The sequence below is a fragment of the Pongo pygmaeus genome, chromosome 11 (assembly GCF_028885625.2).
Source record: "Pongo pygmaeus isolate AG05252 chromosome 11, NHGRI_mPonPyg2-v2.0_pri, whole genome shotgun sequence".
Taxonomy (NCBI): domain Eukaryota; kingdom Metazoa; phylum Chordata; class Mammalia; order Primates; family Hominidae; genus Pongo; species Pongo pygmaeus.
In genome coordinates, this window is record NC_072384.2 from 99,812,147 (window position 1) to 99,956,325 (window position 144,179).

The following is a 144,179-nucleotide window of genomic DNA, read 5'->3' on the forward strand; positions in this document are numbered from 1 at the left end:
AACAAATAACTTATTTTTAAAACACACTCAGGGTATGAATACGCAATTCATAGAATTGGAGATTCAGGTGGCCAGTATAGTTAAGAAATTATGATAAAACTCATTAGTGGTCAGGGAAAAGCAAGAGGCCATTCCCACCAAAAAAAATAAAAAGAAAAAGAATGGGGGAAACAAGGACCCTCATACCTCATACACTGCTGGGGTGATTGTAATCAGTATAGCCACTTTGGAGGATAATTTCTTAGTATCCATAAATTTAATATGCACACACCCCATCTCCCAGCAAATCCTTCCCTCCCACTGGCTGCCATGCAAAACCATTCACAAGTATACAAGAAGTCTATGCATTGATACCCATAACAGCTGCACAACTCAAAGTAAGGTTCTTGGACCACTAGCATACGCATCCCCTGAAAGCTTGTAGGAAATGGGGTGGGGGTTTCATCTCAGAACGAATTAATCAGAGTATGTGGAGATGGGCCCCAAAAATCTATTTTAACAAGCCCCTCAGGGGATTCTGATGCTCACAAAACTTTGAGAAGCACTGTGTCAAAACGTTGTTTGTACTGGAGGGAAAATGAAAACAAGCTAACTGTCCATCATCTACCACGGCTTACCATATTACAAAAAATTAACCTAGAGTTTAAAAGAATGGGGTAGATATGTGTGGATCCATAAAAACACTGAAGAACAAAATGTACAGTGTAATTTTTTTTAAAAAAAAGAAACTACAAAACAAAGCCATATATTTCTAAACATACATTTCTACATGTAAATCTGTGTATGTGTGTGTAATATATATGTATTATATGTGTATATATGTGTGTGTATATATATACACATATGTATGTATGTGTGCAGCACTCATCAAAAAGTCCAGAGTAGTTACACCAATTGATAAATGTGCTTAATTCTGGTGAAAATACTGGGATTAGGATGGTGGTCAAGGAAAACTATGGCTTTTTCCTTATTGTTTTTTTTTTTGGTAACAAAAATTCATATAGGTATTATTTGTGAAAACATTTGTCTTCCTTTTTTTTTAATTTTAAGAAAGAGAACTCCCTCCCTGCGAGTTAGGAGATTTGGATTCTAGACCACCTAGCTGTGTTACCTTGGGAGTCCCAGCCTCCATGACTTCAGATTCCTAACCTGCCAAACAGGAATTAGGCCAGTTAACCCCAAAGTCCTTTCATTCAGCTGTATCATGCTATGATTCTTCCAAGAGTCTTGGTGTGAAAATCAGGTCACTTAACAAACCTAACCAAAGCAATAAACAGAAACACGTATGTGTATATCTAAATCTATGTCTGTATTTGTCCTTTGAAGAAATAGTTAATAATGATAATACTTCCACATGTCATCATAAGACAAATGACTCGCATGAGATACCCTGCCTTTAAATATTGCTGTGGCTGTGAGAAGCTCATTTTTTAAATAAACATTTAGAAATCTGATAAAACAAATTGTTTCCCAAAGTTTTCTAGGGATCTGAATTTAAATGAATCTTTAGGTCCCTAGTTTCAGTAGCATCAGTATGTGAACATAAACAACATGGCCACCCCATCCTAGCAGAATGCACTGGTCCAGACAATAATCATGCATGCGGACAGCTCGTAATTGTATTGAGCATATAGATGGTGTCAGGCCAATGAGCTATAATGATCATATCATGTTTTGATTCTAACAGGAAAAGTAGGGATTTATGTCAATTACTCTGTATATCTTCAATATCACATATCACCTGTGAAAATTAAAAAAGATTAGTAACTTGTTGCATGTATGAATCTGGATTTGTTTTGACCAAGATATAGAGAAATCTGAATAAACCAGAATTCTGGGGGTGGAGTGGGAGAGTAGTAAGGAAGAATCTTGATTAAATCAGAACTAAAAAGAAAAAAAAAAAACACTCTACTAAAAACCAAACAGTAAGGCAAAGCTAATTACAAAGTTCAGCCAACCCAACTTTCCCATAACAGAGAGAAAGTTCTGCTTTCTTGATCATATGCAGTATTCAAACATAGCAGTTAACTGGAAAGAGGTTCAGAGACTATTGACAACCCTGTCATTTACAAGCAGTTAATGATAAATTTAGGACTGGAATCTACTTTTCCTGTCCCTTAGGCCAGGGCTCCTTCTGGAGTGTAAACCAAACAAACACAAATGCCTTTAACACCTTGTATATAAGAGGGTGAGTCAGTCCAATTTTATAAACAAATTATTTTTGAAAAACAGAGTTAAACACTTTTTATTGTATATCTTTAAAATGAATTTTAAAAAGATACATGGGGAAACATTCTTTTACAAATGTAAATGCAATATACCCTCTACTTAGAATTTAGTAATTCTGGGTACGGTATAATTTTCCATCTTTTTTAAAAGAATTAAATGATACTGTGTGTTGGTTTTCCTCCATGAGTCACCCCAGATCCATTCTGTGGATTGCTCTGCCCTGCTCTGGTTCCTGGATGTCGACCTCGCAAGAGCGCTTGCCTTTAGGCTTGGTTGCATTTGTCCACTGGGAATAAGGGAAGGAGAGATTGGTATTTGGAAGACAAAGAGTGGTTGAGGCATTACCCCTCTCCACTCAACCCACATTCCTTTCCCTGCTTCACTGTCTGGCTGACAGTAGCTACCTGGCAGCTCTCTTCCAAGGCTTCACGTTCTCTGGGTTCTGGTGACAGTGGTCCCTAAGTCACTTGCTCTCACTTATTAGTGCTTTTGACCCAGCCCACGCCTCTGTAAGTAGTCCCTTCACTACTCTTTCAGTTAATCCTTTGAATGTTCCATCAGTTTCTTGCCAGGACCCTGACTGCTCCCTGCACAGAGTAAGAAGCCTGCAGGTATCCATGAATATTCTGGTGTAATGACAGCAACTGGTAAATGAAGGCTCATGCCACTCCTGAATAAATCCCAGCCAGGGCCACATCAGGTCCTGCACAACCCACGTCTGCCTCTCTGCATGCTCTGCCCCTGTTGGCAGAGGCGATCTACCATGGACCTGAGCATGCTGCCTGTTCTCACTGTGTACGTTGAAAATGCAAGACTCTGGCCACCCTTGACTCAGGCTGGTTGGATGAGATTACGTCTCTCTCCAAGACAAAAAGAGCAGTCTTGCTTACCACTTGCCATAAATAGAGCAGTGGGTTCCCGATCTCAATGTTTCTCAGCTGGACACATCTCACTGAGTACATGCCTCCCACCTGGTCCATCTGTTGCCCTCCTGGGACTTTGGAGACAAAGGAAACTGAGGAAAACCTGATGCTCAATATTGCTGGCTGTGCTATGAGCCTAACCCAGGAGCCTCATGTCATCTTCTGGTATCCATGAAATAGTAACAGGCTAATTTATGAGCCTGTAAGTAGGGTAAAATCCCAAACCCCAACATCTTCATCCACTACACCCCAGCCATGCTGTCTTCCTGGGTCCTGTCTTCAGGATTTTGCACTTTCTGTGACTTTCATGTGGGGTGCTCAGTCCCAAGTCTTCACATGTCTGTTCTGACTTTTCTCACACCTCAGGTCACTTACCTCCTCAGAAGCCGCCCTCAGAACCTGATCAAAAGTTGTTCTATTTTATTTTCTTCTTAACATTGTTTACTATCTCACATTATCTTTCAGTTGCTTGTTTAATGCAGGGGTGTCCAATCTTTTGGCTTTCCTAGGCCACATTGGAAGAAGAAGAATTGTCTTGGGCCACCCAAAATACACTAACATTAATGATAGCCGATGAGAAAAAAAACAAATCTTGTAATGTTTTAAGAAAGTTTACAAATTTGTGGCCGGGTGTGGTGGCTCACACCTATAATCCCAGCACTTTGGGAGGCCGAGGTGGGTGGATCACGAGGTCAGGAGTTCGAGACCAGCCTGCCCAATATAGTGAAACCCCATCTCTACTAAAAATACAAAAATTAGCCGAGCATGGTGGTGGGCACCTGTAGTCCCAGCTACTCAGGAGGCTGAGGCAGGAGAATCACTTGAACCTGGGAGGTGGAGGTTGCGGTGAGCCAAGATCTCACCATTGCACTCCAGCCTGGGCAACAAGAGTGAAACTCCGTCTCAAAAAAAACAAAAGAAAGGAAGTTTACAAATTTGTATCAGGCCGCATTCAAAGCAATTTCGGGCCACATGCATCCCACAGGCCACGGGTTGGACAAGCTTGGTTTAATGCTTATCTTTCCCCTACTGAAAAATAAGTTCCAGGAAAACTGGGGTCTTTTCTGTCTTGTTCTCTGCTGTCTCTCCAGAACTTAGATAGTGTTGACCCAGTAAAATAGCAGAAATGGATATTTAACAAGTAAATGAATAATTCATTTATGAATAAATGAATGAGTTTTTGCAATGTTACCCTTTATTGTGTGATAGTATACACTCTGACTTTCAGGTGCCTTATCTGTACAATGGCAATAAGAAACTAATCTGCCTATGTCATATATATTATATCACATATACAGTTATATCTATCATATAATTGTACATTTATATATAGTAGCATATTTCACCTTATAGGTTATATATAACAATCAAGTGAGATAAGGTAATAGTATCCTGAAAACTGCAAGGACAACATCATTCCTGTAAAATGCAAGGTTCAGTGTTAACATAAAAGCACACATTTGGGGTCAATCTTAACATTTTCTGCTTTGTAATATCACTTAGAGAAATACTTGTCATGAGGTGCATGTTCAATGCAGTCAATTAAACAGGGAGTTATAAAAAAGTGAAGGAGTGAAAGAGACATTTCTCAACACATCTAGGTCTAAGTAACAACACATTACTATCTTCTGACCAAAAAGCACTGCTCAGGGCCCATCCGGTTCTAAGTCACTACAATTACAGAGACGTCATGCAGAGATGACAATGCTCCAGTGGTTTCCAGGGTTTCACCCTTACTAATGAGGTAGATTCCACAGACCATGCAGGAAAACCAGGCTCCTTGCTGGATGCTCCAGGGCCTCTGAGCGTTCACACTGTCCTCTCCCCCAGCATGACCTGTAGTGTGCACCTAGTTTTGCAGAGCCTTTTACAATGTGGGTGATTTGCATTCTCCCAAAACACATCTGATATAGTATTACAAGGGTGGGAGGGGACAGGGGATCCCCTGCCTTAAATATTTTTATGTAGCCGCCACCACCTGGAGGTTCACTGGGGATCTTCATAGAAGAAATAATGAAGCCTTCGTCAGCCTCCTCCCAGCTCCCTACTCACCTTTCCCCAAGCTCTCACTTACTCACCTGTGTTTCCTGCCTGGATCTACCAGAGCTCTTGTTTCTGGTAGTCCTGTCCAGGGATGAGACAACTTGGGGATTTGAATGCAGAGACCGTTTCGTAGGAAAGAACCTCTCCCCCTATTCAATGCCAGGAAGAAAAATCTCAAAATTTCTGGCATCAGAGACTTCATAAACTTTAAGGATTTACAGTCAGACTGGCGAAATCCCTGTGAAAATTTGAAGTAAATTATGTCTAAGAGAAGTTTCCTCATCTGTCAAATGACAATGTTGGAATATTTATTTTTTATTTTAATTTTATGTATTTATTTGAGATGGGGTCTTGCTCTGTCACACAGGCTGGAGTGAAGTGGCATGATCTCGGCTCACTGCAACTTCCACCTCCCGGGTTCAATAGATTCTCCTGCCTCAGCCACCTGAGTAGCTGGGATTACAGACGCCTGCCACGACGCCTGGCTAATTTTTATATTTTTAGTAGATACGGGGTTTCACCATGTTGGCCAGGCTGGTCTCAAACTCCTGACCTCAAATGATCCATCTGCTTCAGCCTCCCAAAGTGTTGGGATTACAGGCATGAGCCACTGCACCTGGCCTGGAATATTTATTTAACAAATATTGTCATGGCACGTACTGTGCACTAGACAATCTCCAAATGGATATACATTACTAAAACATGGCTAAGTTACTAAAACTCTACCAAATTACTAAAACATTACTTTGTTTAATACTCACAAGGCAAGCACTATTATTATCCCCATTCTGCCGATGAAAAAAACTTGAGGCAGAGAAAAGTGAAGTAACCTGCCCAAAATCATGCAGATGACAAAGCAGCAGACCTGGATTTTGGACCCAGGAAGCCCGGCTCTGGGGCCATCTGTTAGCGTTTGTACCATGCTGCCACTTAGACTATCACCAAAGTCATATGCTGTGCTAACATTCATGATTCAGCTCCCCCAAAGCCTTCATTTTTGTCACATTGGAACATGAATACTCATAAAGTACAGTGGTTATTTGGCCAGATTCTCTCTACTTCCTACCTTATAAGTCACTTTCTGAGTAAGTGCAGGAGTCAGGACTCTTCTGTGAAATGCCTAGAGAGGTATTAAAAGCTGCCTCTTCCTCGAGTCCAGCGAAATTGGAGGACTCTGGCCTTTTACCCGAGCAGAATTACTAGAATGCTGTAAAGAAAATGTCCACAGTGCCCCTAGGCATATGAAACCTGGAATCCAGATGAGCTTTCTGTTGTGACTACTCTGCACAAATAGGACCTTCCAAGACCCTGTGTCATGCGCCCCAGCTCTCCTCCTGCACCCGCTTCCCTACTCCCCCCGACCCAGGCATTCAGACCTGCCTAGGCCCAGCCCCAAAGACTTCTCTGACCTTCGCACACAGCCATTGTGAAGCTTCCTCAAGTCATCTAAGTACAGACTTAGTGGTCTGAGTGCCTCATAGTAGATCTCAGTGCCACTCATGGGTAAACAGCCCACACCTAGGACCTGAGCATGTGGGCCTTCTTTCTCCCATCTCAAGATCAGCAAGGGGGAATTCAGTCCCAAAATAGTCAACATCAAAAAATAACATGAGGAGGGATGAATAGGCAGTGCACAGAGGATTTTTAGGTCAGTGAAACTATTATGTAAGATACTATATTGGTGGCTGCATACCATTATGCATTTGTCAAAAACCATGGACTGTACAACACCAAGAGTGAACCCAAATATTAACGATGAACTTGACATGATGATGTGTCAATGTAGGTTCATCAATTGTAACAAATGTACCACTCTGTGGGGGAAATGTTGATAATGGGGTAGGCTGGGAGCAGGGGAGCAAGAAGTATATGGGAACTCTGTACTTAGTGCTCAATTTTGCTGCAAACCTACAACTGCTCTAAGAATAGTCTATTACAAAATAGTAGTAATAATATGGGCCTTTACTTCAGCCTTGTAAAAGGAGGCAAAAAGGAAATCCCTGAAACTACTACCACATGACATCTCTTGTTTGTCTTCATTCTTTTTTTTTTTTTTTTTTTTTTGGAGACGGCGTCTCACTGGGTTGGAGTGCAGGGGTGTGATCTCAGCTCATGGCAACTTCCCAGGCTCAAGCAATCCTCCCACCTCAACCTCCCGAGTAGCTGGAACCACAGGCGTACACTACCATGCCTGGCTTGGTAGCCTGAGTGAGCTCAGGCACTCCACCTGCCTCACTTTCCCAAAATACTGGGCTTACAGGTGTGAGCCACTGTGTCTGGCCTTCATTCTTTTTTGACTCCAGCCCACCTGCTGTGGTTGTGGTTCTCCTGCCTTGACACCCTGCTTTCTCTCTGGGTCTCTTTCTCCTTCTCTGTCCCTCTGTCACTGTTTGTTCTAACTACAGGTCGACACACATAGGCACACCTCACTCCTAGTGGCAATAAGTCTTTTCTTAAATAAGTCAATCAAGCTTCACTATCTTTGCTGCTTTCCTCATTCCCCTCACCCCCATCAGTTCAACAGTGTACAGACAACCTGGGCAGGCCAGTGTGAAACCCTCCTTAAAATGTCAAACAGCTGGAAGTGCTGTCAATGCAATAAAGTGGCATTATAAGTGCAAATATGAATCTGAATTGCACACAGTATTAAATTGTGTGGTTTGAGAACAGTGCAATTTTAATAATATTAACACAGCTTCCCATTAGGCACAAATTTTGAAATAATATGTAGCTGCCACAAATAAACAATTGTAAAGATTATCTAACTTAAAGCTGACAGGATATATAAATTGTAAACTGAACTGAGACATCATCATAGTCTTACCATATTGGCCTTTGAACAGACACCCACTGTCCTTCAGCATGGTTTGCCTTAAGCTATGGCAGATTTGAATTCCATAAGGAACACATTTTTAGGCCTATATCTTCTGATTGAACGAGCAGAGTAGTTATACTTTGATAATTTTGTTTCTGTCATATAATTTAGGAATCAGAAATATGTAGATAATCACAACATACCATATTAATTGTGGCTTTAATATAGAATGCAATATTTCATTTTGTAAGTAAAGTGTTAAGTATTTTCCAAAGACAGATCACGTAGCTATGTACAAAACAGTGCTTTTTTGGTTTATGTGGCCTTGAACTTAAACGTTGGCTTGATGGTTAATGATGTGACTGCTACGTATGCAGATAGTAAAGAAAGTACTCTCATATTGATCAATAATACGTCCAATTTAATTGCCTAGTATTGAATGAAAATCCCTAAAGAATTTTCACTTCCAGCAATGTTTTCTGACTTCCTCTTGGTGTCTAGACAATAATGATTTACTGAAATGTGTGGGGAGCAACATACAAAAAGCCCTTAAAAATATACAATATTTCCGGTTATTGAGGTAGGGGAAGTAAGAAAAAACAAAGCAATATTTTGGATTAGTACTAAATATCGAGATCAAGCTATTCTGATACAAATAGGATTTAATAATAAAAAGACCCCAATATAAAAAAGTTATATTTGATCAAGATGACAATGCCAGGGTGAGAAGAAGTTTATAAAATCAAAATGATTTTCTATAAAAATTTCTAAGTAAAGTGCCAAATAATCTTTTAGAAAACAAAAAGATTCTTGAAAAAACAGATTCTTTTCCATACCAGGTACCATGTTTCTCATGAGTTTTTGTGAGTGAGCTTATCAGTTTCAGTTTTCAGGTAGTCTGAGAACTCAGGGCTTAGAAGCCCTTGAAGCCAAATCTTTTCTTAAATAGCTGAATCCTCTCATTTCACAACAGCCAAGAACAGTCAGCTTCTACTTGAATCCCTCCAGTTATCATCTTACTTTATTTGAGACAGCTTCGTTTGAATTAACTTTCATCTATTGGTATTAACTCAACCTTTAAGGACAATAAAAGAACTGCATTAGTTAATGCCGTGGTTTAAATGTATGCGTCCCCCTCAAGGTTCATATGTTGGAATGTAAACCCCAAGGTGATGGTATTAAGAGGTAGGGACTTCAGGAGGTGATTAGGCCATGGGGGATCTGCATTCATGAATGGGATAAATATCCTTATAAAACAGGCTTCAGAGAGCTGCTTGGTCCTTGCACCTCTTCTTTCTCTTCTACCATGTGAGAACATAGCATCTGTCACTTCCAGAAGAAGCAGCAACAGACATGGTCTTGGAAGCAGAGAGCAAGTCCTCACCAGACACCAAATCTGCCAGCGCCTTAATCTTGGACTTCCCAACCTCAAAAACTGTGAGAAGTAGGTTTCTGTTATTTATATATCACCCAGTCTCAAGTATTTTGCAATAGCAACAGGAATAGACTAAGACAATGAGTTTTGCACAATCTAGCTTTTAAAACCTCCAGATAAGCACAGCACAAGTTTTATTTCAATGAATTAAAAGGACAAAGTAAGAAATTTCTCAATTAACTGACATTATTGAGTTCTGTATAACCTGAAACATACATATTTAACATTTAGCCCATTTTCTAGGCTTGATAAGCAGAGTATGATACAGACAGTGAAGAGTATTGTGCCGCATTACACATATTCTCAAGAAAGTATAGACTTTTAGAAATATGAAAAGAGATGTAAGACATGGGAATTAATTATACTGATTCCAAAATATACTCTGGAAGTTGTAAATTCTTAACAAAAACAAAAATCAATCCTGTGTAAAAGATTGCATTGGGTTCTTATATTTGCACGCAGAAAAATTCTTAATATGAGGTTCTTATGCTTAAGACGAGGTTCTTATATTCATAAGAACACCACATATTCCACCATGAGTTATTACTAGATTAAAGGGGCAAAGAGGAGTAAAGAAGTCTTCTACATCATTTTATGTTTTTATATACTATTACATTTACTACTTTCCAGACAAATGAGCCATTTTACAGTCATCTCAATGCCTTTCTGAAGAAAGGATCTACAACCCCAGTTAGTTTTAATGGCCCAGAGCAAAATCATGGAGAAGGTAAACTTTGTATTTGACATTTCCCCTTTTCCCATAGTTGAGATTAGTTTTTTTTTTAAATTAGGAAATCAGAAAGAAGAATAAGGAAGGAAAGGCAGACCAATTAAAGAGTAATGAGAGGTACGGACAAGCCAAGAGAAGGCAAGTTCTAGGTGGATGACAGCAAGGTGTGAAATGGAGCATTGGAGGCTTACCAGGGTGAGTTCTCATGGGAAAAGCAAGAGTTCTACTTGTATCATTATTTGCTGAGGCTCCAGTATTCCCTCTCTCTTTAGCATGTACTTGGCTGCTAAGATCGGAGGTAAGAATGAGAAGAGAGGAGCTATTTAAGTTTGTCTCTCCACAAAGGAAAAGTTTGGATGGGTGGGCATCGTGGGCACCCTCACCATGGCCAGGAATGTTAGGGGATGTTCTGCAAGCTCTTTCACACACACCCACACTCCTGCAGCAATCTAATACGGTGCTGCAATCAAGGGGACACTGCCCAGGGGCAGAACATGTGTGATTCTTCTTCCCAACTTGCAAGACTCTACCAAGAGACTTCCACCATTCATGCTGGTCTCTAGCTGTATCTCTGTGAGCATTCACATCTGCTCTGCTGAGTTCTTCCATTTGCTTCTTCAGATCCATTTTTCATCCTTTCCCGCAGGTGCTGACCTTCACTATCTACCAGAAAAAAATTGAAGGAGTGATGTGGTTTGGCTGTGTTACCACCCAAATCTCACCTTGAATTGTAATTATCCCCACATGTCAGGGGTGAGGCCAGGTGGAGATAATTGAATCATGGAGGCAGTTTCCCCCTTACTGTTCTACTAGTCAATAAGTCTCATGAGCTCTGATAGTTTGATAAAATGGGAGTTCCCTTGCACAAGTCCTCTTGCCTGCCACCATGTAAGACATGACTTTGCTCCTCCTTTGCCTTCCACCATGATTTTGAGGCCTCCCCAGCCATGTGGAATTGTGAATCAATTAAATCTCTTTCCTTGATAAATTTCTTAGTCTCAGGTATGTCTTTAGTAGCAGTGTGAGAACAGACTAATACAAGGAGAGAGAAGAAAGAGATTTGGGTATTTTTTTCCCCGATTCCTGCTTGCCAGTTTGCAATCTGTTGGTCTCCATCAATCCTTCTACTGAAGGCTTCTCCTCCCTTCAGTCAGGTCTGGATGTGATCCCCATGCCTGCCCCTTGTTATTTCAGGGTGGTCATCGCTCACCACTGTCACTAGCCCAGGGTACAGCACCATCTGTGTTGGTTTCCCTCAGCCCTGGCAACACCTGTGTAAATGACCTCTTTACTAAACTATTATCAGTACCCAGTTTGATTGAATCATCTGTTTCCTACAAGGAACCTGACTGATTCACCCTCCAACCAGGAATGATCTATTCTTTTTTTTTTTTTTAACCTACCCAAATCCTATATATCCTCTAAACCTCAGCTCACATTTTCGTTCAAATCTCATCCTCATGCTTGTGCGTCTACATTGACGTCTCCCATCTGATGTTCTCTAAGCTCGTACTCTACAGCTCCCAATTTGTCCTCTGTTTCAGGCCTCTTCTTCATCTCAGCACCACCAGTACAGCTGATAACTTTTTTTGCTTATACCCTTACTGCTTGATCCTGTATTGGCTCAGCATTAGGCATTCAACAAAAATCTTTCTTGAGCTGTAGCAGTCACTCCTTGGCGATCACACCTTGAAAAGAGGTGTGACTGCACATTTACCTTAAGAAAGCATGTCACAGGATCACAGGTAAGTCGACTAAGAAGGAACCAGGGAGATAATCTGGCCTAATCTCCCAATTGTGGTGATGAGAAAACTGAGGCTTGGAGAGATGACCTAAAGTCCAACATTGCATAGTCAGTGAGTGGCACATCTGGGGCTCAAAGCCAGAATATTTTTATTACATTCCTTGCTGCCTCTGATACTGGTTTTTTGTATCTCAATATCTTCTTATAAAAAACCTACTTCTTCATATCTGAATCCTTAGTATAGCCCTTCCATTTCAAAAGCAGCATATATTTGTTCCTCCTAGTGAAATACAATTTTCCTGAGCCCCCCAGGGCTGTTAGTTATTCACGCATTATGCTTCACATATCATTTTAAAAATTAACTACCCAGACAAAGACTGGATTCTGTTCTTCCCTGTATATCTGGGAAGGGAAGAATAGAGCCCTTTGGCTCTTTACTTCAATATGCTCAGATAAATTCAGGCAAACACAAAGAGTATTCTGGCCATTGTCTGCCGCTTCACTCACAGCTACACGCTGAATAGAAAAGGGATCAACTACCCACATTTAAAATATTCATAATTACATACTCTGTCCTACAAGGAGCACCTGGCTGCCAGCAGAGGCACAGAGAGAGCTGCACAGAGCTGTAAGCTCTTACTCTGCTAAGGAATCCAGCCCTGTTAGAGGCTGAGCCCTGGAGTCCTGAATGCTCAGACCAAATGCAAGCTCACAGTACATGTATACAGCACTGAAGGCAACTTCCTTGTAATGCTTTTACTGGCTTATGTTAGGGATTCTGAGCATGCAATAATGAATTTTATTTTCTATTCTGATAGAGAATTACAGGCTTGTGCATTCATGGATTAGCCACCTTAGTTTTGCAACATATGAATGTAAAAATTAGCAACTGATGACACCATTCCATTGTCACTATGAGTCAACTGTAAGACAATAGAGAACATGAAGCCAACGGAGTGCTACCTATGGCTCACAACATGACCCAGAACATCGCCATGTGGGTTTCAGACAATGAGTATTCTACCCCTTCCCATATCAGACCCCATTTAGTGCCATACTTTTTATTACATTAAAGGAGGCTCCATATAAAAATGTCAGCAGTATCCAGTTGACTCATGGAATTGAGAACTGTGCATTAGCTGCTGATTTAAATTAATTTTACTTCTTGAACCATAAAAAATAGTTCTTTGAACAAGAATTCATGATAAATACACATGTGTAAAAGACCCTTAATCATAATTATTTTAAATACATAAAACAGTTTAACACTCTCAGCCTCATTAATTTCTTATGGTATAAAAGAACAAAAGTAAATGGTAAATGGGAAAAGTATGTCATAATTTAAATGTATTATTCATGGTCATTTAGCTCATTAAGTAAAAGATTCTTTACAAACTCTAGGCAAAAGATCATTTCCATACCACCCAATGACAGCAAGCAATGTTATGATTTTCTTGTAGAGAATTGGTGTTGTATGTCCTTTAGATTTTAAGAGAACACTACCTACAATTAAAGCAGTAGAATTAGAATATACTAGTTCCCCCCTTATCCATGGGAGATATGTTCCAAGACTCCAGTGGATGCCTGAATCTTCTAATAGTACCAAGCTCTGTATACACTATGTTTTATCCTATACATACATACCATACCCATGATAAAGTTTAATTTATAAATTAGATACAATGAGAGTTCAACAGCAGTAACTAATAATAAAACTGGACAATTATAACAATATGCCAGCATCACTACTCTTACACTTTGGGGCCATTATTAAGCAGAATAAGGGTTTCTTAAACACAAACACTGCGATACTGTGAGAGTCAATCTGATAACCAAGGTGTCTTCTAAGTGACTAATGAGCGTGTGGCATAGACAGTGTGGATATGCTGGACAAAGGGATGATTCACATCTGGAGCAGGACAAAGCAGGATGGCAGGAGATTTTTATCACGCTACTTAGAGTAGCATACAACTTAAAACTTATAAATTGTTTATCTCTGGAACTTTCCATCTAATGTTTTTGCACCACCGTTGACTAACGGTAACCAAAACTTCGGAAAGCGAAACTGCAGATAAGGGAGACAACTGCTGTAATTGAAATCATCTTGTGACACGTTGGGCTTCCTCTTTCTGAGCACTTAACTCTTGTTTTCTTTGTCAGGGTCCCAAAGAGCAGGGGACACATTTCCAAGATATGACATATAGTAGGTGTTAAGTAAATGTCAGTATGCTGTATATCTACACAGGAGCCCTAATCCTCCCCATGACCCCACACTCTGAATCATCGTGGGGTTTAATCTCCCACCCTCTGAAGCACATGTGTCTTACCAAGGCCTCCAATACATCTGCCCCTTCTTGGTCATCCAGTCTAATGAACACAATGCCATCAATATAATGGATCAATGTGATGACGTTCAGGACATTCAGATGATTTGGGTCCCTTCAGATTATATTATCACAGAAAAGGAAGAGTTAACATAGCCTCAAGATAAGACCTTAAATGTATTCTGTCGTCTGTTCCATGTGAACGTAAACCACTTCTGCTCCTCCTTTCTGAGAAAGATGGGAAAGAGCACATTTGCCAGATCTGTAGCCACACACCCTGTATTAATAATTGGCTGTGTTCATTGGCTGGGTAAGATACTACTCTGGCGCAGTAATTGCAAGTGGAGCTACTACCTGGTTGAGTTGGCAGAAGTCAACTGTTAACCTGTTTTGTTTGTTTGTGGTTTTCTTGTCTTTTTTGTTTGGCCAGAAACTGATTAATTTAATGGGGATATGATGAGGCTCACTACCCCTGTAAGGCTGGTATTAATTGCTGCCATTTCCCCTAGACAAAACATTGCCTTTTATTTATTATCTTGTTGAAATAGGGGTGGGGACAGTTTCAAATTCTTCCCCACTATGATAACTCTTTACTCTCAAGCCAAAGGATCAATGTGGAGGGTTTCACTAGCTATCAGCATATATATCCCAACTATACATATATGCGTATACACAAACATACACTAAGAGTCGAGCCTAGGCTTGGATTCCATTTTATTACCAGTCCCCATCTACCCCCATTCTTAGGAGAGGGCCACAATAACCCTTTAGCTCCCTAGGTATCAGTGCTACCTTGACCCTGTATCTAGAAGTACTCACAAGTGTCTGAGTACTACTCTTTCCCCATTGTAAGGTTACCTGAATAAATGGCCATAGGTCCCTTTGGGGAAAATCTGTAGGAGTCATTGTCGTATATATTTGCCATGATTTTGCAGGTCCTTCCTCCTGGAGATCTGGCCTCTCCCTCAGTTGGTGGCATCCAGTCTGAGAAGTGGCTCATGTCCAGACACTGATAAGGGACTGTGACTCTTTAGAGGGATGCCTGCACTTAGCCTCCTTGATTTCTTTTAATTGTATAGATTGAGTGATTCCCTTGATGACTGTCCATCTATCTTGCTATGTCCAATAAACCGTCTCCATGGCTCTATGTGGGTCACATCCCCCCAACTACTATTATGACATTGCTGTTCATTATGATAATTGCATTGCATCTCGCTTCTGATATTAAGCACCACCGCCTGGCCTTTATGATTTCAGGATCCCATCATCCCTGTTGTAGTGAGGGAGCCCAGTTCTCTAGCAGCAGGTCCCTAGCTTACAGAGAAAGCCTCCACTGAACTTCTCAGTGATGCTGGTCCCTCTCTGAGTGGTGCATTTCATATCACTTTAGTCAATAGAGTGTCCTCTGTCCTGTCCCTGGAATGTAGTCAGCTGGGAGCATTTGCAATGTTTCGTAATACATCCATTCTTGAATGTACTCATCCTTGGGGCCTTTTGGTCCTTTTCTACCATCTTCCACACAAAAGTTCCGGCTTTTCTATTTAGTGTGGGTCATAACCTTCTCCAGTCTTCCAAGAGCCATCCTAGCTATGTGTCAGACGGTGCAAATGCAACCAGCGTTTTTGTCAGCGCATTAAATACTGTAGACTAGGACAGTGGTCCACTATCAATATGCTCTCCCTTACCCAACCTCATGCTCTGCCCTACAAATTCAGCATCTTCAGGATCCAGTCCCATATGGATTATGTGGCCAGGTCTCACAGCTCATTTATTATATTGTCCCTTTCCTCCCTTAGCAGGCTCCCTCTTTCCTGGACAGATATGTTGGAATTGACTCCATTTGTCTCATACTAGGCCAGGAGGGGTGGTGGAGGTAATTCCTGAGGGGTACATGTTGTCTTAAAAAGCACGGGCCTCTGCAGTTTTTAATGGTGGGTGCTTTAGGGGGTGGGCATGCTAGCCTTGAACATTTACTAGCTCAGAGAGTTCCAGGCAAAAGGGGTTTCAAGGGTTTTTTTTAGTGCACCCACCCAGGTATCCCCTTTCTAAGACTCCCAACCAAAACATGGCCTTGACATGATAGACTTTCTGGATCTGAGACTTCAACCTTCTATGGAGCTTTGCCATCCTGAAAATTATGGCCTAGAACTGACCCTCAGGTTTTTCTCTCCTTGATCATAGAGATAAGAATCTCTTTGTATGTTCCCAAAGAGCTCCTCTGACATTCACAGTATCTCTTAAATTACTGATTACTGACTCAAAGGCATTCACTGTCTTTCTCCAGGGCATGAGATTGCAGTCCACAGCAGCCATTCAATTCCATCATCCTCATAAGTACCAGTCCCCTCAGAATCTAACAAACCCTGAGATATTTGAGTGCATTCCTTCTACCGCTATCCCATCCCTGTTCACCACTGATAAAGTTATAATAGTTTCAGTGCTATAGAATGCCAGGGATCTTCCATGTTTCACCTGGCACCAGCAATAGTTTCCATATTGCCAGCTGGCCAGCAGGTAATGCAGCTCCAAAATCACATTCATTGTCTGCGTTCTCCAACCACTCCTGACACCAAATGTTTTGGTGATTAGATTCTAAGCCTGCAACCCCTGTTTTGGAGAACGTTTATTAGAGAATGCTCAGGAGTGATAGGTGTGAGGGAGTGAAGCCAGTAATATTAAGCAGAAGGAAAAGTTGAAAACAATGTTGTTGTAGCAGACTCAGCCAATCCCCCACAGACTTCTTGAGATGTCTTCAGATGTAACGGCCCATCAGAGTTGGCCCAAATTGAGGCAAGGAGGCTGGCCTTTGTTTCCTTACACTGACCAGTCATTTCCCTGGGAACTGATGAAAACTTGAGGGAAGCAACTCTGTTAAGGCCAGGAGCAATTTCCTGTGGGGGACTCAGCTGCACAGTTTCAGTCTCCAACATTCCTGCAGCTTGGGAAATCAGTGGCTTAGATCTGAGTCAGTGACTCCAGTCTTCCTTTTTCTGCTCCAGATATCCATGCTCATGTGCCTAGCTGCTGCTAATAATGGTAGCACTGAGTAATATCTACTCATTCTCCACTGTTCCCCCTCTTCCCGCAACCTAGTTTAGAACATAAAGAAAGGAACTTAAGAAGGAAAAAAGAAAGAGAAAGCGAATGAAATGAGTACCTCTTGAGGACCTTATAGGTACCAGGCTCCGTACTAATCTATTGCATATGTTTCTTCATTTGTCCCTCACAACCACTCAATGAAATAAGGATCATTTCTAGTTTATAAAGAAACCGGGGCTCAGAGCAGGCTAGTACAGTAGCAGGATCTCCTTTTTTTTTTTTTGAGACAGAGTCTCACTTTGTTGCCCAGGCTGGAGTGCAGTAGCGCGATCTCAGCTCACTGCAAGCTCCACCTCCCAGGTTCACGCCATTCTCCTGCCTCAGCCTCCTGAGTAGCTGGGACTACAGGTACCTGCCACCACACCTGGCTAATTTTTGTATTTTTAGTAGAGATGGGGTTTCACCTTGTTAGCCAGGATGTTCTCAATCTCCTGACCTCATAATCCACCCACCTTGGCCAGGATCTCCTTTTAAGTGGCCATGGTCTCTTGGAATCCTGAGATAAGATAGGAAAGCCAGAAACTGATATTGCCCAAAGAACCTTAGGTTTCAGTGCCATATCTGTCATATAATGAGAACAAGGGAACAGATGTCTGACATCTAGCTCCAACAAGAACAATTCAGCTAAGGCTTACATACATCCCCAAAACAACACCTCACAACATCCATCTCAGTTTTAATCACACTACTCTACTGTACTCGTGCTGCCAATTAATCATTCTAACAGCCTATGTCCCATGAAAAATGGCAGAGATGCTGCCTTTTATCCAATGGCATATCTAGTCCAGCACTGAAAGTGGCCTGCACAGGTATGGGATTTAACTAAACATCTTGGCATCAAAGGTACCACTTGGGTCCTCCTCTGCATCTCACATTACCAAAACTGCACACAACCCCTAAGTCAACTGTGCAAGGGAAGGTTGGCAGGTGAAAGCAAAATATGCTAAAACTAAAGGTGTGGTAGACACTCTGTAGATAGAGGGTGGACCCCACCCAAACTGGGGTTCAGATATTAAGACTGATGATTCCACACACAACACTAAAAAGGTACAGAAAAGTTTGTTAATCACTGTATTAGTATACTCCAGAGAAACAGAATGAATAGGATGTGTGTGTATGATTACATATTCCCTATATACACACACACATACGTGTATATATATACATATGTATACATACACACATATACATGTGTAATATATGTGTATGTGTGTATATATATACACACACACACACAGATGTGTATATATGTGTGTGTGTGTGTGTGTGTGTGTATTGAGGCCAGGTACAGTGGCTCACTCCTGTAATCCCAGCCCTTTGGGAGGCCGAGGCAGGTGGATCACCAGAGGTCAGGAGTTCGAGACTAGCCTGGCCAACATGGTGAAACCCCGTCTCAACTAAAAATACAAAAATTAGCCAGGTGTGGTGGCATGCGCCTGTAATCCCAGCTAAGTGGGAGGCTGAGGCAGGAGAATCTCTTGAACCCGGGAGGCGGAGGTTGCAGCAAGCCGAGATCGTGTCGCTGCACTCCAGCCTGGGTGACAGAGCAACACTCCGTCTCAAAAAAAAAAAAAAAAAAAAAGACAGAAAGAAAAGAAATTAGGTTGCAGAATTGTGGAAGCTAGAAAATCCAAACTCTGCAGGGTCAACCGGTAGGCTGGAGACCCAGGGAAGAGTCGATGCTGCAGCTCAAATCTGAAAGTGGTTTGTTAGCAGAATTTTCTTTTCTCTAAGGGAAGTCAGTCTTTTTCTATTAAAGTCTTCAACTGACTGGATGAGGCCCACCCAAACTATGGAGGGTCATCTGCTTTACTTAAAGTTGGCCGATGTAAATATTAATCTCATCGTAAGAATACCTTCACAGAAACAATTAGAAGAATGTTTGACCAAATATCTGGATATTATGGCCAAGCTGACACATAAAATTAACCATCACATTCACATAATGAGGCTTTCTGTGGGGAAAAGGGTGACTCTAAAGCACACCCAAAAATGGTTTGAGAGAGCTTGGGAAAGAGGTTGCTTAGGGATTTTTGGCTGACAAGGGGGTGGAACGTTCCCACTCAGGGCAGAGGTTCATGTGGCCTGAACCTCCCTCCAGCGCCAAAGGAGGGAGCATGCAGGCTTTCTTATCTTGCATGTGTAAATGTGGGGCACAAGGGCAAGAAGAAGGGGTGCAGCTTAAAAGATATCAAAAAATAGAATCAGGCTCTGTTTCAAAAGAAAATGTAGATTTCACTCCATTTAATGAATTAAAAAATATAACGGTAGAAGTAGAGGACCAAGAGGAAGAAACATTAACCAAAGTAGGTTTGACCACAGACACCTGCCACTTAAACAGGAGGTCCAAAACATTCAATCTGTAATCCAAAACAGGAAGTCTGGTCCCAATTGAAGCTATCACCATACACAAAGAAGAATAATTTAGGAGATCACAATCAGCAAGCAAAATGTGGCCAGCTGATACATATTTAGGTCTAGAGAGGAACTAGGCATTATCTCGCTAACACCTCAATGATTCTTGTTCTCTCCCTCCTGAAAGCACATTTGAAGGAGCAAACACCTGAAAGTCAGTATATTTCTAGGTACTGAGGAATAAAAAACTGGGAACATGGTAGAAACACAGAAAAATGATGACAATCTCTACTCAGTGGGATTACGCAGAAATCCCTGAAGTCATCTATTTTGCAGAGAACACATTCCTTAAGGTAAAATACAAATGCTGAAATTCAGTGCCCACCATTCCAAGGGTCTAAGGGCACCTGCGAGCACTTTCGGCCCCTTTAAGCCATTAGGAGACTTTAATTCCTCCTTCTAGGGAGCCAGCAGGGTGGTGAGCTCAACAAGCCTATAAATTAAGCCATGAGTCCTATTTTCCCAGCAAAGCAAGTTTAGAATGTACCATATAATTCTGCAGACTTGACATACCTCCATTAAAGGGTATGCCCACTGAGTGTGGGATTACAAAAAGAAATTACAGATTTTCTAATAAATGCCTCAAACTGCCAAGAGAATGTGGTTCTCAGGATATTTTTTCCCTTTTGTGGCTGAAAATAAACATGTTCATTGCTTTATAGTTTCCTGAAATGATGACATTCTAGTATAATTGCAAATTCTTGTGACAGGCAAAGGATATTTACTGACTGTAATGCTCTATAAAGCGCATGAGTAATAAATAGCTCAGGGAAGCCTTTCTCAGTGGAATTGATAGATTTGCTCAGTCTTAAAATGTACCTCTCCAAGTTCTGAAATGCAAAAATTGGAGGTAAAATAAACACTTAAAAGTCCTGTTTTCCTTATTATGTAAGTAAAGAGAAATCCAAATGAAACATCCACTACTATATTCAAACTATACACAGACAATATTTCTTATAAATTGGCTCTATCGGCTGGGCAAAAGACTTTATTGATATTTGCTCAAGTAAAATTTTAGCTAGAACTATAAAGTTGAAGTGAAACACATTCTAGAAGAGTTATTCACTGTACCAAGGAAGCTAAACTTCCCAAATTTACTGGACCAATTGTGTAAGTGTCCTTGCCAGTTACCTAGACCTGACAATTATTTCATACAGAAGATCAGCACACAAACTAATCAGCACACAAACAAGTCATCTCAAGAGCAAATGGGGAAACAGAAAGCAAAATGGAAGACTGAAAATAGGAGAGGATTCTGGGAACACAGTGACCTGAATGCAGCTCCCCCTCCACCTTCCACATGTGCACTCATGATTTCAATCCATCTGCCTCTCTTGAACCAAAGGGCTCCCCTACACTCTTAGAGGAGAGAACCCCTGCAAAAAAGCAATGTGCCTCCAGGGATTGCACCAATCTTGGAGAGCAATGTCAGGGGTTCTGGAGCAAGGACATAAGGACAATCAAACCTGGAAAACCATGGCCCAGTGTGGTTTGTGTACCCCAGGTAGGGGCAGGGAACTGCGGTGAGAAGGGTGACATCAGCCTCCAGCAAATGTGCTTGAGATGGAGATAGTGACATCAGTCCTAAGTGTATGGGGTTGTCCTCGCTCCTAAGAGGAGCTCAACAGCCAGACTGTATCCTCCTTGACTCTGAAAGAATAAACATGCAAGACAACTGAGGGCTTCTTTCAGGGGGCTCAGCAGAGGACCACAGCCTGCAAAATGAGACACTTTGCTTTCACTACCTGCAAAAGTACCACCTCTCATCACGTGCCGACAGCTAGCCCTGATGAAATAAAAAGCAAGAAAAATAGCAATCCATGGAGTTCCCTGGAGAACAGACTGTGGTTAAGATTGGTGTGCAGGAGGTGCTCTTAGGAGTGCCTGTGGAGTGAAGGAAGCAAGACTGGACAGAGAAACTGAACTAGGATGCAGCCACAGCAAAGACCTTATCCAGCTCTACAGAGACTTCTGGAGCCCAGATGGCCCACCTCACTAGGATGAGGCAAGGGGCTGCTCGGCCATTATATCCCTGAGTCCACCATTAGATGCTGCCTGCCTCACAGAAGAAATTGACCAAGGGCAAATCCTGGGGAGGGACTCTGTTGAGAGCTGTGTTCTGCCAGCACTCCCAGCAGACTGTGGAATGAGTCCCTCATGCTGATTGGAATCTGGCAGCGCCCCACACCTCAGTCCACCCTTAGGCCATTCACCCCCATGTGCTTCATGTAACAAGTTCTGGGATCAGTTTCTCCAGGATTCTCGCTGGTCTCTTCCTGAAAAAAAAGTAAAGATGAAAACTAGAGGGATGAATTGCCATGCTTCTCTTCCTGCTTCTGCAGCTGGTCTCAAAACCTGCCCATCTCTTCCTCTATTACCTAATCCAGGTTCCCTTTGTCCCTAGGTAGCACTTCTGCTGATCTAGACAGCTTGGCAAAGTAGCACACAACCTCATTTTTTGGGGTTCTGAGCCCTAGCTTAGGGCATGGCTGCTGCACTTGTCTGTTTGATATCACAAGTGGGCAGGAGAATACCAAGAGATGCCACAGCAAATTGCCTTGGTGCCAAATACATTCTCCACTGTCACTGTTAAGTACCAGCTCCTCTGCCCTTTCCTGGTGTGACCAGGATCAAATGACCCTGCCAGAAGAGTCACTTCTTTCTGTGCCTGCTGTTCTCTTGTGTCCCCTCGTGGAAGTGCTCTTCCTCTAGGGAACTAAGATGTCTAACCCATAATGCCCAGAATTACAGAGACAGGAAGCACACAATCTCTGCCACAATGTACTCTATTCACATGCCCATTGTGCCAGCACCAAGTGACTGGTGTCAGAGGCTGGCTGATGACTTTCTCCTTCCACATAGATGTTCGTATGATATTCAAGGCTCTCTTACTTCATGTGCACTCCCACAGGTCCATCATGTCTCTTACTCAGACCTCATTGTCTTTGGTTATCCAGTATTTCTCCCTCCAGGCATTTGACCGAACAGCCAGGATATAAACCATTACCTATATGTACATATTTATTCTTCTCTAAGAGCGATATTCTCAAGCATGGAATATGCTACCACCAAAATCTGAAGCAGCTCCTCAGGCACTGTGCTTCCTTCCTACTGACAGGAGGTATATGATGTAATAACATTTCCTTTACCTCGGAGGTCATCTCCCAGACCACAGAAACCCTATAAAACTTACTAATTTAATGGGCTCCTGAATCATCTATAGGCATTATTTCCACTTTCTGGAGCCTTGAACCTACTTGGTGCTTCTCTTTCATCCAATCCAATTAGCACAATGTCACAATAGATTGACACAATAGACCAGTAAGATATTCTGTAGAATATCTAGGCAGTTCATATCTCTTCAGAACTACAGAATGGCAGGGGGTGGGAAAGTTAATATAGCCCTAGGGAGAAACCATACATTCTCTTGTTCACTCCAAAGCGTGTGAGCTATGTCTGATTCTCTTTCCTGTGGAAGGAGATAGAATAGAATACGTATTTGGCAGACAAATGGTCACATCCATGTTTGTGAGGTATTTTTTTTCTTTCTTCCTTTTTTTTTGTTTGTTTGTTTTTTTGAGAAGGAGTCTCGCTCTGTCGCCCAGGCTGGCGTGCAGTGGCGCCATCTCAGCTCACTGCAAGCTCCGCCTCCCGGGTTCACACCATTCTCCTGCCTCAGCCTTCCGAGTAGCTGGGACTACAGGCGCCCGCCACCACGCCCGGCTAATTTCTTTTTTGTATTTTTAGTAGAGATGGGGTTCCACCGTGTTAGCCAGCATGGTTTCAATCTCCTGACCTCGTGATCCTGCCTCCTCGGCCTCCCAAAGTGCTGGGATTACAGGCGTGAGCCACTGCGCCCGGCCTTTGTGAGGTATTGTTAATTTGCTCTACCAAAGACAGCACAACTGGCACAAGAGCTACAACTGGAGCCACTATTTGTGAATTTGTGATAGTTCACTCTCATGCTCCAGGATCCATTTGGATTTTTCAGGAGGCTGACTATTGAATTAGAGATATGATTTCTTTACTTCTTTAATGTCTGTCACGCTTGGGCAAAATGATATTTTTTATCAACTTTATTGAGGAATAATTTACATACAATAAAATGCACTCATTTTGAGTGCATAGTTTGATGACTTTTTGACAAATGTATGAATCAATGTAATCAGTACCACCGCAATCAAAATACAGAACGTGTCCATCACCCCACTATGTTCTTTTGTGACCCTTTTCAATTTACTATTTTGATTGAGGGGGAAAGTTTCAAAGGATTCCATGTAGCTTCTCTACTGCGAATGTTCTTAACCTACAGTCCTGAGATTCAGTGTGGGAGTTCTACCTACCAACTGGCAGTTATGTCCACTCCAATAATATACCGAGGGACTAGAGAGATGCTCACCCAGTGGGTTTGTGGGACTGGTGGACCTGAACCAGAACTCTTCCATTTCTCACCTGGCCTCCACGTATCCTCCTAAGAGGGGGCCATGTTAAAACAGCAAGTTTCTATCTTGGTTTTCAGCCCATAACTTCTATTCAATAGTCCTCAAAATGTCTGGGACTTCCTCTTCCGTCATTGTTTCATAACTGTATACTATAGTCATTCACGATTTTGCAGGGTCCTTCATCCTTCAGATCCAGCCTCTCCTTCAGTCAGTGGCTTCCATGTCTAAAAACTCGGTTCTATAAATTAGACAAAGGACTATGACTTTTTTGGGGTGGTCATCCTTAACATATTGTCATCCATTCTTGACGTCTTTTGATTGTATAGAATAAGCAGCCCTCTTGCTGACTGCCCATCTCTACAGATTTCTGTAGGTTTGGCACTCTTGGATATCACTTTGACTTGCTACTCATGATGATAATGGTGCCTGCTCTGCATTCTATCATACAGGGCCATCAGGGAGCCTGGTTCTGAAGCAGTATTGCCTACTGTCAGCCCTAGACAATAGAAGGCGCCACTAAGCTTTACTGCAAGGTCATGGCCTGTTACCAGTACTTTTCTCATTATATAATAAACAAGTATTCTCCAAGCCCACATAACATGGTTGGCTGGTGAGTTTTCTGGCCCTATGTAGAATATCTACTTTAGTATGCCTACATCTCTGGGTCTTTTTTTTTTTTTTAAGCCAGTCGAATTTAGCAGTGGGGGGTTGTATACCAACTTTAATGACACCAATGTTAATAAATTCTCATATACATCTTTGGGTCTTTTGATCCACGCTTCAATTATTGGCCATCATAATTCTAATATTTCAATGTTACATGGTATGGGCCATCATTATCTTCAAGCTTCCTAGAGCTTAGGTATTAGCACCATCTTCTGGGACCCTGTCAGGATTTTAAATCCTTTATATCAGAAGAGTGCTCATATCAATAAATTCTCCCTTATCCAGATTTATGTTCCACCTTCATCGCTCCAGCACTTACAGGACAGGCTCCTGTCCTGTACGGCCTCTCCTGGCTCCTGCCTAGCCGTGTTAGGTGGATCCAGCAGCACCTTCAGGACACAATTCTCCTCCTCCCTCAGCAAGCCCAGCACTTCTCTAGACACATTACATTGTTCATCATGTGAGTTACTGGTCTAAAGCCATGCAGCCAAGTGTGTTACCTTCTGAGTGGGGTCTTTCTGTGCTGAAAAAAAGAAAAAGGATTTTGTATCATGTTCAACCATGCTACAATGCTAGCTTTTGATGGGGAGGAGTGAGACCAGAGACTTCAGAGGAACTTGGGGATTCAAGATTCAAGATGATAAGTGCATCATTCCACATGTCCCTATTTCAAGTCTCAGGTTCCCCTTCCCAATTGAGGTCCTAACTTCAGGGTAGCCAACCCCTAAGGGTTGAAAATTTAATCTTCTTTCATGGCTCACTACCCTTATAATTAAGTTTAGGACCTGAACCTCAGCTTTTTCTCCCCTCCATTTACAGGAGATGAAAGAGTCTTTATATGCTACCAAGCAGGACTTCTTGGTGATTATCCCCAAACTTGTCTCGCTCCAATGTATTAAAGGCTCCCAGCAACAGCAATCTGATTCCAAAGTCCTTGTAATTACTACTTTCAAATGCCTGAGATACTCCTCCAGCAGGGCATTCTGGTCTACCTATGTATAATCCCTCCTCAGCACAAGGTAAAGATTAGGAATTGCGCCAAGACTGTATACCAGGGGCTATCAGTGCTCTGTCTCACACCAATGATGGGGGTCCTTGCTGCCACCCTGTGCCATGGGATTCAGCTCTAAAATCCCTGTTGTAGATCGTGTTCCTTGGAAAACAGACTCTGAGGCTCTGAGATTTGCATGCCAGAGGTTTATTGGGGAGGATTCTCAAAAACAATACCTGTCGGGGTGAGGGAAGCAGGATTGGGCAGAGGGAGGAGTTTCAGTGCCATGTATTTGCTATGAAGGCCTCAGTCATCTCACTGGGAGCTGTTGGAGCTGGCACTCTCCCTCAGACTTGCCCCAATTGAGGTGGGACTTTGTATCATACATCAGCCAGTCATTGATGTGGGCTCTCCCCGGGGAGGAAGTGTGGCCTGGGTAAGGCAGCTCTCTGGCTGGGGACAGTTCCTAGGGAGAAACTCATCTGTGAGTTATCAGCAACTAACTATTCCAGGAGTTGGGGAAACAGGGGCTTCTAGAAAAGTGGCCTAAGGATAGCCTACAGCATTCAAGACTCCATCAAAGTGGGATTTGTAGCCTGAGAACACTTAAAACACACAGAACACATGCCCAGTTAACTCAAATTGCTGGGGAAGTTTGAGATTCATTTGAACAAAAATAGTAAGAGTATTTAATTCTATTCCCCTGAAACTAAAAATTAGGATTTCCCAACTATATAATGAAGTGACAAGGTTTGTTGCTCACCCCGTTTGCTCTTTCATCTTCCCTAACTTGAGTTATCTGTTCTGCTTTCTTCACTGTTTGGTTAGACATATTCTTGAGTGTTTTCATGATCTCATACATGGGGGATATGAAATGTCATATATCATCACATACCTTTCTTTCTGTCAGGGTCTCTAAACTCTTCCAAATTCCTTTTTTTTTTTTTTTTTTTTTTTTTTTGAGACGGAGTCTCACTCTTTCGCCCAGGCCGGAGTGCAGTGGTGCGATCTCGGCTCACTGCAAGCTTCGCCTCCCGGGTTCATGCCATTCTCCTGCCTCAGCCTCTCCAAGTAGCTGGGACTACAGGCGCCTGCCACCACGCCTGGCTAATTTTTTGTATTTTCAGTAGAGACGGAGTTTCACCGTGGTCTCGATCTCCTGACCTCGCGATCCGCCTGCCTCGGCCTCCCAAAGTTCTGGGATTACCTCCCAAAGTTCTGGGATTACCTCCCAAAGTTCTGGGATTACCGCGCCCGGCCAACTCTTCCAAATTCTTAAGTTGTAGTCCTTTTTACTTGTAACCTGTAGATATTATTTCAAAATACATTTTTATTAAGTTTTAGTTATTATTGGCAGCAATTCACATGACTGAATTTTTTTGTCTTTTAGAGACAGGGTCTCACTGTTGCCCAGGTTAGTCTCAAACTCCAGAGCTCAAGTGATCCTCTCACCTCAGCCTCCCAAGTACAGGTTCTCCCTGAGGCTACAGGTGTGCACCACAATGCCTGGCTCACTTGACTGAGTTTAATGTTGTTTAGTCACCAAAAGAACAATGATGTCCTAAACCAGTGGTCCCCAAACTTTTTGGCACCAGGGACCAGTTTCGTGGAAGACAATTTTTCCATGGATGGCAGATGGCAGGGGGGATGGTTTCAGGATGAAACTATTAGTTAGATTCTCATAGGAGCACACAACCTATATCCCCTACATGTGCAGTTCACAATAGAGTTCGTGCTCCTACTAGAATCTAATGCTGCCGCTGCTCTAACAGAAAATGGAGCTCAGGCGGTAATGCTCGGCTTGCCTGCCTGCTGCTCACCTCCTGCTGTGTGGCCCAGTTCCTAACAGGCCGTGGACCAGTACCTGTCTGTGGCCTGGCAATTGAGGACCCCCGTCCTAAACAACTTTGTGTTCACCCTGATTGTGGAGGTGTGTAGTGACCGCAGGCATGAACACTGTCTGGGGCTACCTCCAGCCCTGTTTATATATATATATATATACATAGATATATATATATACATATATATATATGTATATATATATAATGGGGACTTCAGAACTTTAAAAAGGGGTGTCACTTAGCCCTGTTTATATATATATATATTGGGGACCTCAGAACCTTAAAAGGGGGTGTCACTTAGCCCAGGTTGCCACATCATTTGACTGAGGTTTACATTTCTTTGGCTTTTAAGGTATTTGCATGTTTTTCCTGCCTAGCCCTTACTAAAAACCTTTGAACTTGATCGAATTCCACTTTCTTTTCATATTTTTTCTTATTTAGGAGTGACACAATTACTTTAGATATTAAAATGATGTCTAACTGGATTCTGAGTATCACACAAGACTGAGTCCACTGTTACAATTTCTAAATGGTCCTTCCTATGATACCTATTTAACATACATTTACCATATTTCATCAAATTTACAGTACATATTTTTTCATATTTTAATGTCTTGAGATTAGGGTGAGTCTTCAAATTGCTGTTAGCCGGCAGTCAGTGTTGAAACACTAGCACTGCCTGCACATTGTATTAATTTTCTATGGCAACTTGCTGTGACAAGTTGCCACCAACATAATGCCTGGAACCACACAAATTTGTTATCTTACAATTCTGGGATTCAAAAGTCTGAAATGGGTCTCACTGGGTGAAAATCAAGGTGTCACCTGGGCTCCATTCTGCTATGGTTCTAGGGGAGTTCTAGGGAAGAATCTGTTTCCTTGCCTTTTTCAGCTTTTAGAGGCTGCCCCCTTCCCCTGGCTTATGGCCTCTGCTAGCTTCAAAGTCGGCAGCAGCATCTGGATTCTTCTCACATTGCATCACTCTGACCTCCTTTACTGTCTCCCTCTTCTGCATTTAAGGACCTTGTGATTCCTTTGGCCCACTCACATAATCAAGGATAATCTTAATATTTTAAGGTTGGCTGATTGGCAACCTTAATTTTCTTTTCTTTTCTTTTTTTTTTTTTTTCTTTTTTTTGAGATAGAATCTCGCTCTGTCACCCAGGCTGGAGTGCAAGTCGCATGATCTTGGCTCACTGCAACCTTCACCTTCCAGGTTCAAGCGATTCTCCTGCCTCAGCTTCCTGAGTAGCTGGGATAACAGGCGCACACCACCATGCCCAGCTAATTTCTTGTATTTTTAGTAGAGACGGGTTTTCACCATGATGGCCAGGCTGGTCTCAAACTCCTGGGCTCAAGTAATCCACTTTCCTTGACCTCCCAAAATGCTGGGATTACAGGCATGAGCCACCACTCCAAGGCTTGGCAACCTTAATTTTCTCTCCCACGTAGCCTAACATATTCACAGGTTCTCGGGATTAAGATATTGAGACCTTTGGGGAAGGGACAATATTCTACCTACCACATACATGCAATATAAAAACTTGCAGAACTCGTGTCAGAGGTTTGAAAGAAAATCTCGGAGACAAGAGAGAAGCATTCTTTGAAAAGATTCTACATTGCCACAGCTCTTGGTGTCACAGACGAAGACATTATATGGGGGGAAAAAATACAAATGTCAACTATATGACTTGCAATATTTTGACTGTAATCCTAGAGTCAATGGCATCTTAGATTGAAGGAAACAGAGTATAAATTCACAGTCAGTTTTAATATTTTATATGTAAGTAAAAATATAAAATACATAAATGTATATGAACACGTACTTTTCCGAGGACATAATTTTGTTCTGCATCCCTGTGGTGATGGTGTCATTAGCACTAAATGCAAAATTGGAATTGTAAGCACTGCAGATTTGTATTCCATGCAGAAACTGGATTTCTGCATTGAAAATAATAACCAAAACATGAAAAGGCAATGTGAATATGAGCTTGCAGATAAGGCTTATAAGAGTAGAATTAAGGGCTAAGATGCTATAAGAAAAAGAACATAAACAATATTAGAAGATGAAAGCTTATTTTTCTTTCACAAAATAGTGCTTAAGTGAGCAGTCCTGATAAAGATGCCGTTTTTTCCATATGGCTATTCAGGGACCAGGTCCTTTCTATCTTGTTGCTCTGCCCTCCCCAAAGGCATCTGTGCCCTTGGCATGAAGCAGGGGCTGGCATATCTGCATTCTAGCTGAAAGAGAGGGAAGAAGAGAAATTCTAGGGGAAGATTTTTTTTAGTAGATATTTTAGCACAGCATATTCTATGATCACAGTAGAATAAAATTAAAAGTAAATAACAAAAGGGTCGCCAAAATGATCTCAACAACTTGGAAATTTAAAAGCACTCTCTTAAATAAGCCTGAAGTAAATCCTGAGAATAAAATAGAAAGAGAAATTAGGAACTGTTTGGATAATAAATCCTATAAGATATAGCAAGATCTTTGCAGAGAAAAATTTATTGTTTGCTATTACAAAAAAAAAGGGCTAAAAATTAAAGAATTAAATATTCCCTCTTTAAAATTAGGATAATAAACACAAAGTAAACTTAAACTAGGAAGAATTAATAATAATAAAAGGTGAAATTAATAAAATAGACCCCCAAGTCTGAAAGAATAAACAAATTATAAAAAGTTCCTTCTTTGAAAAGATTATAAAATGATGTTTAAAAAAAAAAACGACTCAAAAGCCTGATTAAAGATAAAGGAGAGATCCTAAAAATAAGAGCAATAGGATGTATAACAGATACAGACAGAGAAGAGATTAAAAATTATGAGAATTCTATGTGTAATTCTATGGAAAACAAATTTGAAAATCTAGAATAAATGGATAATTTCATAGCTGAATATAAGTCACCAAAATTACCCAAATGAAAACTTGAATATGGAAATTACCATAGAAGAAAGCTATCATTATGAAAAAAAAAGAAGTCACTGGGGCAATTTTATCCAATCTTCAAACGTTATAGTTGTAAACTTATTTAAATTATTTCAGACTCTAGAAAAAAAGTGAAAGTTCTTGAATTTATTTTATATTACAGCAATTACACCAAAACCTATGAAAGATGGTAACACAAAAAATGAAAAAACAAGCCATAGATTAATCTTACAGTGAATATACTATAAATACTAAGCAAAACATCAGCAAAATCCCAAAGGAGTAATATGATATAACCAAGAGTAGTTTATTTCAGGAATGCAAGATGGTTTAATGGTAAGAAATACATTAACATAATCCCTTACATCAATACATTAAGGGAGAAGAATTATTGAAAATGCTAATAAATGCCAAGATGTTATTTGATATAATTCAGTAGTCATCTCTATTTTAAAAACATTAAAAATAATAGTAATAGAAGAACACAACTTATAACAGAATATTTATGAAAAAGCAAGCACATACATTTTTCTAAATGGTAAATCATCACAACCATCTTAATTAAAATTAGGAACTTAGCAAGTAGGCCCAGTATCTTCATTACTATTTAATATTATCTCTGATTTTTGGAGAAAATTAAATAGCTTGCATGAGAATTGGAAATGAAGATATAAAATTACTTCTTTTCACTGGTAACATGAATCCATGCCCAGGAAGCCCACAAGAAATTCAAGTTTAAAAAATAAAAACCTTTAGAATAAATAAAATTGACAAGGTAGCTGGATATAAGATAAATACTAAATATCAATATATTTTCTCCATAGAAGTACTTAGAGATGGAAAACAGGAAAATATTATATTTACAGTAGCAACAAATAAAATACTTGGAATAAAGTTTCCAAGAAAGATACAGGACCTGCATAAAGAGGATCGTAATTCTGCTGAAGACATAAAATAAGGTCTGGCAAGTGGAAGGATATACCAGGTTCTTGGTTGGAATACTTAATTTTATTTAAAAATATCAGTTATATAAATGTAATGTCATTTTGATTAGAATTTTGACAAGGTTTTCGCTTTTATGAAAGCAAAGAGGGTGGGAAGAGAAAGACTTAGATAATTTTATACTAAAACACTTTTGAAAGACTATGCAAAAAATTAAAATTTCTGTATAGCATAAGACACTTGAAAGGCAAAAGAGACAGTGGCTATAAGAAAAAAAAATGCGGCTGGGCGCGGTGGCTCATGCCTGTAATCCCAGCACTTTAGGAGGCCAAGGTGGGCAGATCACCTGAGGTCGGGAGTTCGAGACCAGCCTGGCCAACATGGTGAAGCCCTGTGTCTACTGAAAATACAAAAATTAGCTGGGCATAGTGGCGTGTGCCTGTAGTCCCAGCTACTCGGGAGGCTGAGGCAGGAGAATCGCTTGAACCTGGGAGGCGGAGGTTGCAGTGAGCCAAGATCGTGCCACTGCACTCCAGCTGGGGTGACAGAGCGAGACTCCATCTCAAAAAAAAAAAAAAAAAAAAAGTGTCAGAGTTGATATACAAAGGGGTATCTTTGTAATATACAAACAGATCTCACAATTTGATAAGAAAAGGATAAAAATCAAATAAATGGACAAGGATATGAATAGGCAATTCTTAAATAAATACATTTTTTTGGCAAACATATTCTTTAAACATATCCAAATTGTCAACCAGCAAATTCACTAATAGTTGGGAAACTGCAAATTAAAGTAACAATGAAATTTTACTTTACACTTAATTGAGTGGCAAAAATTAAAGAGAATCATATTTAATTCCTACTGCTGGAAGACCCATGGGATAAAGATACAAATACTGCTAGGTATAAATTTGATGTGTTACAGCTCTTTCAAAAGGTAATTTCAATTTCTATGAAAATTTAAAATATATAATATACTTTTTGACGCTGCAATCTCAACTTCTTAAAACCCATCCCACAGACATAAAAACACCACTGGCAAGTGTGGACATAGGTATTGTGATGTTTATTAAAGCATTATTCATAGAACAAAAAATGGAAGCAAAGTGATTAAATTATGACCCATTTACAACATGAAACATTAAGAAGCCATTAAAAGGAATAAATAGGAACTACTACATATCAATTAATTCAGAACTATTTCCATGAAATCCTGCTTATAAAAATCCTGCTTTATTTTTGTACATGCATATATAGGTCTGTATATAATTGTATGAAAATAGAGGAAAAAAATTAAAAGATACCATTTGTCAACATGGGTCACTGAGAGGGGGAAGAAAAAGGAGAAAAAAGAGATCTGGGAACCCAGCAAAAAGAGAAAGGAAAAAGTAACATTTTACTTGAAGAATGTGTAATATAATCAAATTATACATTTAAGTAAAGTTATAAACCTGTATGTGTGTATACAGTTTTTTAAAAATAGAAAAATGTAAACGTCAACTATTAAATTATGATTTAAAAAGCATGCAACTGAATTAAGACCCAGGGGAAAGACAACATCATAAAGCACTACAATTTAGTCACTATGGTAACTTGCAAAGTATTTTTGCAGAGCTGTTCTCACAGCTCCCACACGTACAATCAAAACAAATATGCTAAACACCAAAATTTAAAGAGAATTGGTCATTTTATGTGTTGTATTAACACATTTAATAGTGTCATTGTACACAATATAAAATTTATGTTAAATCCATATAATGTTATGCAGTCAAGGCCATCTATTTTTGTTTACTTTGATAACTGTGTTTCCAAAGGACTAATAGTATAAAGAAAAATTTTTGATGGTGCAGTACAAAGTGATGAGAGAGACTACAAGCAAATATAATGTGCCCCATTCAAATATATATATATATGCACATGTGTATATACCTATTTATATATACTACCGCTATAGTATATACTACATTTGTATGTAGTATCACCTTTTATAAATTACGTCACTTACATGAGCTAATTTCCATAACAGTACTAAAAGAATTAGCTATGTTACCCCCTTTAGAAGAAAATAATATGTAAATAAATAATATAGCATATTTTCCACTATGAATTTTGCCTTCTCCTCCGTTTTGCCTTTTCCATTCAATTTTATGTGTAAAAAAAAAAATCACAGTAAATTTTGTTGAAAATAAAAGGCAAATGGTGGGAGATGAAATTTTGGAAAAATTATTTTTCTAGCACTCTTAATGATTCAAATTTCACAAATATTTGAAATATGAAGCCCCAAAGCAATTGTGCCATCAAGTCTCCTAAAGTAGTAGGTGTTTTGGTAAATTTAGAAATAATTGATACTAGATTTTAAGGTACATTGAAGGTTATTTCTCACCAGAGATCTCACTTCTATCCAACCAAATCTGCTATACCCTTCCAAAGTCCCTGCCTCATCCTGCAAATATTACATCCTCCTTTGAGGATCCTTCCCTGACTGTCCAGCAGAGGACTTTTTGCTCTTCCCTTCTGTCCTTACCACTGGTACTATACTTAGGGGGTTGTATGTTCTTCTCCCTGTTTGGTTGTGAGCAAACAGGGCAAAACCAAAGTCCAGTCATTTCTGTACCTTTCGTGCCTGACTACATACATGCCTACCAACTACCCACTCACGCATCACTTATTTCCCATTCTGTGCTCTTGCCCATGTTACCTCAATCTTTAATATTCTCACCCGTCTCACTAATCTGTTTCCTGCAAAACTGACAGTATTTCCCTCTGATGACTTCTTATCTCTACAGTCCACTTATTCCCAGCATAGAGATTTATCTCCTCGTGTCTCTGCACTGCTTCCAATTGCTTTCTAATGACTCCATATGTGCAATCTTTGTATCCAAAGCAAGATCCTAAACAGAAACCGTGGGTGCTATTTTTTTAATTTCCAAATACGCTAGTACCAAACATAAGTAATTTAACCATCAATACTGGTTAAATTAAGGAACATATCTTTTTCCCCTCTAGATTCTCATTGTATTGTCAAATATGTTATTAATGTATAATTTTCTGATTTCTATTTAATGGATAGATTAGGGAGCATACACACAAAAACAATGACCTCAAAATACTTCTGGGAAAGTGGTGAAATGAGTCTGTCTTCATCTCCCCACAAGGACCCAAGTTCCTTCCTCCTACTAGAAACAGCTCTTGATGCTAATTGCTGCTCTTATACATATGGAATTAACATCTCTAACTGCCTGCAAGTATCTTTATACCCAAAGTTCCCTTAGAAACATAATGAGATGAGTGGAAATGGAAATAATACATGAGATCAGAAAAATAATAAAGTAGGTGAGATGTGAATAAAGGATAAATAATCCAAGGCATAATTCTTGTCTAGTCTTTAACAGAAACCCTCTGAGAGTTAGTTTCATATTTCCTGAGAATAGACGGAGGAGGAGGGCATTACTTGAGAAGCAAGTGAAACATAAAATATATATGACTACCCATCATCAATAAAGAGTCATAATAAGGCTACCAAAACCGAACTGGAGAACAACAAAGGAATAAAAAGTATTTTGAAGTTTGGTGCAGTCCATTTATATAGACATTTTTCCCTTATGAATTTTCACCACAAAATCATCCATTCTTCAAAGCTAACCATGATTTGATCAAGACAATGAAAAATCTAAGACTATTTTTTGGTATAGACATTTACATTTTTTAAAAAAGCTGAGTCCCAGTGTAACAATAAATGCATAGCACACATGAGTAAAGAAAATGGCTATCGGATTGATATTCCCTCTTAAACATACGGCATTGACATCAAGAACTCACAACCACCCAGGCCATGACCTAAGACCAGCTGTAATGTGAATCCGCTAAAAAGTAGGGAAAATTCCTGTGTTGCATTAAACTTTAGTTTCTTTCCAGAGCTATTATTTTAACAGATACTCATTATACGTGTACTTCACTTCATTATCATTTTTTTCTCCGCAAGGTTAGTTCAAAGTGTAGGACCAAAACGTTGTAGAAAGAGGTGGCATAAAGAGTAAAAGCTGCATTTCTAATTATCCCACCTGAAGATCACTTTTCCATATGTTGATGTTCAAATGAGTCAGCACCCTAGTGGACTCTGATGTGTCTTAGATGGATAGAAATACTCTAAATTTCATCATTGAAAATACAGATACCTTGAAATTTTATAATTCTGGATGAATAGTAATGGATATTAATCTTATTAATCCTATCTATTTGAGTACAGACTGGTGGAAAATATAAGAGCCAGAAAATTTTTAATATATTTCCAATGCTCCTGAAAGGAACTGGGTGGTTTTTATTCATAATAGTGGGCTGGCAATATTTGCATAGAAGAACCAGCATTCCTACACAAAAGTTTAAAAATAAAAAAGCATTGTGGCCAAAGCAAATATTTCTCACTTGAAGGAACAAAGGAGTGATGGATTATGCGGATCAGTAGCCCAAAGATTCCAAATATACTAGATAATAACCACTTTTCTACTTCTCTATGGTACAAAACCTTGCAGTTTTCAGTGAATCCAATCAGAGGCTGGTAGCCACTTGTTATTCTGACTTTTCCTGGAGAACAACTCAGCCATTCTCATTAAATTAAGAACATTAACATTTGTCACATTCTGAGGATATTTTAACAATAATGCATTCATGGCCAGGTGCAGTGGCTCATGCCTGTAATCCCAACACTTTGGGAGGCTAAGGCAAGTGGATCACTTGAATCCAGGAGTTTGAGACCAGCCTGGGCAACATAGTGAAACCTCATGTCCACAAAAAATACAAAAAATTAGCTGGGCATGGTGGCACGCAACTATAGTCCCAGCTACTTGGGAGGCTGAGATGGGAGAATTGCTTGAGCCAGTGAGGCAGAGGTTGCAGTGACCCAAGATCACGCCACTGCACTCCAGTCCAGCCTGGGTGACAGAGTGAGACCCTGTCTCAAATACTACTACTACTAAATAATAATAACAATGCATTCAAGTTGTTGTCCTCCCAGGCACCTTACCCTCTTGAAGAGGCAACAACATGTAGGGACTTTGGAGTCAGACTGACCCAAGGTCAGATTCTGGCTCCATCATTCAAAGCCATGTGGGCCTGAGAAAGTCATTTAACTTCAGTTAAGCATCAGTTTCCCTATTAGAGAAAAGGAAATAATAAAAATTTGACGTGGACTGCTGCAAAATGCCCAACCCAATGCCTGACATACAAGGCACTCAATAAGTGGTAGTTGATAAAGTTACTTTTCCAGTATGGCACTGACTGGAGAATAAGAGACCCTTTGACCTGAGTAATCTTGTAATTTGTCTTTTACCCACTTGTTAGGCTAGATCAGACGTGATGGTTGAATACAGGGTGGCTAGAGGGAGGAGTTATTGCAGGTTTCTTCCAGCTGAGCCTCGATGCCTCACTTTCCTTCCAATACAAACACGTGGTTCTTTCTTTCTCTCTGCTCAGAGGGCATCTTATTAACGAGGGCTTTCCTGAACACCTTACAAAAACGTCCTCCTTATTCTTCTTTATATTTCTGCGTGGTACTTACATCACATGAACATTTTTCCATTTCTTTTTATTTGTAAACTGCCTGTCTCCTGCCACTAGAAAGCAAGCTCCCTAAGGGCAGGGACTTCGTCTTATTCACAGCTCTGTTTCTTATAACCCTGAGTGGCACACAGTAGATCAACAAATATTTATTAAATAAGTAATTTTCTCAAAATAATAAACTGTTTTCTGCCAGGCAGTGATCTGGAAACACCAGAAGGCTGGTACTTCTTCCAAAACTCCTAGTGGATCTCATTCAAGGAGCAGGGGGGCCCTCTGTGCTGACCTCCAAGCTGAAAATGACAATGAAGATTTTGAGAAATGTTTGTCTTTCTGATCTGTCAATGTACTGTCTATATCTCATTGTCATCCATATTTCCTTTTCTTTTCTCAGTAAATGCTATTATCTCTCTTAATTTCAAGCTCTTAGGTAAAAGCACTATGTCTATACATTTTCTGCCACCACCAAGTTTTAGATACTTAGTACATGCTGAGGGGTGATGATTTTTGCTATGTGGAAAGGATAGCAGGCTCTTAATTTTGGCTTCAGAGACAATCTTTACATTCTAGAAATGATATAAAACAGATTGGGAGATACCAACTATGTCTTCTAGAGATATATGTTATTGAAAAAAATACAATAGAACATGCAGAAGTGATTCTGATTTTTAAATTTTAAACAGAATTTAAAACAAGGTTTTAATTTTTTGTTACTGTTGCTTAAAAATTTTGTGCAAGTTTATCATGGTGACAATAAAACAATGAATAATGCCAGAATAGTTCAAGAAAAAGCAGAATTTTACCTGAGTTATTTAGAATAGTTGCTCCAAATTGCTATCTTCCTATGTATCATATTAAGCAATGAACTTTAAAATATTGATAGCCATCAAAATACACACATCCAATGGATTTATCCTCAACTGAAGCATATTTCTCTAGCAAACAGTACCGTCACTGAAGTCAAAAATATGTGAACTGTAATTATAACACTCACAAATTGTATACCACTTTAAATTGACTTTATTGAATTACAATTAAGAGACTATTGACCTTTCAGATGTTGAGTGCACTTGGTTTTAACTTTAAACAATCAACTGTAGGCCAGTCATTTCTTCAAGTCGATGTCCAGATTTTAAAGGATAATTGAAGATTCTGAATCACATACTCATAAGCTGATTAATTGTGACTGACACAGTCCCTGTTGCTAAAGTCTGGATCAATGGCAAATTTACTCATATTACAAAATTTGCTCATGCAGTGGTTTCCTTTTCTTAAGTAGTATCCTTAAAAAAAAAAATTCCCGTACAATCTACACCAACATGTCCTTTCTGGCTCAGAAAAGAAGTAGTAAATACTTAATAGTCTTTTAAACATGTGTAACCCTTTACAAAGCAAACTGTGTTAAGTTGTAGGACTATATGCCTTCAGCCCTCATTGACCAACTCTAAACTGTGAGATCCAAATGTTGGCAGTCAAAAATCTCTCCTTTGCAACTTCTCAAGGAACTGACCACTAAATAACCCAGAAAAAAAGTAAAACATAAAAGAATCCCACCTTTTATATGATCAAATAGTAGAAACACCACCACAATTACAGCAATAGAGCATTATTGACATGTAGTATGGATGCTTATAAGCAATAGCAATCATTTCTAATGAGAAATACAGTATAATATTGAATAGTTATAAAGATATACTTTCAATTTCATTTTCAATCTATGTTCATTAGCAACAGTGGAGTCTAAATCTTATTTAAGTAGAAATGAATTTCAATATGCAGAATGAATGAATCCATTTATGCAGCAGGTGAAATTCCACGAGATAAACATATATTTATTCTAAGTAAGCAGAAAGCTACATATTACACTGTCTGGGTAGAAATACCTGAAATTTCATGCTTTTGAGTGCCTTAATTCTTTTTCTATTTACAAAAAAGTCACACACCCAAAATGCTATTTTAAAATCAAAGAAATCTGTTCTGAATCTCATTTTACTATTTAATAGAGCAGCTGAAAAATGACTTAAAGATGTGGCCATATGGTGTGAAAATCCAGAATCAAGGAAAGAATGAGATACTGTAAACATGTAAAAAGCAATAAAAGGAGGCAACTCTAAGCTCAGTTAATGAAAAGCTGATGATGGAGACTGTCTTTTATTGATTACATTTGAGGACACTGACTCACTGGTGTTTTCCAAAACATAAATTCTGCATTTCAAGTGTTTGAGAGATTCAGCTAAGTCTCTTTCCCTCAGCCTGGAATTGTTTGCACAGAAAGACTCCATAGAATAAATTACTGAACCTTCCAGCACAGCTCAATTAACTGAATGAAGCCGGGAGAGAAAAGCTCCAATCTGGTAGCCACAGAACAGAACCTGGCATCGTTTTTGCTTAAAGAGTTTACAAGTAGATCATGGGGCATTTAAAAGACAACCTGAATTTAAGAGTAAAGACAACAGGAAGAGGCATGAGGAGCTCCAACTCACACTTTTTCCCACTGGCGTTTCTGCAGGAAGTAAGTCAGGTGTTTGCATTCTCCAGTCATTTGATGTCTGTCTTTATGAGGAATTCTGATGTCTCTACCCTCTTTCCCCAGCCTCACACATAAGTTGAGCCAGACTTTCTGTTCCCTAGAAGTTCAGAACAGCTTCTTCCTTTAACTGTCCCTTACAAATGTAACTCAACTTGATGCAACAGAACCTGAAGTCACTTGATAAATGATTAAACCATCTATACCTAGAGAGTTGTCTAGTTCTGACTTAACACCAGGGCTTGGAACTCAGCTATTGGTACATTAATTTCTTTAGCAAAAGTTTTCTGAGACCAGGTATTGGAATTACCAAGTGGAATAAAACAGCCGTGTTCTCAAAGATCTCAGTCTAGTGAGAAAAACACCCTTGCAAACAAAAGTTATAATACATGAGTTAAATACCCCAGCCAAAGCGCATAAAGTTTTCAGAAGGAGCTTCCAAATTGGGAAAGTGCTACAGGTTCTGTGGAGGTACAGTTCACCTACGTCCTCAGAGCAATTTTAGATTTCACTTCATGGGACACATGAGGATGAGCTCAAGGCATCTGAGACATTTCCCTCACTTCCTTGAAAGAGTAGCATGACCCTTCTTCTCATCCATTCCTTCCTCTTCATTCCACCATGTGAGCGGCAGAGAGAGATCAGAAGGGCCCTGAGGTTGACTTCCAGAACAAGAAAGTTAGACTCTCTCTCCCCTTGGTTCTCCCAAACCACTTGGTGACAAGACAACAATGAGCAGGAATCATGCTAACAATCTTACGGATTGCTTACACATCAACTACTGACTGTTGCCCTCAACCATACATGATCCCACAGCCAAATAAGTCAATAGCTGTGGAAGTCAGGAAAACCACAATGTAAATGCTGAAAGCCCCACATTGTATCAATGGCGTTTTCTTACAAATAGATGACATCCTCATCAGTAGCAAGTGTTGAAAACACAAGGAATGCCTGAAGAATGGGAGGGGGGCGAGTCTGTGAGGAAATCTTGTGGAAAGAAGAGAGATATTTGTAACAGCTGAGAGGAAATCCTGACACACCAGCCTCCAAAATCACTAGGCCGCCTTTCAGCCCAGGGTTCCCTCCTGCCTGGGGAATATGGCCCCTTTCCAATGGCAGTGCCCTCATGTGCTACGCTGAAAATAAAACAAAGGATGCCATTCATCATGTTTTTCAACAACTGGTTTCTTTTCTTAGTTTGAAAGAAAAACTTGGCAATCGTAAAGCTGAGTTTTTTATTTTTATATATTTTCTTCTTCGTGTCAAAATAAACTGGAAAAGAAAAAAAATAGCCCAATGGTAAGAAAAGGAAAATACACAAAATCCTTCAGAGCTTAGTTGGCCACACACTGCCACTCGACTGACACCAAACCGTGGAACGCATCTCTCTCAAGTTCTCCCAGCCCAAAGAGCCGGCTGCCTTCTGCTTCTGTAGATGTGGCTACTTAGAGAAATTCAAATAGGCTCCCAGTGTTAACTATGCTGCATATTTACTTTAATCAAAGTGACATTTCCCAGATGGTGTCATCCAGAAAACCTCATCCGAAGTGAAGAGTACAAGAGAATTTAGCAGCTCATTCCAGGGAAAATTGAACACAGGTGCTCTCCCATTTTAAGATGACTGAGTTTACAAAAATATAAAACTATGTAACAGATACCTTTTTGGCATGAATATCCCACCCCCATAGATATCTGGTACCTGAAATTGGTACCAGGCAATCCATATGAAGGTGTGAATGTATAAATGATAACATCTCTACATTATCAGCTGCACAACCCTAATACTCTTGGGTGTTAATTCTGAGCCTGAATGTTTTGCCATTCCCAGACCCTTCCTTTGCTGAGCAGAAGGAAAGGTGAGAAAGAAAGTGCCTGAGGCAAGAAGCTGCTCTAAGGTGCCTCTGAAAATTAGTAGATCTAAATGAATTATTCACTGAATACCCAGAGTCTCCACGCTGTAGGTAAAACAGACAGCTTCCTCCATGGAGGTTACAGGATAATCACTTTCTAATCACAGTATAATCACTTTAGTAATTTGTTAATTGTGACGTGAGCTAGGAAAGAAAGGACATGCATAACGGAGCGTATAACCTACCCTGGCGATCTTAGGAGACTTTTCTGAGGAAATGACAATGTCACTCTAGGAACTGGAGAGCAAAGGGTAAAAGAATAGACTTCAGAAAGGACAAACCTATACAGAAACCTGGTCCTGCAACTTACGAGATATATGACCTCAAGGAAGTTACTTAACTTCTCTGAGCCTCCGTTTCTGTACCTGTAGAGTGGGAATAATATTGCTCTCAGAGGGATGTTGTGAGAATTAAATAAAATAATAGATGTGCCAAATGCTCGGCATGTATTCAGCACACGGCCAGGTCCAGGTTCTGTGAAGCTGGAAGCTTACACCATTTTGAGTACCATCATTAAAAAATAACCCAAAAATAAGTTTGTAAGTGAATTTAGAATGAGAAAATAAATTACAACAAACTATACATTTTTAAAGCAGAGAAATACTATAATTATTGTGAATTCCAGAAAAATAACATATCTGTATAGTGCTATACATGTTTTCCACATTTTTATGGCTACTCTTTTGTCACCTATGCAAATGATGGTAATCTGTCATTTTATATAAACAGAATATAAAACTAATTCATTCCTTTTTTTTAGAATGGTTGATAGAAATGTGTTTTTAATCATTAATGTTTGGGATACAACTTTCCCAAGAGGCAAATTCCCATGGGACATACTTGTTCTTGATAGCTATACCACAGATTTGTTCCTCTAGAAACAAAAATTCTGATCAATTCTGTTTCCTATGATTATCATAAAAAATGAAATAATCTGGTGTCCTTATAATTGTATATACTACATCAACATATACATAAGTGCAGCTACAGCTTCTGTATTGGATGGACATTATTAAAAACCACATCCTTTGCTTACAACCTTGTGCTGCCAATAACTAGAAAGATTTTGCACAGATTAGCTTCTGGCTCCATAGCTTTTGACCCTCGTTTTTCCTCCACTTCTTACATACTTCTGATGCTGGGCACCAGAGGACACACTCACCTGTGATGCTCCTCTGGCCCTGCTTTGTGAGTCACAGCACTGAGTGAGCTATCACAGAAGGCAAGAGGAGTACTCCTGGGAGCCGTTCCTACACTGGAAGAGCTGGTAATGACTTCACTACACACGGATGTGACTATGAACCACACAAATATTCACAACTCAACTTCTCCTTTATCTGAGTCCAAAAATGTCCAGAGCCACTCCCAGAACCAGCCATATAACTCACGGGGCCCAGTGCAAAATGAAAATATGGGTCCCTGCTGCTGGGGGCAGTGCCTCACACCTCTAATCTCAGCACTTTGGGAGGCCCAAGCGGGCAGATTTCTTGAGCTCAGGAGTTCGAGACCAGCCTGGGCAACATGGTGAGACTCCATCTCTATCAAAAATACAAAAAAAAAAAAAAAATAGCCAGGTGTGTGGTGGTACTTGCCTGTGGTCCCACCTACTCTGGAGGCTGAGGTGGGAGGATCACTTGAGCCTGGGGACGGAGGTTGCAGTGAGCCAAGATCACGCCACTGCACTCCAGCCTGGGTAACAGAGTTACAATGTGTCTCAAACAAAAGGAATAGGCGGGGTGCAGTGCCTCACGCTTATAATCCCAGCACTTTGGGAGGCTGAGGTGGGCAGATCACAAGGTCAGGAGATTGAGACCACGGTGAAACCCCATCTGTATTAAAAATACAAAAAATTAGCCAGGCATGGTGGCGGGCACCTGTAGTCCCAGCTACTCGGGAGGCTGAGGCAGGAGAATGGCATGAATCCGGGAGGCGGAGCTTGCAGTGAGCCGAGATCGCACCAGCGCACTCCAGCCTGGGCGACAGAGCAAGACTCCATCTCAAAAAAAAAAAAAAAAAAAGAGTAAGAAAAAAATTATTCAGAATTTCCTGACAGTAACAACAGAACATTGAACCAAGCATAGGACCCTGTGCTATTGCACAGGTTGCAAGTTCTTGAAGTCAATACTAGCTGCTCCACTGCCACTCATCACGAAAGGACATATAACAAAGAAATAGAGGTGGGAAGAGACAGCAGTTTCAACAGATTGTGCCTAAAATATCTAACTTGTGTACATTTTTCAAAATCATACAACCATGTAAGCATATTACTAGGGCCTGTGAACATATTACCCAGGCCTTACTAAGTCTCCATAAAAGTGAGGGCACCTACATCTTATGTATCACTAGGATAATGATAAATCTGCTCCTGCTGAAATGCAGTAGGAGCTCAATAAATATTTATGAATGAAGCTTCATCCTCAGGGACTTTACAGTCTAGCCAGCAAAACAAACAACATCAATAAAACCCTGTAACAAGTCAATGTGTCAAGTCCATGCACTAAAATTGCATAAAACGTAGGGATGTGAATTAAAAGTAAAAGAAATGACCAGGTGACTCTGCATGGTTAGCCAGCCAGGAGTTCTGGAGCATGGGCTGCACAATCCACATCCATCCTGGTTCTAGCAGCAGTGTTGGCCTCGCCTGGTGGTAATTTTCCTCCGATTTAAATACTGATGGGGACTACTCTGGGTCCTATGGCTGACTTGGCTATTTCAAGATATTGGGAGTGATTTCAGGCATCTCCCAATGAGTTGGAGCAAGTTTGTGGCCCAACTCAGAGAAATTCATCTGGGAGAAATCTGGGGATGTGCAGTTCATCCTCCACTTCCCCACCTGATGAGAGAGGGTTGTGCCTAGCAGCACAAAATGCACAGTCCTACAGAGGAGGTGCTGACAGTCCAGGGAAGGAAGTCACAAAACTAGAAGCTAATAGTTCTTTCAGGTACAAAAAGGAATAAATGGGCAAGAACTCAGAATATGATAACAGAGTAAAAGACAGAGGGGAGGCTGAGGTAGGAAGATCATTTGAGCTCAGGAATTCAAGACCAGCCTGGGCAGCAGACTGAGATTTCATCCCTACTAAAAATAAAAAGAAATAAAAAAATTAGCCAGCTGTGGTGGTGTGCACCTGTAACCCCAGCTACTCGGGAGGCTGAGGTGCAAGGATCATTTGAGCCTGGGAGATTGAGGCTGCAGTGAGCCATGATCACGCCACTGCACTCCAGCCTGGGTGACAGAGGAAGACGTCTCAAAAAAAAAAAAAAAGGATCTGGAAGAAATTTTAAACGAGGAAAGAGTACAGAAGTATTGGAGAGAGGCCTAAGATCTGGAAGAAGTCTCAGGATCCTGAGTGGACCATCCTATAAAACTGCCATAGAGGGGTCAGTCAACTAACTGGATGTACAATTTCTAACTGGAACACAACAAACTAGAGGTGAAGGCCCATCAGGCCTAGGAAGAGAGGCCTGGAGACCTGAGAATGTGGGTCCAAAGTTATTGTTGTTTTGTTTTGTTTTGTTTTGTTTTGTTTGTTGAGACAGGGTCTCACTCTGTCACTGAGGTTAGAATGGCAAAATTATGTCTCACTGCAGCCTTGATCTCTCAGGCTCAAGCGATCCTCGCTTCTCAGCCTCCTGAGTAGTTGGGACTACAAGCGTGTATCACCACGCCTGGCTAATTTTTTATTTTTAGTAGAGACAAAGGCTCACTATGTTGCCCAGGCTGGTCTTGAACTCCTGAGCTCAAGTGATCTTCCTGACTGGGCCTCCTGAATTGCTGGGATTACAGGCATGAGCCACCATGCCCAGCCCAAGGGGTACTGTTTAGGTTTAGGGCAGTGGTATAAACCCACAGTTATGGGATATGGTAGGAGGAGGTTCCTGGTTGACCCAATAAGCTAAGAGCACTTAGGGAATTTTATTACTCTAGTCACCTGCTCCAGAGGGTTGTTGTGAAAATCATGTAATAACTAATACTTAGTTGGTACTCAGTAAAAGATAGCTACAAATAATGATGCCAAAAGGGTTCACTCAAGACTTCTTTTCCCGTATCTTGCTATTTTATCTTCCCTTTATCTTTGTGAAATAACAGAGTGGATATCATGAAGATGAACTACTAAGAAGAATTTTCGGATAGACACAGATTAATATTAATCAGTTACCGAAAATCCTTTATACGTACTAGAAACAATATAGTTTTGTAACAATGGGTCCTAGCTAAACTACATCCATATAATTACTTTTTTCAAAGCAGTTAGTCTTCACGGAGATACAGGTACCTAAGAAGTTAGGAAACTGACTGGCTTCAGACGGGGCTTCCTGAGAAAAAGTTGATAGTGTGGTACCCAGAGGTTTGGGAAAGGCGTTTGGCTGGGGGCCTACAGCCAGATAAAAAGCATTATCTACATGGCAGGTAAAGATGGCTATACAAGGAAAGACAAGTAACTATTATAAGATTCAAAAGACTTTACTTTTTTAAATTATATAATTACATTAGTTTACATTTTAAATGATGGAATATGCTACTACGCAAAAGACATCCTTTGGAAAACCTGGCCCAATGGCTTTCCATGGCATTTCCCACCCTCACCTCAAGTCATCATTCAGACTCCCTACTGGTGGAAAAAATAGCACGAACGCCAAAGGGAACTGCGAATTTGACAAGAAGAAGACAGTGAGATAAGAGAATAATGTGCGAATGAGAAGAAAAGGAGAGTAATCATGCGTGGGCTGTTTGTGTTAGGAGCTATATTCACAATGAATATTTTCTGCCTTCTCCTTTCCCTCTCCATTTCCTCCAGTCCCATTGGGTCTGCTGATGTTTGTTTCTGACAGAATCCAGTCCGAACCCAATCAGGAAAACAGAAACCACACTAAGTATTTCAAAAGAGATCACAAAAAAATTGTCAACAGTTGTTGAACTTAAAAAGCAAAACAGAGAAAAAGGGATCACAGAGCTGTAACTGCAGGCAGCACCACTCACTACGGCAGGGGTCCTCAGAGCCTAGAAGCTGAAAGGAGAGGCCCTGCAGAGCTGGAGCTCAGGCGTCTGAGGAGGTGGCACTGCCCAGCTGATGCTGGGGCTTCTGAGGAGTGCAACAAGGCAAGCTCTGAAAAGTGTTGGGGGGGGGGGGTGGGGGGAAAGAATAGCTGCAGCCTGGAACTAAGAGCCACTGTCAAGGTGAAGAGTCACTGCTGAAGTGGGGCTTCTAGAAACAGGAGGTCAAAAGGAAGGTGCAATCCCTCACCATCCTCCACCCCTGCAGCCTCCACAGTCCAAGACTCCATATTGGCAGAGCCTAATAGGGAACTGGCTGGCAAAGAAGAAATGTGGTTTGCAGAGTCCCAGTATCAGAAAGTAGAGTATGGGGCCAGGTGCAGTGACTCATGCCTGTAATCCCAGAACTTTGGGAGGCCAAGGCGGGAGGACTGCTTGAACTCAGTTTAAGACCAGCCTGGGCAACATAGCAAGGCCCTGTGTCTACTAAACATAAAAATAAAAAAAACTGGCTGGGCGCAGTGGCTCATACCTGTAATCCCAGTACTTTGGGAGGCCGAGGCAGGCGGATCACTTGAGGTCAGGAGTTCGAGACCAGCCTGACCAACATGGTGAAACCACATCTCTACTAAAAATACAAAAAATTAGCCGGGTATGGCGGCGTGTGCCTGTAATCCCAGCTACTCCAGAGGCTGAGGCAGGAGAATCGCTTTAACCCAAGAGATGAAGGTTGCAGTGAGCTGAGATCACGCCACTGCACTCCATCCTGGGCGACAGAGTAAGACTCTGTCTCAAAAAATAAAATAAAATAAAATAAAATAAAATAAAATAAAAAATAATTAGCCGGGTGTAGTGGTGTGCACCTGTAGTCCCAGCTACTTGGGTGGCTGAGGTGGGAGGATCATTTCAGCCTGGGAGGTCAAGGCTGCAGAGAGCCATGATCATGCCACTGCACTCCAGCCTGGGTAACAAAGCAAGATCTTGTCTTAAAAAAAAAAAAAGTATATGGAAGGATGAATGCAGAGCTGAGAGATAATAGGTTAACACCCATACTAAAAATGTAGAAAGAAATTAGTCCCATGTTTAGGTCTGTATCTCACATCTTAATTCACAATACGCTAATTTGCCTCACGATACTGCAAATACAAACAAAGAAGTGGCAGAGTAATCCAAAGGCAGTCTGAGTTCAACCAGAGCCCTGCTCACCAGGACATTTTATTACACATTGGAGAAGCATTCTAAGAGATTGCTGAGGGTGTCCTAATTGTTTTATCTATGAAAAATGGGCTCCTTGGAGGCCATGTGCAGGCTCGCTTAAAACAATAAGCTTTCCTAACCCCCCAAGCACAACATACTTCGGGAGCATGGTCTGGATGCTTATCAAACAAGTTCCTGGGCTGTTCTCTGAAGTTTCTGGGCAAGTACAAACAACAGAGTCAAATAAATGCCTTTAAAAGCAAGGCAGTGGAGCATGTACCCTGTCAGTGAGATCCTCATATTCCCACAGAATAAACAGTAACATGAGAATATTTATACGAAACAAAACTGTATATCAAGCCTGCTTTGGCTCAGCCAGGGGGAATGATAAATTCCTTGCAGATCTCTCACAGAGTGGTCCTTTGTTGACCACGGACGCCACTTCCAAGACAGTACAAACCAATTACAAAGCAAGGCTTTTCATTATGTCAAGAAATGAAAATATTACCTCCCTTTTGTTTTATTTCAGTTATATTTTACTTACTCCCCTCTCCCAATGTTTAAATAGTTTTAATTTATCGGGAGTCAAGCCCCAATTTAGGCTGGAAACCAATGACAACTCCCCCCCTCCCCCGCACCCCACACACAAAACCTTATCACCTCATAGCCTAGCTTGTTGCTTTCCTTATCCCTCTTTTAAGAAACTAAAAGTTAAAGTTTAAAGTTGGGTAGAATAAAAACACAAAGGGGCTGATAGAAAGTAAAGTCTATTTGTTCACATCAATTTTGGCCTCTTCACAGTTGGTGAAAGGAGGGAGGTTAAATATGAGCTATGAAGCACATATTCCATACATTGTCCACCTTGTAGTAAGATTTAAAAAACAAATACTGATGAAACATGGGCACAAACTGTGGGGCTGCTTCTAAGAGGCCAATCTGAGAAAAGCCGCATATGAGTCGGGGTATTTGTTAGTTCATTTGTCAGGTTTTCTCAAGCCAATGGGATCATCCTTCTTAGTTATTATAGATGCATCCCAGTGACTTATGCCAGTTCCTGCAGAGGAAGAGCTGATGATAGTGTACCCATCCACCAGAACACCTTCCACAATTTACAGCTGGTTCAGATTTTCTAAAAGGCAGAAGGGGAACAGAGACAGAAAAGACAAATTCAAATATGAATGAGAAGTAAGAGGTGTGTCTGTGCTTGTTTTAAAAATTATTTATTGGCCAGGCATGGTGGCTTACACCTGTAATCCCAGAACTTTGGGAGCCCGAGGTGGGCAGATCACCTGAGCTCAGGAGTTCAAGACCAGCCTGCGCAAGATGGTGAAACCCTGTTTCTACTGGAAAAAAAAAAAATAGCTGAGTGTGATGATGTGCACCTGTAATCCCAGCTACTCAGGAGGCTGAGGCAGGAGAGTCCCTTGAACCTGGGAGGTGGAGGTTGAAGTGAGCCAAGATTGTGCCACTGTACTCCAACCTGGGTGACAGAATGAGACTCTATCTCAGAAAAATAAAATTATTTATTTGTAATAAAAATGTAAGTTTTTGTTTTTTAATGGATAGCTGGATCAAAGGCCACATTTAATCAACTTTATTTTAAACCATTAACTAAACCTCATCTGGAGCACTACAGTCCATCATAATAGATTTTAAAAGGGAAAAATAGGTCGTACATATTTGTATCTATTAGTAGATAATAGAAATTTGCCAACATTTTATTTAGAACATATGGATGATCTGGTTTGGATCAATGTCTCCACCCAAATCTCATGTTCAATCGTAATACCCAGTTGGAGGTGGGGCCTGGTGAAAGGTGACTGAATCACCGGGGGCGCATTTCTCATGAATGGTTTAGTACCATCCTCTTGGTACTCTCCTCATGACAGTGAGTGAGTTCTTGTGAGATCTGGTCATTTAAAAGTATGTAGCACCTCCCCACCAGCTCTCTTGCTCCTTCTCTGGCCATGTGACATAACTGCTCCCCCTTCCCCTTCCACCATGACTGTAAGTTTCCTGAGGCCTCCCCAGAAGCCAAGCAGATGTCAGCATCATGCTTCCTGTACAGCCTGCAGAACCATGAGCCAATTACATCTCTTTTCTTTATAAATTGCCCAGTCTCAGGTATTTCTTTATAGCAATACAAGAATGGACTAATACAATGGACTTAGTAAAGTTATCTTATTCAGATATGAGGGGATTTTTGTATTTTTTTCTTAACTTTTGTGGGATAAATACATACTTTTTGTTCTTTTTTAATTATCAAACACAATGTGCATAACATACAATTTACCACTTTAGCCATTTTTAAGTGTATAATTCAGTGGAATTAAGTACATTCACACTGTTGTGCAACCAAGCACCATCATCCATCTCCAGAACATTTTTCATCTTCCCAAATGACACACTGTACCCATTAAAAGGATGTTTGGTTTTAAATAGGCCTTGCTCAAAGCCAGCAGCCTGTAATGCTGTGACAGAAACCTGGAGAGGTTAATTCAGGTAACTGGCAAATGAATCAACCCCTCCTACAACCCAATATGAATCAGTGGCACCATGTGCTTTTATCCCCTCTCATCTGTTTAATACTGATGCTCAAAACTAAAGCAAAGCTCTAGAATAGACCTAGAAAAACTATTAATAATACATTTCATTTTCACATTACAGCTTATAGACATTTATTCCCCTAGTCGGGGAGGGAACTATTTTTCCTGTTTCATAGCTAATGAAATTATGGCTACATGAAAAATAAAAGCAAGGACTGAACTCAAGCCTTCCAAACCACTGTCTGCTGTTCTTTCTATCGGGCCACACAGCCTCTGCCAAAGCAAGGCAAGATCTGGGCACTGCTGCTTCTCACCTCTCAGAGACTGAGAGACAGACCTATCAGGTCTAACTGGACAGCATTTTCTCTCTTCACCAGAGCAACTAAAATTCCTCACATCTAAAAACCATACCTAGTCCATCATCTTTTCCATCTTCGTTGTAATCATATTGACAGAGAAAACACACACAGAATTGGAATTCCAGAATAATATAAATGCAATCAGATTCAAGAATCAAATGTAAGTAAAAAAAATTAGATCACTGGATCCTACAAAAAGATTGAGTTCAGCCTTTTTTTTTAAACTTTTTTTTTTCTAATAGAGATAGTCTCACTACATTGACCAAGCTGGTCTCAAACTTCTGGGTTCAAGTGATCCTCCCACCTTGGCCTCCCAAAGTGCTGGGATTACAGGAATGAGCCACCACACCCAGCCAAACTCTTTAATTCCTTAAAATAAATTCACATTTTGTGCTCTTATTAAAGAAGACCACAGTCTTTCCTGCTAAACTCAATTTGTGGAAAAATTCATTTCTCTGTGCTTTATGGGAAGCATCTGATACTAGAACAATATAAATACTAAGCATTAATTAAAATTGCCATCATTGACAAACAGCTTCTTTTAGTATGCAAAAAGGCTACAAATTTTAATTTCTTTCAAATAAAATTTCTTCTGCCAATACCCTTCTTTGCTCAAAAACAGTATGTTCTCTAAACCTTTAGACTTTCCATCTAAATTCCAAAAGAATAAGTACTTCCTTGAAGTTATGCCCAACACCATCATGCCATCTCCCTATATAAACATTTCAAAATTCAATATCTGGTGTATGAGTAGCAGATCACCCTAAAAGTAGTTAGGCAAGAATGAACAATCATGCTTTGAAAGAGAGATTATATTTTGTAACCCTCTGATTTTTTAGTCACTTAGTACCTGACTTTTTTTTTTTTTTCTTTTTTTTTTTGGTAACCCTCCCATTTTTTAGTCACTTAGTATCTGATTTTTTGTTTGGTTGGTTGGTTGGTTGGGTTTTTTTTTTTTTTTTTTTTTTTTTTTTGAGACAGGGTCTCATTCTGTCACCTAGGCTGGAGTGCAGTAGCACAATCATGGCTCACTGCATGATCCTGCCTCAACCTCCTGGGCTCAGGTCATCCTCCCATCTTAGCCTTCCAAGTAGCTACTACAGGTGTGCACCGCCATGCCTGGCTAATTTTTGTAGTTTTTGTAAAGATGTGGTTTTGTCATGTCGCCCAGTTTGAGTTTGGTCGCAAACTGCTAGGCTCAAGTGATCCACCCTCCTTGTCCTCCCAAAGTGTTGGGATTATAGGTATGAACCACTGTACCCAGTCTTGATCTTTTTAAATGCATATATGAAAAGAATAATTAGCCAGGAGTTTGAGATCAGCCTGAGCAACACATCAGATCCTGTCTCTACAAAAAATACAAAAATGAGCTGGGTGTGGTGGCTCGTGCCTATAGTCCCCTCTACTTGGGAAGCTGAGGTGGGAGGGCTGCCTAAGCCCAGGAGCTAGAGGTTGCAGTGATCCATGATTGCACTACTGCACATCAGCCTGGGTGACAGAGTGAGACCCTGTCTCAAAAAAATAAATAAATAAAATAGCAATTACTCAAAAAATGAGAGTTGAATATGGAACTTGAGCGTTCATTCAGGAAAATCCAATCAAGTTCATTTTATCTTTTTTTCTCATAATAATGAAAGACGGTTCAGAAACCATGGCCATTTTACCCAGTTGATTCAGAAGAGCTTCTAAGGTTCACAAGTTACTAGCACATGATACAAAGTAGATTCTCTCGAAATTGTAACGATGACTAGAAATATAAGGTAATTAAGGATAATCTATGAACATTTGTTGTTGTTGAACAAAGAATGCTTTCAATTTTCCAACACATGGCTGCAACTAAGCTCTTTGTAGTTTCTCCACATCTTCACTGCCCAAAAGAAAATTTTGTAATGACTAATAATTTTCCTTAAAATTTCAGTGAAGCCTTAGATTGAATCACATGAAAACACCTCCCCGAATCTTCCAGAATTCCCCAATATTTTCCTTTATAGCATATTCAGCACAGTTCTTGCACTCTTGCGGTGTAAATCCAACTAATGCTCTCCCTTTAGTACCAATTCCCCAATCACTTGCCAACTTTTTAACTTGAGTTTCTATGTAATGAGGAGATACGTAAGAAAACTGGTCACCAAGGACACTGTAAGACACATATTGGAAGTCTTCTGAGATTTCTGCAGCTTCTTGGTCATTAAAACTCTCCACATTGCAGGCTATTTCAATTTTTCCCTCGTGGGGAAAAGCCATCGCTTGGACACCCTTCAATCCATTTGCATTTGAGCCCCGAATGGCACTAGCGATCTCTCTTCCTGCAGACATGTCTTGAGAATCTATGGTAATGTTGCAGTTCATCACATACGGGCTGGCACCAACACCTAAATCATTAGAAAAGCATGTTAATCAGGCAGAACAAAAGCCTTGTTTTGACGATTCTATTCATCAGCCAGTTTTAATCAGAGGCATTTCCTTTACTCGGTTTTATTTAAAAACAATACAAATATTCCTCATTGTCAACTTCAGAATTTTCTAAAGATAATATTTTTTTCCATAACAAAAGTATTTAGGCTATAATCAGGTAACTTTATCTACTCTAAACTATCTGAAGGATTTTTTTTTTCCTAAAAGAGCTCAAACTTTCCAAAATACCAACAGAGAAAGAAAAGTATGGTTAAGAGCTAAGCATCAGCAGCAGCAACAGGCCTTGGACCTTCATTCATTTCCAAGGCCATCTCCATGGCGGCTGGAATTCAATGACAGGCCTAAGAGTCTCAGAGACAGAAGTAAATCACACCTCTGTACCCACCACTCCCTCTCTCCGAAACAAACTCCTGTCATTATTGAATTAGGTTAATATCAGATTAAAATGAATCTCAAAAGCAGTCTTAATTAGGGAAAGAGGTCACTAAAAACTAACAAACAGCCTTGGAACTGGGAAGAGCAAAGGGACTCCCATGTTTTGTGATGATGTGAATTTGGCAGGGTTTGGAGCCAAACAAGACAAAAGAGTCCCCTCACACAGACTTATAAACCTCGTGCCTTTCTCTTTGTACAACCTGTTAGAGGCACCTCTTTCTTCCATCCCCAGCTTTACAAGAGGCTGAGATGGCCATTGCCACTCTAGAGCCCTGTTACTCTAGAGCTCAAGGGCAAATGTCCCGCCTTTCCCTGTCTCAGGGATGGTGCAGCTCACATTACATAAATAGTGTGGCTCTAATTATAGTTTGCACTATAAGATGGACAACTTGGTTAAATTAGCATTGGTATAAAAAGCTTACATTTGCAGTTTCCTCATTTTTGGGGAACCTTACATTTCTAAAAGCAAAGTTAAGCAGGGATTGATGAGGAATAAAGGACTGACCTCATCTTCAACATGTGATCATTCCTTAGCTACTATTTCAACATTATTTTACCGTCATTACTTTTTCTTGCTACTTTCAAACTTATTGCTCCTGATGTCAGTATCCATCAGAGAAACGCCTTCTGGGTTCACTTTTCCCTAGACTACGATGGTTTGGGGGCTTTGTTGCCTAGCCTGGCTACTCTCATACTAATAGATGTTTTACAGAAAATCAGCACACGGAAACCACATTTCATCTTTTTCCCACATATGTACATAATGAAACATTTCAACTCCCGAGGCTGGGCCTCTTCCTCCTGGGAATTCTGCAGGAATGAATCAGATTACAGTATTTCCCCATAATGCTGATTTCATAAAAATTAAATTTCCTAACAGTCAATACATCTCTCTCTCATCATCTCATGTCCCAATCACTTACCCTAAATATCTTTAAGAATTATATCAGTTTTAACATTGCACAGAGTATAATTGGAATTTTTGTCAATGTTAATGTTGCCACTCTTTAACAGAAAACTTCCAAACATTTTTCTCTCATTTACCCCCCAATAAGTCATGTTACAAATAGTCTTATGTCCTAAAATCTAGTGTACATATCCTATTTTGACTCAAGGAATGGTAATATCTTTACCATCGTTCCAACAAATAGTTGGATCACACTTAGGTTTTGCTGAAGAGTATATAACACTGGGGGTTACATCAGCACAACTATTCAAAACCCTTACCAGGCCTGTAGTGCTTCACCATTATGCTTTGCTGTCCCATAGCTTTGATATGCCCAGTCACATTCAGTTATTCACATACAATTCATCAGCCTGAGGGAGCAAGTGACTTTCAAAGGAAGTTCCTGCATATGGACCTGGGGCTTTCCCCATGACATGGGTCATTCCATCCCTGTAGTCCTGGGACTTTTCCTGAATCCCTCACCCAGCAAATTCCAAGACATCCTCTACCATCACGTGTCTAATAACTTCCCCTTGTTAGTAGAATGTCCAAAGTTGATCATTCTTGCTATAAAAGAACTCATTGCCTAAGATAAATTATTAAAGATAAAGTAAGTTTAGACATAAGCCCTAAGGACAAGAGTTCAATAAAGAACACGACATGTACACTGTTCAGTGTCCCAACAGCAACTTACTTGATTGAAATGAAACTCTTATTTTTAAAATTCCTTCAAAAGCATAAAGTTCATTTTTTTAAGCAAAATAAAACATCAGAAATAACTTTCATATGCTTTTAAATAAAATAAGAGGTAATCACTTAACACAGAATAATCATTTTTCAAACAGGCCCTTGTTACATGTATTTTAAATTCTTCTAGTAAGCTTTAGTTACACAATATTTTTGTTTTATTACTATTTCTTATTCAAGTAGTGATAAAACAGAGACACTTAATGAATCTGAGATGTTTCTGACCTAATCAGGGTAGTAGTTTCCTCTCCAAGGTGGGGAAACTTCTCTCATTTAGAGGGTGAAAGAAGAAAGAAAGAAGAGAAAATTTCTCTTTCTGCCCAAATTCACGCTTTTCCAAGTTCCTCCATTTAATCCTTCCAAGTCAAAACCAATACAGTGATCCAATTATACTGAATCAAATTCTGTGTTTAAATCCAGCAGTCCCATTGACCTTATTTAAATGCTGAATTTGATTTTTTATGTTAATTTAAACCTACTAAGAAGGTATTTTAAATGAGAGAGATAATTAATCCCAGCAAATCGTATTTCTAGTTAAATGTAATATAATTAAAGTAATTCCACTTTTTGCTCTAAAATTAGAAACCTGATGTGAAAGTTTGTTTCTCAGTTTGCGGTTTTGCTCCACTCCCGCCTCCCGCAGATTGGCACTCGGCTGCTCTGGTGGCAGCATGGATCCCCTCACTGCAAGGCTGAAATTCCAGTTTTCTTCCAACACAACTGTCACAACGCCCTGAAGCAAGCTAAAAACAAGGAAAAAAATCTTTGGTATGATTTCACTTTTCATGTGTGCTTTAATGAAAAATTTACCATTCTAAATATTGGTGTTTACTCCTAGTTAAATACTTTTTTATCAAAAAGAAAAAGAAACTGAGATTCAGTTGCTATTATTTCACAGAGAAATATAACAGGCCTGATGTTTCCCTGACAATTCTGCTATTTTCTTGTGTGGAAACACTGTATTTATCATATACTGTATGGCTGGTGATTTAGATATTGAGACCTTACGGTGAACTGATATGGATGTAAACTCTTTATGCCAGATTGTTTAAGCAAAAAAAAAAAAAAAAAACCAAATGCACTTAATTAACATCTGATGTGTAGCTTTTGCAAACACAAATGCAATATTTGTGTTTGAGCACTGGCAGTAATGACTGTGAACTATGCTATTAATGTCTGGTTTAAAGATGCTTGTGGTAGGACCATGTCTGGAATAACACAAATAAAAAACTGCATTCAGACAAAACAATAGTGAGGAGCCCATTAGGAAAATGGAAAAGCAGCACTCAGAAGAAACACATGTACTTTTTTTCCCTTTAGATCAAAATTATTCTCAAAAATAGTTCCAGGCACCATCATTTTTAATCAATTAAAGGTGAAAGGATTCTATATATTTTAACTCTACAGAAAAGAGTTTCACTTTAGGAGGGCCAAAGTTGTTTAGGGGTGTCTTCAGAAGTTCCATTCATTATATTATACTCCTCTTTGGTGGCCAGTATTAAAGCATGCATGAGGAGAGAGCTGGGATGGTGTTTTAGGATATTTAGCACTTTTATATCTAAAGAGAAAACTTCAAATTTGTGGACTGCATTACAGTTTGAATAAATAGATTCTTTTCAACCAATTCAACTCCCTCATTAAATACTTTGTTACCGGGCTGGGCGCGGTGGATCATACCTATAATCCCAGCACTTTGGGAGGTCGAGGCGGGCGGATCACAAGGTAAGGAGTTCGAGACCAGCCTGGCCAATATTGTGAAACCCCGTCTCTACTGAAAATACAAAAATTAGTTGGGCATGGTGGCGTGCGCCTGTAGTCCCAGCTACTCAGGAGGTTGAGGCAGAAGAATCACTTGAACCCAGGAAGCAGAGGTTGCAGTGAGCAGAGATCGCCTTGCCACTGCACTCCAGCCTGGTGACAGAGCGAGACTCTGTCTCAAAAAAAAAAACCGCTTTGTTACTGAAAACCTGGTGAATGCCAGGAACCATGCAGGTTGCTGAGTATAAAAACAGGAAGAAAGTTAAAATAAGGTAAAACCCTAGCCTAAATGTGGACTTTGCTTCAGAGTAACAAACAGAGCAAGGCAACCAGACTCAGAACTCAGGTTCAAAAACATAAACAGTTATTATACCAAAAACAATTAGTTATCATTATATATTGGTATTTTAAGTTTTTTAGACCATGCACTAAAGGGAAACCACAGCTGAAACAGGACATTTGATGACTAAAGCCATAAAACTCAAACATAATTGCTAAGTCCAATGCTCCCATGGCGGGAAGAATGCAGGACTTGTGTCCATATGGCTGAATCCACAGAAAAGAAAGCTAAGTGAGAACCATGTGCCACAGGGCTAGGAAGTACTCCCGTGGGTCCAAATTCAAGTTCCACCTCGACAGGACACTGCCTCTGCTCAGCTCTCTTTCTGTAAAATGGCTATGACGTTTCCTTGCTCTGCGAGGCATTGTGAACCTCATTCTATTGACTTTAAATCTTTCAGAGTAGAAATAATTCAGAAGAGATTACAAACATAGGTACAAATTTACCTCCCATAATGAAGCTAGTCCAGATAAGAGGGAAACTCAAGTAACTTGCCTGCTCTCAGGTTTTTCAATAATAGAACAGTGCCCTCCCTGAGTTCAGGCAAAGTCTTAAGTCCTTCATGCTCCAATTACAGTTTACATGCTTAGTGACACATTGAGACTTTCATTTTTCATCATCCCAACTAGGCTTCCTACCCAGCATCAGCAAATAATTTTTAAAAACAGGCTCCTTAAAACGAGACTCATTCTAAAACTAGAAATTATTTTTCAAATACCAGATAAAGTTTTAGTGTGGAGTAAATTGGAGTATTCAATGTCAAGAAAAGTGCCTGATGATGCATTTCTTATTTATAGTAGAAAGAAGTAAGCAGGAAAGTGCTCAGCAACCCATTTAAATAACTAAACAGAAGCCCCTGATTCCAAGATGGACCAATTACCTCCATCTCTGACTCCTAAGGCATCATATGAAACTACAGTTCAAAGAATTTTCCCCGCATTTTTAAACAATGATGCATACATGCAGGCCATTCATACAACATATCAGAGAGCAGTGTTTAAATTACCCCATAAATGTTTAGGGTTTTAAATATATATGTATAAAGTATTTATTTATAGATCTAAAAGTATCAACTATTACTGCTTTGCCCTTATTTATGTTCCCCACAAGCTGGCCAACTACAAACTTTTCAAAGGAATTTGGCTTAAAAGATTTTGTGTGTTTGGCACTGACTGTGGGTGTTAATCATTTCTGAGCTCACTTCTTTTTCTCTTCTGTTTATAATATTCTTTGGGAACTTCAAAACAGAAACCTGTTTCCTTATAGATTCTGCTTCCTCTCCGGTACTGTGCAAATTAATTTGTCCTGGATTGTTGACTATACTGTACAGTTGATAGCGCCAATCATTTCTATTTAATTTTTGTAGGAAAAAACATAAACATAGCAACAATGTGTTGAGGGTTTTCTGTTTTGGTGGGAGGGAAAAATATGTTAGGAAACACTGACATAACCAAAAAACAGTTAGAAAAATATATAAAGCCAATTAAATTTAAACAAGCGGGAAATCTCTATTGTTGGGAACCAAATTCATTGAAAAATTAGATGAATAACATTTCTACCCTAAAGAAACAGGTGTTATAAATTCTACTTCAGTAGATATTGCTTCAAAAAATGAAAGCGATTTATGGACAGGCACGGTGGCTCATGCCTGTAATCCCAGCACTTTGGGAGGCCAAGGTGGGCAGATTACGAGGTCAGAAGTTCGAGACCATCCTGGCCAACATGGTGAAACCCCATCTCTACTAAAATACAAAAAATTAGCCATGCATGGCGGCACGCGCCTGTAGTCCCAGCCACTTGGGAGGCTGAGGCAGGGGAATTGCTTGAACCCAGGAGGCGGAAGTTGCAGTGAGTTGAGATCACACCACTGCACTCCAGCCTGGGTGACAGAGTGAGACTCCATCTCAAAAAAAAAAAAAAAAAAAAAAAAAAAAAGAAGAAAGAAAGAAAGCAATTTACTTCTTTCTGGATTATTTTTTAAGGAAGAATATGTGCAATTAAGGTAACCTAATATTTTAGTAGAAAGTCTTAAACTCCACTATCTGGTGTGAGGAATATTAGAAACTAATTGTTTATTCACATCCCTTATTCACTGATCCTCCTTGAAATACTTTATTTTTCTGCTATTAGCACCTGCTTTGAGCCTACTAAATGATAGACAAACAGACTGCCCAAACTTGGCAAACTGTAATTTTCTTGTTTCTTCCACAAGCTAAGGTTTCTACCCTTGGTCATGGGTACCAGTGAAAAAAGGCATATAGGGGAAAAGCTGTGCTCCTTTTCCCTTCTTATCATGAATATACCATCAAATATAATCTGAATACAGGCACTGAAACTTAGCTTTTATAAAATTTACCACTAATAAATCTTACTAATTACCCTTCAGGGAAGATGATGGAAATAATCATAGGATTGATTTAGAGATATTATGAAAATACGTTGGAAGCTTTAAGAATTTAAAAATGTTTTTCTTACATATAATACAAACAAAATATGTACATATATATTTTACAATATTGAGATCACGCTGCCTATACTACCTGGTATCCCTTCCACTGGCTATTCCCTCTGCCTAAAACTCTCCTCCACATCTCCATGTGGCTAGTGGCCTCACTCCTTCAAGTCTTTGCTCTAATATTGCCTTTACAATGAGGTCTAATTTGGATTATTCCATTTATAATCACAATATGGCCCCATTCTAGAACTCTTAATGCCCTTGTCCTGTTCAATATTTATTTTGGCTGTAGCACTTGTTATTTTCTAATGTACTATGTAATTCATTTGTTTATTAAGGCTTTTATTTATGGTCTGTCTCTTTGCCCCTCTCCAACTACAATGTAAGGTCTTTGAGGACACATAACTTCTATTTTGCCTGCTGGTGATACTTGCTTAGCACATAGTAGGTACTTAATATCTGTTTCGTTAACTAATTTAACTGAAAATTCTCTCTACATTAGATTGCATTTTCTATGTCTGAAAGTTCTTCTAAAACATCATGCTTGAGTATGCCATAGTTTATATAAACATACCCAAATAGCAAACATTTCCATATTTTCAGTATTTGCTATTATAAATAATGCTTTGATAAACATACTTGTACATACACCTTTTACTATTTCCTTAGGATTTATCTCTAGATCTAGAATTCCTGAAAGGCAGTTATATACATTTTTAGAGCTCTTCGTACATATCACAAGCTCACTTCTAAAAAGTTTATACCAATTTATACTATCATTAACACTGTAAATGTCTCTAACTACATCTTCCCCAGTATTAAATATTACCTTTAAAAATCATCTTTAAACATTCGTTGTGCCAATTTTGGCATCTTAATGTTTTAACTTGGGATTTGCAGATTTTTATGAAATTTTTTATGTAAATTACAGATCTCCATGTGAGTAAAAACAGAGAATAAAATCATGGGCCAGGCACGGTGGCTGATGCCTATAATCCCAGGACTTTGGGAGGCCAAGGCGGGTAGATGGCCTGAGTCCAGGAGTTTTGAGACCAGCCTGGGCAACATGGTGAAACCCTGTCTTTACAAAATATACTTGGAAGGATGAGGTGGGGGAATCACCTGAGCCCATGAGGTTGTGGCTGCAGTGAGCCAAGATTGCACCACTGTACTCCAGCCTAGGCAAATGCCATGAGACCCTGTCTCAAAAAAAAAAAGAAAGAAAGAAAAAGAAAAAATCAGAAATCCCAATGTGTTGACCATTTCAAATCAAACAATATAAAATAGATAATGATGAGGCAGAGACACAGATTATCCAACCACAGGCAGGTGATAGATCAGATTGGGAAGCAATCCTCCCTTTAGTTTAAACAACTACATATCAAGTTTGTTCTTAGGAAACTAAACATAATTAATGATAATATTAGCATTTGGTCTTTAACTCACATATGCTTTTTATATCAGGTTAAAGTTTTTCCCAAATATCGACCCATTTATTCTAACAGCACTACAAAAATGAGAATTAAGTTATTCAAGTGTTTGCTTAACCTAATGATCTCACAGCAGTATACCTATGTCTAATTCCCGTCCACCTGACTGCAATACCAGTCCACCTGGCACTGAAGCGACTACATCTGCGGTATAATCTCTTCAGTCTTTAGGGACGCTCAAATTAGAAACCAGGAAATGGATTTCTGAAAATTTAGTCATAAAACTTTACACTTCTCCATTTGTGAGACAAATCATGGGAAAATATGTGAGGTTCAAATTGGCAGAGAGCAATCAGTCTCTTCCTTTTTTCTATAACAAAATGTTGAATGAAATACATTTATAATATCACTTTTATTAAATCTCATCTTCATAGGGAAGAAAAAAATGGCCCTTTAGTACTGTGTTGGGCACTTTACAGACATCATTTCGACTTCACAATAATGAGAGGGAGACATTATTACGTCCGTTTTATAGATATGGAAACCGATGCATAATGAGACCAAGGAACCACGGTCACACAGCCAGGAAATAGCAAGGCCGGGATTTCAGCATGGCCCCAAAACCTGTCCTTTTTTTTTTTTAATTGCATTGCTCTACTTGATTATAGGCAATATTTGTTTAAGATCAGAATTCTGTGCCAGGGGCTAGTAACCAAAGACCTATGTGTAAATGATTCTGCAGGGCTTTGGCAAAGCTGTGCCATGAGAAATGTGTTTCTAATGCTCACCCACCTCTCGCTCCTTGGATATCTAGTATTTTGGTAACTGCTTAAGTTACTGACTGACCATCAAAATGTGACCTTACATGGTTCAATTTGTGGCCCAACAGATGTTTGAGAATGAAACAATTAAGACTCAAATAAGTGACACTAGGATGGTGGAAGTACAGACAACAGAGAGGAGTTCCACCTTTTCCTGACACATCCCTTAGGGGTTGGGCAGGGAGTGAGGGCAGGAGCAGCAGAAAGAGGCAAAAGTTGATGAGAGCCAGGGGAAGAAATAGTTTCTTTTCCCAGTCTTTGGTCTCTGTGTTCTAGAAGTCCGTTATCTAGAAAGGTTTTTTTCCAGGGTTCCTCTAGAACTGATTTCCAGCTGTAAGCACCAACTTGGCTACACTGATGTTTAAGTATTGAAAGACCTTCCTACCAGCTAGAAGTGATCTCTCCCTAAGTCCTCACTCTCCAGGTGTCTCCATCACACCCCAGGACACACCCCACACCATTCACAGACAGGGGCCTCCAGGACCGTGCCCTAGTGCCAGGAGCTATGAGCATTCTTTTCATCAGTGATCACGTTGCAGGGCTAATGATATATCTTGAATATCACTTCTGGGGGCCCTCATCAAATACCTGATGGGAGCTTCTAGGCTCACAGGTTAGCTTAAAAGGGCCCAGGTGAGAGTAACAGCAGAAAGGAGAGCCTCACCCATTTCAAGAATTAGCCACCCCTATAACTCTTCCTGCATTAAGAGGGTGTGACTCATAAAGGGGACCTCAAGTTTAAAAAAAAAAACAGAGCGAAGCAAAAACCATGCTCAGAACCTGTTAAACCACATCTTCGGGCAGGGGCAGCTCCCAGGTCAGGCTGAAGAGCACTGAAATCCCTCCTCGTGAACCAGCCCAGCTGCTTCCTTCTCTGGACAAGACTGCGCTTCTCAGGCAGGTCAGCTTCGCCAAAGAGAAACACGCTGCAGCCAGGAACATGCAGCACCAGATCCTCAGCAAGGCCTGTGGCAGAGGGAATTTTAACCAAAGAAAACCACAATCAAGCCAAATTCTAAAAACCAAAGCATATAATTTTTTTGCTGTGGTAAAACATATTTAACATAGAACTCATCATTTTAGTCATTTCTAAGTATCCAGATCAGTGGCATGAAGTTGCACACTGTTGTGCAACAATCACCACTAAAGCACATGATTTATACAAATTTTAAACATCAAAGCTTAAACATAATGAATGCTCCATTGAAGTTAGTCTCACAATAAAAGCTTGCCTTGATACAAGGAGGCTTGAATTTCTAACCCATTACAAATCTAATTTCACTGTGGAAATGTATATGTAGGATTAATGAAACTGGTGCCTTCAATTTTTGAACAATGTTATAATAGCACTAACTTGTAAATATTGCTAGAAGGTATAAAAAGTTAGGAGGGCAAGGGCCAGTAACCACGCTGTGTAATACAGTAGCCCCTAGCTATGTGTGCTATTAAAATTTAATTCTAATCAATTAAAATTTTAATTAGGATTTATCTCTAGAACTAAAGTTTTAATCGATTAAAATTAAATAAAATGGGCCAGGGCAGTGGCTCACACCTATAATTCCAGTACTTTGGGAGGCTGACGCAGGAGGATAGCATGAAGCCAGGAGTTCAAGAACAGCCTGGGCAACATAGTTAGACTCCTATCTCTACAAAAACTAAAAAAAGAAAAGAAAAAAATGAAAAATGAAGTTTTTTAGTTGCACTTGTCACATTTCAAGTACTTAACCACACATGGCTAGTGGTCTCCATACTGGACAGCACAGACAAAGAACATTTCCATCACCACAGAAAGTTCTAGTGGACAGTTCTGGGCCAGATGCTATATAAGGAAGCCTAATATTTAAACACAATCGGAGATTACTCTAAATGACAGAACATTTTTCATCTTCCTCTGCCATTCTTCATATCTGGATTCTCGGGATATGATTTTATCTTCTCAAGGCAAAATATAGAATTGCTGGGCTTTTCTAGATTACTCCTTCACCGGACCTCTGCTCATTTTCTAGGAGCTAATTACAGTCCCCTGTAAGCAAGCACAGAGATGGCATACATTTTTGTCTGACATACGAAATGTAGGTGCTTAGGGAATTCTGGTGCTGGCCTGGGACAGCAGGAGTGCAGGCCTTCTTCATTTGTTCCATATCATGGACCATCAAAATCAGGGCTGAGATGAGACCTCTGGCCACAATAAGCATAGGAGACCATCCCAACTGCAATTTCAGGGTGTATTATTTGTTTAATTCTAATTCAGGCTGCCATGTTAATGGAGGAAACGAAATGTGGAAGACACTAAAAAAAGACTGGGTACCACTGGGGTGTAAAAAGTCTTGGGAAATGTTTTGTTGGTTTTGGTGGTTTTTTGTTTGTTTGTTTGTTTTTTGAGATGGAGTCTCGCTCTGTCGCCCAGGCTGGAGTGTAGTGGTGCAATCTTGGCTCACTGCAAACTCTGCTTCCTGGGTTCAAGCAATACTGCCTCAGCCCCCCAAGTAGCTTGGATTACAGGCACATGCCACCATGCCCGGCTAAATCTTTTTTGTTGTTGTTGTATTTTTAGTAGAGACAGGGTTTCACCATGCGGGCCAGGCTGGTCTTGAACTCCTGACCTTGTGATCTGCCCTCCTCGGCCTCCCAAAGTGCTGGGATTACAGGCATAAGCCACCATGCCCAGCCTGGTTTTTTGTTTGTTTTTTGAGATGGAGTTTCACGCTGTTGCCCAGGCTGCAGTGCAGTGGCATGATCTTGGCTCACTGCAACCTCAGCCTCCTGAGTTCAAAGGATTCTCCTGCCTCAGCCTCCAGAGTAGCTGTGATTACAGGAACCCGCTACCACACCTGGTTAATTTTCATATTTTTAGTAAACGGAGTTTCACCATATTGGCCAGGCTGGTCTCAAACTTCTGACCTCAAGTGATCTGCCTGCCTCAGCCTCCCAAAGTGCTGGGATTAGAGGCATAAGCCACCACGCCCAGCCTGGGAAATGTTCTTTCTCTGAGTCAGGTAGGGACTCAGCATTAGAAGTCCCTGGTATTGTAGATACCATAAAGCCAAGAAAATTTCCTAAGTTTATTTTAGCCTTAAGTGATTCTTGTTTCATTAACACTACTTTAAGGTACAGGCATACCTCAGAGATATTGTGGATTTGATTCCAGACCACAGCAATAAAGCAAATATCGCTGGCAAATATCACAATAAAGCAAGTCACATAAATTTTTTGGTTTCCCAGTGCATATAAAAGTTATGTTTATATTATACTGTAATCTCTTAAGTGTGTAGTAGCATTATGTCTACAGAAACCAATATATATACCTTAATTTAAAAATACTTTTTTGGCCAGGTGCAGTGGCTCACGCCTGTAATCCTAACACTTAGGGAGGCTGAGGAGGGAGGATTGCTTGAGATCAGGAGTTTGAGACCAGCCTGGGCAACATAGTGAGACACCATCTCTACAAAAAATAAACAAAATTACCTGGGTGTGGTGGCGTATGCCTGTAGTCCCAGCTACTGAAAAGGGTGAGGTGGGAGGATCACTTGAGCCTGGAAGGTCAAGGCTGCAATGAGCTGAGATCATGCCACTGTACTGCAGCCTTGGTGACAGAGCTAGACCCTGTCTCAAAAAAAAACCAAAAACTTTATTGCTAAAAAATGCTAAGGCTTCAGCAAGTCATCATCTTTTTGCCGGTGGACATTCTTGCCTTGATCTTGATGGCTGCTGACTGATCAGGCTGATGTCTGCTGAAGGCTGGAGTGGCTGTGGTAATTTGTTAAAATAAGACCACAGTGAAGTTTACTGCATCAATTGGCTTTTCCTTTCACAAAAATTTCTCTGTAGCATGTGATGCTGTTTGATAGTATTTTACCCGCAGTAAGAACTTCTTTCAATATTGGAAACAATACTCTCAAATTCTGATGCTGCTTTATCAATTCAGTTTATGTAATATTCTAAATCTTGTGTTGTCATTTCAACAGTGTCCATAGCATCATCACCAGGAGTAGATTCCACATCAAGAAACTTGTTTTTTTGCTTCATCCATAAGAAGCAACTCCTCATCCACTCTGGTTGTTGGGTTTTTTTGTTTGTTTTGGAGACAGCATCTTGCTCTGTCACCCAGGCTGGAGTGCACTGGCGTGACGTAGGCTCACTGCAACACCTGCCTCCTAGGTTCAAGTGATTCTCATGCCTCAGCCTCCCAAGTAGCTGGGATTACAGGTGTGTTCCACCACTCCCAGCTAATTTTTGTATTTTTAGCAGAAATGGGTTTCACTATGTTGGCCAGGTTGGTCTTGAACTCCTGGCCTCAAGTGATCCGCCAGCTGCAGCCTCCCAAAGTGCTGGGATTACAGGCGTGAGCCACTTTGCTGGGCTCCATTCAAGTTTTATCATGAGATTTCAGCAATTCAGTCACATCTTCAGGTTCCACTTCTAATTTTAGTTTTCTTGCTATTTCCACCACATCTGCAGTGACCACCACATCCTCCACTAAAGTCTTAAAGTCACCCATGAGGGTTGGAATCAACTTCTTCCAAACTCCTCTTAATGTTGATACTTTGACTTCCCCCCAAGAATCATGAATGTTCTTAATGGCATAGATGCCATTCTAGAGAATGGCAAATCCTTTCCACAAGGTTTTCAATTTACTTTTTCCAGATCCATCAGAGGAATCATTATCTATGGCAGCTATAGCCTTACAAAATGTATTTCTTCAATAATAAGATGTGAAAGTCAAAATTACTCCTTGATCCATGGGCTGCAGAATGGATGTTGTGTTAGCAGGTATGAAAACAACATTAATCTCCTTGTACATCTCCATCAGAGCTCTTGGGTGGCAAGGTGCATTGTCAATGGGTAGGAATATTTTGAAAGGAATATTTTTTTCTGAGCAGTAGGTATCAACAGTGGGCTTAAGATATTCAGTAAACCATGCTGTAAACAGATGTGCTGTCATCCAGGCTTTGTTGTTGCATTTATAGAGCACAGACAGAGTAGATTTAGTACAATTCCTAAAGGCCCTTGGATTTTCAGAATGGTAAATAAGCATTTGACTTGAACTTAAGGTCATCAGTTGCATTTGCCCCTAACAAGAGAATCAGCCTGTTCTTTGAAGCCAGGCATTGACTTCTCTCTAGCCTATGAAACTCCTAGATGGCCTCTTCTTCCAACAGAATGCTGTTTCATCAACAGTGAAAATCTGTTTAGTGTAGCCACCTTCATCCTTTTTTTAAAATTTTTTGTAGAGACAGAGTCTCACTATACTGCCCAGGCTGGTCTCAAACTCCTGGGCTCAAGCAATCCTTCCACCGCAGTCTCCCAAAGTGCTGGAATTACAGAAATGGCCACCGTGGCCAGCCTACCTTCATCCTTGCTCTTAGCTAGAGATGCCAGGCTCCTGGGTAACTTGCTGCAGCTTCTACATCAGCACTTGCTGCTTTACCTTGCACTTTTATGTTATGGAGGGGGCTTCTTTCCTTCAATCTCATGAACCAACCTCTGCTAGATTCCAACTTTTCTTCTGTAGCATCCTCAGCTCTCTCACCCTTCACAGAATGGAGGAAGAGTTACAGCCTTTCTTTGGATTAGGCTTTGGCTTAAGGAAATGTTATGGCTGGTTTGATCTTCTATCCAAACCACTAAAACTTTCTTCATTATCAGCAATAAAGCTGTGTTGCTTTCATATCATTCATGTGTTCACTGTAGTAGCACTTTTATTTTCCTTCAAGAACTTATCCTTTGCATTCACAACTTGGCCAACAGGCACAAGAGGCCTAGCTATTGACCTATCTGAGCTTTCAACATGCCTTCTTCACTAAGTTTAATCATTTCTAGCTTTTTATTTAAAATAAAAGATGTGAGACTCTTCCTTTCACTTGAACACTTAAAGGCCATTGTTGGGTTATTAATTGGCCTAATTTCAATACTATTGTGTCTCAGTAAATAGGGAAACCCAAGGAAAGGAAGAGAGATGGGGGATCAGCCAGTCGATAAAGCAGTTGGAATACACAACATTTATCAGTTATCTCTTATGTGGTTGTGGTTCATGGCACCCCAAACATCAAAGATCACTGATCGCAGATCACCATAAGAGACATAATAGTGGCTGGGCATGATGGCTCATGCCTGTAATCCCAGCACTTTGGGAGGCTGAGGCAGGCAGATTGCCTGAGCTCAGGAGTTAGAGACCAACCTGGGCATCACGGTGAAATCCCATCTATACAAGAAATACAAAAATTAGCCTGGCATGGTGGCACACACTTGTGGTGCCAGCTACTTGGGAGGCTGAGATCAGAGGATTGCTTCAGCCTGGGAGACCAAGGCTGCAGTGAGCCATGATTATGCCACTGCACTCCAGCCTGGGTGACAGAGCAAGACCGTGTCTCAAAAAAAAAAAAAGAAAAGAAAAAGAAAAAAAAAGATATAATAGTAATGAAAAGGTTTGAAATATTGTGAAATTACCAAAATGTGACAGAGACACAAAGTGAACACACGCTGTTGGAAACATGGCACCAATGGAGTCACTTGATGCAGGGTTGCCACAAAACTTTAATTTGTAAAAAAATGCAATAAAGTCACAACGAGCAAGGTAAGCCAATACTAAAGGGCCACAGCTCCTGGAGTGGGGTGGGGCTAGATGCCAGGGATACAGTCAACTGAAGTTTAGGAATTGCAAGATAATGTTTAGGTAGTGATACAGTTGGGATGTTTGTTCCCTCTGAATCTCATGTTGAAATGTGATCCCCAGTGTTGGAGGTGGGGCCTAATGGGAGGAGTTTAAGTCATAGTAGCAGATCCTTCATGAGTGGCTTGGTGCCCTCCCATGGTAATGAGTGAGTTCTTATTTTATGAGTTCACACAAGAGCTGGTTGTTTAAGGAGCCAGCATCTCTCTTGCTCCCTCACTCACCACGTGACACACCTGTTCCCCCTTTGCCTTACAGCTATGAGTAAGAGCTTCCTAAGCCTTTACCAGAAGTCCAGTAGAACCATGCTTGTACAGCCTGCAGAACCATGAGCCAAATAAACCTCTTTTCTTTATAGATTACCAGGTCTGGAGTATTCATTCATAGCAATGCAAATGGACTAACACAGGCAGTAAGCTAAATTCTCCCCTCAAATCTACAATGGTTGAGAAGGTGGCATGAGAAATGGGAGAATACTTAGGAAAGGTTAGAACTAAATTCTGACAACTCTCCAAATTGTTCTGGTCACATGTATGTGCTCCAGCCATAACTTAGTGTAACTCACATTTGGGCTGCTGCAGTAGCCTAAAAGCACAAACTGTGATGCCCAAAAACCTGTCCTACTAAATACATGTTTCCTGGCCCTGCCCAGCTCTTTGCCTACCCAGGCCAGCACCTCCATTTGGAGCTACAGTTCTGTAGCACTGCCTAAGTTTATATAGGCAGAATGCTTACAAAGGAGATTCTTTAATCTGGTTCCTAAAGGGCAAAGCACTGGGAGGTATTTGTGGTAGCAACCCCCAGCTGTCTGCAATTGGAGATTCAAGGACAGGGGTGCATTTTAATTTAGTGGAAACAACATATGCTTTTAAGTCCAGAAAGTATAGGATTGAATACCATTTCTGCTCCTTAATAGCTATTTGGGAGATCTTGAACAATTTACTTTACATTTCTGAGTCTTAACCTCTCTATCTGTAAAATGGAAAAGAAAGAAAAAAAAAAACTTTCTCTAAATCACCAATTCCTTATCTAGAAATTTCTCAGTCAAAAAAAAAAAAAAGAATAGGTTGGGCACGGTGGCTTACACCCATAATCCCAGCACTTTGGGAGGCTGAAGCAGGTGGATCACTTGAGGTCGACAGGTCAAGATCAGCCTGGCCAACATGGTGAAACCCCATTTCTACTAAAAATACAAAAATTAGCTGGGTGTGGTGGCGGGCACCTGTAATCCCAGCTACTTGGAGGCTGAGGCAGGAGAATCACTTGAACACAGGAGGCGGAGGTTGCAGTGAGCCGAGATTGCGCCACTGCACTTCAGCCTGGGTGACAGAGCAAGACTCCGTCTCAAAAAACAATAAATAATAATAAGCATTTATCCTGTCCTTCCTGCATGAACAGTATTTTACGGTAGCTAGACAGTCCAAACTGATGAGAAAAAAATTTAACAGAAAAAAATCCAACTAATTAATGTGGAAGTGATGATAGAATTAGAAAATCACAATTTTGCAGCACCTAAAAATATGATTGTTTTAGGCAAAGATTATGAATGGATGAAACCCTCCTGAAAAGTCAATTAGGAACTTCACAACATCAAAGGCAGCTGATGGTTGTATCACCAGAAGTGAGACACCCAGGCACTGCAGCCTCCTGGTGTGATGCAGTGTGAAACACGCAGCCCACCTTTGAAGAATTCCTGCCAAAAAAATTAAACTTCAACTAATCAGACCTCTGGAGCTAGCAGAATTTACAGGAAATGTGAGGGATAAAGACACAAATTAAATGACACCATAAGGAAGCAAACAGATCCAGAACGTGGAAATTCTATAGGATAACTGACCCAGATTCTGCAACAAGTAAATGGCAGGGAAAAAACTGGGGGATTTGGGGGGACAGGGAGACTGGTCTAGATCAAAACAGACTCAGAGATACAACAGTCAGTGTGATGTATGAGCCATGTTAGATCTAGGTTCAAACAGGCCCCTATAAAGAGATATTTGCCTGGATTATACACTGGGTATTAGATGGTATCATCAAATTATCATTTTGTTGGGTGTGATGGTGGCATTACAGTTATGTAAGAAAATATTTGAATTGCTTAGAGATGTATATTAATTATGAAGGAGTGAAATAACATGATCTTTGGAATTTGCTTTAAAATTATTTACTAAAAACAAAGGAAAATGAAGGAGATGCAAGGAGAGAAAAATAACAGAAAGTAAAGGAAAAAAAAAGAAAAAGAAACTACCCCATAGGATGGATAGAGATTGGATAAATTAAGAAAACCAAGTAGCCCAATGTCTGGTACAGAGTATAACTCAATAAATAGCTCCCTTTCCCTTTGGCAAGCCTAAGCCACTGTTTTGAATGCTGAGTTCTGAATACCCTCCTAGGCTGGCATGTTCCTACTTACTAGGAATGCTCCTATATTTTAACAATTCCTCTTCCATTCTGTCATCTACATAAATTCATCATGGAAGAAATCAAGCTTGATTTTTGTTCTCTAATGAAGCAAGAAAATGAAATATTACATTATTCTCATTACAATGAAGAGACAACCAAGGCCAAAATAATATTTAGCAATAAAGACAATACAATACCCTCTTCATATTCAAGGAAATAACATTTGTGTTTCTAATGACTGCAATCCAAGGGCCTATAGTAAGTAGGTATTTGTAATTTTGTTGGAAAACAAATTTAGACAGCCTGTGTTTCAAAAAAAATCTCATATTTAGTCAGAGAATTACTTACTACCAAGCTATTTTATTTGTGATATGAATTGTATATTCAAAATGGCTAATTTTGATTTTATATTTTGATTTTCTCAATTAATCTGCATAAAAATCATCCCCTGTAACTTCAAATGTCCACATCAAGCAAATCATATTGGCCTCTTAAAGAAGATAATAATTCTGAATACTTCAAGCTCAAGCCTGTGGAAAACTCTCATCAGTTTTCAAGTAAGTGGCATTATCATTTAAAGCAATAGTTTTGTTCAGATTTGCTGTAAAGCCACTGCTCACTGTAGCTCTCTTAGCTGTTTGTTCCACTTCCCTCTACAGTGGAACCAAACTTAAGCTTGTGAAAGAGTCCCAGGAAACCCAAACTCCTGAATTAACTCCTGCTTCATATTTGTGTCCTCCCTCTCCTGGAATTCATTTCTCCCATTCTTGTGTTAGAATATTCTACAGCTTTTGTTTGTTTTTATTGGTAGTATCAAATCTAATAGACTTGTATTAAATAATCTTGAGCTTTTGTTTTCCATTCTGAGTTTCAAAATCCCAGAAGGCAGTGCCTTCTAGTTACTCAATAAAGGTTTATCAAATTGAATGAACTGACTTTGCTTCCTAAGCACTCTGTTGATGTTGGCGCTGCAAACCTGGAATATCAGCGTCCATTCTAAACTAACAAATGGGAGTAAGGAGTCACTCTGCTAACAAAACAAGAAGAGAGTTCAACACCAGCGAGAACATATTGTATTCCTAGTAAGAAACCATGGGATCAATTTTCCACAGTCGTGTTAACGTTTTATGCTGTCCTTAGAGTAGTGGTCATATCCACGGCAGTCAAAACCACATGTACCTGTGGGATATCCATGCTGATCAGCTTCTTTAGACAAGGCATATATATGAATCACCTGTTCAGAAAGAACATAATGCCATCATGCAGTTTTGAAACAGGCAAAACAAAACTGCAGCTTCCTAAATCACTCTTTATTAAAAGACCAATTTATTTTTTAGGTTATTTTTTTCCCCCAATTTAAGAAGCTTTTCCCACCGCTATGGTCAGTGGTTCTGCCCTTTCCGGTTTCTCTGGTCATATTCTAAAAGGGTTGATTTAAGGAAATACTGAAATGCTTTTCAAAAATATATATTTTTTAACCTTCATGTTTGGCTGACCTTATTTGCTATAAAATAATTTTTAGTCATTTCTAAATATGAATATCTAGCACTTTCTTTTCAGGCTTAACTTTAGAGACTTCTGTGAGTTTGATTATATTCCTCTTTGCAGGAGAATCGATGCAATTAGATGTTTCTCAGTGCAATGAGAAGTTTAAGCTTCATATTCATAACACAAATGTCTTTTCTAAACCTATAACAGATATAATTGTGGCTAAAATGTAGTATTTTATTAAGAATATACCACAGTAAAAGTAGTACATAAATTCAGGACTTAAGAATCTGCTTAATTAAATGTATCTGTCTACAGTGGTATTTAATATCATTCTTTTCCCTTCTGCTTTTCTTTCTTTCAGGAGCAATTTAGGACTACTGATATAAATGGACTTTAAATTGAATTGTTAAACAGAACTGCATTTCAGCAGCTCAAGGAATACAACTCATTCGTTTTGTTATATTTCTGATGCCAGCCAAAATGCAGAACTTAGAAAAAAGACCTCAAGTCTGTCATTCCCTTTCCTCTAGGAAAAGTTAAATTCTCTTTTCTGTGACCTACTGCATAAATGCATGGTTCATTATTATTCTTAAATCTGGATTCAAATGATACTCAAAAAAGTATCAAACCTTTCCCTAAGCACAAACCAATCAAAAAGAGCATTTTCCAACCCATATCACCTGAGACTCAAATCAAGTAGAAAAAAAAAAAAGCTCAAAATCTAAAAATTAAACTGGGTGCTAGACTTAAAATCTTACAAGCATCCTCTAGTTTTAGTATAGCTGTTAATATAGCCAAGTTTTTTTTTATTTAGTTGATGTTTTACTTTCATATTTTTTAATGAGAAGAAGGTAAAATTCTCTACCAGAAGTCATAAAAATTTCAGATGATAAGACAGATAGCCCTAAAAGTTTTTGCCTAAACTCATGCACATAAACTAAAACTAGCCGATTAATCTCGCTACAGTATGTTTAAAAAGAGTGGCATTTGAAAATACAGTATAGCAGTGTGATGCTGCACTGCCTCTAATTAAGTGCAGACTAGGAAAAATTATTCTTAGTTTAGTCTATGAAAGGGGGGTGGTGGAAATTTCTCTCTTTGCAATTCAAAATTATTTTAAAGATAGAACATTTCTTTTCCAATGTCTTCATTAAACAGAGCTGTTAAGAATTGTCTCCCAACCATCCCCAAAGAGTACAAAGCTAACCAGTATTCGTCCCATATGCTCTGCTTTGAAGTGTGAAGCTGTGACCATCCCACTAGACTCTTACACCACCATCAAAGCCGTCTCATTACGCCCAGCGCTGAGAGTTAAAGCGCGGGGCCCTAACCGCTCCAACACAAACACTGCATTAACAAAGCGACCGCAATATTCCTCCCCCACATGGCTAGAACTTGAAGAAATTTTTACCATATGTACACATGCACGAGATACAGAAATTTATTGTGCTAGAACATCATTGAGAAGCATATTAAACATGCTGCCTAGAACTGGATGTTATTCTAAGGGACTGAAAAAAATAAAATGCAGCTGATCTTTATGATGAAAGAGCAGAAACATCAGGCTGAAAAATGAGATCAAGTGCAATTCCTAAATTGCATTTCGACTGACACGTTCTGTTGCCTGTTTTTTCTTGAGGTAGCAGAAAACAATTTAAGGGAAGAAACAAAACTCTACTGCACATCACTGGATGCTACTGTTTACTCCATCATGTTTCATTTCAAAAGGACGAACTTAAAAACCGCGATAGGCTGATAACAACATCGATGCCTCCAAATGAACAGGCCTTGCTAAGAAACATTTCACTTGCATCTCTGAGTTGTCAGTTTATTATTGGCATGACAGTAAAAAATAAAATGCAAAGAAAAAACTTTTTTATTATGGAAATGAGGTCAAGATAAGCACTTACTTGATTTTCATGTAAAATTAATCTGGAAAAAACATTTTTAAATGTTTTAACCTAACAATTCCATTCCTTTGTATTTGCTCTAGGAAAAGCCTTGCATTTGTGCACAAGAGAGACTATTCAAGAATGTTCATCATTGCATTATTTGATCTAGGAAAAACAAGAAACAATCTGAATGTCCACAAACAGGAGAACAGACAAAATGTGTTATATTCATATTATGATAATTATAGCAGGTAGAATGAAATAGAACTATATGTAATACCATGGATATATTTCTAAGCTATCTTGCTGAATGAAAAAATTATAGTATAAGAGCATTTCTAATACAAACATATACAAGCAATACTATATTGGATTTATTGGTTTATACATGTATGTAAGTAAAGCATGTAGAAAATTCTGGATTTGGGACATGCTATACTCTTACCATAACTTGGCAGGGGGACATTCAGAGAACCAGGAATGAGAGTAGTGATCAGAGGTGAATTTTAACCTTAACTGTAGTACCTGAAATTTTGAAACAGATAATTAATTTTAAAAAATCAGGCAAGGTCTAATAAATAAATGGTTGTGAGGATTCTTTGTTCTATTACTGTCTTGATAGAAAAAACTACAAGTGAGTTTCTTAATGTGTCAAGGTCTGCTTTCCAGCTGTGGAATGAAAAAATTGGACCTATCTACTCTCCTCCCTATAAACAGAAAAATAATGTGCACTCAAACTCTTAAAATACCATACAATTTCATGGAGATACAGATATAAGTATTCATGAAAGTATATAGTATATCAGGAATTTGGGGCATATTTTACATATATATTTCATAACCAATCATCCAAAAAGGTTGTTATTTCCTTGCATATAACATATAGTTTCATAGAGATATGTATACAGAGCTTATTATTCCTTTGTAGGGCATATGCTGATATATTTACCACTTTGTGCAGATGTGATATAATTCATTTAAAGAATTATACTTTCCTGAGTGGCCTAACATATTTAACTTATACTCTACTCCATAACTCATTTTATTGTGTCCTGTGGTGCTTTCTAATGGCTTCATACACAGATTTCATGGCCTCAGTTTTGTTGGGGGAAGGTACTTTGTTATACTTCTCTAAAAGTCACAATAGCATTTACTATAGGAAATGGAAACATAACAGGCACTCCAAGACTGTCTGGATGTTCACAAACACGTCTCCATTTATTTTCATAATATTTCTCTGAAATAGGTACTGAATATCATTTTACAAACGAAGAACTGATAAAGGAGAAGCTGTTTGCTATAGAACTTAAATTTCAGAGCTGAAAGCACTTCAGACATCTCTTGCTCAAGTGATTTTCTAACATCTTGCTGTGCAATCCCTTTTCTCAGAAGGTACCTTATTCGGAATCTTGCTACACAAAACAGAAAAGGGGGATCCACTCTTTTTATGGTGAAAGGGACTCTCCTGGGCTCCAACTGCTCTGTACCCCCTCCACAAGGCAACGGAGAATCACTAAAAATAATGACAGCGAGTAGGAGGCAGAGGACCTGGGGCTTTACACAGTCATCGATTATCATAACCATCCTGATAGGATGATATTATTCTCCCATTTTCCAGATACAAAAACTCTTTGAGACTGAAAAAGAAGAGATTAAAAAATTTTCTCAAGCCAGTTGGCAAACAAGTAGCAGATGTGGGATTTGAACTCAGATTGTTCAGCTCCCTAATTTTTTTTTTTTTAAAGACAGGGTCTTGCTCTGTTTCCCAGGCTGGAGTCCAGTGGCACCATCACAGCTCACTGCAGCCTTGCCTTCCAGACTCAAGCAATCCTCCCACCTCAGCCTCCCAAGTAGCTGAGATTAGAGGTACACAGCACCACACCTGGCTAATTTTTAAAAAATTTTTTGTAAAGATGAAGTCTCACAGTGTTGCCCAAGCTGGTCTGGAACTCCTGAGCTCAAGCAATCCACCTGCCTTGACCTCCCAAAGTGCTGGGACTACAGGCGTGAGCCAGTGTGTCCAGTTTCAGATTCTTATCCTGCCCACTTCCCATCTTGCTTCCCTGTCTAACCACAGTGGAATGTGATGTTATTGTTAGTTCATGCTGATCAGAGACTGACAGGCAGATCTACACATATACATCCTGAGTGGGTGGAATTGGTATTGACCTTTCACTTGCATATATTGCTCGCCGCTTGTTAAGGACCTCTCACTCTCTTTCAGAGAAGCTATAGAGATGCTAAAGGTTCCCCCAAAGAGTAGTTCAGATGGGTCACAGCAAAGTCTTGGGGATGGCCGGGAATCCTTCTGCTGGATAACGTATCAGCAATGTATAAATAGCCTTCAGCATTAAGCCTACTCCCCACAGCAACAAAGAGTTAACTTGGCTCTTCCACCTATTCGGTGCTCCTCAAAAGGGCAAACATGCTTTGCATGAGTTACTTTGCTTTCCTTGTGTGTGTTCAGCTCTCAAGCCTCTTCTTGGCTGCTGGCCACAGACAACACACAATAATCTCTCAGTGGTCTCAAAGCTGGCACTACCTCTCACCATTTGCCCCCCAAAGGAGTCAAGTCCTGCCCTCCCCCTTTTCATATCCCCACCTTTCAGATAACGACCATTTCCACACACCCTTCTCCAACCTCTTTCAACTATGTTTTGGAGAAAAATGCTTTCCACCCATTACTGATGTTTTCTTCCACATGGAGAGAGCTCTGCTCATCTTGCTGTCTGTTACAGGCTTAATTGCGTTCTCCAAAAATGCATATGTTGAAGTCCTGGCTCCCAGTACCTCAGAATATGACCTTATTCTGGAATAGGGTCATTGCAGATGTAATGAGTTAAGATGAGGTCACACTACAATAGGTGGGTCCCTAATCCAATATGACTGGGGTCCTCATCAAAAGGGGAAATTGGGACACAGACAATATAGAGAAAGAATGCCATGTGACCATGAAGAAGGTCAAGTGCAAGCCAAGATGGGACAGGTTCTCCCTCACACCCCTCAGAAGGAACCAATCCTGCTGCCACCCTGATCACGGACTTCTAGCCTCCAGGATTGTGAGACAATAAATCTCTGTGGTTTAAGCCACCCAGACTGTGGTACTTTGTTACTGCAGCCCTAGTAAACTAAAACACCAGCCTCACTCCCTCCTAACTTTCATTCTCTGATGGGAAGTTTGGGAGAGAAACTGGATGTGCACAGGCCCACCCTGCCTCCCTCTTCCTTCTTAGGAGCTAGTTTTCAGCAGGAAACACACATTCCAGGCCACTCCTCCTTGCCATAAAGCTGTCCAGCCTCAGGCCTTGGCTGCCCGGTACTGCCTGTGACTGGCTGGGTTAGTCTAATTATCTGGTAGGGTAGGCCCAGCCGCCAATACTAGTTTTATCAGTAATAAAGTTATTGTAGCATCTCCATTTCTCATCTGCCTTTCTCTTCGGTGGGACTGGTTCCAAATGTGGGAAAGGAAGACATGTATGATTTGTCATGCTCTCCTCTTAAACCCACCCCAATACTCTTATTTCCCTGAGGGGAGGGAGTGAAGTGACCTTCTTCTTTCTCTACTCTCTAATTTCGTTGCTATGCTATATAAACCTTGTGCACTGCTTTCCCAAAGCCTCTGCTTTCGATTGTCAAAAATTCTGGCTGCGTGGTGGCTCATGCCTATAATCCCAGAGCTTTAGGAAGCCAAGGCAGGAGGATCACTTGAGGCCAGGAGTTCCAGACCAGCCTGGGCAACATAGCAAGACCCTGTCTCTACCAAAAAAAAATTTAAAGATTAGCTGGACATGGTGATACATGCCTGTAGTCCTAGCTATTCAGGAGTCTGAAGCAGGAGAATCACTTGAGCCCAGGAGGTCAAGGCTGCAGTGAGCTAGGATTGCACCACTGCACTCCAGCCTGGGCAACAGGCAAGTTCCTGTCTCTAAAATAAATAAATAAATCAAACATGAACACTGTTACATTGTCACTATAACAATCCTATAATCCCCTCAAGGTAGGTAACTCAGACAGTCCCACACAGGCTATGGGGAAAAGAAAAGCACAACAATTAGTATCTCAAAATATCATCTTACTATGTATGTTTAGGTAATTAAAATTGGAGAATGAATTATTCAACCTATGTAACTTTAATAGTCACATAATAAACGATAATTAATTAGTGATGCTGTAATTATTGTAATATCATCATACATTGTTGTCATTATTATTGCAGGCTGTGAGTCTCCTGAGAAGCACACTCTTACTCTACCAATAGAGAACAGGTGGATGGGTTGGTGGGTGCATGACGGTGTGGAGAGACTTGCACTTAACCTACAAGTCCATCAATGTCATTAACATCATTATATCATTTCTTCAGAGTTTTCTAATCCTAGTGGCCTTGACACTGGAAGCCACTATAAAAGCTAGGAAGGAAAGATAAAAGGAAAAGGGATTCAGGAAAAACATCTCCACGGTTATGGGGCCTGTGCTCAAAAATACCAGGGCCTAGTATTCAGTCACCAGCTATAAACCCTTACTAGATCACAATCTCTAAAACACCATCAGTAATCATATAAAATACCAAACTCTGAATGTTGTAGATATCTACTGAAAATCAGAAAACCTAAAACCCCTCAACTTTGAGGCCCCCCAGGGCTCCCTTTGTTAGTAAGGGGTGAATGTTTGATGCCTCCCACAATGACTCCTGGTTTAACACTGAGTGTCTTAAGAGACCTTTTACCTAGGTGAAGTGGTTAGCCGGGGAGGGGGCTCCTAATTTTTAACTGTAAATCTCACCTGTGGCTTCTAGATTGGGAAACAATCACAAGAAGTGTATAGTCAGGCCGCATGGATTTCATGTACCCCCCTCATTTGTTCCAATTAGGAGATTCTTATAAGACATTTATTCTTGTTGATATTTCTTTTTCTGTTTGTTTGTTTTGTGTTTGAGATAGGGACTCGCTCTGTTGCCCAGGCTGGAGTACAAGTAGCACATCATGGCTCACTGCAGCCTCAACCTCCTGGGCTCAAGGGATCCTCCCATCTCAGCTTCCCAAGTAACTAAGACTACAGGCACACACTACCACACCCAGCTAATGTTTTTTATTTTTATTCTTTGTAGAGACGAGGTCTCCCTATGTTGCCCAGGCTGGTCTTGAACTCCTGGGCTCAAGCAATCCTCCCACCTTGGCCTCCCAAAGTGCTGGGATTATAGGCATGAGCCACCACTCCCAAACACTTGTCAATATTTCAATAAACCCTATTGCTTTTATATCCAGAGTGAGACTGGGGGCCAGCTGTGGTGGGCAGATCCCTTGAGCCCAGGAGTTTGAAAGCAACCTGGGCAACACAGGGAGACCCCATCCTACAAAAATACAAAAATTAACCAGGCATGGTGGTACATGCTGTAGTTCCAGCTATTCGGGAGGCGGAGGTGGCAGGATCACTTGAGTCTGGAAGGTCAAGTCTACAGTGAGCCACAATCGTGCCACTACACTCAGCCTGGGTGACAAAACAAACCCTGTTTCAAAAAAAAAGGAGGAGTGATACAGGGAAGGAGTAAAAGTCAATACCAGGGTATGGTATCAAGCTGTGAGCAACTGGGACTCAATCCTGCTAAGACAGGCCTCAGAATTGTCCATCTCAGGGACAAAAGAGGCAAGCATTTATCTACCAGCTCTGGTCCCCCACAGGTCAAGTGTTGCCCAATGGGGTTAACTTGCTCACTCACTCGCACTGCAGGTTGCAGCAGAGCCATAGTAAGAGAAAAGAGTGCAGCTTTTTCAAGTATGGCTGGGTTCATCCATAACTGCTGGTCATGGAAGATTAAGTTTGTTTATCCCAGTTCTCCCATTTGGCCTTTCCTTCTTCATTAGTACCTCTGTTTTACAGTGGTTGCTAGACTTCTCTTGCATTTATTCAGCCTGTGGCAATATGCATTTATGAGCAACCCGGTAACTCTCCTTCATAGTTAAAATGTACTAAAGTCACTGGAAATCAATCTTAATGTTTTAAGTACTTTCCCAATGCACAATCCCTTGTTTTCTCAGATTTTTCTATGGTGGCAGTATTCCTGTAATTCTCCAACTAAATGCTATGCCCTAAATATGTTTACACGCATTTGTAAAATCAACTATTGTTTTTATGCTATGGCAATGAGGGTAGTGTTGATGGTGGTTAGAGCTATATCAGAACCCAGCATCTAAATTGACTGATCTCAACCAAATCCAACACTGTTTTATCAGACAATCTCCATAGCAACTGGAGAATCAGAGTAGAAATTCTTGAAGTGAAAAGTTGTTCCTGATTTGCCAGATCAGCCCATGTTTTGACAATCTGTAATAAGGTAATCAAAGGGTCTCAAGACTACCATGGGAGTGTTGATGCTGTGTGAATGTGTCATGGCACACATCCTCCAAGTCATAAGAATAATTGAAAAAAAATCTACAAGGCTGATCATTCTGATCAAAGTCCTTAATGTTTTTTTTTTTTAAATCAAAACAATAAGAATCAATCATGCCAGAGCTATTTCTTTATTCATGTAACTTACATGGCTAGCATTTATCTTTCCAGTTCTCTAAATAATGACCTTAGTTGATATGGCATCGTGCAAACATTCATTTGATCAATGACATGAAACAAAAAGCAAGTTTCCATATCATTTATAAAATTCATTAACTATGGTCTAGACTCTTGAAGCTGAATATTATGAGCCTACATGGTAGGTAAGCCTATTTTCACTGTCAAGGCACTGGGAGAATTTGCCCAAGAATCTTCTGTGCTGACCCCTCCCCTCTATCATCACTCAATCCTTCTCATGAAAGTTTGTGTGTAAACAGGCAACAGGGTCATGTTACAGAGACACTGGGTCCAGCATGTGAAAACACGGAGTGAGGAAGACGTGGAACACATACAAGAAGCATCAGGGTCCACAGTATCCTGCAGAGAAATTGTCTATAGAAACTTGTTAGAAGTCCAGAAAATCAGACTAAATATCTTCAATACTGAGTAGAAGTCAGACAAAAGAAGAATACTCCTGAAAATTTACCAATGATTCCAAGTGAGGTGAATGCATTGTTCCTGAAAGATCCAAGATGATTTAAAATCGCCAAGAAAAGTAGGGACTTCCAGGAAAGCATGAAAATGTGGATCCATATGTTTACATTCATTTCTTCCAAAAACCCCACGGCAAAAAAATGGTAAAGAAATTTTTTTCCCAAGCATTAACTCAAACAAACAGAAATAAAGAGGAGGCAATTGCACTGGAAGCTGCAGAGAAAACGTATGAGAGGGAGGTGATTCGGCAGACTCAAGGCAGCAAGTGGAGCAGCAGAGAAGCACCCGATGCATCCCACAGACGCCTGATAGAGGGCAGAACCAGCAGCCCCACTTTGGGAGGGAAGGCAAAGGGGAAGCTCAAAACCGGAAGATAGGTGGGAAGTCGGCTTCAGCAACGGTCAGAGCCCATCCCTGATCCACACAGACAGGCACCTGCCCTGCCACACCCTGGCAGAATATGTAAAAGGTAAAACACAAGGTGTCTGGGCTGGGGAATATGGACACGGCTGAGGGATGGGGTGAGAAATGAAAAAAGAGGAATTAAAAGAACATTTATATTGACAATCTAAACATTGAGATTTTTTTCAGCCCTTTTGTGCAACTCAGCTTCTAAAACACTGGCAGTGGTGTCTCCACTCCAGGCTGGACACTGGAAGATCCTTCTCTGGGGAAGTTGAACAGCTCAAGAGGAAAGGCCAAAAAAATACTGAAGTATGAGTTCCCCAAAGAAACGACCCAGCCATGTCAGCCTACAGCTGGCAAACCCCACCTGCATACTCGGAGTGTCCATTCAGCCTTCTAGCATCCACTCAGAATAAGCAGCCAACCAGGCATCATCAAACATCTAAGGAAAGCCTTTAAAAAAAAAAAAAAAAACAGTCAAAAGTAACAGGGTGAAGGGGACAAGGTGAGGGGAGACTATGCAGGAAGAAGAAACCGAAATGATCCATTAATGATACGTTCATGAAATAAAACCAGGATGTTCTCTTGAAAAGTAAAATAAAAGGAACATTTACAGAGTAAATGAAAGCACTTGGAAATGAATATAGAAGCCATAAAAACTTATGGAAGGCTGGGATAGCAAGTAGACGAAATTTGCCACAAAGTGTTATAAAAATAGAGTGATGGAAAATAAGAAAGAAAGTAAATGTAGAGGACCAGTAAAAGACTTCTAATCTCCAAATAATGGGGCTTTTAGAAAGAACTGAGAAAATGGAAGAAATCATCAATGGAATAATTCAAAAGAATTGTCCAGCACTGATGGACAACAGTTTCAAAGAATAAAAGGACTCACCAAGTATCCAGCATAATGGATGGAAACAGACCCATACAAAAGCACTTCAGGGAAATTTCAGAATACTGGGAAACTAGCAAAGACCTCACAAGCCTCCAGAGAGAAATGAAAGGTCACATACAAAAAATAAGGAGTCATAATGGTTTCAGAAGTCTCAATAGCAATGTGGAAACAAGAACTCAGTGACACAACATCTTTAAATTACAGAAAAGTTATTTCTAACCCGGAATTCTATAGCAAGACAAACTAACAATTCAGTGTGAAGGTAACGTGACATTTACCTTCATGTCATGTCAGGAGAAGGTAATTGAAGTGTGTGTATGGTAGGAGGTAAAGGGGGTTAGATAGGTACTTAGAATTTTTAGAATAAACCCCTCTACAGTATGTGATTTTTAGCTACATGCCTGTATCATTTTGATAAAAACAAAAAGAAAGAAAGAGAGGGAAGGAAGAAAAAAGAGAGAGACAGTGTGAAGTGACATGCAAAGGGTCAACAATGTACTTCATTTTTTTTCAGAAAGCTACTAAAGGATGTGTTCCACCAAAACGACATCATAAACCAAGAAAGTAAAAAAAGAGAAAGAGAAGACATGGGATTCAGGTTGAGGACCAGGGCATCCAACATGGAGAAAGATGAAAGTCATGATGATGGCTGAGGGAGATCCTATGAAGACAGTTATCCTCTACACACTGAGGGCAGCTAGTCCTAACTGGAACAGGTCAGAGAATTCTAGAAGATACTTCTTTAAGAAGATGGAATTGATAGAACCCTCAATGAATGAATGAAGTGTTCTATCTGAATGCATGGAGAGATGTAACTATTGACAGAGAATTTGGAGCTAAACCAGTGGTAAGTATATAAAACACTAAGCAAACAAATTATCAAAAAGATAATGACCAACTCCAGCAAAAGTATAAAGTTATGCAGAAAAGGTAAAATAATAATAATGTTCTAAATGATTCATTGTGAACAATGTTTACATAGTTATAATAATGTAACCACTAACGATTGACCCAAATTTTGATATAAATACATTGAGAGGTTGGAAGATTGGGAAGTGTGAGTGGTGTGTGTCTGTGTTTGTGTGTGTGTGTGTGTTAGAGATGAGAGGTGGGGTAAGGGGAAGCTAAATTTTCATATTCCGCCGTGAGAAGTCAATAGATAATGCCTAAAACTGAAAGACCAAGACATACCAGTGTAAGTGTAATATTTCGATATCTAGAGTTAAATCAATAAGGTAAAAGAGTAGAAAGTACTCGGCTGGCTCTGAGGAGAAGGAAATTGAAGTGTGTGTATGGCAGGAGGTAAAGGGGGTTAGATAGGTACTTAGAATTTTTAGAATAAACCCCCCTACAGTATGTGATTTTTAGCTACATGCCTGTATCATTTTGATAAAAACAAATACAAAGAAAGAGAGGGAAGGAAGGAAGAAAAAACAAAGACAGAGAAGGAGGAAAGGAAATAATTTTAGAGACCTGGCTAGGGGCAGTAGCTCATGCCTGTAATCCCAGCACTTTGAGAGGCTGAGGTGGGAGGATCACTTAAGCCTAGGAATTCAAGACCCACCTGGGCAACATGACAAGACCCTGTCTCTATAAAAAATACAAAAATAAGCCAGGTGTGGTGGCATGCACCTGTGATCACAGCTACTCAGGAGGCTGAGGTGGGAAGATTGTTTGAACCAGAGAGGCAGAGGTTGCAGTGAGCCGAGATCATGCCACTGCACTCCAGCCTGGCCAACCCAGCAAGATCCTGTCTTAAAAAAAAAAAACAAAAAAACAAATTTAGAGACCTAACAGTGATAAAAATGGGATGTAGCCTAATAGATCAATTGTGAGTTTTTATAGAAAATGAAAACCAGCCAGACGCAGTGGCTCACACCTGTAATCCCAGCTACTGGGAAGGTTGAGACAGGAGAATCACTTGAACACAGGAGGTGGGGTTTGCAGTGAGCCGAGATCGTGCACTGCACTCCAGCCTGGGTGACACAGCGAGACTCTGTCTCAAAAAATAAATAAATAAATAAATAAAAACCAATGTCCAAAATATTGGGGGAAAAACCTGTAAGCTTTAAATAAATATAGACTAGATCTACATCTCACCTGAGCTCTAAACTGTATAACCAACCATCCTCTCAATATATTTATATTAAAATTTGGGCCAATAGATAGTGGTTACATTATTATACCTATGTAAACATTGTTCACAATGAATCATTTAGAACATTATTATTATTTTACCTCTGCCAACCTTTTACATGCGGTCAAATGACCGCATGTAAAAAAAAATGTATTCCTGCTCTTTCCCTCAAACCTCCTTTCTTCTGTCATTTTAAGTTACAACATTATCCCACCACTGCTCTGTCCCTCACCAGCAACAGCCCATGGAATCTGTCCATACTCTATTCTCTTAGGCCAATATCATCCTTCCAAACTGGTCAGCCTACTTCCTGTCCATTCTCTATCATGCAAGCAGAGTGATCTTTCTAAAACTGAAAGCCAATCATGTAATTTTCTTGCTTAAAACACTTCAGTGGTTATCACTGCCTTTAGCACAAGATTTGAACCCTTCAACCTAACATCTGAAACTTCATAATCTAGCCAAGTGTGGTGGCTCATGCCTGTAATCCCAGCACTTTGGGAGGCCGAGGCCCGCAGATTGCTTGAGGTCAGGAGTTCAAGACTAGCCTGGCTAACATGGCAAAACCCCATTTCTACTAAAAATACAAAAAAAAAAAAAATTAGCTGGGTATGGCAGTGCACACCTGTAGTCCCAGCTACTTGGGAGGCTGAGGCATGAGAATCACTTGAGTCTGGGAGGCAGAGGTTGCAGTGAGCCGAGATTGTACCACTATACTCCAGCCTGGGTGACAGAGCGAGACTCTATCTCAAAAAATTAAAAAAAAATAAAACTTCATAATCTGGCCTCTGATTACTTCTTGAGCCTCATTTCGTAACATTCCCAGGAATGTCTTTCCCATCCCACCCCACCTCTAAGTTCCATGCAGCCATACTGAAGTCCTTTGCAGGTGCTGAAGTTCAGGCGGCCCTCACCTCTGGGCCTCTGCATCACTGTTCCCTTTATTCTAAAAGTCCTCAAACTAAAATGATAATTTAGTTTAAAATTATGTGTGAGTGTATGTCTCTATGTATATATACACAATGCACATGCATAAAAACTTGCAAAAATTGTTGACAGTTATTTATAAATCCTCTGAATATCAACTTTGGACCCACCTTAAGAACCTCTTCCCGGACCCACCTTAAGAACCTCTTCCTGAAGCTATAAGCAAACTTATAGCTGATATTAAAAAGTTCTGAAATATGTTATTCAGCATTTTTGCATACAAAGTATACATAAATTACACATATCAGTATCAACTCTTTTATGTCACTGGGATGCTATTTATTGCCCTTTGTCCAGAGAAAGTTAGCTGATTATTATGTTAAAGCTGGTTTCTCTGGGAAAGCCTTATGCTAGGGAAAAACATCCTTTCACTGTTCTAAGAACAGCGGGATCCTAGAATGTGAATACTTCTGCCTCACAAGAATGCCTGAGCATGCTGTTACAAAAAAAAAAAAAAAACTTAAAAAAAATTTGGATGATATTAGATGAACAGCTGTGTAGAAAAGGGAATGTAAAAATAAAAACTGCATGTTAGAGCATCAAAATAGTAACCATGTACAGTATAGGACTGTTTTTAATCAGATGAAGATTGAAGCTATTACATTTCAAATCAAATGTTATAAATTAGTTCAAGAATGCAGCTGAGCTCTCATTTAATTAGAAATGTCCATGTTTAAATCATGAGGTACAGTAGCTGCCAATGAAGCAAAGGGCAAGGGAAGGGAGAAATCCTGTGTCCAGACTCACTGATTCTCAACTGTCTCCTACACAGGATGAACATCTGGGGTGGACCGGTCCTGATGTAATGAAGAACTTCATGTACTAGCTAATTTGATATTTAATGTAATTGTCCATAATTGTTTTGAAGACAATTAAAATCATTATTCTGGTCTGGACAATTCTGAACTCTTCATTTTTGTGTGGAACATATTTCCCCACCCACCCCATGCTGAATTTTAACTCTTTCTTGGATAAAACGTAAAGCAAGTCTGGGGCCAAGATTTCCCTTGGAAATAACCCTTCAACTGTCAGGTCACATAAAATGCAGCATAAGTAGTGAGGTACTCCTTTGGAAGCAAGTCTCATTTCCTATTTCTGGTGCTTAATGTAGCTCAGCTACAGTCCAAATCTACATCCCAAATGTTAGACAATTCACCATTAATTAAAAATGAGGCAACATCATAGAGGGATTTCTGAGGTCATACAGAAAAAAATGCAATTATCCTAAGGCGGCTTTTTTTTCCCCGAAGATTATAAGCCTCTGCATCTTGTAATTAACCGTGGTACAGTTAGACAGTCCAGGCAAAAGGTCTTTCTTTTCTCCCAATTTGCCTAATTCAAAAACACCTCAAGTGACATAGCTCAAATTTTTCCAAATTAACCTTACCCCTGGGGCTGAAATCATGCAAGTGACAGCTCAGCTCTAAAGAAAATCTTAGAGAGAGTTGTGCACAGGGAAAAAAGGAAAAAAAAAAAAGTCGGAGGAAAAATGGGTAAGAGTTAACATTTAAGTGGATTTTCAACCTCATCATTACCCCTGCTCAAGAAAATAGGACACAGATAGGCAAAACACACCATCATTCTGCCCTGAAGAGCCTAAAGGACTTACTAGAAACTACTATTGTTTCCTCAAGATCTGCTGTGAATTTGTAAGGGATAAAATTATTGATTTTTTTTTTTTTTTGCCATATCCCACAACATTTAGTGTTCCATAATGTCATGGGGTAGGAAGTGGAGGGGTGTGTCACAAACACAGAGTATTGTTGATACAGTTCTTCAAGATCAACTTTTCCCAGGGACTGAGGAGTGATTTGATTCTCACAAGCTATTTCAGTTTGTAAAAATGGTTTCCAGTAAGAAAGAACACATAACCCCAAACTTTCTCTTACTTCTGGCCACCACTCCACACTCTTCCACTGTGACACCAGAGAGAGGGTAAATCGGAATCAGGTCCACTGCTCCCAGGCAAGGGTGGATTCCCTCTTGAACTTCCATATCGATAGCCTGGAAGGCCTCTAGGCAGGCAGCCAGAACAGAACTGCCTAAAAATGCAAAATTGTGAAAAACAATCATTCAGCTTTCAACTGCATCTAAAGAAAAAGCTATGATTTTCTTGGTCCACTAGTTGCTTTTCTTTTGTAATCTGTATAGAAGACTTTTTGTCCAAAATAATGAAAAATACAAAATCTAACCTTTCCCCTCACCCCACCTCCCAATAGTCATAAAACTTGACATTTCTTCCAGCCTTTTCCTCCCCAAAGTAGGAGAATTATACAAGATTTATTGGTCTTATACTATTTGATTTTTTTTACAATTGTTTACTTTAAATTTTTTCAATTGTCTCCAATTAATCTAATCAAATTCCTTATTTTCAGAATGACTTATGAGTAATTATATTAAAATAGATAAATAAACATAATTTTTTTTTATTTTTTATTTTTTAGAGACTGAGTCTTGCTATGTTGCCCAGGCTGGTCTCAAACTCCTGGCATCAGGCAGTCCTCCCACCTTGGCCTCCCAAAGTGCTGAAACTACAGGCATGAGCCACTGTGCCCAAACATACACATTTTTTTTCACATAAATTTTTTAAAGCTTACTTATTTAAGTTTTGCTCTTATCTACTAATTATATTTTCATTGAATTATTATAGCTAAATGCATATTATAGACACCTAAGAGTTCTGTGATATTACTCTGAGTTTTCATTAGTAATACAGTATGACCATTTTAGCAATAGAGGAAAAAGCAGATTTTTATCCTTTATTAAGACAACATTCAAGATAATCTGTCCAGGCCAGGCTTAGTGGCTCAATCCTATAATCCCAGCACTTTGGGAGGCTGAGGCAGGCAAATCACTTGAGGTCAGGAGTTTGAGACCAGCCTGGCCAACATGGCAAATCCCCGTCTCTACTGAAAACAATACAAAAAGTTAGCCAGGTATGGTGGTGTGTGCCTGTAATTCCAGCTACAAAGGAGGCTGAAGCACGAGAATTGCTTGAACCCCGGAGGCAGAGGTTGCAGTGAGTTGAGATCGGGCCACTGCACTCCAGTCTGGGTAATGGAGTGAGACTCTTGTCTCGAAAAAAAAAAGATAATCTGTCCTATGCTTGCTGAAGTTATCTGTAAGCTCTCTACTAAACCTTACAATGTCCCTATGAGACATGTCAACTCATGGCCCAACTCCAGATCTCAAGCTCCCAACCAAGAATGCACTGCTTAGCATGTTTTATTCCATGCCAGCTTAGCAGTGAAATGAAAGCTGACTTCCACACTATTACTTCACAGGCTAAAACCTGAAGATGTCTTTTCTTAACCCCAAAGGATATGTGATCATCTTCAGCAAAAAAAAAAAAAAAAAAAAAAGTTATGAAATCTTGGACCCCAAGGTTCACTGTAACAAAGAGGAAATGGAGACTGTTTGAGATTTACATGTTCAGAAAAATGATTAAACGTAGTTTTGTGGTAGACTCTTTACTTAATAGAGGGGAGTATTCGGATTTACAGAGGAAATCAATGATTAGAGAATGTTCACGTCTACCTGAAGCCTACCCCTCACCAAAAACAAGACACATATGTAAAGAAAGAAACTGAAATCTTACCCAACTTATCAACAGAAGTTGCTATTGTAATGACTGATCTGTTGTAGTCTTGATCAGAAAATATATTGAGCACTGACACTTGAGGATGTTTCTTTCCTGTAAAGAAAACAAGACAGAAGTGCAAGAATTTTTTTCTGTGATAAAACCTTAATAGTTTATTTCTTCTGGTATATTTAAATTTAGCTTAGTGGAAAAATTCTGGGATGTGACTTTTGGAAGTGACATTGAATAAACATGAAATTCATGAGAGGCAATGTCCACCTTTCTTACAGCGTCTTATTGAATAACCAGATGTCTCAGCTCAGACACAAGCTTTTGATGTCTATAAGAGACGCTCTTTTGGACTTGCTACTGAATTTACCAAAATTCCCTTAACTCAGTCTAAGATGGTAGCTTCTTTCTTCAATAGCCAAATCATATGGCTCTAAATCCTGTTCCTTATCAATCTCATCACCTAGGCCTTGTCAATACTTCCTTCCAAAATCCAGAAACTAAACTGTTTGGGTCAAGATCTGACATCTGGTAAAACTAGAATAGACCAATTAGTGCCCAGAGCAGAGGTTTTTGAGATGCATGCACCTGTCCATTAGAAACTGTTCTGAGTCCACCATCTCCTTTTCCGAGGCCACCAACAGCCTTCAGATGTTAACAACTTCCAGCTTTTGGTGGTTTGTGACTCTCTTGAATATGTGTAACCTGGAGGAGAAAGCTGACATTCCCTTGTGTGGCAGCCATACATAACCCTAGAGTTATTTTTGAAATTTACAAGCATGGTCCAGGCTCCTTAAAAGTCCCCCTTAAGCCTACAAAAGCAAATTCAAAGTGAAGAACAAAAGTTTTCAGGCGGTAATTAAACCTTTGGTTATGCTATTATACCTTGTCTCCTTGTCCCCTGGCAGCTTAACAATTAATCTTTTCAGAGGAAAGGAAAAACAAGTTACACCCAGGAACTACAGAGCTTAGAACAGCCCTACACTATTAATTTTAATAGTGTGAGAAGATAAACATATGTCACTCACTCATGGCCAAATGAGCATCTGTAGAGTCCTGCTCTGGTGTAGGTCTAAAATTTATTACCCAGATTCCTTTACCTAAGACCTTTCTAGGCCATAAATGTGCTCACATTGCTTAATTAGAAAAAAAAAATACAGTTTATATAGTTTTATTCCACTCACTTAAAAATAAATGCCTTTAAAATATTTGTAAAAAAAAAAAGGTTCATTTTCTTAACTAGTACTACCTTCCTTGCATTTTGAAAACTATAAAAGATGAAGTAAGAACAAGTTCATGCAATCTCCTATTTTATGTAGTTTTTCAACATACTCTAACTCCTGGAAGAAAAGAGATATGATTTAATTTTTTTTCATCCTAAATCTTCTCCTGAAAAGCTTTTATTCTCAGTTTCATATGGTTCAATTGAATCAAATGCTGAAAGAATAAAACACTCTCTCCTGCAATTTCTTAAGCATGCATATAGAAAAAAAATTACTCCTGGCAAGAGGAGCTGTCAGTGTGAATCTCAGCAGAAGTAAATTGTTTGGTATTTGTAATGGAGTATAATAGCTATAATTCCATTTGAGCTGCTGCCACTAATAAGCTGATAAAAACTGTGAGTTGAGACCCAGGCATCCATCAGTGTGTGTCTTCCACAAATGTCTCTGCACATTCACTTAATCACAGAGACAGGCAACCCAATCCCATTAGATGTACTGTTTCTGACAATGAAGAGCCCGAGCTGGCTCTTTCCACAAAAAGCATGCAAAATCACAGCTGCATACCAACTCCAAAGGAGTTTTCTTATCAGCAATTATCAGGAATTTTCAGACATTTCTAGCTCCTGCAAAGTTGCAAGACAGTAACTTAAATGTGCTCACAGTTAAGATGGGTTGGGGGAAAACACTTCTTTCTTATGAAAAGCAGTAATCACATTAAAAATGACAATCGGAAATTAAAATTTACTGTCTGAAATGTTTTAGGGCTGGTTTCACCTGTTGCCAAAAAGTTACTGATTTAATAACAGCATCCTATTTAAATGATTGTATACACTGTTGTGTGTGTTACTGTGTGTGTGAAAGTAAAGACAAATAATACCTAACCATGTGTCATCACAGGAACATTTTAAGAAGGGTGAAAAAAGAGCAGTATCTTTCATAGTAATACTGGCCAAGGGAATAAGGAGGCATGAGTTCCAGTCTTCTGTCACCAAATTGCTGAGTGATCTTATGCGCATCATTTAAATGCACTTGCCTAACAGTGTCTATACAGAGAAAAGAGGGTAGAAATAATAATACTGTAATGATTGCATGGGCTTTGCTGGCAGGAGTGCTTTGAAAAGTAGTTGGTATTTGGCAAGTTTATTTTCCATTTAACCTGCTCAATAAAAAGCATAAGGTACGATTGTGCTCATTCTATTAATGATCAAATAAACAACCCATGAGGGAAACATTATACTTTTATGTAAATACATCCTCCCCAGGAGCCTGTCAATATCCTGAACAACACGCATCTCAGAGATTCACACGCAAATGTTAAGAGCTGCGCTGCTGAGCGTATGCAGACATTTGGAAAAGAGCATATGTGCACATCTGAGTAACTGAGCCATCTCAGTATCCTGGAGTTGCGCAGAGCTGCAACAGCTCAAGAGCAAGGAGGAAAACTCAGGAAGAAAGAAAGAAAAGTGTTCTGTAGACACAGTGTGCACAGTACAAAAATCACTAAATTATCAAAACACTACAATATTCAGCTTCAATTGTCTGTTTTTCCTACCATTTTTGTCAAGAAGAGCTGCTTTTGCTATGTTCTCAACAATGTATTTTCTTCTGGCTTCTGAAATGTTTAGTAAACAGGCAGCCAAACGGAGTCCCACTCTGGAAGAAGACATGATTTTTCTGGAATAGGAGAAAAATTTTCTTGTGTCTCTAGAGTTGATTCATATTTTCATGTTTTAACTATAAAAAAATCATAACTTGTTGGAAACGAAGCAGTCATAATATGAGCACTTTACTATTTCATTCCTAGAAAAATTCTAAAGCATAAAATCCCCAGATTGACTAAAATAAGAAACCACGTGTACATGGTCACATACATATAAACCTTGTAACGACACTGGAAAATACCTGGCAGGGTCCTCAGCGTGAATTCCATCATGTAAGTGAAAGTTTTTCATTAAAGTATGTTATCCCATTTCAAGCACAGTTTTCCTTAGCCTTATCTCTGTTTTCAAGGTCTGTACTATTTTACAAATAGGTTTTTTTTGTTGTTGTTAAACTAGACTTACTGGGGAAATGCAGAAAAAGGAAATGAGGAAGATTATTTAATATGTGGATTCTTATAAAAGAAATTCTTGTGGCAAAAATGAAAGTTTATTTGTATAAATAAACTTTATTTATACAGTCCAGGCCATGCCATGGACATTATACAAATAAATAAGGAAGCCATTTGGATGGTTTACATGACAATTGTCTAAGTTCCTCCTTGTTCCACCCAAGTTTCTAAATCAGTTTAAAGTCTTTTTACAAAGTTCTGTAACTTGAAAGATGACACATATTCTGATATATATTATTCAATAATATCAAAAATGTGATTTTTGTTGAAAATTAATTATACAGGTTTTGGAGGTTGCTTTGATACTTTTTAGTACTCTAGAATAGCATTTTTGACTCATCTTTCCATACCTCAAATGATATTCATGATCTAAAGGAATTAAAACATCTTAAAATAATAAGAAAATAATTTCCCTCTTCAAGTTCAGGACCTCATAACTTTGGTCTCTTTTGAAATAGATGAGGCCCTCATGAATTCATTCAACAAATATTTGATGAGGGTCGTTTTCTGACAGGTAATGTTCCCTGTGTGAGGGATACCAACCACAGTGGTCTAACTCTGAGACAAGCTTTAAACTTTAGAGTTTAAGCTAAAAGTGCTCTGGTGCAAATAATGGTGTTCTCCCTCAATAAATCCGCTGGCTTGTTCGCCAGGATCATTCGTTGGCCTAATCATCTTAACCTAGAGAGAGCTCAGGCTTCGTAGCTAGCTCACGTTTGGAGGCAGGTTTTCATATCATGTCCATCATCTCATCACTGAAAATTCATAAAAATTCTGTCATTAGATTTTTCTAGATATTAATAACATTGTTGTAATAAAGCAACCCAGACCTCTCGTTTCTATGTAAACAAAAAATTGCTTTACACAAGGGGTGTGGGCGTCTTCTGGTTTTCATTTGTTTTCAGTGTGTTTATGCAGCTTAATTGTCTCATCAGGCACTTTCCCAACATAATTATGCTTTTTAACAAATGGTGTTTATGGCAACCCCTAACAGTGCAAAAGAAAGGATTAGTTTCATCCTCTCATTCCACATTTTGGTTCCCTGTGGACAGCTAAATCACACAAAGATGGTGTTAGAAAAATTCACCTTCACAGCGAAGCTTAAATGAGTGGCAGTATCAGACTCAGAAAGTGACCCAAACGCAAGCCCCCCAAAACACTCTGTTTGGGACAGGGAGATCCTAGTTCTCCCAGCTCATCCTTCAATTACTATTGGATGACCTCTGGTGATAGATCAAACACGCGGCCGTCCCCGCCCCCGCGCCTCCCCACCCCCGGAGAACCTAGCTCAGCAAGTGCAAAGTGCAGCAGTTCACCTGCCCCCTGCGCACGCACCCCACCGGCACTTGGAGGCCGCAAGGACGCTCGCCAGGCTGCCGCAACGCGTTTTGGGGCCAGAACCCCGCTGCTGGGATTCCCTGCGCAGTGCCGACTAGGTTCCTGGGTGGAGTGTCCCAGGACCACGTGGGCTGAAAGGGAACCCGAAGTGACTCCCGGCCTCCCCACAGGTCTCGCGGGACGCAGCGGCGGCAAGGGCGCGGGGTTGTGGCGCCTGGGAGCGAGGGGCGGCCGGCGGCTGCGCTGCCCCGGCCGAGCTCTCGAACCAGTGGCCGCGCCTGCCGCTCTGCGGTTTGGGAGGGGAGCGGACCTGCAAACGCCGAAGGGCGGTGGGGCAGGGCAGCGGGGCAGGGCGGCCACCCAGCCAGAGTCGCCGCCGCGCGTGGCCCGCGCGCAGCCTCCGCCGCCGGCTCCGCCTCCCGGACGCCCGGAGCGCGCCCCACCCCAGCCGCACACCGCCCGGGCTGGCTCTGCCTCTCCTTCCCTGACCCGGCACCACGTGCCTGGCGTCCTTGAACGCTTCAGATTTTTCTCAGTGTTGCCTTTTCGTCTGCTCTTCTGTGTCGCCAGACCCTCCGCAATTCTCTAGTCAATTAATGATTTTAAAGGGGCATTGGGATCTAATGATCAGGTCTTTGCCTATTGATCATGCACCAGCAGGGGGCTCTTCTCTGGTTTCCTTGGAAGGGACACACGCACTCACACACACCCTTCTGGTAAATCCCCTCCTGGAGGATTAGTGCCCCCCGTGACTGTGAACTGGACCCACCCCGGGACAAAAGCAGTCCTTGCGCATACCCATTTAGTCAAAGTTACAAGGAATATGAAACAGGCTTCCGCATTTCCTTTTTTTCTAGGCCACTCAACCTTGAAAACACATTTCGCTTCCAAAAAATCAGGACCTGCTTTTTTTTTTTTTCGTGTAGCAAGGATTAAATGTCACCATTTTGATCCAATTTTGTTCCTGTAGTGAAATAATCACTAAATAACTACTTTGACGGAATAAATTAATTTTTAAATCTATTTTTTATTTTCTAATTATAATTTTTAAACACAGATTTGAGGAAATTAACATTTATGTGGACATTTGGTTTCTAGCCTAATGTGGCATAAAAATAAGTAACATAATGAGTGTTAAAAAAAACAGGTTCATGATGCTTCTCACATCATCATCATTGTACTTAGATGTCACAACAGTATTATGTGCGATTATGTCAGATCCAGCCTTCTCCATCTCGGAGTGTTGGCAGGTAGGAGGGTTGTTGGCAAGAGGAGGGGTGTTAACCTCAGGATCCTGGATCCATTCCAAGGCTGGTAATTACATTCTGCCAGCCAAAATTCATCCCATAATTTTAATTGGATAAATCCTTTCTGGCCTAAGCTACTGCTATGCCTGTCAAACTGTTGCCACATTTCACCCCAGAGGTGTCTGTGTTTTAGTTGCAAGAATCAGTCCCTTTGAGGTTGGCTTATCTGTTTAAATCCTCAAAATGCACTGGGATCCTATGGAATTAAGTATATATTTAGGTATTTTTTTCTACTAAATCTGCATAGAAATGCATAAAGTAGATACATACCCATGTTATTACCTAAAGACCAATACCTATCTAATGTCGGCATTCACTAGATAATTTTGAGAGCTGTTTAATCAGACCAATATTCCTAACTTTCTTCATCTTCCCTTTTGAGAGCTTTTTTGGCCTCTAGCTTTAGCTTCCGTTTTCCAAAAAAAGTAATGTGGTGTCCAAATGTTCCTTCCATGGTAGGGCAAAGAACCAGAATCCCCTGTATTTCACCTTTCCAAACAATCAGAGGATGATACTACTTGCTAAATGAGACAGCGTAATAACATTACATCTAGTCTTATCATATTCCTCCAGAGAAAACAGTGTGACACCTGGGGGCTTCATGGTTCTAGCTGTAGAAACTGCCAGAAGGAAAGCTTTTTCCCCCACGGCTCCTAATCCTCTCTTTCTCCCTGTGAGACTGTTCCTTACAGAGCTACAGGCTATGGGGGCATTAAGTAAGATAACATTTCTGAAAGCATCCCTTTCTCCACTCTACTCGCTTCAAACCCAAATGGAGAGAAAGCAGGGCCCCAGTGTGCTTTGTGGGGGGCAGCATCTGGCCCCTGCCTGAGGAGGGTAAGCATGTATTTTTGGAAAATACAAGGAGACGCATACCAACCTGTCCCATAAGAAGTTTAGCGATACGATTGAAAGTATTATTTTGTTCTCTTCAAGAATGGAAAGTTACCATTGGTTACTTTAGGTGTACCACATGTAATCCTGCCCATTTCACTACATAAAAGAGCTTTATGTCACATTTGTGTGTGTATCTCAAGTCTCTCATTTTTATTTAACTTAGCATTCTTTGGAGGGAGTCTTCCTACCTTTTGAATTAATGTATTATTCTGACTCCTTGATTCTTCTGCTAAATTCACCTTGTGGGCATTAGTTCTTTTGCTCATTATGGTTCCTGTCCAGAAAGATATAGCCCTGGAATAGAGACCAACTGAAACTCCCATGGGTCAGTTCTATCTACAACTGCTGTTCTGTAACACTCCCATTGGCTTCCTGTTAGACAAAGAGGACACTTTTCTTTACCCTTTGTTTTCGTTTTTGCAAGCAGGGAGAACTTAGTTCTCGTAGGAGACTTTCCTGACCCATCTGAGCTGAAGAGGGTAAAAGGGAGAGGCTGTGCTCACTGTGGCCTCACAGATCTACCTGAGCCCACAGCCCAGGTGTTGGTTGAGCAGGGCCAGGATGAGGGTGAGGTCAGTGAGGCATCCACCCTGGGCACAAAATGTAAGTAGGTGCCAAAAAACTCAGGGATGCAACATTTTTTAAAATAAAAATTAATGCAGAAAAGAAATGTGGTGAACAAAATATCAAAATCTTAAGTAAAGACAGGATCCGACCCTGCACTTGCCTCTCGACTCAGCCTCACGGACCTCACCCTGATCCTGGCCCTGGGATTGTCCCCTTGTGCCAACGTGTTTCTGATTGTAGGCCTGAGAGGAAACTGTGCCACTCCACCCTGCCTGCATCCTCTCTTCTGCCCCCCAAAATGGGCAACAAAACCAACAATGTCAAGGGTAGAAATTTCCAGGCCAGTGGAGACATATAATTCATACTCTGTTCAAGAGTTTGTAGACTTCCATAGATAGGAGACAGCCAATTTATTTCAAAAGAAGGCAAGCCAGGCACAGTGGCTCACACCTGTAATCCCAGCACTTTAAGGAGGCCAAGGCAGGCAGATCACTTGAGGTCAGGAGTTTGAGACCAGCCTGGCCACCATGGTGAAACCCTGTCTCTACTAAAAATACAAAACTTGGCCAGGTGTGGTGCTGCATGCCTGTGATCCCAGCTACTCAGGAGGCTGAGGCACGAGAATCACTTGAACCGGGGAGGTGGAGGTTGCAGTTAGCCAAGATCATGCCACTGCCCTCCAGCCTGGGTGACAGAGCAAGACTCTGTCTCAAAAAAAAGAGCCGAGTGCAGTGGCTCATGCCTGTAATCCCAGCACTTTGGGAGGCCGAGGCGAGTGGATCACAAGGTCAGGAGATCGAGACCATCCTGGCTAACACAGTGAAACCCTGTCTGTACTAAAAATACAAAAAATTAGCCAGGCGTGGTGGCGGGTGCCTGTAGTCCCAGCTACTCAGGAGGCTGAGGCAGGAGAATGGCGTGAACCCGGGAGGCGGAGCTTTGCAGTGAGCCGAGATTACGCCACTGCACTCCAGCCTGGGCAACAGAGCGAGACTCCGTCTCAAAAAAAAAAAAGAAAAGAAGAAGAAAAAGAAGGCAAAACCTTATTGGAACTAGGAAAAGAATCAACTTTACGTACCTGATACATTTCAGAGTATGAAAATTAGGTTTCCTATTGTGCAGCAGAATTTTGAAATGTTTTTAAAGATCCTTCTAATTAATACTATCTATATTATGTTTTTTTTCATTGGTTTGTGTTCAGGAAAACACGAGTAGAGAATTATCCTTAGAAAGACAGAAGTCTAATTCTTATTGCAACTTGTTTCACTTTAATCACATTTTTGCACTGTGTCAGACTTCATTCTATCTTCTTCCCTCATGGAACATGAAAAGATTTTATTTCTCCTTTCATATAAATGTAGTCTGATAAATGAGGGATTTTTAAAGTGATCTTAGTTGTCACTATAGGCCAGTGAAGTGTTTTTAATTACCTGTGAATTTTAAATTGTTTTATCATGTGATATTATGAAATATGTGTTCTACTAGTCATTTTTCTAAAATAGCAAATCGGTTTCACTGCTGCCATTATTAGTTTGGAGTGACAGAAGCTGTGCTATTGATTTAAGCGAAGAAAAGGAGCTTGATGTCCAGAAAAAAGTGACAGCAACTAACAGAAACACCTCCATTCCCCACACACCTGTGTATTAATTACATAAAATGATCACTAGCCTTTTTTGTCTGGATGAAGGAGGGGTGTGGGGAACCACAGAATTTTGAAAATTAACAATTCATTTTTCACCTTAATATTTTTGAAATCACTTTCCCTTTACACAATATGGATTGGGTTCTTTCTTTTTAGTCTGCCAATGTCTCTTTCAAGAAAGACCAGTAGGCTAAAATGTAAGCATAGTTATTAGCTTAAAATGGAATCACTTGCTATGCATTCACAGCTGGAGTATCTCATGTAACTAGCCAAAAGTTAAAAGTCTATGATCCACCTGCCCCTTAATTCATTCTTTGCCTTTTTATACCTTCCATGTGGTCATTCAGTTGTGCTTTCCTTTATTAAGGAAACTGGGCATAATGCAGATGAAATGAAGTGTTTCCTAGAGCCTCTCTCCAAAGCTGTTTTTTCATAACTCTTAGTTATATTGCAGATGAAAAACAATTCCTAAAACAGACTTTGAATTTCTGCTGAAAATTTATTTTAACTTTTGGGACAACATTAAGGTTATTTCCAAAGCTACTAAAATTCACAAAATGTATCATTACATTCAAAAAATGCTGGGAATGCTTAGACACATTTTCCCCTAAGTAACGTGAATTTTTGTTGTTTTATGAGGTTTTATCAATAAATATTTACTTAAAAGTGCCAACCAGTGAACAGTAACTGCCAACATCTTGTGTCAGTCCAGCAATGGCCAGTCGTGCTCTCCACACCTTCGCAGTGCTGTTGTTGTTTAATGTCCCTATGTATATGCAAATGAATGGCAACTCTTACCAACACCAAGAGGGGAAGGTCCTATATGCACAGAAATCAGAGACCCAGAACAAAAGCCTGCATGTCCTGTTTGCCACGTCCTAATTCAGGTGGGTGTTCAGAGGCACCCCTTGTTTTTGAAAAGGAGCTCCTTGTGGAAAGAACCAGTTCTGCTTTTGGGTAGATCTCCAAGCCCTGTCTCTGTAGGACACTCAAACTGAGGTTTTCCTGCTAGTTTGTTTTTACTACATAGCTCAGTGTTGGAAAGAATTTAACTTTTTTGAATGTACCTTTTCATTACATTTAAATAGAAAATATTTGATTTCTTAGGAAGAAGGGGAAAAGATTAATTTGTTGGTGCTTTTTCTTTTTTTTAAATTTTATTTTGGTGCCTTTTTTTTTTAACATGGTTTTTTGTGTTTATTTTTGTTTTGAGACAGACTCTCACTCTTGCCCAGGACGGAATGCAGTGGTTGATCATGGGTCACTGCAGCCTCTACTTCCCAGGCTCAGGTGATTCTCCCACCTAGGCCTCCTAAGTAGCTGAGGCTACAAGCACATGCCACCACACCTGGCTAATAGCTGGGGCTACAGGCATGTGCTCCCACACCTTGCTAATTTTTGTATTTTTTGTAGACACGGGGTTTGCTATGATGCCCAGGCTGGTCTTGAACTCCAGAACTCAAGCAGTCTGCCTGCCTCAGCTTCCCAAAGTGCTATGATTACAGGAATGAGACACCATGCCCGGCCTACAAGTTTTCTTTATCCTATCCTGTGTCTCTCAGTTATTATTCAACTCTTTTAGCTTAAAGGTCTCTGCTCATGTCAAAGATTTGAAAACAAAAATTCCCTGCCCCTACAGGGCAGAAGGGACCTTAGAGATCATCTGGCATCTCCTCATAACCCTTTGTTCAAATTCTGCCTCCACCTGGTACAGTGGCTTACATCTGTAACCTCAGAGCTTTGGAGAGGCTGAGGCAGGAGGATGGCTTGAGGCCAGGAGGTCAAGGTTGCAGTGAGCTGTGATCACACCACTGCACTCCAGCCTGGGAGAGCGAGACCCTGTCTCAAAAAAAATTACACCTCACCTGAAATAGGACAACAGAGATGAAAGAAGAGTGGCTGATGGAAGCAGGGGGTTAGGGTGGAGAGTTGGGTGTCCCACCGTCCTGCACTTTTCGCCCCCCACCCACCCTGTATCTGCTTCTTCCACAGCCTGTGCGTGAACCCTAAGGTCCCTTCAAAACCACGAACTAGTTCAAACACTTTTCTTGGGCTTGAACCCCTTTTTTATAACATCATACAATGTTCTTATCTTTTGACAATTAACCCTCTCTCGAAAAGAGATCTATGATGTGGTCTCAAAATGCAAGTGCTGCTGGGCACAGTGACTCACGCCTGTAACCCCAGCACTTTGGGAGGCCAAGGCGGGCAAATTGCTTGAGCTCAGGAGTTCAAGACCAGCCTGGGCAACATACGGAGACCCCCATCTCTACAAAAAAAAAAAAAAAAAAAAATCCAAAAATTAGCCAGGCATGGTTGTGCTCGCCTGTAGTCCCAGCTACTCGGGAGGTGAAGTAGGAGGATAGTTTGAGCCCAGGAGTGAGACCCTGTCTAAAAAAAGCAAGTGCTGTGGAAAATCCACATTGCTTTGTAAATTATTGGATGGGTCTTAATTTCTGCAGAGGAAATAAATATGGATGAATATTCAAATCTGAAATGTTCCATCAAAGACTTGAATTAATACTGGAGGAAATGTGGTATAGAAACCATAGCGATCAAGATTTGGGGGAAGGAGGAAGGAGGATTCCAAAAGATGCAATCAAATAGGGCAGGTAATTATAGTTCAAACAACAGGCAAGAATGAAAGTGGCTCAGTTACTGTATCATTAACCAATTCTGAAGACTGTAATACAGCCCTGCCCTTCCCAATACCTCTGTGACTTTAAACATCAGTATTTTCATTTCTCTATTTTGGGCAAAAGGATGGACGTGTTCCTTATAGGAGATTTCTGGGTTTTCTGTATTTTATTTAGATATGGGGGCCATTTTTGTTCTCTGCACCCTCACCTTTTTGTTTTTTTTTTTTTTTTTTTTTTACTTATATCTCATGTTACTCCGTTTGTTCTATTCTGTGACCTTAACTTCTGAATGACTACAGAACTGTGTATAGCAGTGGCTTCAGCCACCCATATTTTAAAGCCAAATTTAAATTACAAATATAAAAACATATAATCAAAATGTGTAATGAAAATACATTTTGTAAATCGGAATCAAATTATATCAAATATTCATTTTATTGCTACTGATTTTACTCAAAAAAAATTCACACAACTTTTCTTTTTTTTTTTGAGACGGAGTCTTGCTCTGTCGCCCAGGCTGGAGTGCAGTGGCGCAATCTCGGCTCACTGCAAGCTCCACCTCCCGGGTTCACACCATTCTCCTGCCTCAGCCTCCCGAGTAGCTGGGACTACTGGCGCCCGCCACCATGCCCGGCTAATTTTTTTGTGTATTTTTTTAGTAAAGACGGGGTTTCACCATGTTACCCAGGATGGTCTTGATCTCCTGACCTCGTGATCCACCCACCTCGGCCTCCCAAAGTGCTGGGATTACAGGCATTAGCCACTGCGCCTGGCCCACACAACTTTTCATATCAGGTTTTCTTTATTTATTAATGTAAGACACAAAGGACTCACCACAGTTTTATTTCTGTAAAACACTAATACTTTTGAAGTAATTTTTCAAACTATAAAACTTGCTAAACTAGTTGTATCTAATTAGACTAAAATGTATTGATAAATGTACAAGAGTAGAGAAGTTGGAGGGGAAAATATTTTTAAAATTTATTGTGGGTGCACCTCGATTAGTTATTGACGTAGTAATAAACCAACTGGAAGGCTGTATTCTTTTTTTTTTTTTCTGAGACGGAGTCTCACTCTGTCGCCAAGCTGGAGTGCAGTGGCACGATCTTGGCTCACTGCAACCTCCACCTCCCTTGTTCAAGTGCTTCTCCTGCCTCAGCCTCCCAAGTAGCTGGGACTACAGGTGCGCACCACCACACCCAGCAAATTTTTGTATTTTTAGTAGAGATGGTGTTTTACCATGTTGGCCAGAATGGTCTTGATCTCTTGACCTCGTGATCCACCTGCCTCGGCCTCCCAAAGTGCTGAGATTACAGGCGTGAGCCAAAGTGCCTGGCCTGGAAGACTGTATTCTGCAGAATAACTTGATCTACTCAAGTATGTCCAGCCTTAAAACAAACACCAAACATTTAAATAGGAATATATAATATTTTGCTCATAATAATGAAAGTAAATGTCTGTGACAACAGTTTTTATATATTAAAAAATGTTCTTTATAGATGTGATTTTATTGAAAGTTGTAATATAAATCTAATAGTATACAGTATGTAATATATCTAATGGATTGACTGTCTAATTATAAAACATGGTTTAAAAGCTAGAGGAAACCTGACATGTTTCTCACATTAAGGGTATGAAACCCAGGCCTAAAGAGGGTAATTATTACGTGTCTAATATCACTCTTCTATTTTATTTTATTTATGTATTTATTTTTGAGACAGAGTCTTGCCCTGTTGCCCAGGAAGGAGTGCAGTGGAAGAATTTCTGCTCACTGCAACCTCGCCTCCCTGCAAACGCTGCCTCCAGGCTCAAGGGATTCTCGTGCCTCAGCCTCCCGAGTAGCTGGGATTATGGGCTTGTGCCACCACACCCAGCTAATTTTTGTATTTTTAGTAGAGATAGGTTTCGCCATGTGGGTCAGGCTGGTCTCAAATTCCTGGCCTCAAGTGATCCACCGGCCTCAGCCTCCCAAATTGTTGGGATTATAGGCATGAGCCACTGCCCCCGATCCTGTTTTAAACTTTACATACCTGGAGGATGAAGTCCAGGGCCCTTCCCAGAGTGGCCCTGCTCAATTGTTTAAGTATTTTCTCCATTCCTTTTCCCAACCCTCCTCATTCTAATTTCATACCCTAAGAGTACATGCTCACCAAACACTTTAAACTGTTACATGTCTCTGGCTTTGCTTGTGCTTTGCTCAAAATTTCATTCCGTGGCCTCACCCACCCATCCAATAAACAACCCCCATCTCTGTGAAGACTTCCTGAATTCTATCCTCTTTCCTAGGATTCATTAAATAATTTCTTTGTCCCTAGAACATCTTACACTTAGAAATGAAACACTAATCACATCATATTATTGTTTAGATTATTTCATAAGCATCTCTCTCTCCTGTCAGATTCAATAGAAACAGGATAGTCCTTATCTTTGTATTTTTTTTTTTTTTTTTAGATACAGGGTTGCTCCTGCTCAGGATGAAGTACAGTGGTATGATTATGGCTCACTGCAGCCTTGCCCTTCTTGGCTCAAGCAATCCTCCCTCCTCAGCCACCTAAGTAGCTGGGACTACAGTCTTATGCCACCACACACAGCTAATTTTTAAAATTTTGTTAGAGATGCAGTCTCACTGTGTTGCCCAGACTGATCTCAAACTCCTGGCCTCAAGAAATCCTCTTTCCTTGCCCTCCCAAGTTCTGCGGTTGCAGGCATGAGCCATTACAGCCCTTAGTCCAGTCTTGAATCATGGTAGGCACATTGTGAAAAACGTGTTGAAGGAATGAATTCATGGACTGATGGTGGATAAGTACATGCATCAGTGAATGAATATGTGGACCAATTAATGAATAAACAAACAAACCAACGACAAGGAAGTGAATGAATAGGTCAATTTCTCAACCTTGGCACTGTTATATTTTGAGCAGTATAATTCTTTGTTGTGGGGGGCTGTCCTGTGCACTATAGGACGCTTAGCAGCATCCCTGGCCTCTACCCACTAGAAGCCAGTAGCAGTTCCCTCCACTCCCACCCATGCAGCTGGGAAAACCAAAAATGTCTCCAGACATTGCCAAAGACCTGCCAAGGGCAAAATTGCCCTTGGTTGAGAACCACTGGAAGAGATGGAAAGAAGACTGGTTACAGCAATTCAGGTGGAGAGCAGGGATTGGTCTCCAATTCAGTCCAGTACTTTCTCTAATATGATTTAGCCTTGTTGAGATCCAAATTCAATTCTTAATCTTCTCACAAAATATTCTTAAAACCCGAGATTGAAAACAGAGTCAACAAAAATATAATTTATGAGACAGAATATTTAAAAACAACATTAAGAGTAAAGGTATACTGCCTTTATTTTAACGAATTTAGTTTACTATTGCCTTTTAATAATACCATTTTTCTGTACTGATATTGTTAAATTATATTTATTTGACGGTGCCTAATAAGTATTTGCTCCTAGATGTCATATGGTTTGTCAAAATTTTCTAAATGCCACTTTATAGCACCATCTTGTGGATCTCAGAGGAATTCATGGATTTCAGTTTAAAATGTCTAGTTATTTCTTCAGAAAAGGATGAAAAGAATATAAAGAAAAAATAAGTTGTGTTTATTGAAATGTTCTACCAAACTCTGAATTAGAGACGTAGTGAAGTTTGACTTTAATTTTTATATTCGGCCAAGATTTACTGTTTGGTTTCAACTACAGCTTCCTCTTTGGCCTTTGAAAAGTCAAATAGCCACAAACCTACATCATTGTCATCATCATGTGTGTCTTTTATAGGTTACTACCATGTACAATCAGCAAAGAAGGGATGTGCCAACAAGAAAGGTCATCCTAATATACTGTTTAATATTTGAATATTCATTTTGAATGTACAGATATAACTTAGAATTAAAATTTCCTTATGTGCTGTAAGTATTGGAAGAGCAGTGTTGCAAAATTAGGGAAGATTGTGAAAGCTGGTAAGCTTACACAGAAAACAAATAAGAATCTTTAAGCTGTTAAATTGAGAAATAGGGATATAGATTGACAATAATATGAATATTCATTCCTGTACCATGATGTCAAACTTTTAAAATCTAATTACTAAGTTTTTTATTATATAAGCATAATTGCAGTTACAGTTCACATTTCGTATTATATCTAAGGAGTTCATTCTGTGTTGGTATCTAGCATCAGCCTCCAAAAAATGTTGATCCAATACTTAGCCATTGGGAATTTGGCCTAAAAATGTATTTGATATACACTTATTCTAAACCTAAAAGAAGAATTAAATAGAAAGAAAATGATGTAAAATGTAATGGATTTGAAGTACCTTCCTCTTTTTTTAAATATGTGAGTTTTTTCTTTCTAACTGGAAAGTAAATATTTATCACGAAATACCAGGTGCATTAAATGCTAAGGACCATACCAGTAGCCTGCATAGGATTACTGTATGGAGAAAAGCATTTCTATTAACGGATATGTCAATAATTACAGTTCAATTTTATAGGCAAAATGTTTAATTGATTAAAATTCTCATTTGTTATTTTCCATCCTGATAGACAATCTCTTTCTCTTCTTCATGACATAAACTAAGCATAGCCATATACTAGAAGATTCTATTCCTTGATTATCTCCTCATCTCTCCACATGGAAACATTAAGAATGGCCAACTGAGTTCAGCCCAGCATATTTGGGTATCTAAGCTCCATTTTTCTCTAAGATAAGGTACCATTATTTAGGCAAATAGTAAGAATACAAGGGTGTCTAAAAGATAACTTTTCTTGCAAGAACTTTCACATAATTGTTTTGACCCCAAAGTAACAATATTACTTTGGCAGTGGACTCCTTTGCAGGTCTTTGTGGTTGAAGATAGATCCCCAGCAGGTAGACCAAGTCAGCCAGTTCGAATAATCACAATAGTTGTAATGGCATTTAGCTCTATTTAACCCACTTACCTGTGTAAGAAGGCAATCCACGTTATGAATAACATAGTTTTTGGCTTTGAGTAAGCATAGAGATGCCCCTGATTAGTCAATATTCCATAGTGGAAAAAACTTCAGACCAGGGATTAAGAAACCATACTTGTATTCCAGCCTGTCACCAAGTGCATAACATTGGACAAATGACTCAGCCCCTCTGCATCTCAGTTCCCATATCTGTCAAATGAGGCGGCTGGACTAGGTGTTCTTTAATGTCCTTTCCAGCTTAACAGATTAAGATTCTATGAATTGTGTTGCTGGGTAGGAGCCTAGCCCAACTTTAATATTCTCTTTCTGCTAGTGGCCCTAGGGAATGATTTGAGTAGTGTCACCCTGCACATTTAAGGACTTAACAAAACCATCTCTAACTTTCCCTCCTAGTGATCAAAGGTAGAAGTACCCTTTAAGTTTTTAAACTTTTCTTAATACCATTTATTTTCAACATGTACCACATCAGAAAGACTTCCATTTTATTTGTGAATATTTTCTTCAAATTTCAGAGAATATTCACCTAATCTTACTTTTCTAAAATCAGCTTCTAATTCTCTGAACCTTTTGTATCTTACATATTTTACAGACTGTAAGCATACATCTTTTGTCTTTTCCTGAAGAGAGCCTGCAGAACGTTTACCCTGTTAAGGGTTCCACAATCAAAATAACTTTCGGTCTCACTTCATGGTATATGTCTTATTGGATATTCACAGTGGCTGTTATAACTTCAAAAATTCTGAAACGTTACCTTTGTTTTCTGATTGTTTTTGTTTTGAGTTTGTTTTATTTTGGCTTGGTTAGTCAATTTATTTTTGGCAGGATTTTTTGGGGCTATCACTTCAGAAATTGGCTTTACCATTCTAAGCCTATTGTTTTAGCCTGTCCTGACACAGTCACTTCTCAGAAGATTTTATGCTTCTCTGAATATTTTTTCCAGCTCCTTTTAAAAAATGTATTTAATTATTTCCTTCTAGAAATGAATAAGAACCTCTGAACTTAACATTAGGATGGCCATTTAAAAGACAAACTTTCAATCCAATATCTGAGATACCTCAAAGATTCAGATGTCTCCAGTTTCCATTTCTGTATTTGATATATTTAATTCAAAGGCAAACTCAAAATATATTGAGACTAATTCAGTGTGTTCCCTTGTGCTACCTCAGTCAAATATGGTTTTGGTGATGAAAGTCCATGTTCAATAATCCCTGGAATCAAAAGTAGGTGTGAGAACTTTAAAAAAAAAAAAAACTATGTATATATAGGCAATGCAAAGAAAAGAGTCATGTGTTTACAAGGAGTGAGAAAATTAAAGTTTGGAACCTGCTGTGATGAGGAGTAAGAAGCAATGATATTTCCACTGAATGCGCTACCCTAACCTCTCATCTACTGAAATATTATACTAACTTTGTAAAACTGGAAACCTAACATGTCTTATGTTGAATGTTAGCCAATAGTTGCAGCAAAGGTGATTAGTCAGTTAATCTCAAAGTTAGTTAGGATTTTAAGTTTAACCTATACATACACCATAATAACAGGATTGGGGCAACTAACGTAATTTATTTGTTGAAATTAAAGTTATTATGAAGTTATAATGTCAAATATTCTGATAAAAATAGTCAAAAATACTTTTGGTCACTAAATTTCATACCATTACTACATTTGTATTAATTATATGATATGGACCCTTATATTTCAGTATTTCATGGCATTTACTGATAACTTTGTTTCTCCTTAATATTTAGAGAAAGGATTTTATATTACTGTTTTTCTCTTAAAGTTATCTTATACACATTTTTGCTATTTTTATCTTATTTACAAATTAAGCACATTTAAGTTACTAATCTACTTTAAATTTTAAATGAGAAATGCTTTAAAAAATAGGAATTAGATATCTTGTGCCCAAAATATTGAAAACATAATCCCTTTAAAAATATCCACCATCAAAAAAAAAAAAAAATCCACCATCTCTCTCCTCCCTTTCCTTTTAATTCAAACTAGTTAGTTTCCTTTGAAGATGTCTTTTGCCAATGTTTCTGAAAACTATTTTTGTTTGAAAATTTCAGGGTGGAATGGTTTTTTAGATGAAGGAAACTGTATTTGCAATTACAGCTTATAAAGTAGAGAAAACCATAAACTCCTTTTGGCATCAGTTTGACTCAAGGTCAAAATTAGATTTCCTCCTTCTATAGCATTTGAATCATAAACCCCTCTTTTTGCAAGTAGATAGATTTGGGGTGGAGGGTCAGCTGGGTTCTACAAAATATACTGTATGAATATGAGTCAAAGTATCATTTTAAGTAAACAGCTCACTTAATTTTGACCTTTTCTATTAAAGGGTTTTTTTGGCCTTAGTATTGATGTCATTTTATATTTTCTTAATTCAATAACAACTTAGCTTTTAAAATTTCAGATTTACACTATTAAAGGTTAGAACCGTGTATTTTCATATCAGAACGTCTGGTGGTAGTGATGGTAATTATTACAGAGAAAGGCATTGAGGCCTGCTATGCTACAGAACTATTAGGTGTTGTGAGAAAATGAAAAAGGTACTTACAGAGAAATAATTCCTGGCCTTTAGGACCCTATAATATGTAGCTGTCTTTTTTAAGCTTTCATGCTAAACATTCACAAATCAATCTTGAAGTTATCATTTGAGTGGGAAAGTATGGGGATTGGACTAGAAAAATCACCTCCTTTACTCTGTTTGATCAACTCTTATTTGAATGCATCACCGCACTAATGATTGTACCTAAAGATAATTGACAATTCAAAGTCAAACTCATTTTACACTAATTATCTAATATTCATTTAACTAGTATTTATTTATGAGGTCACAAATCACCAAGCTAAAAGAGTCCTAAAAATGTTTTCTAAAGAGGCAAGAAAATACACAATCCCGTGTTAAGGAACAAGACTTTAAGAGAACTAGAAAATCATTAAAAGGTTGTTAAGCCAGGATCCAAGATTAATTTTAGATGATAAATAAATCTGACTTGTGATCAAGCAATGAGAATCACATAAAAACATTATGAAATGGTAAATTCTACCACCTGACAAGAGGACGGCACTTACGTCTTTTTGGCAGATGGTTGGCAGCAGGTGAATTACTGAGATACATGGTGGTTATTTGGTCTCTTTTTCAATAACTTTCCTTGACTTGCTCAGCCCTTGTCCAAGTGAGTACAAAAATGTGCTGAGAATCATGCAGACTTTGCATAAAGATAAGTAATATGCATAGCTCCTTAGTTTCCCCCAAGATCATTAAAAACCTGATATTAATGATGTATAATGACATCAGTTTCTTTTGTTGTTGTTGTTGTTTGTGGGTTTTTTGTTTGTTTGTTTGTTGGTTGGTTGGTTTTTGGAGGTTTTCTTTGAGACAGGATCTCACGCTGTCTCCCAGGCTGGAGTACAGTGGTGATCACAGCTCACTGCAGCCTCAACCTCCTGGGCTCAGGTCCTCCCACCTCAGCCTCCTGAGTAGCTGGGACTACAGGCGCCTGCCACCATGCCTGGCTAATTTTGTGTGTGTGTGTGTGTGTGTGTGTGTGTGTGTGTTTTGTAGAAACAGGTTTTTGCCATGTTGCCCAGCCTGGTCTTGAACTCCTAGGCTCCAAGCAGTGCACCCACCTTGGCCTCCCAAAGTGCTAGGATTTCAGGCGTGAGGCACGGCACCCAGCCTAGTACCAATTTCTATCATGATTTGTTGCATCTAGAGCTGAAAGCAATTTTTTTTTGTCATGAAGAAAAACTTTTTTTAAATGTTCTTAATCTATGTAAGAAGTGCTTTCTAAGATTAGACTATATTTACACATTAAGCAGTGTAAATGTTTATTATGTCAGGCTCTTAAGTGGAGATGTGTATGTTTGTTGACTTTTTATTACAGAAAATTTCAAACACCAAAGTGAATCCCACATGCCTAATCTCAACAATTATTAACTCGAAGCCAATTTTATTGCATCTCTAATTCATCTAATTTTCCTGTCCTCTCTACCCTGCTCTTCAAAGTATAATTTTAAAGGAAGCCCAGCTATCATATTTCACACATACATTCAAGGGGAGGTTTCTGAAGTGAATAGAGCACTGTTCTTTCCATGACTTATGTCCATTTTGGAAAAGTTCAGATTACCCAAGTGGTCACTGTCAGAGAGCCATTTCCCCAGCCATGACTTTGTTCTCTCAAGTATTATACCTTCCATGTGTAGACTTCCTACGTCACTCACTGATCCGTGGCAACACTTTCAGTCTATCTATGAATATTAATGTTAACTTGGTAACATGATTTAAAAGGTATCCAAAGGAATCATTGTTCTTTGTTATTCATCCATTCCTTCATTTCTTGCTCTAGATGACAGAGGTACAGTGTTGAGCAAATTAGACAAAGGGCCTGCCTTCCAGTGTGTTTGCTAGAGCTGAGATCAAGAGGCAGGGGCTTACTACTTGGAAGACTCCCCCTTTGTATGTGGGCAGTGTTGTTCCTGATTCTACCTTAGTTTCCCTCTGGGAAACCCCAACAAAAAGCCCATAGTAGTGAACTAAATAAATATGTAAAACAATGATAACTTGGTTTTGTGATTGTTATTGTCGTTTTTAAAGCACATGCTTCTTGTATAGCAATTAACAAGTTTTGTGTGTGTCTATTACCACCTCCCCTCTACTCCCAAATCTCACCCCCACCCTGCAGATTGCTCCACGCAGGTCTGGGGAAATGTGAATGACCATATTTTCATCTCAAAATAAAGTACAATTTTTTTTAAAGCTCTATGTCCAAAATCCAAGGTTCTGAAAATGAAATTTCTAAATAATTAGATGATGTGATGATGGCAATCAGAAAATATGTATAAATCTCTACACAAAACTACTATATAACTTAGTACCTATCATATATTATTATCTTAAAATGAATAATGATTATGCAAACTTAGCTCCTTTATAGATCAATCTCTAATTTAAAAACTGATGTTTAGAGCTATAAAAGATATCATTGTTTTTTGCAACATCAAATGATGTCTAATTCAAATTCCTTTGAAAGCCATCTGTAGAACTTTGAGCTTTTGCTGTTTCAGAATTGACTTTCTTTCTTGACAGGTACTTGATAAAAATAAACTCAATATTTAAGTCACACAGTACATACCTGTAATGAAAAACATAAAACAATGAGCAGACACATAAAAGCTCTCTTTTTTAATTTAAATTTAACTAGTTTTAACTATTTATTTTTATTTTCCCAATCAAAAAAAATTGTAATTTACATGCTCCGATATAAAGCACTTTCTGTCATTTCTCCTTTGGGAACTGAGAATATAAATGGTTTCTAATTTTGAAGATTCAAAAGATGGAATAGCTGGATGAATTATAACTTAAAATTCCCATTAATTTATTTTCAAATGAGGAAAACCCACAACTTTGAGAAACTGATTATTATGGGGAAAAAAGGCCTTGATTTGTAATTGCACCCAAATATGAAAGCCTACATTTTGTAAGCATAAAGATTACATTCTCTTCAAAAGATTTGCAAATTCTCATAGGCACATAACTTAGAGAATGAGAGAATTGTAATTTGAAAAATTACAGATTTCATTGTTTTTGATGTGTGAAACCTATAAACAAATATCAGGAGATTGTATTGCAAAACTGAAAATCCCTTGTTTAGTTTTGTAAAGGACAGTGCCCTATGTGGCTTACAACCCTGACTTAAAAGAAAAATGCAGAGTAATGCAAAAGACACTCTAATCACTGCATCTAATTACAAAGAAGAATAGCTCAGTAAAAATTTTAAGTATCTTTGGGCAGGCGTGTGGTCTCGTGGTCAGAGCATGGGATTTCAAGTCAGTAGTCTAAATTTCTATTTTAAACACCACTTCTAAACTTCTCCATGACTTTGGGCATGACATTAACTTTATTTTTAAATGAGAACTTGAGATCTGTTCTCAATAATTACAAAGCAGTTTTGAAATCCTTTAATAGAGGTGTAAATCTAATACTGTAAAAAAATTAACAGAGGGACAGGTGCTTCTTGACTTCTTGATGAAAAAAATGAAAAACTTACTTGACAAAAAAAGAAAAGGTAAGGTAAATTAAAATGAATTCAGAAGATGTTTCTTTACCATTTGCCCTACATAGTAACATTGCTATACCCATGTGTTATTTCAAAGTCAGTTCAGGACATTATTTAACAATCAACTCACTGATATGGTGACTAATTTTGATAGCTTTCCTCTAAATTGCTCCTTTGCTTTTAAAGAAATGGTAGTCCTCAGTGGAGCCAACACTGCTGTTTTCATACTAATTGGTATTGTCACTCTAAGGAACTTGTACTCCACAGTGATGTGCCTGCTTTGTTTTTGTTTATGTGTAGTGTTTTTTAAGTGTTCCTCCAAGTGCAATAAGTACAGACAAATTACCATGTAAGTTTTCTTTAAACTATTGCTAGATTTCTAGGGATAAATGTAGGTGATTCAAATCCTAACATACCTCTATAAATCAATTACCACAGTAATTGTCATTGGGAATAATTAACATTTGAATTCAAGGAATGTGACCTGACTTATAGAACTCTACCCTCCCTCCCTCCCTCCCTCCTTCTCTCCCTCTCTCCCTCCCTTCCTTCTTTCCTTCCTTCCTTCCTTCCTTCTTTCCTTCCTTTCTCTCTTTCTTCTTTCTTTCAACAGTTTCAGTACTCTACAGATTTTTTTGGAGTATGATAATCTTGTATGATTTTTAGTCCTAGTTTAGCTACTAAATATGCTTTATTGTTGGAAGAATCCACCCAGTCAAATTTGCTAAAATATACAGTATACAAACTAGAAACAAAGAGTAAATTCAGGAATCGCATGGTATATTAATACAGCAGGCAATAGGGTTATACAAAATTTGACCAAAATCTCAGCCTCCACACAAACCCTCATCATGCCTGATCTATTGCACACTTTCCAGGCAAAAGGTGATCTTTAAAAACAGCAATTCATCAAGATAATGCTGCATGAAAGGAAATGGAGACCATTATAAGGCAAAGTAAAACAGCTTAAGGACAGATCTTGTTGCATGTTTCCCTGATTAGAAACACAGTGTATGAATGCCTTGCTAAAGTATTTAAAGCACTATTAAATGGTCCAAAGCTCAGGTGAGAAATCACTGAGTTAAAGGATCGAATTCAGACAGGGTCAGTTTGGTCTTCTGGCATTATTCAGGAGGCAAATTATAAACTGAACTTTCACTAAATTTGTCCTCTAGGGAAGATTTTTAAATGGAATCTTTGTGAGATGGTTTGCAGTAGCCCTAATAGCTTCAGAGACTGCCTCTAGATTCCCTGGTGAATTTATGTGAAATAAAAAAGGCAGGAAATCCAACCTATGAAGTTCATAAAATTAAAGTTATACCTATATATTTTTAGAAACCTGAACATTTAGGAAAATGTAGGTAGTATTTTTTTCTGTATGCAGCAGTTTAATCCTGCATTTATTTCACTAAATTACACCATTCAATTTCCTGTTTAGGTCTGTTCAATGCATCTTACGTTAAAATGTCGTGACAAGAAAGGAACACTTTAAAACTGGTTATCTAGTTATGAAACACTAAATTTTCCTTTTTTTTTTTTTTTTTTTTTTTAAACAAAACCCTGTGTGATTCTTCATTGTCTCTTTGGGTTCCCAAATCTAACCCTTCTTTACTCCCCCCACCCCCTAAACATATAATGGAAATAGATTAAAGACAACAGCAGCTCCTACACCTGTGATGCCGTCCCTCTGAGAAGGAAAAGAAGGAGAAAACATTTAAAACCTGGGAATACGTTCTGTCACAACAGAACTAGGTACAGTAGTTCAACTTCTAGAATAGGGAATGTAGGATTTTTCACCTTCATTCTTCAGAAGACATTTTTTTCTAAGTATCTATTATAATAACAAACTGCAATTCCATGACTACTTTCGTTGATGCTTGAACTTCCTCCAAGAGTTCATATTTCCTCACGTTAGCCCCAGTTTTATTCAGCATTACAATGTAATTTTTGCATTCCAATCCTAAATCTGCTGGAGTACTTTATACAGACATGGGACATTTAACTTGCTGCAATAGAGTCAGAGACCTGGTTGGAAATGTTGAAAAAAAAAAGTCCCTCTGTCTCAATGTATTATTCATCCCGTAAAGCTCTGATTTTATTTTTGACATAGCAAAGCTGTCTCTAAAATGTTACCATGGAACCAGAAATAATTATTTTAGTAATGGACCTATGTCCTTTTCATCTTCTTTATTTTAAATTTAAAAAATTTTTGCTTTTTTTAAATTTTAAATTAGAACAGGCAAGGCACAGTGGCTCATGCCTGTAATCCTGGCACTTTGGGAGGCCAAGGCAAGCAGATCACTTGAGCCCAGGAGTTCGAGACCAGCCTAGGCAACATAGTAAAAACCCCCTCTCTACAAAAAGTAGCTGGGCGTGGTGGCGCCTCAGCTACTCAGAAGGCTAAGGCAGGAGGAGATTTTGAGCCAGGGAGGTGAAGGTTTCAGTGAGCCATGATCGTGCCACTGCACTCCAGCCTTGGTGACAATGTGAGACTCTGTCTCTAAAATATATTTATATTTTATTTATTTATATGTGGATTTTCTACTGAGAGGTAGGTCAGTATCCTTAACCCCTACACTGTTCAAGGGTCAACTGTATTTCTCTGAAACTATTGCTCCGAGGTACTGTCTCATTTATATACATTAATTATAATTTTTAACCTAAGTAATTTCTATTTTCTTTTTCTTTTTTTTTTTTTTTGAGACGGAGTTTCGCTCTTGTTACCCAGGCTGGAGTGCAGTGGCGCAATCTCGGCTCACTGCAAGCTCCGCCACCCTGGTTCACACCATTCTCCTGCCTCAGCCTCCCGAGTAGCTGGGACTACAGGCGCCCGACACCACGCCCGGCTAATTTGTTGTATTTTTAGTAGAGACGCGGTTTCACCGTGTTAGTCAGGCTGGGCTCGATCTCCTGACCTCGTGAACCACCCGCCTCGGCCTCCCAAAGTGCTGGGATTACAGGCGTGAGCCACCGTGTCCGGCCGTAATTTCTATTTTCATAGAAAATTGGGGAGTGGGAGGGAAAAGAGGTGGACAACCATGTTACACACCAGCATCCTTGCAGTCCTGCAGAGTTCATGAAAACGTTTAACACAACTTTCTACAGCCATACTTTATACAAATTTTCAAGGTGGCAAAAATGAACACAGTAAGAAACCCCAAGTTTGTCTCTCTGTGGCATATAAAAATAAGAAGCAAAAGCACACTCTTAAAAGTATGCTTAGTAGGTGCTGTTCATTTCTCTATCATCCAGGAAGGATACTGGTTTTGAGGCTGATGTACTTATCAAGGACAATAACTGCCATGGCTTGTCAGTGCTTTGATGAAACCTCAGATGTGTGACCTTCTGGTCAAACATCTGCAATTTCATATTGTTGGAGCATTGTATTCCTGGGGTTTGGGGCTCTCTATATAAGTTTGCTGTGGTTGAACCAAGAAAGGAAACATGTGCACATTTCTACAAAAATTATGATTCCATGAAAGATTTTAAGGAGATAAGGAAGGCTGGTATCTTTTATAATACAAAATAATTCTGGAATATGAAGAATTTCTTTGAGTTAAATTACGTAGAAGTTTGTCACTGACATGTGTTCCTGAACTATGAAACATGACTATGTGGGCTGAGAAATAATTTCTCTCTTGATAAATAAACAATTAACAAGTAAAAAAATAGATAATAATCAATGTTATAGTATTCAATCTTACTTACAAATTATCTAGGCATTCAACGAATAGCCATTAATTAATTCAATTTAACATCAGCCTAAGGTTTTAAGTCATCAATAGATCTTGGAAATTATCTCCAAGTTGACATACTATGAAACATAATCACTGCTAAAATAAAATTTTGTTAGAGCAATGAGTCAATTTGGTTAAATACATATACATTTTTTATAACTTTATTAAGTAGAAGTAGTGCTAGCTTATTTGAACAGTAAACCTGTACAAGTTTAGAAAGAATACACCCAAGTAGAATAAAAATTGATGCTTATATTGTACTTAACACTGATAAATCATAGAAGATAGCTGTTTTTTTTATTAAACCAAAAATATTAAACTAGCCTTGCTTAGCAAAGACTTACCTAAATTATGTGACTTTGACTTGGTTTTTTTTGTTTGTTTGTTTGTTTTTTTTTTGAGACATAGTTTCGCTCGTTAGCCAGGCTGGAGTGTAGTGGCACAATCTCGGCTCACCGCAACCTCTGCCTCCTGGGTTCAAGCAATTCTCCTGCCTCAGCCTCCTGAGTAGCTGAGATTACAGGCACGCACCACCACGCCCGGCTAATTTTTATATTTTTAGAAGAGATGGGGTTTCACCATGTTGGCCAGGATGGTCTCCATCTCTTGACCTCATGATCTGCCTGCCTCGGCCTCCCAAAGTGCTGGGATTACGGGTGTGAGCCACCGCACCCAATCAAATTTGACTTCTTAAAACATTTCCTAGTTAGTTGCAGTAAAAAATACTTCTTAAATCTAGCATACTAAAAGTATTAGAAGTTCAATTTCTTTATTTTCTGGAATTTTAGGAATATTCAATTTATATAAGAACTCAGTTATTTCTATAAGCCAGTCAGAATAGAGCTCCTTACAGAGGTTTTATTTTTTTAAAGAGATGAGGTCTTGCAAAAATTATGACAGAGATACCTAACATAGCTGACTCCATCTTGCTTCTAAGCTCACAAGCTAACTGTCCTTGCTCATTTCGGGGCATAGGCCAAGCTAACTATGGGAAGAATTCAGTTTACGGTTTAACTTTAAAACAAAGATGATAACAGTCTTTTACCAAGACTAACCCTTTTGGCTGGGTGTAGTGTCTCACACCTGTAATCCCGGCACTTTGGGAGGCTGAGGTGGGAGGTTCCCTTGAGCCTAGGAATTTGAGACCAGCCTGGGCAACATGGCAAGACCCTGTCTCTACCTGAAAATAATAATAATAATAACAATAATAATAAAAAAGAAAGTAACCCCCTCCTTGCTTGGGGACGAAACTGCCTTTGTAAAACTAAAATTAGCCACAAGGTTAGAATTATGGTAGAGGCCTGAATTCTATTAGGATGTAGGCATAGTTAAACTCCAGCCAGGCATTGTTTCCTCTGCTAAGATGTATGTAGTTTTACTCTAACAAGGCATTGTTTCATAATTTGTCTTTTCATAACTGCTTACTGCTCAGGAGTCATGTAGCTGGAGGTCACAAGGTTTGTAACTTCCCCAATTACTCCTGTAGATAACATCACTAAGGTAAAACCTAAGATTGGTGTTTGAGGCATTTTTCAGAACTTACACTATGATAGACCAACCGGTGCCACCCAGATTGATAACCCATACCAATAAACTGACTCAACTGGTTTTGTGACTCCCACCCAGGAACTGACTCAGCACAAGAAGATAGTTTTTACACTCCTGCAATTTCATCCCCAACCCAACAATTCAGCGTTCCCCATTCCCTAGCCCCCTGCCTGCCAAACCATCCTTGAAAAACCGTAGCCCACAAATTCTCAGAGGCAAACTTGAAAATTATCTCCCATTCTTTTGTTTGGCTGCCTTGTGATAATTAAACTCTTTCTCTGCTGCAACACCACTGTCTCAGTGTATTGGCTTTACCTGTGCACTGGGCAAGAAGAACCCATTAAGCTTTAACAGATTCTGTTTTTCTCATTTAAATTTTGCTACAGGGTGACTTTAGTTTTGGTTTCTATATGGCTAATAAATTATTTCCCATTGGGAATTTGGTTTTATTGTCAGATTATTTGGTGATCTCTGTAAACAAATAAAAAGTTTATGGAGATCTTGTCTCTGTTGGGTGAGAGGTGACAGAATATCTGGTTTGTTAGTCTTTTCTGTTTGTTTGTCTACTTTTATTTCAAATCAATAATTTGTACCCACTGGGAAGAGAACAGCACTTTGACATGAACTGGTAAGTTTTAAGTCAGTTTTCAATTTTAAAATTTCAGCCATGGTCACTAACAGACAGGACAGATCTACAAACCTATGAATAATAGTCTACAGAGAGCTGCAAAACAACTCAATGACAATGAACAAGGCTAGAATCCAATAGTAACCCAGAAGGGCATGCTAGAGACAATGCAGTTTTCCACTGAAACACAAAATGTTTTCTATAATCCTGTAGGGGCAAAGGAAACACTTCTTTGACCTTAAAAGATTTGCTTAAAAATAAACTGACAAAAGGCAGATTGATTGGAGAAAAGGCCTACAAATTTATTAATGTTCACATGGAGGAGAACCACAGAGTAATTACCCCATATTCCAGTGGAACCCAAATACCTATATAGCCTTATTTTAAAGGAGAGGGAAGATGGGGAATATAGGAAATTCTGTTGAGGGATGATAACTGATTATTAGGGAGAATGAATGATCTAGGAGTAGAGATTAACTTGAGAGACAGGTATTATGAAAAAATGTGTTCAGGTGTGGTTACATTCTTGGTCATCTTTTTGGCAATAAAGAAATAATGGGGAGAGAAAGAAAAAACAATTGTTCTCCTTAGTGAGTCCCTCTGGTCTTCATGTAGATAGGAGAAAAGTCTTTTCCAGAGTCTGTTGATTTCTAAGGCACTTTAATTCAAAATACTCATCATACCAGGGTGCCATATTTTGGGATAAAGTTCCCTGTGCTCCTGCAATATTTATATTTTTTATTGCAATGAATGTACTGAGAAAAAGAAAAATAGTTCAAAGCAGTCTACGCCATGTCAGGAATGCACAATTTATCAGGCCCAGAGAGAAGAATGGGAGTTCAGTCATTCCAATCCCCATTCCCAAACCCATGCCTGAGGGCATTTGTTTCAAGTCATTTTGTTCCTGACTAGCTGCTTCATCCATTGTCTTTACGTTTCTGCTCCTGGAATTTGTAATACCAGGATGATGTATAGCCAATCAATAGCTTATGTTATTTTAATGTAAATTCTTGTTAAACAACTTAGAAGGTTTTTTTTTCCTTAAAAACCCCTTGTGAGGTTGGGCATGGTGGCTCACACCTGTAATCCCAGCACACTGGGAGGCCGAGGCAGGCAGATCACCTGAGGTCAGGAGTTAGAGGCCAACCTGGACAACATGGTGAAACCCTGTCTCTACTAAAAATAATAATAAAAAACAATTTAGCCAGGTGTGGTAGTGGGTGCCCGTAATCTCAGCTACTTGGGAGGCTGAAGCAGGAGAATCACTGGAACCTGGGAGATGGAGGCTGCTGTGAGCCAAGATTGTGCCACCGCACTCCAGCCTGGGCAACAAGAGTGAAACTCCGTCTCAAAAAATAAACAACTATGAGTATAGAACTTCGGTCATGCTCCTACACCCATGCCTGGGGGCAAGTGTTTAAAGTCATTTTGTTCCTGACTGGCTATAATATGCTTATGTAAGAATAAAATGGAGCACGATATTAGACACATCGTATATGCACAGAAAGGATCAGTTCCTTAGCTATCTTAGGAGGCAGAGCTAGATCAGTGGCTTAATTTTTTTTTTTTTTTAACTTTACTGTGCCTAAGAATAACCCCGGAAATTATTTTAAAAATAGAGATTCCAGGGCCCCATCTCTTAAATCTGTAAATCTGTGAGTTTGGAGTAGAAAGGCACAAAGGACAACTTTTAATGAAGATGGTCCCTGGACCCAGGTGATGGGGCACCAGGTTGTAATAGATGTGGGGGTAGGGGTTCTCTGCTCTAATTTGCCTTTCTAAAAGATTTAACAGGCCAGCTGCGGTGGCTCACGCCTGTAATCCCAGCACTTTGGGAGGCCGAGGCGGGCGGATCATGAGGTCAGGAAATCGAGTCCATCCTGGCTAATACAGTGAAACCCCGTCTCTACTAAAAAATACAAAAAAAATTAGCCGGGCGTGATGGCAGGCGCCTGTAGTCCCAGCTACTCGGCAGGCTGAGGCAGGAGAATGGCGTGAACCCGGTAGGCGGAGCTTGCAGTGAGCCGAGTTCACGCCACTGCACGCCAGCCTGGGCGACAGAGCGAGACACCGTCTCAAAAAAAAAAAAAAAAAAAAAGGATTTAACGTATGGTTTAAGGCACGATGTTAATATTTTCCTTTCTATATCTTCTTTAGGCACCTGTAAAATGTGGATAATAACTAATTCTTCCTTATCATAAAATACCAAATGAGAATTCAGAGAGCAAATCTATTGCTTTTGTCTCAGGTGAAACTTTTGTAAGTCGTGACCAACAAAAAGAAAGTCAAAGCTTAAAAAGGAGTAACACCAAGAGAAAAGGTTTGGTGAAAGGGATAAATTATGTTTGAGATGAAAAAGGTATGAACAAACAAACTGCAAAGTGTTGGAGACAAGCAAAACAAAGATGCAGCAGAAATGTGGGGGCAGAAAAGCAACCAAATATTATACTAAATGTCATGTGTTTACTTTGGGAATCAGGGAATGAACATTTACACACAGAGAAAAGGAGTCAAAATGAAAAGTAGCAAAAGGTACAGGGACACAATGAATGAATAAATAGGAGAGGAAAATTGAATGTCAAATGCAGGAAAAGAACGGTAAAGAGGTTCTGGAATTTATATCATGCCTAATTATTCCCATAAGATCCATGAGAAAAGAAAATTCTGCTGAAGGAAAAACACTAAACAATTTCTGAAGGGAAGAGCACAGAACCCAGAACCTAAAGGGCAATTCACAGTTGGGAAATTTTTAAGTCAGCAAATGCCCACACAAGGATTTGGTTGAAGGGAATTTGATTATAAAGTCACTAGGGATGACTTAAGGCTTTTTCATGGACTCAGATGCCAGGATGAAAGACTGACTTTCAGGAACAGACCAATTTTAAACAAATTAAAAAAAAAATTGTGAGAGAAGAAAATCTTCTGGCTATGAATGCTATTAAGATAGGATATGGGGTTTTTAAATGAATGTGTTATTTACTATATGCTGACAGAAAGAGATTACATAAACGCTAAAAATCCTGAAAAAAAATTGAATGTGGAAAAATTATAAAAGTATAAAACATCAATAGAAAGTTAATTTATCAGTTTGTGCCTGTCCTCCCTATATTTCCCCGTTTTCTCTCCCCCCACATTTCAAGCAAGAAGCCATGCTGTGTATTCACTTTGTCAGGAGAGTTGTGTAGCTGTTTAGTTTAGTTTAAAAGCAAAAGTCACTTATATTCAACAAGCTCTTTCTATCTTTTGTAAAAGTCAAAATTCATCTAAGATATTGAAGCAGGAAATTTTCCCCAATCCCTTCACAGGCAGGATCTGGAGTATGGGCTCTGGAGTTAGCCAGCCACTTTGGTGTTCACAGGGGCAAACTCCATTTACTCAAACTGTGAGGGGTTGTGCTCAACTCCTCAAAGGAGGGAGCACACAGGTGAGTGACTTGCAGGAGCTGGCGTGAGTGCTTTTGGGCACCAGCAGGAGCAAAACTCCGTGTGGTTCCTGAAGCAGCATCCAGGCAAGGGGGACTGGCGACCCCTGAAGCCCCAGGAGTGTTACAGTCAGCTCTCTTTTACCTTTGCCATCTGCAGATGGCTTAAGTGTTAACAGCTCAGTGGCCCTCTGCCTTTTTGCATGAGGCAGCTGCTTTCTGCCAGCAAGGGCACAGGGTCAGTGTGACAGCCTTTTGCATCTGCACCCATGGTACGTGAGCTCATGTTCAGCATCCGGAAAAAAATCAGGTTGCATGAATGAATTGAAGGGTGGTGAATGCAGAGGATTTTATTGCCAGTGTAAGTGGCTCTCAGTGGGAAGGGGAGCTGGAAAGGGGATGGAGCAGGAAGGTGATCTCCTTTCTGAATCCATGCTGTCAAACTGTCCCTCTGAAGTCAAGCTGCTTTTCTCCAACGTCAAACTGCAGTCTCTGAGGTCCGGCTGCTTCTCCTCTTCTCTGCTCTCTGCTGGTGGAGACTGCGGTTTTTATGGGCACAGGATGGGGGTGGGGCAGGCCATGGGTGGTTTTGGAAAAGGCAACATTTGAGTGGGAAAACAGGAATGCATGTTTACACTTTGGGCCAGGTTCCAGGCTTGAGAGTGGGGCCCTCACCAGGTACCCACCCTCTTCTGCTAAGAATTTCCCTGCCTCCTGACCCTATCAATATTATGGTAGGTGCCCCCAGTGGGGAGGGGGAAAAGACAGCCAGAAAGAAAGGTATCAACTATGCCAGTGGAGTTTTCAAATGTTCCAAAGGACTTTCAAAGATGAAAAGGTACTGCAGTACTTAACGATTGTGGTGCTTTTAATAATATCTAATATATTCAAGTTGCAAATGTAAAACTAGTTTTTCTTAAACCATTAAACACCACTTTGAAATCTAATGAATGTATTTTATTTTATTGTGGATTTAAAAAAATAAAATAGTTCATACTGTAACCAGCAAAGGGGGCCTTGCTGCTCACCACTTGTAGAAAGAAGCCAAAATAACAAGAGTGAGGTGTTATTAAAAGAGGGTGAATCTTTTTATCCATGCTAAGAAGGAAAAGACTGCCAGAATTCTTTCCAACAATTGGCACTGTCCAGCTTACGGAGGGAACATGGGGATTTTAAAGAGAGGGGTTTGGAATGCAGGAGAGGCAAGGGGGCGAGAAGGTGTCAAGCGGTGTGACCTGCTCTGATGGCTTGTCTGGAATTATTGTTCCATCTGGTGAAGGGGCTAGCATCACTGTGGGCCCAATCAGGTTACAAGTCAATCTCAGTGGATCTTGTAGTCAGTCTCCAGCAGGGAGTGAGTTCTGGCCTTGAAGTAATCTTTTGCTTGGGATAGAATTCTGGAGGTGCCTGGTTCATGTCAGGATCCAGCCCCTGAAGCTTCTAAAGAAAGATATGACCAGGTAAGTGAGCATGGTGTGCATTAACAAGCATTTGGGTAAATAAATATGCATAAGGCATAGGAGCATAAAGTGAGAAAGGGAAGGCAGTGGAGGTTCACCGCACATTCTGAGGCTATATTTCAAGAGGAAGAAATAAACAATTGTAGTTTGTCTCAAAGCTACATCATGAGACTGAGGAGAAAGGAAGAAAGAAAAAAAGTTTTAAAACATGGTTGGAAGCTAAGCCACTTGGTTACAATACTACAGAAAAATATATGTGTATGTATATCTGTACACACATATATAAAATGACACATATAAAATTATATACATATATATATATATATATATATATATATATTTTTTTTTTGAGACGGAGTTTCACTCATGCTGCCCAGGCTGGAGTGCAATGGTGTGATTGCGGCTCACTGCAACCTCTGCCTCCTGGGTTCAAGTGATTCTCCGGCCTCAGCCTCCCAAGTAGCTGGGATTACAGGTGCCTGCCACCACACCTGGCTAATGTTTTGTATTTTTAGTAGAGATGGGGTTTCACCATGTTGGCCAAGCTGGTCTCGAACTCCTGACCTCAGGTGATCCATCTGCCTTGGCCTCCCAAAGTGCTGGGATTACAGGCGTAAGCCATGGGCCCAGCCCTATAACACTGTATACATATATGATTTAAAGAATAATACAGTTGCTGGGTGTGGTGGCTCATGCTTGTAATTCCAACACCTTGAGAGGCCGAGGCAGGAGGATTGCTTGAGTCTAGGAGTTCAATAGCAACTTGAGAACACAGAAAGAGCCTGTCCTTACAAAAAATAAACAAACGAACTGGGTGTGGTGGCAAGGGCTTGTAGTGCCAGCTACCTGTGAGGTGGAGGTGGGAAGATCACGTGAGCCTGGGAGGTCAAGGCTGCAGTGAGCTGTGATCGTACCACTGCACTCCAGCCTGGGTGACAGAGCGAGACCCCATCTCAAGAAAAACCAAAAAATAATAATAAACATCCACGTAGCCACAACCCAGCTTAAGAAAAGGAACATTGCCTTTCAGGTCCTTTGAGCCCCTCCTGATTACAATCTCTTCCTCTGCCACTCCTTCCAAAAATAACTACCTTTTTTATTTTCATATTTACAGTTCCCTTGCTTTCCATAATAGGTTTTTTTTTTCTTGGTAGAATGTGCTTAGATCTATCTATAATAGCTTTGTCCACAAATGTATGTGTGTATTCCTAAACCATATTGTTCAGTTGTCTGCTTTCAAACTTACATGGTGTCATGTTTTACATTTGTTTGTAATTTGCTTTTTTTACTCAACATTATATTTTCAAGACTCACCAAAGTTATTCCATCTGGTTATAGTTAACTTGTTTTTCACTGCTTTATAATATTCCATAATTTGAATGAATAACAATTTATATGACCATGCTCCTGTGAATAGACATTTGGGTTATTTTCAGTTTTTGTTTTGTTTTGTCTTGCTATTGCAAACAAGGCTACTGTGAACATTCTTGGACATGTCTCTTAGTGTATACATGCAGGAATCTTTTTAGGGTAAATATCTAGGTGTAGAATCACTGGGTTGTAAGGAATGCCAAATAGTGTTTCAAACAATTCTACTGCTTTACATTCCCTCAAGCAACATGGTCTTCATCTTCCCCAACTTTTTCATCATTACCAATCTGCTGGAGGATAAAAATCCTTTCATTTATTCTTGATTAATGTTCAATTAATTTATAAGTTCAATATTAAAATTCCTTAAACAGTTAATCCCCCACTTACAAAAAAATTATCTTAACCATTGTAAACTATATTGACAAATTTAAGATATATGTTTATCTGAGCCACTTCAAACAACTAACAAAGCAGACTTGTTTCAATAAGCAAAATCTAAGATTTATAACTATTATTAGTCTAATGAATGAAACTCATTCATGTGTTCAATCAGGGCTATCTTAGACATTCAAGCACTATTTAAACATTTAATTATCTTACATATTTCAAATTAAAATCTTAAGTCTAGCATCAAATTGTCTTAAAGTTTCCTAATTTAAACCACAAGCTAATATATCAAATCCTCTTTAATTTTTTAAATACTTAAAATAACAGGCTGGGGGTGTTCGCTCATGCCTGTAATCTCAGCACTTTGGGAGGCCAAGGTTGGAGGACCACTTGAGGGTTAGAAGTTTGAAACGGGCCTGGGTGACATAGTGAGACTCTGTCTCTGCAAAAAATACAAGATTAGCTGGGTGGGTTGGTACATTCCTCTAATCCCAGCTACTTGGGAGGCTGAGGCGGGAGGATCTTTTGAGCCTGGGAGGTTGAGGCTGCAATGAGTCATGATTGTACCACTGCACTCCAGCCTGGGTGACAAAGCAAGAAACCGTCTCAAAAAAAGAAAAAAAAATCCACAAATATAACAGCAGTAATTACAAAATTTATCACTAAACCTAACCATTATTATTATGAATTTGATTTGCTTCATCATTGTAAATTGACTTACCTAACTATGGGGCATATACGCACATATATATGTTTATATATATGTTATATATGTTTATGTGTGTGTGTGTGTGTGTATATATATATATATGATCATGGGCAGGCTAGAGATCCCAAACTGTTTTATAGATCACTGGTTAGAGACGATACCTCAGTCAAAATTAGATGTTACTTCCAAGACCATTCTATCAAAGAAATAAATGAAACCATGAGTTCTTATTGAGACTTCAGCTTGTTCTATTTATTTTCAAAATTATCTATTGCTTTACAATAAACTCCCCCAAGACTTAGTGGCTTAAAAAAACCATCATTTTATACCTGATATATTTTGAGTCAGAAATTCAAGCAGATATTGAATAGGTGATTCGTTTGCTCCATAAAGCTTTAACTAGAAGGTAATTTGGTGGCATTCAGCCGGTGGCTGGGTTGTGTTGGGGAGTCCAAAACAGTGTAGCTCATTTGGTGTCTTCATGTGGACGACACGGAGGCTGGGCTTAGGTAGGTTCCTTTTCACATACTCTCTCCTGCAGAGTAGTTAAACTCACATGGCTGCTCAGGGATCCAAAAGGGAGCATTTCAGGAAGCCCAATAGAAGCCTTTCAGCTTTTTATGACAGTCTCAGAAATTCCAAAATGTTATTTCAGTGTATTCCATTGATGAAGCAAGTCACTAAATCCAATCTAGATTAAAGGATTAAGGAATTAGACCCCACTTCTCCATGGGAGGAATGTCAAAGAATTTGCAGCCATCCTTAATCCACTGCAGCTGAGCTCTGCTTGCTGTGTCAACTGCTGAGACTATACTCAAGCTGATCCTCTAGAATTTAGTTTCCCAGGAAATGTGTTGCTAACATATTTCAAATTTCACATTTTCTAAAGTTTTACAGTAAATGTTTTCAAAACTTAATTACCTGATTTGGCAAAATAGGATTCTGTACTTCCCACTAGCTTGCAGCTCATCTCTTAGCGAATTATTAGAGTTAACTATATGCTCCACGACTCTCTCCAATCTGGCTTAGAACACTATTTAAATTTTTCTTTTTATCTGCTTCTCCAGGCACAGTTATAACCATGATATTACATCTTTTGTTGGGAAAGGTCAGAAGTTGTCAGATCCCAGAATGTTAGCACCAGAGATGTGGTAAGACATCAGAGGATATGTAGGAAAGCTGGACTAGAGGCACATGAACTACTAACTAGAAACATATTTCTGTCTCCCAAGCAGGCAGCAGAGTTATTGGATCTAAAAGGGCTGGTCAAGGGTTGGTAGCAATGGTTATTTCAGTAGTAAGCATTATGAGCTGATAATTTATATCTGGATGTCAAAAGGGGGGCTCCACAATACCTGTGGCTTTTGGACAACTCTGGGAGTCCCAATAATGACTGAGAATGGATTACCCTCCACCCTCATTAACTCGAGGTTTAGAATTAATTTTAAATTGCCTTTAAAAAAATAATGTGGTATTTTTTGCACACCTGAGCTTGTGGAAAAAATTCACACTGGTCTCAGCTGGAGCCTTAATACTCTGCCAATTCTCTTACTCAATACTCTGCCAGTTATTTGGTGAAAATGCCCTATCTCGCCCCACCTCTCACCCCAAGTAGCTATTACAAAGTTCTACCATTCTCGAGGCCCCTACTCTCAATTGATAGTCCTGTTTCCTTCTTCGCAGGAAACTCAATATCTTGTCTATCTGATGTGGTTTGCTGTGTCCCCACCCAAATCTCATCTTGAATTGTAGCTCCCATAATTCCCACATTCTGTTGGAGGGACCCTGTGGGAGGTAGTTGAATCATGGGGGCGGGTCTTTCCCGTGCTGTTCTTGTGATAGTTCACATGAGAGATGATGGTTTTGTAAAGGGGAGTTCCCCTGCACAGGCTCTCTTGCCTGCTGCCATGTAAAACATGACTTTGCTTCTCATTCACCTTCAGCCATGATTATGAGTCACCCCCAGCCATGCGGAACTGTGAATCAATTAAACCTCTTTCCTTTATAAATTACCCAGTCTTGGGTATGTCTTTATTGGTAGTGTGAGAACAGACGAATATACCATCTGTTCCCTAAATTTACCTATGCCCATGTGCATTCTTCCCTAATTAGTACATGCCTTCTTCTTTGAGTTTTAGATCAATACATTCAAGTTAAACTCCACAAAAGGCTGAGATAAGAATATAGAAGTGGGAAGAGGGTAATCTACCTTAAATAGAAAAGTCAGGAAAGACTTTAGACAGGTGCAAATTGAGACCTGAAAAAATAAGGACCTAGCCAAAAAAGAGCAGAAGAGTGAATCAGGCAGAGAAAGGCAAAAGCCCTAAAGCTGCAGAGGTGGGTTGTTCTAGGCAATCAAAGACCAGTATGGCTGAAACACCATGGGCAAAAGGGAAAATGGAAAGAGATGACATTGGAAATATGGATAACACATAGGTCATACAATGTTCAGGTCATGGTAAGAAGTGTGGATTTTATTTTAAGTACATATCACACCAAGATTTATGGGTTAAGTAATCAGAATTTGGGAGGATGCTGGATTGGTTGACTGAGACAAGGAAGTTTGAAGGTAGTAGGGACAGGTTTAAGGGAAAACAAAGATATCCATTTTGGACATATTGAGTGTCTGTGAGACACCCAAGTGGATATGTCAGTTAAAATTTAAATCTTACATTAGGAAGAGCGTTCAAAGTCAGCATGTAAATTAAATGCTTGTATGATACAACTTTACCTAAATAATGGAATATGTGAAAAGAAAAGTTCTGGGCTGGGCATGGTGACTCACACCTGTAATCCCAGTGCTTTGGGCTTAGGTGGGAGGATCACTTGAGGCCAGGAGTTCAAGACCAGCCTGGGCAACATCTGTAGCAACACCCTGTCTTTATTTAAAAACAAAAATACAAAAATTAGCTGGACACGAACCTGTAGTCCTCGCTACTCAGGAGGCTAAGGTGGGAGGATCACTTAAGCCTGGGAGTTTCAGGCTGCAGTGAGCTATGATCAAGCCACTGCATTCAGCCTCGAAAACAGAGTGAGACTCTGTCTCAAAAAAAAAAAAAAAAAGATATTCTGAGTTGGAGATATAAATTTTGGACTTACCAGTCTATAGATGGGAATTAAAAGCACTGGTAATAAAGCTGGGCACAGTGGCTCACACCTGTAATCTCAGCACTTTGGGCAGCTGAGGTGGGCAGATGGCTTGAATCCAGGAGTCTGAGACTAGTCTGGGCAACATGATGAAACCCTGTCTCTACAAAAAATACAAAAAGTAGCCAGGCGTGGTGGTGCGTGCTTGTGGTCCCAGCTACTTGGGAGGCTAAGGCAGGACAATTACTTGAGACCCGGGAAGGGGGAGGCTGCCATGAGCTATGATCATATCACTGCACTCCAGCCCGGGCAACACAGATCCTGTCTCAAAAAAAAAAAAAAAAGAACTCTGGTAATTAATGAGATTACTTAGGAAGAAAATGTATAAAAAATGTATGAAGAAGAGTGAGCCTAGAACTGAACTGTAATTTACTTCAGTATTTAGAGAAAAGGTAAAGAAAGATAAACAGACTGAGAAGGAACAGGTAGTGAAGTAGTTGGGAAACCAAGACACTATGGTTTCCGCAATTTCTCTGAAGACAGCCAAGAAGAGTGTTCAAGGAAAAAGTCTTTAAGTGTTTTAAAAGGTGCTAAGAAGCTGGGCTAAATGAAGACAGAGACATAACTTTTACATCTGACAGCGTGTACATCGTTGATGACTCTAATAAGAGAAGTGCCAGTGAAGTGATGAGTATAGTAACCAGTCAGGACTGAGTTGAAGAATTGATAAGAAGTGAGAAATAAAGCTAATTTTCCAGAAGTTTTATTGTGAAAGGATTCATAGAAATGGTGGTAGCTAGAGGATAACAAATAGTGAAAGGCTTTAAAAAACATTCTTTTTAAATGTGGATGGGAAAGAATGGTGATACAGGACAGGGAAGGCGTAACTGAAAAGATGAAGGGCTTGAGGAAAGTAGAAGTAGGATCCAGAAAACAAATGGTGGGAGAAGGAACATATCCTTCATTGCTAGGGAAGGAAAGAAAAGATGGCATACATAGTTAAGTTTACAAATTTTGATAGTGGGAAGATGAGAGTCCTCCTGTCTGATGAATTCCCTCAAATTAAATATAAAATATTGTCATCAGGTGAGTAGGAAGGAAGGTATAAAATAATTGACTCAAAGTGGAAAACTGCACTTACTTGGTAAATAAAATAATATTTCCAGGTCATGTTGAGTGTCTCAATTGAAGTTTATAATTACGAATTTAGTGTGAAACCTCTCCTAAAGTGCACACAGAAAAACCTCTCCTCTCATGCACACAAAAAATGTATATATAGTAATTTCAGTTGTAGCACTTTGTATTATCAAATGACAGAAAACCAAAATGTTCATCAATAGCAACACTGTCTCAATAAATGATACATTTTTGGGGTACTACTACATATTGAAATACTATGTATCTATTAAAAGAAATAAGTAAATTTGTGATGATAGGGAAAGAATTCTAAGATATATAATTAAGCGAAAAGAATAAAGTGCAGAATAATTCATACCATACTGCTCATGTTTATATTAACAATATAGAGGAGAGAGAAGGGAGATGTGAATTTGAGGACTTTGATGAAATCAAATTAACCAAAATCTTCCCTGCTAGAGTTCTGAACAACTGAGAAAGGAGACAAAGAAATAAGATAGAAGAAGCCAAATTATCACCTTTATTAAGCTGATATATTAATGAATATACTTTACATGTGTGGGCAAATGAGTTTCCTAATACCAAACCCCAGAATTAGCACATTCACCCACCCACAGTGCAGCACTGCACCAGGGCAGGCCTCTTCCCATCTTGGCACAAGGTCAGAGGATTACAGAGAAATTTATGGGTTTATTACCCACCTGCAGAGAATAGGTAAAAGGAATGAATTGAGCTAACCATGCCCAGTATATTCTTCCCAAATTTTCCAATCAGACAAGTTTCTCTACCTCTCCAAGCGGAATGAATAAAGAAGTAAAGCTAGGTATTAACAAAAGAGTCATAATAATCACCCATAGAATTTAAGCTAGTCAAATAGGAAGGTAGAATAAAGAAGAGGTTGATTGATAATGAATATCAGTGGGTTAAGGTATTGAGAGTCTGCATTAAATCAACAAATTGTGGCTATAGGAGTTCTACAGAAAAAAAAGCACAAAGGATAAAAGGATATTAGCCAAAAAGTCAAATATTTCAGCCAAGATTTCACAGATAGTGCAGACTTCGGTTCTGATAAATTTGGGAAATGGCTATGGGAATGTGCCCAGAGTGAAATGCAAGAAAAGGTGTTGGAGGTGAGATCAAGGAACTGAGAAAGCAGGTGTAGAATGGGTTATCTGCAAGGAAAAAATTTTAAGCAGAAGGAGGTGAAACGTGAACTATGAACCAAAAGCTAAAATTTTCAGTGGATGAAAGGGGAGGGAGGACATTAAATATTAGCAATAAGGGGGGAAGAAGAGGGAATGAAATTTGAGGAAAGAGATAACCTATAGGAAGGTGGCAGTAAAATGGTTTGAAAGCAACAATGGGACACAAAGACATCTATTCCAACTCTTAGCCCTAAGATACTCAGCAGTAGAGAAAAAACAGGTGAAACAAACTCCTCTGAGCTAAAGGAGCATGTCTTACCCAATGCAAGGAAGCTAAGTACCTTGAAAAATGGTTAGAGGAATTGCTAACTAGAACAACCAGTTTAGAGAAGAACAGAAATGACCTGATGGAGTTGAAAAACACAGCAGAACTTCGTGAAGCATACACAAATATTGATAGCCGAATTGGTCAAGTGGAAGAAAGGATATCAGAGATTGAAGATCAATTAATGAAATAAAGCGTGAAGACAGGATCAGAGAAAAAAGAATGAAAAAGAATGAACAAAGCCTCCGAGAAATATGGGACTATGTGAAAAGACCAAACCTACGTCTGATTGGTGTACTTGAAAGTGAAGGGAAGAATGGAACCAAGTTGGAAAACACTCTTTAGTATATTATCCAGGAGAACTTCCCCAACCTAGCAAGACAGGCCAAATTCAATTCAGGAAATACAGAGAACACCACAAAGATATTCCTCGAGAAGAGCAACCCCAAGACACATAATTGTCAGATTCACCAAGGTTGAAATGAAGGAAAAAATGTTAAGCACAGCCAGAGAGAAAGGTCAGGTTACCCACAAAGGGCTGAAGCCCACCATCCAACAGCAGATCTCTCTGCAGAAACCCTACAAGCCAGAAGAGAGTGGGGGCCAATATTCAACATTCTTAGAATTTTCAACCCAGAATTTCATATCCAGCCAAACTAAGCTTCATAGGTGAAGGAGAAATAAAATCCTTTGCAGACAAACAAATGCTGAGGGAATTTGTCACCACCAGGCCTGCCTTACAAGAGCTCCTGAATGAAATGCTAAATATGGAAAGGAACAACCGGTACCAGCCACTGCAAAAACATACCAAATTGTAAAGACCATCGACACTATGAAGAAACTGCATCAATTAATGGGCAAAATAACCAGCTAGCATCATAATGACAGGATCAAATTCACACATAACAATATTAACCTTAAATGTAAATGGGCTAAATGCCTCAATTAAAAGACATAGACTGGCAAATTGGATAAAGAGTCAAGACCCATCGTTGTGCTGTATTCAGGAGACGTAGCTCATGTGCAAAGACACACATAGGCTCAAAATAAAGGGATGCAGGAATATTTACCAAGCAAGTGGAAAGCAAAAAACAAAGAAACAAACAAAAAAAGGGTTGCAATCCTAGTCTCTGATAAAACAGACTTAAACCAACAAACATCAAAAATGACAAAGGCCATTACATAATGGTAAAGGGATCAATGCAACAAGAAGAGCTAACTATCCTAAATATATATGCACTCAATACAGCAGCACCCAGATTCATAAAGCAAGTTCTTGGAGACCTACAAAAAGACTTAGGCTCCCATGCAATAATCATAGGAGACTTTAACACCCCACTGTCAATATTAGACAGATCAATGAGACAGAAAATTAACAACGATATTCAGGACTTGAACTCAGCTCCGCACCAAGCAGACCTAATAGACATCTACAGAACTCTCCACTCCAAATCAACAGAATATACATTCTTCTCAGCACCACATTGCACTTATTCTAAAATTGACCACATAATTGGAAGTAAAACACTCCTCAGCAAATGCAAAAGGACAGAAATCATAACAAATAGTCTCTCAGACCACAGTGCAATCACATTGGAACTCAGGATTAAGAAATTCACTCAAAACCACACAACTACATGGAAACTGAAGAACCTGCTCCTGAATGACTACAGGGTAAATAACAAAATTAAAGCAGAAATAAATAAGTTCTTTGAAACCAGTGAGAACAAAGGCACAGCATACCAGAATCTCTGGGACACAGCTAAAGCAGTATTTAGAGGGAAATTTACAGGACTAAATGCCCACAGGAGAAAGCAGGAAAGAGCCAAAATCAACACCCTAACATCACAATTAAAAAAACTAGAGAAGCAAGAGCAAACAAATTCAAAAGCTAGCAGAAGACAATAAATAACTAAGATCAGAGCAGAAATGAAGGAGATAGAGACATGAAAAACCCTTCAAAAAACTAATGAATCCAGGAGGTGGTTTTTTGAAAAGATCAACAAAATAGGTAAATCTCTGGCAAGACTAATAAAAAAGAAAAGAGAGAAGAATAAAATAGGCACAATAACAAATGATAAAGGGGATATCACCACCGATCCCACAGAAATACAAACTACCATTAGAGAATACAATAAACACCTCTATGCAAATAAACTATAAAATCTAGAAGAAATTGATAAATTCCTGGACACATATACCCTCCCAAGACTAAACCAGGAAGAAGTTGAATCCCTGAATAGAATAACAAGTTCTGAAATTGAGGCAGTAATTAATTGCCTACTAACCAAAAAAAGCCCGGGACCAGACAGATTCACAGCTGAATTCTACCAGAGGTACAAAGAGGAGCCGGTACCATTCCTTCTGAAACTATTCCAAACAATAGAAAAAGAGGGACTCCTCCCTAACTCATTTTATGAGGCCAGCATCATCCTGATACCAAAACCTGGCAGAGATACAACAACAAAAAGAAATTTCAGGCCAATAACCCTGATGAACATCGATGCAAAAATCATTAATAAAATACTGGCAATTAATAAAATACCGAATCCAGAGGCACATCAAAAAGCTTATCCACCACAATCAAGTTGGCTTCATCCCTGGGATGCAAGGCTAGTTCAACATACATAAATTAGTAAAAGTAAACCATCACATAAACAGAACCAATGACAAAAACCACATGATTATCTCAATAGATGCAGAAAAGGCCTTCAACAAAATTCAATGCCCCTTCATGCTAAAAACTCTCAATAAACTAGGTATTGATGGAACGTACGTCAAAATAATAAGACCTATTTATGACAAACCCACAGCCAATATCATACTGAATGGGCAAAAGCTGGAAGCATTCCCTTTGAAAACCAGCACAAGACAAGGATGCCCTCTCTCATCACTCCTATTCAACATAGTATTGGAAATTCTTGCCAGGGAAATCAGGCAAGAGAAAGAAATAAAGGGTTTCAAATAGGAAGAGAGGAAGTCAAATTATCTCTGTTTGCAGATGACATGATTGTATATTTAGAAAGCCCCATCATCTCAGCCCAAAATCTCCTTAAGCTGATCAGCAACTTCAGTAAGGTCTCAGGATACAAAATCAATGTGCGAAAATCACAAGCATTCCTACATACAAATAATAGAGAGCCACATCATGAATGAGCTCCCATTCACAATTGCTATAAAGAGAATAAAATACCTAGGAATACAACTTACAAGGGATGTGAAGGACCTCTTCAAAGAGAACTACAAACCACTGCTCAAGGAAATAAGAGAGGACACAAACAAATGGAAAAACATTCCATGCTCGTGGATAGGGAGAATCAATATCATGAAAATGGTCATACTGCCCAAAGTAATTTATAGATTCAATGCTATCTCCATCAAGCTACCATTGACTTTCTTCACTAAATTGGAAAAAACTACTTTAAATTTCACGTGGAACCAAAAAAGAGCCCGTATAGCCAAGAAAATCCTAAGCAAAAAGAACAAAGCTGAAGGCATCATGCTACCTGACTTTGAACTATGCTACAAGGCTACAGTAACCAAAACAGCATGGTACTTGTACCAAAACAGATATATAGACCAATGGACAGAACAGAACAGAGGCCTCAGAAATAATGCCATACATCTACAACCATCTGATCTTTGACAAACCTGACAAAAACAAACAATAAGAAAAGGATTCCCTATGTAATAAATGGTGTCGGGAAAACTGGCTAGCCAGATGCAGAAAACTGCAACTGGACCCCTTCCTTACACCTTATACAAAAATTAACTTAAGATGGGTTAAAGACTTAAAGGTAAAACCCAAAATCATAAAAATCTTAGAAGAAAACCTAGGCAACACCATTCAGGACATAGGCATGGGCAAAGACTTCATGGCTAAAACACCAAAAGCAATGGCAACAAAAGCCAAAATTGACAAATGGGATCTAATTAAACTAAAGAGCTTCTGCACAGCAAAAGAAACTATCATCAGAGTGAACAGGCAACCTACAGAATGGAAGAAAATTTTTGCAATGTATCTACCTGACAAAGGGCTAATATCCAGAATCTACAAGGAACTTAAACAAATTTACAGAAAAAACCCCATCAAAAAGTGGGCAAAGAATATGAACAGACATTTGTCAAAAGAAAACATTTATGTGGCCAACAAACATATGAAAGAAAGCTCACCATCACTGGTCATTAGAGAAATGCAAATCAAAACTACAATGAGATACCATCTCATGCCAGTTAGAATGGCAATCATTAAAAAGTCAGGAAACAACAGATGTTGGAGAGGATGTGGACAAACAGGAATGCTTTTACACTGTTGGTGGGAGTGTAAATTAGTTCAACCATTGTGGAAGACGGTGTGGCGATTCCTCAAGGATCTAGAACCAGAAATTCCATTTGACCCAGCAATCCCATTACTGGGTATATACCCAAAGGATTATAAATCATTCTACTATGACACATGTACACGTATGTTTATTGCAGCACTGTTCACAATAGCAAAGACTTGGCAAATGCCCATCAATGATAGACTGAATAAAGAAAATGTGGCACATATACACCATGGAATACTATTCAGCCATAACAAAGGAAGAGTTCATGTCCTTTGCAAGGACATGGATGAAGCTGGAAACCATCATTCTCACAAACTGACACAGGAATAGAAAACCAAACACTGCATGTTCTCACTCATAAGTGGGAGTTGAACAATGAGAACACATGGACACGGAGGGGATCATCACACACCAGGGCCTGTCGGGGGCTAGGGGACTAGGGGAGGGATACTATTAGGAGAAATAGCTACTGTAGATGATGGGTTGATGGGTGCAGCAAACCACCATGGTATCTGTATACCTAGGTAACAAACCTGCACGTTCTGCACATGTATCCCAGAACTTAAAGTATAATAAAAAATTGGGCTAGGCGCATTGGCTCACACCTGTAATCCCAGCACTTTGGGAGGCTGAGGCATGTGGATCACCTGAGGTCAGTTCAAGACCAGCCTGTCCAACATGGTGAAACCCCATCTCTACTAAAAATACAAAAATTAGCTGGGTGTAGTGGTGGGTGCCTGTAATCCCGGCTACTCGGGAGGCTGAGGCAGGAGAATCACTTGAACCTGGGAGGTGGAGGTTGCAGTAAGCCGAGATCACACCATTGCACTACAGTCTGGGTGACAGAGTGAGACTCTGTCTCAAAAAAAAAAAAGAAAAAAAAGTTAAAAATTAAAAACCCTTATTCCATTGATACCGTTTTCGAGGAGGTTGGAATCAACCCAATTGAGAAAATGAACTACGGAGATTGCCAGTTGTGTAGAATGAACAGTTTGTGAAGGAGAATCAAATATCTCATAGCTAGTTTGAAAGGAAGGCAGATGTAATCTTGAATGATTCACACAAATTCATAAGGTGTTAAAGGCATGAAAATAAATTTTAAAATACTTAAAAAAAAAGGTGAAGGAAAAAACAGCTTCGACATGGGAGGGCTGCAAGAGAAGCAAGGACATCAGAGCTCAGGGCAATTTCCATTAATGCAAGGAACTTCAGGAAAGAGGTTGAGGTCATAGGGTGTTTTGTTGATCGCAGTTAGACATGCTGGGTGGCATTTTGGAGATCATGATGAAAGAATTGGGAAGCTAAGGAATAGGTAAATAGGGCATTATGCACCTTGTGCCCGATTTACAATTCACATAGAATCCAACTCCATGAGTTCTGCAACACGAAGACCCTGGAGGTTGCAATTGGAGGAATACGAGAATAGGCATGTTGAGGATGCTTGGCCCAAATGGAGGTTAACAGAGGTAGAGATGTGAGACAAGATAGAACTATGTCTTACAGTCTCTAAAAGGAGGGTGGGACTTTAACTTTAAGGTATCAATATTTTGGTTTGTTGATAATGCAGCTTTGGAGGCAGCATTCATGATGGCTTCCCCAAGAAGTACTAAATCCTGAGATTCTTAGTTTCTAAATATTTCTCTAGTTAATCCTCTTTTCCCTCTCCCCTCTGTTACTGCCATAGTTCAGGATCTCATTTTCTTTCCCCTGGGGTTTTGCAGAAACCAGAGTCATTATTTGCTATGCCCACACACACTAAACTCGTTATTTTCCCACAATGTCAATTTACCTGGCATCTTCTACCCATGCCATGCCTTCCTACCCCCACATGCCTTTGTACTTGTTCTCTTCTCCTGCCTTGTCCTTTCTCTCCTTGTTTTCCAGGTAACAACCAATCTGATTTCTGCCTTAAGGCCCATTTTGAATACCATTCTGTAAACACTTTTTTGACTACTCCTACCACTTTGATTTTACAAACATTACAATTCCTCATCTGTGTCTCTGCTACTTTGCAGAAGTGATTTGTATTTGTTTCCTCAATTATACTATAAATTCCTTGGGCCAAAAGTTATTTCTTATATATGTTTCAGTCCATAGTCTTTCATACACAGTAAGTTCTCACTAAGAGTTTGTTGAATAAATAATGTGATGCATCAAATGACACATCCATCTCGGTGTTTTTCACCAAAGGGTATCTCTAAATATGTTTCCTCTTTACTTTCTTGTTAACATCAAAGGTAGGTGGTCCTTCAATTCTCTCTTAAGTTCAATCATAAACAAAGCCCTTACTCCCAGGTTTTTTAATCCAAGTGACTTCATCAGTTCTTTCATTTCCTTATTTATCTCCACACTCTCTCCTTTTCGATTTGCTTTATATTTTCTGCTGTCAAGTATATCAGGTTTCAGTTATTCTTCCACAGGATCACCACCTTGACTCTGCTGCTCCTTATAGATACTTCATTTGTGCCAGATCTTCCCACCAATGCGAGCTGTAAAAGCATCTGTTTATTCTTCTTGTCCATCAGGTAATTGTGAGATTGCACATACAAAAACATGCACAGAAACAAAAAGTACAAATCTTAAAGAAGAAAGGAAATATTTTCCTAATATTCAGTAATTTTGAAAGATTGCTGTACAAAAGCTAAGCCAAATTTTAGAGATTACTATTTATTTGGGCCCATTTAACATTTAGACAAAGGCCACCTTCCTTCTCAAGCGGTGACTAATAAGCTGTAATGAATCTTTGGTCTTCTAGTCAAACATATAAAATCTAGAGAATGGAGAGTTATTAATTTTTATGATAGACCCTTGAGAACCTGAAGAAAGGTATATACAGTCTCACCCCAGGAAAAAACATACTGTCATTTTTTAGTTAGTTCAGAGGTTCACAGATCCTGTGAAGCCTAACCATAGATCCAGATGTAAAATCCTCTCATCTAAAAAGTTAGCAGTTATTAGAGATGGTTTAAAGGTTTCCTTTTTGCTAATTTTTATTTTCTAATTTTCATAAAATGAAAATTATTTGTGTTAAAAAATATATATATATATTTTAAAAACAAGCCCATGCTATATGATATGCATAAAGGATCTTGTAAAATAAATTCATCATGTAGTGAACTTGTCAAAGACTGACAGGTTTTGAATGAGGCATGACTATAATACAAGGCACTTAGTTTTACCATCTGTAAAATAGAGTAATTAATATTTATCAGTCATTATGTCATATAGGTTAATACTTGCAAAATTCTAATAATTGTGATTTTTCTATGCTCTCCCTGGGTAGTCTCTCTGTCATTTAGGTTGTAATTTTCTTCCCTAGTCTTGAAGCAGATATAATGCCACAGCTGTTTCTTCAGCTATTCTGTTTTCTGTGAACAAACACCTGCTTAGAATGTACCTAAGGAGTTTCTTTGTTTTTTGACAATTAAAGCACTGCTATGGTGATGGCCGACATCTGGATTCACTTTTAAAGACTTTGTTGTGTTTTTCTGGCTCCTGGGAGACTCATGAAGTATAACGCATTAGATGGAAATGTGGTGATGTGCTTCACTTTGCAACAGCAGTTTTACTCTTGCTTTGTTATTTCCCTACTGCAATGAGAGAGAGCTGCCACTCTGCTTGTTGCTGCTAAGAGATTAGGGGAGCTGAGTTGAGCTCTAGAAATTTAATATGCTATATAATGCCTGATTCATTTTGATTCTGGCTTTGACTTGATAAACTCACTTGGGACTGCTATAAAGAATCAGAATTGGCCCGCCGCCACAGTGGCTTATGTCTGTAATCCCAGCACTTTGGGGGACTGAGGTAGGCGGATCACTTGAGGCCAGGAGTTCAAGATCAGCTTGGCCCACATGGTGAAACCCCATCTCTACTAAAAATACAAAAATTAGCTGGGCGTGGTGGTGCATTTCTGTAATCTCAGATACTCAGGAGCCTGAGGCACGAGGATTGCTTGAACTCGAGAGGCGGAGGTTGCAGTGAGCTGAGATTGCACCACTGCACTCCAGCCTGGGTGACAGAGAAGAGAGGGTGTATTAAAAAAAAAAAAAAAAAAAAAAAAAAAAACAGAAACAAAAGAATCAATATCCAGGGATTAAAAATTTGTATACATTTGTATTTGTATTAACTGGTTTTAAGATAATTTCTTTTGGAGGACAAAAAAAGTCTAAGGTCTCCAACTATTTCCAACAATAATAAAGAAACTTGGCAAAAAATATCCCCATATTATGTATAATTTCCTTAAAAGATACATTCTTCAATTTCTGCTCAATAATAGTTCACTAAACTTTTCTAGAGTTTGTTTTCCAGCATTATGCACCTTTGTTTACAGTGATTATAAATTATATCATTACTGCCTCTACCTTAATATTCTTAGCCTGTTACAGGTAACAATTCTTCAAAGGAAGAAATATGTTTTCAGTCAGGGCTCACAGTTGTAAGTAACAGAAGCTAATTCTGGCTGAGTGAGCGGAAAAGAATTTGTTAAAAGGAGATGGGAGGACTCAGAGAATTAATGGGAGGCTAGAGGAGCAGGTATGGAATTAGGCTTCCAGGAACAATGCTTAAAACTATCCCATAAAACTGGTCCAATGATAAAGTCACTGCCACAACTTATTATTGCCCTACCAAACGCTAATTGTAACTGCTGCCACTCCCACTGCCCAGCAAGGCCACTACTGCACTAGTTGTGGCCTTGAAAGCAGTGCCATCTCAAATGTCATATGCCTTTACCAGCAAATTGTTTTCAAAGCAGAATCTTTCCTTTCTCAAGCTGCTAACTTCCAAATCAGTCTTCTACAGGTGTGCTGGCCCTAGCTTTGAGAGTCTGGAAAAATTTTCAGAGCTTACCTTAGGGAAGCACCACTTATATTAAGATTGGAAATTCCCTAAACATAGCAAATATATTCAAAACATCCTGAGCTACCAGAAAATATGAAAATGTTTACTACAAGAGAAAATCAATTTTAGTTAAGAGTATATGCTAAGTGTCAGATGCTTTAAATCACATTACTTAATGCTCACAAAAATAGATATTTAACTCTATTTTAGTGAAGGGAAAGCTGGGGCTCAGAAAGGATGTTACTAGCCCTGAATCATCTTGTTGGTAAAATGGAGAACACAGATTCATGCCAGGCTTTTATCCTTCTGAATTCTTCATTTTCTTTTCTTTTTATTTTTATTTTATGTTTTTGAGACAGAGTCTCGCTCTGTTGCCCAGGCTGGAGTGCAGTGGTGTGGCCTTGGCTCGCTGCAAGCTCTGCCTCCTGGGTTCACGCCATTCTCCTGCCTCAGCCTCCTGAGTAGCTGGGACTATAGGCACCCGCCACCACGCCCAGCTAATTTCTTGTATTTTTAGTAGAGACGGGGTTTCACTGTGTTAGCCAGGATAGTCTCCATCCCCTGACCTCGTGATCCGCCCTCCTCGTCCTCCCAAAGTGCTGGGATTACAGGCGTGAGCCACCACGCCCGGCCTATTTTATTTTTTTATAACAGAACTCTAATTTCCATTTCCCAGCTTCTAATGCACATATAAGCAGTGGTGTGTAAAGTAGTGGGGCCGCGGGGAGAGTAAAACCATCAGCTCTTGGGAGCAGGCAACCAAAGATGCCTTATGTGGGAGAAAATTTAAAAACAATAGTAAAACAGACTAAAAATAGATCTGCTTTTCAATGATAATCATCATGTGATATCAATTGTAAACAACGTCAGCAATAAAATATTCCTTCTTGCTGAGGTGAACTATTCCCCACTCCTTGGTAACCAGTACATATAGGAAGCCCCCAAGTTAATTTTCAAGATTATTCCAAAGAGACGTTTGTTTAGAACTTGTAATAAAAGTGCCATAAACAGTCTTATTTTCTTAGAGTAGACCATAAAGAAGCCATTTAACACATGATGTACTAAGTACCTATCTTTTAACATTGTCTCTAAGAATAAATGAATTCCAATTTTCATTTTGGAAGCACATCTCTCCCAATTTTGGCAGTGTGAGAAGGGGCTGTTTATCTTCTAGTAGCATCAGACCCTCTGGTAATATGACAGAACCTCCTGGGAGAGCTCCTTGGGCAGTAGAGGCTCTCTTGGCAAGATGGCTGTTGCAGATGAGAAGAAAGATGGGTCTTGGTAATTTACACAGTAGAAGAGGAAAGGGCACCTCTTTAAACTGGCAAGAGAAAGTAACTATTTAGGTTAATAGGTTTCGAGAGTTTGAGATCTTAAAACATTACTTTGCACCACCACCAAATTATATGTTGAATTCATTCACAAATAGGGAACCTTGGCTGGGCACAGTGGCTCACGCCTGTAATCCCAGCACTTTGGGAGGATCGAAATTATTAAAAGACTACTGACTAGATCAATGAAACAGAATAGAAAGCCCAGAAATAGAAACAGACCCACTCAAATACAGTCAACTAATCTTTGACAAAGGAGCAAGGGCAATACAATGGAGCAAAGATAGTTCAACAAACGGTGCTGAAACAACTGTCCATCCACATGCAAAATAAAAAATAAATGTAGACACAAATTTTACATCTTTCATAAAAACTAACTCAAAATGTATCACAGATCTAAATGTAAAATGAAAAGCTATAAAAGTTCCAGTAGAAAACAGGGAAAAATCTAGGTGACCTTGGGTTTGGTGATGTCTTTTTGGATACAACACTTAAAGCACAATCCATAAAAGAAAACACTGATAGTTGGACTTCCTCATAATGAAAACTTCTGCTTTGTGAAATTCACTGTTAAGAGAACAAAAAAAGGTTAGCATGGTGGCTCACGCCTATACCAGCACTTTGGGGGGCTGAGGTGGGAGGATTGCTTGGGCCCAGTTCAAGACCAGCCTGGGCAACAAAGTGAGACCTAGTCATAGAGACAGAGAGAGACAGAGAGAGAGATAGAGAGAGAGAAGACAAGTTACAGATTAGAAAAAAAATTTGCAAAATATATATCTGACAAAGGCCTGATATCCAAAATGATTAAAGAACTCTTAAAAGCTAAGCAGTGAGAAAACAAACAGCCCAAATAACAAATAAACCAAAGATCTAAGCAGACACCTCATCAAAGAAAATATTCACATGGAAATAAGCATATAAAAAGACACTCAACATTATACATCATCAGGGAATTACAAAATGAAACAATGAGTTATTATCACGCACCTATTAGAATGGCCCAAATCCAAAACATTGACAACACCAAATGTTGGTAAGGATGTAGAGCAACAGAATCTTTCATTTAATGATGGTGAGAATGCAAAATGGTATAGCCACTTTGGAAGATAAGTTTGAGTTTTTTAGAAAACTAAACATACTTTTACCATTCAATCCAGCAGTTGCACTTTTTGGTATTTACCCAGACGACCTAAAAACATGTCCAAACAAAAGCCTGCACACAAATGTTTATAACAGCTTTATTCATAATTGCTGAAAACTTGGAGGCAACCAAGATATCCTCCAATAAGTGAAAGAATACATTAACTCTGATTCATAAATTCAATGGAATATTATTCAGCAATAAAAAAATGAGCTGTCATGCCAAAAAAGGTATGAAGGAAACTTAAATGCATATTGCTAAGTGAAAGAAGCCAATCTGAAAAGGCTGGCTACTACCTAATTCTACCTGCGTGACATCCTGGAGAAAGTAAACTATGGAGACAGTGAAAAGATCAGAGGTCTCCAGGGGAGCAATGACTAGGTGGAACACAGGGGATATTTAGTGTAGTGAAACTATTCAGTGTGATACTGTAATGGTGGATTCATGGCAGTACACATTTGTCAAAATCCATAGAATATAAATATTAGATGGTGCAAAAGTAATTGCCGTCTTTGCCATTTTAATGGCACCAACCTAATACAAACAGTGAGCCCTAATGTAAATCCCCCTGCCTCAACCTCCCAAAATGCTGGGATTACAGGCGTGAGCCAATGCTTCCAGGTTTCCTGGTCCCTTTTTTAGATGGAGTTTCACTCTGTCACCCAGGCTAGAGTGCAGTGGCACGATCTCAGCTCACTGCTACCTCCGCTCCCCAGGACCACCTCAGCTTCCCGAGTAGCTGGGACCACAGACGTGTGCCACCATGCCCGACTAATTTTTTAATTTTTTTGGTAGAGACGTGATTTCACAATGTTGCCCAGGCTGGTCTTGAACTCCTGAGCTCAAGCAATCTGCCCGCCTCAGCATCCCAAAGTGCTGGGATTACAGGAGTGAGCCACTGCGCCCAGCTTACAAGCTCTTTTTGAGGATTTTCTTTTTCTTTTTGTTTTTGGTCTATGCCTAGTGGCATTTCTGAGTTGCTGGCTTCTTCAGCTCCAATTCTGCAATATATGACGCAAAAAGAATACCCAAGGTATCACCACCATTTTGTTCCTTGAGTCCTGCATCCCTAGGTGGTCTGCTTTCTCCTTTCTACCTTTCAGAGTCTTCTTCAGTTTGTTTTACAAATAATGTCCAGGGTTTTTAGTTGTACTTATCAGGAGGAATACAGAAATTCCTATTTATTCCATCTTCTCACAAGCATTTTATGAACTTCCCTATTTCACTAAGGAGTTCTTCAGTAAGAATGCTGATGGTATCAGCTCCTAGTTGTGTACGAAAAGATACAGAAAGAAAGAGACAAGAGTTAAAAATGGCCAGTAGTCAAACCAAATATAAAGGGAGTATAAAG

General features: G+C 39.5%; 1 protein-coding gene across 10 annotated transcripts; it reads right to left on the reverse strand.

The window, feature by feature from the left end:
• Positions 1 to 2,218: 2,218 nt before the first annotated feature.
• FTCDNL1 (formiminotransferase cyclodeaminase N-terminal like) lies at positions 2,219 to 94,583 on the reverse strand. Of its 10 annotated transcripts, XR_010122871.1 has the most exons (7): positions 94,152 to 94,575; positions 92,278 to 92,399; positions 89,512 to 89,607; positions 87,803 to 87,955; positions 62,779 to 62,964; positions 52,197 to 53,023; positions 48,416 to 51,641 (listed from the first exon to the last, which is right to left on the reverse strand). XR_010122871.1 is itself a non-coding variant. In XM_063647791.1 (6 exons), exons 2-6 carry the CDS (start codon positions 92,390 to 92,392, stop codon positions 52,587 to 52,589), a joined length of 987 nt encoding a protein of 328 aa, XP_063503861.1. In that variant the 5' UTR covers positions 92,393 to 92,399; positions 94,484 to 94,581; the 3' UTR covers positions 48,416 to 52,586. The 10 variants fall into 10 exon arrangements, 9 of the variants coding, with proteins under 9 accessions (XP_054333573.1, XP_054333574.1, XP_063503861.1 ...); XM_063647791.1 differs by having other exon boundaries at positions 48,416 to 53,023; positions 94,484 to 94,581; XM_054477597.2 differs by having other exon boundaries at positions 48,416 to 53,023; positions 94,171 to 94,410.
• Between the last annotated feature and the right edge of the window lie 49,596 nt (positions 94,584 to 144,179).

Bases quoted from the DNA above. Each gene is read 5' to 3' on its own strand.
- FTCDNL1 (XM_063647791.1), bottom strand. From the start codon at position 92,392: ATGTCTTCTTCCAGAGTGGGACTCCGTTTGGCTGCCTGTTTACTAAAC. The intron at 89,608-92,277 runs GTAGGAAAAACA...TTTTCTTTACAG, and splicing joins AGCTCTTCTTGACAAAAATG to GAAAGAAACATCCTCAAGTG. The intron at 62,965-87,802 runs GTAAGAGAAAGT...CCTCTGCCACAG, and splicing joins GTGTGGAGTGGTGGCCAGAA to GCCTTGCTGAGGATCTGGTG.